The sequence below is a fragment of the Capra hircus genome (genome assembly GCF_001704415.2).
Source record: "Capra hircus breed San Clemente chromosome X unlocalized genomic scaffold, ASM170441v1, whole genome shotgun sequence".
Taxonomy (NCBI): domain Eukaryota; kingdom Metazoa; phylum Chordata; class Mammalia; order Artiodactyla; family Bovidae; genus Capra; species Capra hircus.
This window is the reverse complement of record NW_017189517.1, coordinates 2,054,948-2,199,126: the sequence shown is the minus strand read 5'-3', so window position 1 is coordinate 2,199,126 and position 144,179 is coordinate 2,054,948. Positions and strand designations below refer to the sequence as shown.

Here is a 144,179-nt window from a genome sequence, read left to right as displayed (position 1 = left end):
TTGCATCTTTTCTTTTCTCAGCTATTTGTAAGGCCTCCTCAGGTAACCATTTTGCTTTTTTGGGTGGCCCTACATGGCATGGCTCATAGTTTCATTGGGTTAGACAAGGCTGTGTTCCATGTGATCAGACTGGCTAGTTTCCTGTGATTGCCATTTTCATTTTGGCTTTTTTTTTTTTTCCACTCAGCAAAACTCTGGAGATTTATCCATGTTGTTGAATGTATTAACACTTTGATTCTCTCTATTGCTGATTAGTATTCCATGGTATGGCTACACCACAGTTTGTTTAACTATTCACCCACTGCAGAACATTTGTTTTTTTTGTAGTTTTTGGTTATTACAAATAAAGTTGCTATAAACATTCATGTATGGGTTTTTGTATCTCAGGGGTCAGTTCCCAAGAGTGCAATTGCTGGGTTGTGTGGTAGTTGCAGGTTTAGCTTTTTAAAGAAAAAAAAACACATGTTCCCACAGTGGCTATACCATGTTATATTCCTACCAGCAATGTATAAGTGATTCAGTTTCTCCACATCCTGGCTAGAATTTGGTGATGTCATTATTTTCAACTGTAGCTTATTCTGATATGTGATATCTTGTTGTGATTTTAATTTGCATTTCCTTAATAGTTACTGATATTGAGCATCTTTTCAAGTACTTGCCATCTGTATATACTTGTCAATGAAACATCCATGCATGGTTTTTGCACATTTTATAATTAGATTATTTCACTTTTTAATTTCTGAATTTGGGAGTTCATTATATATCCCTAGGTAGTAATCCTTTGTTGGATTTATGGTTTGCAAATGTTTTCTCCTAGTCTGTAGCTTGTGTTTTCATCCTATCAATAAGGTCTTTCACAGAATTAAACTGTATTTTAATGAGGTAGAATTTGTCAATTTATACTTTTATGGATTGCGCTTTTTGGTCTTATCTAAGTAAACTGGTGTTGCCTAGGTAAACTTTTTGCCTAGCCTCAGGTCCCAAAGATTTTCTCCTATTTTTTTCCCTAAAAGTTTTATAATTTTACATTTTAAAATTAAGTCCATCATTCATTTTGAGTCAATTTTTTTGTATAAGGACTGAGATTTAGATCTAGGTTTTTTTCCCTCCCACATAGATGTCTAATTGCTCTAGCACCCCAAGGATGTCTAATTGCTCCTGCACCCTCCTTTCACTGAATTCTTTGCACCTTTTAAAAATTAATTTGATACATTTGTGTGGGTCGATTTCTGTTTTCTATTTTGTTTCATTGGTCTATGTATCTATCTATCACTCCACCAATACCACACAGTCTTGGTAACTGTGGGAATATAGCAAGACAATATTGGGTAGATTGATTCCTCTGAATATATTCTCTTTTCAAGATTGAATTAGCTCTTGGTCTTCTGCCTTTCCATATAAATGTTAAAATAAACTTGTCTGTGTTTCTAAAAATCTCTTGATGGAATTTTTATAGAAATTGCATTGACCTTAAAGATCAATTTGGATAATACTGACACTTTTGCCTCCTGATACATGAACATAGTATGTTTATCCATTTATTTAAGTTTTATTTGATTTCATTAGTGCTTTGTAAATTTCAGCATATAGATCCTGTACATATTTTGGTTAATTTATACCTAAGTATTTCATTCTATTTGGAAAGTTTTAAATGGTTATACTTTTAATTTTAGTGTCTGAGAATTCATTGTTAATATACAGAAATACAGTTGAGTTTTGTACATTATTCTTGTATCCTGCAACTTTCCTGTACTCATATATTAGTGTCAGGAGGTTTTTTGTTGTTGTTATATTCTTTGGGATTTTCCATGTAGATGACCATATCATCTGCAATCGTTCTGATCTGCATGTCTTTTACTTCCTTTCCCTCCCTTATTTCAATGGCTAAAATTACTGACACTATGTTGAATAAAGGTGGTGAGAGTGGACATCCTTGCCTTTTTGCTAGTCTTATGGGGAAAGCAAATTAACTCTTTCATCAGAAAGCACAATGTTAGCTACTGGTTCTTACTGTATGTTCTTTATCAAATTGAGGAAATTACTCTTTATTCCTATTTTTTCTGAAAGTTTTTTATGATGAATGTTGTTTAATTTTTAAATTCTTTGTGTGCACTGATTGGTATGATTTTGTGATTTTTCATCTTTAGCTTTTTAATGTAATGATTACATTGCCTTCTTTTCAGATATTAAACCACCCTTGCAGCCCTTGGTCACTGTGTATAATTCCTTTTATATATTACTGAATTTGGTTTGCTAATATTTTTTTCTTTTTTATTATTATTATTTTTACTTTACAATATTGTATTGGTTTTGCCACACATCAACATGAATCCGCCACGGGTGTACACGTGTTCCCAATCCTGAACCTCCCTCCCACCTCCCCCCACCAACACCATCCCTCCGGGTCATCCCAGTACTCAGCCATTAAAAAGAATACATTTGAATCAGTTCTAATGTGGTGGATGAAACTGGAGCCTCTTATACAGAGTGAAGTAAGCCAGAAAGAAAAACACCAATACAGTATGCTGCTGCTGCTGCTAAGTCACTTCAGTCGTGTCCAACTCTGTGCAACCCCATAGACCGCAGCCCACCAGGCTCCCCTGTCCCTGGGATTCTCCTGGCAAGAACACTGGAGTAGGTTGCCATCTCCTTCTCCATGCATGAAAGTGAAAAGTGAAAGTGAAGTCGCTCAGTCGTGTCCGACTCTTCGTGATCCCATGGACTGCAGCCCACCAGGATCCTCCGTCCATGGGATTTTCCAGGCAAGAGTACTGTACTAATGCATATATATGGAATTTAGAAAGATGGTAATGATAACCCTGTATGCGAGACAGCAAAAGAGACACAGATGTATAGAACAGTCTTTTGGACTCTGTGGTTTACTAATATTTTGTTGAGGATTTTACAACTATATTCATGAGGGATATTGGGAATATAGTTTTCTGTTTTGTATTGTCATTGTCTTATGTTGATAGTAGGGGAATAATTGCTTCATAAAATCAATTGGATATTACTCTGTCCTATTCTATTTCTTGGAAGAGATTGTATAGAATTGGTGTGAATTTTTCTTTAGAAGTTTTTGATAGAATTGTCTGGGGAAACCATTTGGCAACAGAAATTTGATTCTGGGAGATTTTAAATTATGAATTAAATTTCCTTAATAGGTATATGAGTGTTCAAATTACCTATTTCACTTACAGTTTACGTTTTTTGGGGAAGTGGTCTATTTCATATATGTTGTCAACTGGTATATACTGGGTATATTACTGGGTATACCAAGATGGCAGTGTAGGAGACCCCAGCCTCTATCCCTCCACAAAGATCAACAATTATATAGCTATTCATGATGAAAAACAGTTCCAGGAGTGCTCTGGAGTCCACTTAGGAAACTTCAGCAACACACTGAAACAAACAAACAAAAAACTGAGAAAAACTTCACAAAAAGGGAAGGAAGAGTAGCTTCATTTTGCCTGCATCATCCCATCTCCCAGGCCAGCACTGCTTGGTACTAAGAGGAAATGCTCCAGCTAGAAAGAGTTCCAGACACTGGGAAAGGAAAAGTGAGATGAGCAACCAGCTTCCCCAGTCTTTTGGGTCACTACAAGAAGAACTCGCTTTGGCTTCACGCCATCCAGAGACTGGCAAAACTGAGATAGACAGAGATCACTAGGAATAAGGAGGAAAAGAAGGGACTGCCAATATTAGTCACAGGACAAGAAAGACTGGTTTCCAGTGACCTGCTCTGCAGATGACCCAACAGCTTCTGCCACTGAAGAAACCAATGACCAGCACAGCTGCCACGGATTCCTGGAGATTATACCACTTTTTATCCCATGGATATTCACATTTGCCTTTGCCAGCTGCCTGAGTATCTTTCTGTCTCCCTGGCCAGAGGCTGGGAACTGCACCAATTGCCAGCCTCAGCCTCTGTAGCTGCATGAGAGCAAGACTCTAGCTTAGACCCTCCACAGCTGAGTTAAGGCCCCTGCAACTGCTTACAGGTCAGGATTCAGCCCTAGATCCGGTTGCTGGCCTATAACAGCAGTCTCGTCTGCAATTAGCCCCCTTAACTATGTTCCTGCATGCCTTCCATCTGAACTGCATCACTACATCTATGGCTTTGTGCATGTCTGTCAGGAGACCGTACAGCCACAGCAGTGGACATTGAAGCTGCTTGTGAGCCCAGTTCTGGTCCTGTCTCTTGTCACTGGCCTGTGCCACTGGGCTTACCTGCAACTACGCACCTCCACAACTCCTGGCTTCCAACGCAGCTTTCACTGCTGTGTGCCTGTGGTGAGACCCAGCAGCATACTAGTAGTAGTACACACCAACAGCCAGGGCCCAGTTGTTCCCAGCCAGCTCCTTTTCCTGGCTCCCACCATTGTGTGTCTGTAACTGGTCCATACCTCAACAGAGTCATGAGTAGCTGCTTCCTACAGCTGAATGTGTGCACACCACTGACTCTGGCCATCACTGCCCCCTGCCATGGTCCCTAACTGATGGACCTGGGAAGCCACTGATGAGCTCAACAGTCCTTGTAGCTCCTATGGACTCATTCAGCACTTGCCAAAGCCAACATAGTGTTGTGGACTCCAGCAAACTAAGCTTATGAGTTACTGTGATTCACTGGACTTTGAGCTACCACATGCCCCCTGCACATAGACTTGGGGTAACAGTATACGCCAGCATGCTACCATATGCATGTAAAGGTCTTTCCTTATTGAAAGCAGTCCAGTAAATGTGTGGCATATTTTCATATTCACAGCAGCCAAAACATGGAAACAACATAAATGTGCATTTACAAATGAATGGATAAAGATGTGGTACATGTATACAATGTAATACTACTCAGCCATAAAAAGAATGAAATAATGTCATTTGCAGCAACACGGATGCAAGCAGAGATTATCATACTAAGTGAAGTAAGTCAGAAAGAGAAAGATAAATACCATATGATAAGAAAGCTGTGGTACATATACACAATGGAGTATTACTCAGCCATTAAAAAGAATACATTTGAATCGGTTCCAATGAGATGGATGAAACTGGAGCCGATTATACAGAGTGAAGTAAGCCAGAAAGAAAAACACCAATACAGTATACTAACCCATATATATGGAATTTAGAAAGATGGTAATGATAACCCTGTATGCAAGACAGCGAAAGAGACACAGATGTATAGAATGGACTTTTGGACTCTGAGGGAGAGGGAGAGGGTGGGATGATTTGGGAGAATGGCACTGAAACATGTATACTATCATGTAAGAAACAAATCGCTAGTCTATGTTTGATACAGGATACAGGATGCTTGGGGCTGGTGCACGGGGATGATCCAGAGAGATGATATGTATGGGGTGAGAGGTGGGAGGGGGGTTCAGGATGGGGAACTCATGTACACCCATGGTGGATTCATGTCAATATATGGCAAAACCAATACTTTTTGTAAAGTAAAATAAAAATATTATTTTAAAAATAATAATAAAATAAAATCACTCCAGTATGTCTACTAAAGCTTAGCAGAACTTTTATACACTGTTTTATCAATTTTTAACTTTCCTAAATTAGAAAGTAAACATTTGCAGTAAAATTCACAACCCATTCAGAGAATTCCCTGATTACATAAATCAGTGATCAAACAAACACATACCTGTTACAAGTACTGTTTTTTGTTTTTTGGCTTTTTAACTGATTAAATTAAAAATATGTTGCAATAAAAAAATAAAATAAAATACGACACAAATGAATCTATCTGCAAAACAGAAACAGAATCACAGAAATAGAGAATAAACTTGTGGTTGCTAAGGGAGGGGGAAGACTGGGAGTTTGGGGTTCAGTTCAGTTCAGTCGCTTAGTCCTGTCTTACTCTTTGTGACCCCATGAATTGCAGCACGCCAGGCCTTCCTGTCCATCACCATCTCCCGGAGTTCACTCAGATTCACATCCATCGAGTCAGTGATGCCATCTAGCCATCTCATCCTCTGTCGTCCCCTTCTCCTCCTGCCCTCAATCCCTCCCAGCATCAAAGTCTTTTCCAGTGAGTCAACTCTTTGCATGAGGTGGCCAAAGTACTGGAGTTTTAGCTTTAGCATCATTCCTTCCAAAGAAATCCCAGGGCTGATCTCCTTCAGAATGGACTGGTTGGATCTCCTTGCAGTCCAAGGGACTCTCAAGAGTCTTCTCCAATGCCACAGTTCAAAAGCATCAATTCTTTAGCGCTCAGCTTTTAAACTGCTATATATAGGATGGATAAACAAGGTCCTACTATATAGCACAAGGAACTATATTCAATATCTTGTGATAAACCATATGGAAAAGAATACTAAAAAAAGAAATGCTGAAATGAGTTCTTCAAGCTGAAATGAAAGTATGCTACCTAGTAACATGAAAACATATGAAAATATACCACATATTTATAAAGGTAAATATATAGTCAGATTCAAAATATTCTAATACTGTAGTATGGCAATGTGTAACCACTTAACTCAAATATGAAGGTTAAAGGACAAAAGTATTAAAATTTCTATGGTTAAAAGAACTACAATACTTTTTAATGGTTACATAATACAAAAACATGTAAATTGTGACAGAAACAAAATATTGGTAGGGGGAAGTAAAGGGAAGTAAAGGAAGTTTTACTGTGAGGGCAAGGTTAAGTTGTGGTGATTTTAAAATAGACTTATATCTGTAAGATGTTTGAAGTAATCCTCAGGGTAACCACAAAACAAAAACCTATAGTAGATACAAAGATGAGAGAAGAATCAAAATGTACTATTAGCAAAAATCATTGATTCACAAAGAAAGTAAGAGAGGAAGGAACAAAGAAACCCAAAACAGCCAGAAAAAAATTCAGTTCAGTCGCTTAGTTGTGTCCAACTCTTTGCAACTCCATAAACTGAAGCACACCAGGCTTCCTTGTCCATCACCAACTCCCGGAGTTTGCTCAAACTCATGTCCATCGAGTTGGTGAGGCCATCCAACCATCTCATCCTCTGTCCTTCCCTTCTCTTCCTGCTTTCAATCTTTCCCAGCATTAAAGTCTTTTCCAATGAGTCAGTTATTTCCATCAGGTGGCCAAAATATTGGAGTTTCAGCTTCAGCATCAGTCCTTCCAATGAATATTCAGGACTGATTTCCTTTAGGATTGAACCACAGCATTGTCTTACTCAATGAAACTATGAGCCATGCCGTGTAGGGACACCCAAGACGGACAGGTCATGGTGGAGAGTTCTGACAAAACGTGGTCTACTAGAGAAGGGAATGGCAAACCACTTCAGTATTCTTGCCTTGAGAACCCCATGAACAGTAGCAAAATAAAAAAAATTAACAAGATGCAATAGTAAGTCCTTACCTACCAACAATCACTTTAAATGTAAATGCAGTAAATTATCTAATAAAAAGGCATACTCTGGCTGAATGGATTAAAAACCAAGACCCAGCTATACACTTCCTACAAGAGATTTGCTTCAGCTTCTAGGAATCATATAGGTTCAGAGTGAAGGGATGAAAAAAGATATTCCACATAATTGAAACCTAAAGAGAACAGAGGTAGCTATAATTAATATCAGGTAAAATAGACTTTAAGCCAGAAACTGTGACAAGGGACAAAAAAGGTCATTATATAATGATAAAGGATTCAATTCATCAAGGTAATATAAAAATTATAAATATATATATGCACTCAACATTGAAGCACTGAAGTACATTAAGCAAATACTAATAGATTTGATGAGAGTAATAGACAGCCATACAATACTAGTAAGGGACTTCTCTACCACACTCTCAACAATGGATAGATCATCCAGACAGAAAATCAACAAGGAAACATTGGATTTGAACTATACTTTAGGCCAATTGCCCTTAACAGATGTATACAGAACATTGCATCCAACAGCACCCAAATACAATCCTTTTCAAATGCACATGAAACATTCTCCAGGAGAGAACGTATGTCAGGTCACAAAACAAGTATCCAGGCAAGAATACTAGAGTGGGTAGCCATTCCCTTCTCTAGGGGATCTTCTTGATCCAGGGATCAAATCTGGGTCTCCTGCATTGCAGGCAGATTCTTTACTATCTGAGCCACCAGGGAAGCCCCAAATTTTAGAAAGACTAAAAGCATACCAAGTATCTTTTCCAACCACAATGCTGTGAAAGTAGAAATCAATAACAAAAGAAAAACAAAAACGATTCACAAATATATCGAAACTAAACAACACATTTTCAAACAACCAATGGGTCAAAAGTGAAATCAAAGGGGAAATGCAAAAGTATCCTGAAATGAAGAAATATGGAAACTCAACATACCAAAACTTGTGAGATGGAGTGAAAGCAGTACGAAGAGGACAGTTTTATAGGGATGCATGTCTACATTAAGAAAACAGGCCTCAAATAAACATCCTAAGTTACACTTCAAGAACTAGAAAAACAAAAACAAACTAAGATCAAAGTCAGCAGAAAGTAAGTAGCTAGCAAGATCAGAGCAGAAATAAATATAGAATAGAAAAACAATAGAGAAGATCAATGAAACTAAGAGTAGGGTTTTTGAGAAGATAAACCAAATTGACAAACCTTCAGCTACAGTAAGTAAAAGAGGACTCAAATAAATAAAGATAATGAAAGAGGAAACATTACAAGTGATACCACAGAAATATAAAGGATCATAAGAGACTATTATGTACAGTTAAATGCCAGCAAATTGGACAACTTATAAGAAATGAATAAATTCCTAGAAATGTACAACCTACTAAGACTGAATCATGAAATAACAGAAAATCAGAACAGACCAGTAACAAATATGGGGATTGAATCAGTAATCAAAAACTCTCCTCAGTGAAAAGTCCAAGACTAGATGGCTTCACAGGTGAATTCTACCAAACATTTATGTAAGAATTAATGCTAATTATTCTCAAACTTTTCCAAAAAGTAGGATAAGAGGGCACACTCCCAGATTCATTTTAAAAGGTTAGCATTACCCTGATGTGTGTGCGTTAGTCGCTCAGTCATGTCTGACTCTTTGTGACCCCATGGACTGTAGCCTGCCAGGCTCCTTTGTAGCTTGATAAAGACACTACAAGAAAAGAAAACTACAGGCAAATATTCCTGGTGAATGTAGATGTAAAAATTCTCAACAAAATACTAGAATACTGAATTCAACAGGACATTAAAGGGATCATGCACCATGACCATGGGATATTTATCCCTAGGATGCAATGATGACATACTAATCAAAAAATGTGATACACCACATTAATAGAATGAAAGACAAAAACCACATGATCATCTCAACAGATACAGAAATCTCATTTAACAAAATCTAACATCTTTCATTATAGAAACTCTTAAAAATTGAGTATAAAAGGAACATACTTCAACATAATAGAAGTCATATATGACAAGCCCACAGCTAAGAACATACTCAACAGCGAAAGGATGAAAGCTTTCCCTCTAAGACCAGGAACAGGACAATGATGTCTACTCTCACCACTCCTATTCGATATACCACTAGAAGTCCTAGCCAGGGCAAATAGGAAAAAAAGGCATCCAAATCAGAAAGGAAGAAAGAAAACTGTTTCTACTTGTTTATGACACGAACTTATATATAGAAAATCCTAAAAATTCCACCAAAACACTGTTAGAACTAATATATGAATTCAGTAAAGTTGCAGGATACAAAATCAACAGACAAAAATCAGTTGTATTTCTATAAAATAATGATGAAATATCTGAAAAAAGAAATAAAGAAAACCATCCTATTTATAATAGTATCAAAAGTAAGAAAATACTTAGGAATAAACTGAACCAATGAAATGAAAGATCTAGCTACCAAAAAACCTGTAAGACTTTGGGAAAGAAATTGAAGAAAACACAAATGGAAAGCTACCCTCTGTTCATGGATCATAAGAGCTAATATTTTCTTTAATGTCCAGACTTCCTAAAGCCATCTATAGATTCAATGCAATCCCTATCAAAATTTCAGTAGCATTTTTTATAGAAATAGAAAAAACAACCATAAAATTCATATGGGGAAGCACCATAGAACTAGAAAAACCAAAGCAATCCTGAGAAAGAAGAACAAAGCTGGAGGCATTACATTTCCTGATTTTAAACTATATTACAAAGCTATAGTAATCAAAACAGCATGGTGTTGGCATAAAAGCAGACACATAGACTAATGGAACAGAATCTAGAGCTCAGAACTATATCCCTGCATCTATGGTCAACTAAGGTTTGACAAAGTAGCCAATAATATTCAATGAGGAAAAAATAGGCTCTTCAATAAGTGATGTTGGGAAAACTGGACATGCAAAAAATGAAACTGGATCCCTATCTTATATCTTTCACAAAATTAAATTAAAATGGATTAAAAATGGAAATCCATGACCTGAAACTATTAAAGTACTAGAAAAAACATAGGCAAAGCAAGGATGATTCAACACCAGAAAATCAATCAACATAACTTACTGCATCAATAGATTGAAGGAGAATAGCTATACAATTATTATAACAGAACCAGAAAAAGCACTGGTAAAATGCAATAACTACGTGTGATTGAAAATAAGAATTCTTAGAAAATAAAATATAAAATATAGGGAAATAACTCCTTAATGTTGGTCTTGGTCACAAATTTTTGGTTATGACACTAAAAGCATAAACAACAAAGGCAAAAATAAATGAGATTACATCAAACTAGAATTCTTCTGCACAGAAAAAAGAAACAATCAGCAAAATGAAACAGACAACCTATAGAATGCGAGAAACTACTTGGAAACCATCTGACAAACATGTTAATAATTTCTCATTGAAAGATTTTTATCACACCTGCTTTGAAATCTTTATCAGATAATTCTAACATCTCTGTTGTCTCAGTGTTTGCATTTATTGATAGTGGTTTTTCATTCAGTTTGAAATCTGCATGGTTCTTGGTATGAGTGACTTTTAATTAAAATCTATAAATTTTGCATATTATGTTATGAGACTTTGGATCTTATTTAAACTTTCTGTTTTAGTTGGCATTGTTTAACATCATTCTAGCAGGGGTAAGGAGGTATCGCCTCATTACGGCCAGGAAGTAGAAGACCAGGTTCCCCATTTAGCCTTCACTGACATCTGAGGGAGGTGGTCTCCTCATTATTGATGGGCAGGGGTCTTAGTTTCAGCTTCCCATGTAGTTTCCACTGACACCTGCTGGGGGTGACCTTGTTACTCCTGGGTGATGGTGACAGTCATGAATCTCCATCACCTCCTCTGATGCCACAACAGTGAGGAGGAGCATTCTTTTCACTTTCAATTGTCAGAAAGGAGTAGAAGTCCAAGCTCCCCAGATGGTCTACTGTAAAAATGTTGGGTGGGGGGAGTAGTTTACTGCTGGCCAGTGGTAATGAAAATTCCAGCTAGGTGCCTTGTCTTTGCTGACACTATCCTGGCAGGAGTCCCTGGCAAAGGCATTGGAGTGCCTCATTAGAGCCTTGTGGCAGATGGAAATCTAGGTTCCCCTCTTGGCTGGGAGTGGGTGGGAATAGGGCCACAGTGTTTTCTGTGCTGTTTGGCTAGAGTAGAGCACTTAGCTATATTATCTATAAGTTTTCCATCTTACTAGACTGCTCTTTCCTGGTCCTTTGGCTAGAGATAGCAGGTTTTTGTTTGGACTTTTCTGGGTCTATACCCATTGGTGTTTATGGGTTGCCAGCTTCTTCAGCCCCAAGTGTGAGATATATGAGGTAAAAAGAAAACCCATGGAACTCACCACAAGTCACTCTTCAGGTCTCAAGGTCCTTAGATAGTCTGCCTTCTCCTCTGTGCTTTTCAGTCTTATTATTAATTTTTAATATATAATATCTAGAGGTTTTAGTTGTACTTAGAGGGAGGAATAGGGAAACTGTGTCTAGTCCATCTTCCTGGAAGTAAAAGTCACCCTATTTGCCTTTAATTTTAAGATGCTCATACTTGAAGGGACAAAAATAGCTTAATATCTTTACTTTGTCCCAGGAAATGAAGACAGAGAAGATAAGTAACTTGCTAAGGTCAAATAATGATATGAAGGCAAAAGCTTAGATTAAATTCGAGGTCTTTTGGATTCTATTTCTGTATTTCCCCCCTCTACTACCCTGTTTTTCTTACCCTTACCATTTTCTTTCATACATTTTCACCTTCTGCTAGTCCTTCCCTTTTCCTTTTCCTGCACTAAACTTTCCACCTAAAAAAACACACTGAGATCAGACAGCCACCTCCAAGTCATTTTTATTCCCAATGCTACATTAAAAACTTATTGGACTCTGTGGGAGAGGGAGAGGGAGAGGGTGGGATGATTTGGGAGAATGGCATTGAAACATGTATAATATCATATAAGAAATGAATCCTCAGTCCAGGTTTGATGCAGGATACAGGATGCTAGGGGCTGGTGCACTGGGATGACCCAGAGGGATGGGATGGGGAGGGAGGTGGGAGGGGGGTTCAGGATGGGAAACATGTGTACACCCGTGGTGGATTCATGTTGATGTATGGCAAAACCAATACAGTATTGTAAGGTAATTAGCCTCCAATTAAAATAAATAAATTTAACTTAAAAAAATACTTGTTCTCCTAAGAAGTTTTAGTTCAGCTCTTTTGATAGTGGGAAAAAAGGAATGTTTGTGGCAGGGAATAAAGAGAAGGTACTATATAAAGTCTAATAAATAAATAATCATAGCTAACAGACTTACAGATTCAGGCTAAGAGCACAATTTTTTTTCCTAACTACCCATTCATCACATACTATAATCTTCTAGCAGAGTGCCCTAATTCAGTACCATCTGCTGCTATTATATTAAATGACTATTATGATTTTGAGTACCAAAGTCATAATATGCAAAGGTTAAAGCTTTTGGTATTGGTAACACCCTAGAAGTACATGTGTAGAGTACTTTGATAATTAGGAAAAAAGAATTCAATGAAAGAGGTCTAATGGATTTATAAAAGGTTGAAAACTCAGTCATTTGGAGAGACCTCATGTAAAGTAATGTTTCTAATTATTAATCCTCAGGCACAACATGAAAATTATGACTGCTTGACAGGAGATAAAATGAAGAGGGGTTGGAAGAAGAAGAAATGCTAGCAATGACAACTGCCATTTACCTTGTGTTATTTTGTACCAAAAGCACAGGGCCAAGTACTTTATTTTATGTGTGTTTATTTGAGACACTCAGGTGCATACAGTTGGATTAATCATGATACTTAGTACAGGATATACTTTCAGCACCGCTCCCTAAGTTATTTAGTTATTTTTAATAATGTAACAGGTACTTGCAAACCCACAGACCCCAAATAAAAACTAAGACCTTGACAGTAATCTCCATCTAACATGACTATAAGGATTCCATTATCCCCAGCTTACATGCTCCCTCACCCTACCTCTAAGCCAGTTCAGTTCAGTTCAGTTGCTCAGTAGCGTCCGACTCTTTGCGATCCCATGAACCGCAGCATGCCAGGCCTCCCTGTCCATCACCAACTCCCGGAGTTTACCCAAACTCCTGTCCATTGAGTCGGTGATGCCATCCAACCATCTCATCCTCTGTCGTCCCCTTCTCCTGCCCTCAATTTTTCCCAGCATCAGGGTCTTTTCAAATGAGTCAGTTCTTCACATCAGGTGGCCAAAGTATTGGAGTTTCAGCTTCAGATAGCCATTATTGTGAATCCTGCATTCATTATCTCTTTGCCTTCTAAAATTAGTTTTATTATATGTACATGTAATATAAAACTTAATTTTTTATATAATTTATAATATATAATATGGCCTATATAATATTTAGGGTTTACTTTTTTATCCATTATCATATTGCTAAGATTAGTTCATATTTTTTGTGTGTCCATAGTTCATTTGTTCTGAATATTGCATAATATTCTACTGTATGAATATACCATAGTTTACTAATCTATTATTAATAGTGGTGAAATTTAGGTTGTTTCTAGATTTTTGTACTGTGAACTATGTCATTATAAACATAGCTGTGTCTCCTGTTATACATAAGTAAGGTTCTCTTAGATATGTATCTAAGGAGTAGAATTTTGGGGTCATAGGGTATATGAATGTTCAACTTCAGGAGATAATGTCAACATGCAACCCAAAGTGCTTGCAGCAATTTATATATATATATATATACACATGTATATATGTGTGTATATATATATATTCCTACTTATAATATATAAAAAATGCAACTCTGCATCTTCTCTAATACTTGCCTTTCTCAGAGCTCCTCATCTGAATCACAGAATAAGAAAACAATCTCAGTTTTCTCAAGGACAGTACATAAATTGTATCCCTCTAGATACAAAGGAGAGGAGTTAATTCTTTACATGCAATGGATACTTTAGGGCATTAGTCCTGTATTCTCTTCAAGAACCATAGATGAGAAAGGTTCCTTGGTATTATCACCTTTTACTTTTTTGCCAACCAACTGGATATAAAACAGTATCTTTTTGTGAGTTGATTTCCTTTTCCTACTTAATATGATGTAGAATCTCCTCATAAGTTAATTGGCCTTCTGCACTGCAATTTTTTGTGAAAAAAAGAGCATGTCTTTGTCCATTTTTCTATGGGACTACTGGTGCTTTCTTCATGTTTATAGCTCCTTTATATATTGTTGATAGTATTTCTTTGTTAGTTGTGTTTTGTGAATATTTTCTCCCAGTTTGTAACTTGTCTTATTTCATGCTTTAAGGCATATTGTTTCTGAGCCTTTCTCTATCCCACAGTTTGGAAGATATTCACTGGCATTTTCTACTAGGAGTTTAAAATTTTGTTTTTGAAATTTATACTCAATTAATCCTGTAAATGGTATAAGATTTATTTTCATCTTTTTCCATATGAATAACTATTTTCCAGCCTCATTTATTAAACAGTCTCTACATTTCCCACTGAATTGTCATGCTTCTTCTTTTATATATCAGAACTCCATACATACATGGGCTTATTTCTGAGCTCTCTATTTTAAAAATTTTAGATTCCTTATTCCATGCAGTTACCACCATAAGCAATTTAATATCAATGATTTCATGTAATCCACAAAGTCATCCTATAAGGTAGGTAATGTTTTCTCTGCTTTACAGATTAAGGGAACTATGGCTTAGAGAACTTAGTTACTTGTTCAAAATCATAGACTAGTTTATGGCAGCTCTAAGCCCAAGAATCCAGAGCCCACGGTTTTAAGCAGTAATCGATACTGGCTCTTGCCCTCCGATCTCATAAGGATGTTATGAAAGTCAGTAAATATCACAGACAGTGAATTATATCTTTAGCTCTGTACTAGCTACTTAGTGGTTTGAGGTAGGGTTGGGGTAGTGTTGGAATGGAAAGACTAGATCTAGATGATCTATAAGGTGACCCCTCTTTCACCTCTCCCATTCATTCTTCCCAGTACCTTACTGCGTGCTCTGATTCTTTTCTTATTCCCAACTAAGCTTTCAGTATAATAGTGGATACCCCCTGCAGAAGTTGTTAGGCCCTTCTGGAGATGCCCAGGGTCACAAATTCTTGTCTTGGAAGAAAACTTACCCAGAGTGGTCAGAGAAATTTGAAAGACTTGAGCACCTGTTCCATAGGAAAGGAGATAGAATTACTGGGCTGCTGCTAACTTGCAAAAATAACTCCTGAACTCTCCTGGAAGCAAAGGCACCCTGATCCTTTCAAAGAACAGTTGTGAGAAATGGTGTGAGTATGAAGGTTGTGGGTAGGGCAGGGTGCAGAGAGATGAAATTCAAAATCACAGAGCTGTCCTCGAACTTCTGATGCTTTAGAACTTCCCCACTGGGTTGAAAGTTCAAGGTTTAGATGGAGGTGAGAGGATAGGTTAGAGAAGACAAAAAAGGATCAGTCTGATATCCATAGTCAGTTTTTAAGCAACCTTAAGAAACTTTTAAATTGCACACACAAATGAAAATGTACCCTCAGCATGAAGCTACATGCAGTCTAATTATCAGAGCAAATGTTTACTGAATTAATTTAAAAAGTACAATACCAAACACTATTTCATAATCGAGGGGAAGCAGTTTCTTCTCAAGCCATGTTCAGTGTACAACAGGAAGCCAATTATCACCCCTGAACACTTACCAGTGAAAAATGTGTCATTCCTTAGGACATTCAGGGCTTAAGAAGGCTTAAGGCCCCCATCTCATTGTTTTCGCTTATTGCTACCATCTAAAACCTATCAATTTAAACCAAGATTATTTTTACCATTTCATAGCCTAAAGGTGTCGATGACACTTGGAAAAAGCAAATTTTTGACAAGAGAGAAGGCATATTTTTTGCTTACTTGAATGCTCATACCAGCTTTCTCTGAAAAGAGAGTATAATAATGGGGCTCCTGAGAGGAAAACACAGGAAACAGTCACTGTTACTGAGTAAATGAGGGTGAATTCAATTTTATCGCTTTTAAGCAACCTCAGTAACTCTAACTAAAAACTAACCAACACAGTCCCTTTAGAATTCCTAGAGATGTGTTTTTCATCAATGCAAGAGAATACATTCTATTTACCAGACTGTAGGCATCTTGTGGGTGACAGCCTTATTCACCTTTCATCTTATTCATCTTTCTGTTTCTGTTGGAAATCCGCATTTTCATCTACCCTTCCACCCAATATCACCTGACACACAGTAGGCATCCATTAAATATTTGTTGAATAAATATACTAGCATATAATTTGCTTGTAATTGTTTATTGCTGAGGATGTGTTTAAACTGGCTATATAAATAGGCTAAATTCTATCCCAACATTTCAAAGACTTTGATTATCAAAACTTTCTATTTCTTAGATACAACAAATTTTTATAGACCTAATGAATATGGACAGGAGTTTAAGAGATCTTTTCATGCGCCAGAAGAAGTTCCATTTCCCTTTATAGACACCAGACAGAATTTTTCCAGACCTCCTTCTGTGTAACCAAACACTTTCAAGTAGCAACCAAACATTCCAAAGTGCCTAAGCTGTCTGAGTGCCACAGCAGAAGACAGCTGGGACATGAAGCTGAGAATGACCAGTGTTTACACCATATTCACATTCCCTTTAGCGCATACCAGATTCCACAGCTTAAAGACAGGTGTGTCCTGCTACCCTATTTTTTCCCTCAAAGAGCACCTGGATCTTGTCTGGAAAACAGATCAAGAATTGCATTGCCAACAACCATAGGTGGGATGACTGAGTTTTCTGCTTCTATAATTGAGAAAGCATGATTTGAAATATGCACTTATAGTTTTGAGGACAGTGGGATTAAAACATGTAACAGTGAGGCTGCTCTAAAAAATCCAAAGTGTGTGGTTTTTCCATACTTGCAGGAATGACAAGAGAATCCACAAGAGGGATATAACTAAAAAATAGATTTGATGTGAATGAACACAGCATAAACAGTGTTAAAATAGATAGGGAAACATTCAGAATATATTTAACAGAAAAAGATTAATTTCCATGACATAAAAAGAACACTTACATGTCCAAAAAGATAAAAAACCATAGAAAAATGAGCAGAGGATATCATGAGTGATATACACAAGAAACACAAAGGATTAGAAAACATTTAAAAAAGAATCTCAAACCCACTATTTGTTAGAGAAATGCAAGTTAAAGCAATAAAGAGCTACAATTCATTGCTTGTTTAGTGGGCAAAAAGTCAAATGTTTAAAGATGCCGTGTGTCAGCAAGAAGACAAAGAATGACCCTCTCAACACTGGATGCAGCACCGGATGTGTTACTTGGTGAGGCCTTTGTAGAAGCTATCAAAATGTACAAAGCCCATAACACTTCAATTCTGCAATCCGGTTTCTTAGACTCTAGAGTAATACTTGCTCATATGTAGAAACTAGAATGCTCATGGATGTCTTTGCAGCCTTTTTGTGGCAGCCAAAAGATAGGAATAATTTAAATATCTATGAACAAGAGGATCCCAGTAGTAAATTTCCCAATCTCTAACACGGTCCACCAGGCAGTTATTATAAAGAGAGAGCGCAAGTCAGGGCAGAAATCATCCTTGGTGGGGAAGTAAGTGATTTCGAAAGGGCACCAGGGCCTTTTGGGGTGTCAGAAATGGTCTGTGCTTTGTCTTAGGTACTGGTTACATAAGTGTGCTTTTGTGGAAGTTCATTGGTTTACACAAATGATTTTGTATTTTTATGCATGTCAATAAAATGTTTTTTTAAAAAATTAACAAACTAAAAAACAGATTTGAGAGACCTTGTGCTTTAGTGGGAAGAGTACTATACTAGGAAGAAGGAGTTCTGAGCTCCAGTTCCTTTCTGCCCAAACTAATTTAGGACTTTGGGCAAGTCACTTAGGCTAAATGGCAGAGCTTCCAAGGTGGCACAGTGGTAAAGAATCCACCTGCCAATGCAGGAGACGTGGGTTTAATCCCTGAGTTGGGAAGATCCCCTGGAGAAGGGAATGGCAATCCACTCCAGTATCCTTGCCTTTGGAATCCCAAGGACAGAGGAGCCTAGTGAGCTATAGGCCATAGGGTTGCAGAGTCAGACAAAGCTGAGCACTCACACAAGCATCTGTCAAGGTGGGGTTAATTATATTTTGCAGAAAGATAAAGAACCGGGCCTAATGATTTTCATCCCTTTTTCATTTCTAGATTTTATGGCTTTTTGAGCCATAACAGTTCAGGATAATTTACCTCCATTAAGTTTCTTTTATCTGTCCCCTCTTCTCTATTCCTATTCCCATAACACAGATTCAGGCCCATAGTTCACTTCCCTGGGATGATTCAAAAGTCTTCAAACTTGCCTTTCTGATTCTGCCCCCTTTAAAATCTATAATAAAAACACTTTGGTTAGAGTATCTTTTGAAAGAACAGCTCAAATCACGTCATTGCCTTCTTCAGAAATCTTAGAAACCAGTGGGGCATGGTGCAAAGTGCACAGGACTCATCGGAAAATCTGGGTTTCAATAGCTTGCTGGCTGTCTCATCTTGGGCAAGCCACTGAGCCTCTGAATCTCCATTACCTCATCTGTAAATGAGACTAGTTCTGGGACCTGCTTCTATTACTATATGTTCCATTTACAAAGAACAGACTTTTACTGAAGTGTCGAGTCCCAAGTCACGCTTAACATTGTCTGCTAGGGGCCCAGAGTAAAGGCAGAGAACCAAGTTTCTTAGCTACCTTTAAAGAACATGTCTCAGCAGTCAGAGCTTCAACAGAGAACTCTACAACTGACTGGCTGTTTGACAGGAGAACAAAAAATGAAAAGCGCCTCCCTCCCTGCAGGCTATGCCACAGAGAGAGTGGCACCACAAAGCAAAGGACAACAGCCTTAATTGATGGAAAGCCCAGCCTGGAAGATCTATAGACCTCTCTGTACACACCTAACATTGGTTTAAAAACTGTTTAACAGAGACCTGGCACAAAATCAAAAGAAGCTAAAATCTTGTGGTTACCCTGCTGAGATAATTTAGGATGCATTAGTCAATGTTTCTCAGGCTGTTCATCCTAGATCGGGGTAATTATGGAGAGGAATAAAAAAAAAAGGCCAGATTAGAAAACAGCTTGCCAGCAGAACCGCTATATTTGTATGGAATGATATTTAAATCAGCATCTGACAACAGTACGTAGTTATGACTCGTTGCCTGCTCAGACTTCATGCCAAGTTCTGAAGCAAATTCAGCACTTGGCATTCATTTCAGAGGGAAAGCCTTGTTCCTTGTTACACAAGCCTCTTAAAATCTCTATCTTGACAGATACAAAGACCACTCATGCTGGGGATGCCCCTCACATTAGATGATTTGCATGATCTCCAGAAACTCATTTTGGGGAAAGAAGACACATTCTTAACTTGATCTCTCTTCTTCCCAGGGAACTCAATCAAGCATCTTCCAAAATTTTGCCCCCATCCCTCCAAAGCTTCCTTGATTGGCCAGAGGAATGAAGTTAACCTTCATTAACCTTACCCTGCTCTGAAATAAAATTCCATGAAAATGCCTTTACTCTTCATCCAATTATGCACTTGCACTCAATTTCTTCCTGGCTTAGTGCCCAACATATAATAGCCACTTAGTAAATGTTTGCTCTTATTTACCGAGTATTCACTATAAGCAGTCACTCTTTGATAGCACTCAGCATAATTACAAGCAATTATTTGTGTAATTATTTGCTTAATGAGTGTCTTCCTTACTAGACGGTGAACATCACAAGGCCAGGGTTGGAATTTGTCTTATTTACAGCTGTACTCTTAATACCTACCATGATGGTTCACACTTAAGACTCAATAAATATTCATTGAACAAAAGAACACCATGTACTAAGCACTGTTTCATCACCTTGTCATTTAATCCCCAAACAACCTGTACACTTGGTATTAAGACTTCTATTTTATAGGTGAAGAAACTGAGGCCCAAAGAGCTTCAATAATTTGTCTAATATCAGAGCCAGGATTCTGAGCATGTACTCTTAACCATGATTGTATCCTGCCTCCCTCTTTTTATGTACTGTTCTACATATGCAGATGACACCACCCTTATGGCAGAAAGTGAAGAAGAACTAAAGAGCCTCTTGATGAAAGTGAAAGAGGAGAGTGAAAAAGTTGGCTTAAAGCTCAACATTCAGAAAACTAAGAACATGGTATCCAGTCCCATCACTTCATGGCAAATAGATGGGGAAACAGTGGAAACAGTGGCTGACTTTATTTTTTGGGGGGCTCCAAAATCACTGTAGATGGTAATTGCAGCCATGAAATTAAAAGACGCTTACTCCTTGGAAGGAAAGTTATCACCAACCTAGATAGCATATTCAAAAGCAGAGACATTACTTTGTCAACAAAGGTCCATCTAGTCAAGGCTATGGTTTTTCCTGTGGTCATGTATGGACGTGAGAGTTGGACTGTGAAGAAAGCTGAGAGCCAAAGAATTGATGCTTTTGAAGTGAGGTGTTGGAGAAGACTCTTGAGAGTCCCTTGGACTGCAAGGAGATCCAACCAGTCCATCCTAAAGGAGATCAGTCCTGGGTGTTCATTGGAAGGACTGATGCTGAAGCTGAAACTCCAATACTTTGGCCACCTCATGCGAAGAGTTGACTCATTGGAAAAGACCCTGATGCCGGGAAAGATTGAGGGCAGAAGGAGAAGGGGACAACAGAGGATAAGATGGTTGGATGGCATCATCGACTCAATGGACATGGGTTTGGGTAGACTCCAGGAGTTGGTGATGGACAGGGAGGCCTGGCGTGCTGCGGTTCGTGGGGTCGCAAAAAGTCGGACACAACTGAGTGACTGAACTGAACTGAACTACTATATACTAACTGTAGCCTGAAAAAGTTTCATAAGTTTTCTAAGCCTCAGTTTTCTTATCTATAAACAAAGGAGAAAAAGGTATGTATTTTACAGATTTGTTATGAAGTTTGCTTGAATTTATATATGTAAAACACTTGGTTATAGAGGTTGGCATACAATCAATATTTCATAAAACCTGCTGCTCCTGTATTGAATCAAATATGCAGAAGAAAGGGACTGGAGCTAGGGAATGCCACTTGCTGAAACCTGTCTCCCCTGCAAAATAGCACATTCCGTTTGAGCAGTCGGACACATCTAATGGCTTTCTGTGTTACTCTCATCAACCCTCACTTACCACATCCCATAAAACAGCTTGCACATGAAAGCTGCTTTTGCTTAAAATTCAAATGTAGGAGAAGCAAAATATTTTGAAGTTAATTCTATTACACAAGCAATTGCTCAATGGAAATACCACAGCCGGCATGGTTTAAGCTAAATAGCTCCTATTATCAAGGAAATTAAGATAGGAAAACAAAATCAAGACTGTCTCTCAATCCTTTTGAGGAAATTTCATCATCATGGACTTTTATTTCAATAGGTAGTAAAATGGATATTAGGAAATGGAGCAGAGAAAAAGAAAACTACAAATTAGGTGGTCACTTCTTTCTGTGTTGAAATACCTAGAGTGGTCAACATATACACAACTGCTTTGTCACCTTCTGGTATACTGCTTCACTGTTACTTCAGTTCTTGACATAAGATGTTAGACATACTTTATCATAGAATACAGTATCCATGGTTTTGCTTTCTGTGGTTTCAGTTACCCGGAGTCAACTTTGATTGAAAAATATTCAATGGAACATTCCAGAAATAAACAATCCATAAGTTTTAAGTGGCATACTGTTCTGAGTAGCATGATGAAATCCCCCACTGTCCTGCCACACGAACCATCCTTTTGTCCAGTGTATCCCTCTTGTAAGTCACTTAGTAGCCGCCTAGGTTATCGAGTCAATTGTTGTGGTATCAGTAGTATTTGTGTTCAAGTAACCCTTACTTTACTTAATAGTGGCTGCAAAGTACAAGAGTAGTTATCCTGGCAATTTGGATATTCTCCTACTGTGCCTAATTTATAAATTAAACTTTATCATAGGTATATGCATGTATAAGGAAAAAAATACAGTATATGTAGGGATCGCTACTATCCCCAGTTTCAGTCATCCACTGGGGGATCTTGGAACATATCTCCATGGAAAAGTGAGGACTACTGCAATACAAATGGCCACCATTCTGAACCATAGTGGCCTAAGTACACCTAGTTGCTCAGATGCAATATGGGTAGCTGAATTGGTCCTTAAGCCTGGCTGCATAATGAAATAATTTGCCATGCCTTTAAAAAAACATTGATGCCTGGCTCTTCCTTAATTTCCATTCTGACTCAATTGATTTTTGACAATAACTTTAGAGCTATCCTGTCTGGGTTTGGGCCATATCTCCTCTACTTCTTTACCATTTGCACAAATTACTTAACTTCTCTGCATTTGTTTCTTTATCAGTAAAATGGGGATAATCACAGAGTTCCCATGAAAGTAAAATAATTTAACACATTTGAGATACTTAGAACAGCGTCTGGCACACTGGTAGTAGTAGTAATAAAGTATTTTAAGTATTACACTCTGGTGTCATGGAAGAGAAAGGAAGGCATGTAGAATCTGCAATCACATGTGAAATGACAACACTAAAATGGCAGCAAAGGTGTCTGTGTTTGAAAATCATGAAAATGGAATCTCCTCCCTGTAAGGTACTACTCTGAGGCAAAATCAGATGATAGAAAGTTGAATTTTTCTTGACTTTATATACAGAGAAGTAAAAATCTAAACATAACACATGGTGCTAGAACAACCCTGTTTTTTTGTACCTTGCAAAGGTTTGTCATTGCTAGTTTCCCCTGGTTAAAAAAATTCTGAAAATAGAAAAATCCAAAGTCATATTTATCTGCAAATTGTGGAGGTTCTCATCACACTTGGCATCATTCCACAGGGAGGAGAGAACATCCTTTCTACTTGTGAGAGAGGACGGACAGTACTATAGAAACTTCTCTGGGCTTTCTCTCCACCCTTGCTTGCTCTTTGGCACAGGAGGAACATCCACTTATCTGATTAGTAAGATTAGAATAAAAATAAGTGCTCATCTCTGGCTTAACCTCTTCATTCTGGCTCTTGGGTCAAAATGTCCTCAAGTTGAACATGACCCTTTCTCTCTCCTAAAGTGAGCAGCACTTAGGGCACAGGTACTGTTTTCTAGTTGGCAGGCCCAGAGGCCCATCTTGCTCTTAATTTCTAGCTTCCACTGAATTGTGACCTAGGGTATCACTCTCAATGACAATGATAAGGTAAATGGTCTGTTCTGCTGACTCATTCTTCCCTATCTGCTGCTGCTGCTGCTAAGTCGCTTCAGTCGTGTCCAACTCTGTGCGACCCCATAGACGGCAGCCCACCAGGCTCCCCCATCCCTGGGATTCTCCAGGCAAGAATACTGGAGTGGGTTGCCATTTCCTTCTCCAATTCATGAAAGTGAAAAGTCAAAGTGAAGTCGCTCAGTCGTGTCTGACTCTTCGCAACCCCATAGACTGCCGCCTACCAGGCTCCTCTGTCCTTGGGATTTTCCAGGCAAGAGTACTGGAGTGGGGTGCCACTGCCTTCTCCAGATCTTCCCTATTGGTGAGTATCAATGTAGAGATTTGGAGCAGGAGACAATAGGAAGCTTCATTAGGCCTTAGGCCAAGTCATGTTCTTATAGTTTTACTTATAATAAAGTTGATACTATATTTTGTTCCTCAAGTGGCTTTTCGTGTTTGCTCTCAGTTTGACTCAGAATTGAAAGGAGCAGAGCACTCACACTCGCAAACTCGACAAGCAGCAGTAGTAGCAACTATACAAGTAGTATCTGATAGTTTTCAAAACACTTTTCCCATTTAACAGAAGTAGCAACTGGAAAAGGCTTCTGTGATTTTCCCTAGGTCTAAAGACTTGCAAGTGGCAAATTGAGTACTAAACTCACAGTCTTCAGTGTTCTTCATATAACATGTCTAAGTATGCTTATTTCTCTCTGAGGCCAGTGAGGCCACGGAAGCCCATATAAACCTCAAAGTCAAGAACAACACTTGCTTTGATGACTTTACTAAGCTAACAGGAGAGAAACAACCTTTCCAAATCCAAGAATCCTTTTACTATGAAATTGGATTTTACTGACCTAAAACTGATTTTTATCAGACAAGTCTTTACCCTCAAAATTGAGAAATTGAAAGAGATCCTCTAGACAAAATTATGCGACAAAGCTTAAATAACAGATAAAACACGATTATGAATTTTTTTCCTATTTGGATGTAGTGGCCGTAGGGTAGGCTGGGATGGGGGAAACAAACTGTTCCCTGCCAAGTAAGCAGGTGTCACAAAGAGCTGCTTCTGTGGTTTGCTGAGCTGCTGGACTTGTAGCTCTACAAAAGCAATTTCCTCATAGGTGTTTCCCAGATTCAAACTACTTTTCTAGTTTGAGATCAAAGGGCCCTTCCCTGTGTGGCAGACAGAACAGATATGGGACCTATATACCACTGCGTTAGCTTGCTACAAATCATGTAATATTGATACTACTAGCATGGAGGAAGGCAGCTCCTCTAGTTCACAGATAAACTTGCTTCAATACAAATGAATCAATCACATGCCATAGTCCTAGCCAACTTGAAATGATTATAAAGGTCTGGTAATAAGCAGTTCTGGTTCTGCTACTATTCATAATTAATCACATGACTTTAGAAAAGTCCCTTCTCTGGCTTTCAGTTTCTTTGTGAAAATGATGGAGTTAGACAAGATTGCCTTCAACTCTGAAATACTATGACTCAACACCTATATCATTAGCGTCTATATTACCAACACATGAGGCTGACTCATACTTCAGGTCTGTGAGAGAACTTAGGAGGTACAAAGAAGTCACAAAATCATTCCAAAGCTATTCAGATGGTTGGAGCAAGTTAAGAGAGGTGTGTTTGCATTTTTCTATCTTGCATCTTCTGTGCCACGCTCAATCTCCCCTCCTCCGGACAGTCCTTGAAGATGAAAAATTTCACACTGAGTTTCTATCAGAACTGAGGAAGAAGACAGCTTACTTTTTGATCCCTAGTTATCAAGATGCGGCTTTATTTTTTGAAACTATAACCAGATAAAAACATCCAAAGGACTAAAGAAATTGAGTAGGGCTATTAGTCTACTCTTTTTCTTATTTTAATTCCATCTCAAGGAACAATAGGCTCTTCTTGCCTTTGGCAATATAATAATTCAGCTGACATGCTAGAAATACCACACACCAAGATATAAAATGGTGGCATTTTCTCTCTTTAAAAACAATCAATGCTTTCATTTGTGGACTTCAAAGTACATATGAAATAAAAGTCTTAGCCTTGTGAGGCTGAGGTAAATCAAAGGGCTGAAAGTGTCATTAAAAAGTTTCCTGGTTCATTGCCCCTCTTCTAGGTAAGAAAGGAACAAAAGTACTCTCAGGCAGATGAGTGTTGATCCCATTTTTATATTTCTTTTCCAAGCAGGCTTAAACAACTTCCTCTGATAACTCATTCCAACATAGTTCTTCTTTATGTCTGACTGAACCTCTCCTTGTTAATTTAGTCTTGGCAGTGCTGGAACTGTTCACTGTCTTTTATATTGTCAAGTCTCATTCCAACTTCTAGGAATTCTAAAGGAAACCGTGAGAACTGAGTTAGGAGTCTAAGATCAAGTTTAGAAACTGTCTGGAGGTCCTTAGAATATCCTAACATTCCTGGTGATACCGCTCCATCTCAGTCAAAGTCATGTCTCCTCTCTGGTTATTAGCACCTCATCTGGAAAGTGAAATGAATATGAAAATATATTAAGAGAAAGAATCACAATATCGATGCAAATTATCATTAAACTGAAGGGTCTTCCTGGAAAACTTGTACTCTTAGGGTTCAGTCATTGCAAATGGAAAATGGTTGAAGGCCCTTCTTTTCATACTGAGCTATTCATCATTCACATGAACTTTGGCAAAATTGCTTATTTTTGCCAGTATTAGGCATCACACAATTAAACGCAAACCTATCTTTCAATACAGAACTATGAGGGAAGGCAGTAGAGGCAGGACTATGTCCACATCTGGATGATCATTCTGGTATCATAATTATCCCCAAGTTAGTTGCCCACTCTTTCAATGAGCTGGCATCTTATTAGAATGCCAGTGTACTGTGATGTTGGTGCTTAAAACAGTGCATTTTATTTTAGTCATCATCTGGTTGGCCTTGCTGACTCATAGATTCTTCCACTTCAGTGGAAGTATTTGCGAAAAGGGTTGGTATTTCTGCTTCTACAAATCCAGGTGGATCTCAAACCAGGAGACAGCTGGTATCTCCTGGATAGGAACTTGGCACTACAATTTGTCAAGGGTTTAAAATGTTTCTAACTCTTTGGCCATAGAGAACCATGTGAATAAGCGGACTCACCACAATCTTAGAAAATCTGTGCAGCTGCAGCATCACCAGGAAACATTTCCATGGGGAAAAGGTGAAATTTGAGAGCAAACACACTGAAGAATTCTGAAGTCACCTTAAGAGTGCAAAGCGGCCAGATCCACATAGAAAGAGTTTATGGCCAAATACACACTAATATATAATTCAGGTTATGGATCTACTTCACAGAGGAGTTGGGACAGGACACCCAAATTCCAGCTGTCAGTTTCCCTTGGGCACACGTGAAATTTCATCCAGTTAAGAGGAAAAGATTCCATTAGGGTCAGTATCTGTTTCACAAGCACACAGATTCAATGTGTAGTTGCTCTAGGGATATAATCTCATGAATGTCTGGAGTCTGATCTTTAGGGACGAGTGAGGCAGTCACTTAATCAACATTAGATACTGAGTGCCTAGCTTGTGCACAGGTCTGCCCTGGGAGTGACAAGAGAATAACAGAGAATACTAAGGCAAAGGGAAAGTAATTCTTCTGCCAGATATTTGATCAGTCAACAAACATTTCTTTAACATCTATTGTATGCAAGACTGTATCTCTGCCAAAAAACATATGGCACAGGGGCCCTTCCAATCAGGGGCTGATGACTGAGTTGAAAAGTTAAGATACATTAGTATGAACAAATAGCCAATAGTTCAAGGTGGTCTATAATCAGTGGCAGGTGATTCATGTGAATATAATGACCAAGGAGTTTCAGAGGTATGAGTGAATAATTCTAACTAGGATGCTCCAGAAGGCTTCCTGGAGAAGGTATGACTTGTAACAGGTGCTGTCCCTTGGAAATGATTTTGACATGTGAAAGAAGAGGACAAGCATGCCAGGCAAAGTAAATGGCATGAGCAAGGTCCCGAAGTAGGCAGGCCCATTGCCTATTTGGAGCAAGGTACCAGACAATCTTGGTGGAAACAGAAAACTTGTTGGGGGAGTAGCTGAAAAGAAGGGACAATGGGATCTCCACCTTTGAAGGGATCCTAGAGATGATCAAATCCAAGTGCTGCTCACCTTACTCTCAACAAACACAGATTACCCCAGTGTGCCACCAATGCTTACTATGCATTTTAGTAACAGACCCAGACTCCTAACATCTACAGACACAATACTTCTGGGAAAGTAGTTAGGGAAAAGCTTTGGAGTTGCAGGTCTAGTCAAACCACTTGCTAAATGCTCATTCTTAGGAAAGTTTATTCATCCTTTATTTCTTTACCTATAAATGTGGATAATAGTGCGAGCATACTTAGTTGCTCAGTCGTGTCTGACTCTTTGCAACCCCATGGACTGTAGCCCGCCAGGCTCCTCTATTCATGGGATTCTCCAAGCAAGAATACTGGAGTGGTATCTTCTCCACCCCGGGATCAAACCTGGGTCTCCTGCATTGCAGGCGGATTCTTTACCATCTGAGCTACAAGGGAAGCCCGTGGATAATAGTATACTCACTTAAAGCAGAGGCAGGAAGAAAAGGAGAAAGAATGCCTGAAAGAGTTGGAAAAGGAAGAGGGATGTGCAAAGTGTATTGCTAAGGAAAGCAGAAGTGGAAAGAATTCAAGCAAGGTGAGGTTGTTAACAGCAAACAGGTCAAGGTAGCTGAGACCTGTCAAAGGGCCACTGACTGTGACAATTTGGAGGTTGCTGGCGACCTTTAAGAGATCAATTCTAGTATAAAAAGGGAGAGGCAGTTTGTAGAAAAGGGTGAGGTATGAGGGGTGGGAAAGGAAGAACAGAATGCACAGTGAGGAACCAGAGCTGCAAGCATGGGACTCTCCATCATGTGTGGTGATAGAGAGGGAGAGAGAGAGTTTTGATTCAAAGAGGTCACAGGGTTGAGCAATGTAATGGCTGCATAAGTATCTCAGCTTAGAACTGAAATGGCTGGTAGCCCCTGGCTTTCCTTCTTGCTAGGATGCAGGCAATGGTGATAAAAGAAGCAGAAGTTCCTACTCACAAAATATATTCCCTCTTCCTTTTGTCTAGAACTGCATAGAAGAAAATACCCTTATAAAACAATCTGCTCATTTATAATACCATAAGATTGCCAGCTGAACAATTATGAGACTCTTTGTATAGTAAAATATCATTAATTTGGACTACACTAATTTAGAATTTGTGGTAATTTAACCTGGGCTGGAGTTACCACTGTACTATTATACTTACAAAGAAAGGGTTCACTAAGGAAATAGTGTGAAAAAGATTACAAGGGAGATAATAGAGCCTGCCAGGGGCCTAGTTCACCTATTTTTAAGAACATACTGTTTTTAAGAGCTTACCCATATTCATTATTTGAATGCAAATTGATTCTGCTAATTATAGGTTAACATAATCTACTGCTAAAATCCTATATCTGCAACAGTTACTTTGCTCTCACTGAGTATGCTCATTAGGAATAAAACTGCGATTCTTTAAAAGTCGGTTCACAATACAGATTAATACATGCCCCTTTTCTCCACCCTCATGAGCTAACCAGTGTTCCGGAGGTATTATTCTAAACCAGCACATCACTCACCATGAACACAGTGGAAAAACTAGGTGATCAAAAAAGGCGTCAGAGCAGCCAAAATAGATGTTTTAGAGTTGATGCCCTAAATCTTGTATCTCTCTCCATAGCAGGTTCTCTCACAGGTGGTTTAACTCTTACTTAACATATTCATTTAACACACTGACCTGGAGATCTTGCTTGTTTGTTTTTTTTTTTTTTAAGTTTGTAACTGATAAGAAGGAGAAAAGAGGCTGTTACAGAAGGGACAGTCAGAGAACTAGAGATGAGTGCAGGCTGCAGAAAGGAGACAGGACGTGGATAAAATGGGGCTGATGTGGCTGTAATAACTAAAAAGCCACTACAGTCTAGGACAGCTTAAAGTTAAAAGGTTTATATTCCTTAGTAAACCCAAAAAAGTATAATAGAGTATTGCAGAACAGTTCAGTTCAGTTCAGTCGCTCAGTCATGTCTGACCCTTTGCAACCCCATGGACTGTAGCACGCCAGGCTTCCCTGTCCATCACCAACTCCCAGAGCTTACTCAAACTCATGTCCATCACCGTACAATGACTAATGACTGGAATTTTGCATTTAAATGGTCAAGCAAAGTTTAGATTATGCTGAATATATGACTTAAAAAGACAGATGTTACACAGACACAATTTGTATTCACAATGTTAACCTAAAAATGTGAAATGTATTGATGTTTAAAACAATGAAGTTTGTAATATTATCATATAATAACAAAATAGCAACATTTATGAAGGGATTTATTAAGGGAGGAAGTGTGTGCAGATACCAAGCTAAATAATTTATCTAATTTCACTCAACTCTATTAATAATCTTAAGAGGTTTTAGTGCCATTTTTAACATTACAGTTGAAGAAACTGAAAGTCAGAGAGGTTAAGAAATCCACCAGCAGCCACAGACAGAGAGAGCTAGGATTACAACTCAAGCCATTTCCTTAGCTGTATACCATGCCTTTCCAAAAAAAAAAACAAAAAACATCACACTTTTCTTGAGGGTTCTAGATAGCTAATGATTTACTGTATTTTTGTCTTCCAAACTTGTATTGAACAAATATCTTGATTTATAAGCAGAAAGACCTATGATCTAAGAGTCAGGTATGATGCTGTATGTTTGTAAACATGCTCCATTTTATAAGGTGAATGTGAAAGTAACAGTAAAAAACAGAATGAAACAAAACTCCAAACCCCATGTGCATGTCTATTAGGTCTATGTTAAAATCTCAAATCAGTCTCTATGGATTACAGATACTATTTTCAAATGAATAGCCAAGTAACAAAGAGATGAAATTTTAAAAATATTTTCCCTTACTTTAATATTTATATTAATATTTTAATATTTAATCACTTAATATTTGAAGTGATCAGTGAAGATCTGGTTCTCCCATTTCCACCCCCCTACTTGTTTTAGAGAAATATAACATGCGACTAGGCCAACAGAGCATGAACGATGGGGGTAATTGCAGGGGAGGCTAAAAATTCAGTTAGCTGTTAACAGGATTTCGAACAATCTGTTCATCAGCTGTTCTAAGAGAGCTATGAGGGCATGGAACACATGCGGGCATGGTGTGTGCTGGGGGGAACAGGGGTGGGGTGGGGAGATGCAAATATAGGCAGTTATCCACATGAGAAGTACAAGTGACGGTTCCTACTACTTGTACATACAAAGAAAAATGTACAGTGACATCATTCACTCATGTAATTCTTTCTGCATAAATCGAATGTTTTTTATTCACCTCTTCTTGTCTTAAGCCTATCCATTCAAGGGCCCGCTACAGACGCCACGTCTGCTTTGAAGTGTTCCATGACGCCCAAAGCTGATTGAAACTCGTCCCCTGTTTGTGCTCCCGCAGGTTTGCTTCCCTTTTACACATTTACCACGGCAGTACTCTCGTTTATGATTGGAGTTATTTAAGTATGTGCTTTTTCCTCCCTCTATTCCACCATGAATTCCTTGAGGGCAGGGGCCTCTTTCTCATTTCTATAGCTCCTACAAAACCTAGACCAGTGCCCACCACCATACAAGGCCCTGGGACAGTGTTGACTCAGTGGCACTGGCCTAAGAGCACGGATTATTGCCTAGCTTACCTGAAGGAGCATTTGTTCTCTTTCTTTTCTTGCTTGACTCCCCTCCATTCTCAATGAGGCCTTCTGTGACCAGAGGGCCACTGGCACTACCAAACTGCAGGGGCTCGTTGTTGTTGGCAGGGTCAAAGGGCAGCTGGTTCAACCCTAAAGAAGAAAAAGAAAGCCAAAATCCAGACTCCATTAAGGACTGGGATGTCTCTAGGTTTTATTGTATGAGCCACTAGAGGGAAACTGTCTATCTTAAAAGCTTGGCAGTAACAGGTGAATTCCTTAAAGCCAATTAGTTGCCCTCTGCCATTTTTACAGATCTTGTTGATAAGCACAGAATTAAAATATAGGGTTATAAGACTCTGTCTTTTGTAAGAGCTGCAGCTCTGTCATTTGTAAGATCCTTCCTATTTCTTGGAAATTAACGTTTATGACCATAAATAACATTATAGCTATCACCTCCCTGAAAGAGAGTGCTGTGTGCTAAGTTGCTTCAGTCATGTCCAACTCTTTGTGACCCTATGGACTGTAGCCCCTCCAGGCTCCTCTATCCATGGGATTCTCCAGGCAAGAATACCGGAGTGGATTGCCATTTCCTTCTCCAGGGGATCTTCCTGACCTAGAGATTGAACCCACGTCTCTTACATCTCCTGCACTAGGAAGCAGGTTCTTTACCACTAGCACCACCTGGGAAGCCTAAAGAGCTAGGACCCTCTTTAAATATGGCTATGGATGGACCTACTCTTTCTTTGAAAAGTTTGGTCACATATTTTTTAGATTATCTCTTGACATTTTTTTCCTTTCTTTCATTGTAAGAATTGTTGAATTGATGCAGATATAACACTAGACTGTGTGTGTGTGTGCTTAGTCACTCAGTTGTGTCTGACTCTATGCGACCCCCTGGATTGTAGCCCACCTTTCCTGGTGTTAAAGTCACTGCCAACAATAATATAAGGATTTCCAAAAAAGAAGACTATAAGCAAACCAGAAAAGGAAACTAAGATATAAAACTTGCAAGGGAGTTATTTAGTAGTTGGAATGATGGGAAATTACAAGCCAGGTTTGGGTAGTATTAATCCCATTCTCTTCAAATGATCTCAGAGCATGGTCACTTTACTACTTGCTACTGCACAATATAAAATGGCAAAAGGCATTTTTTATTCCCAAGTCTTATATGTTTCAGTCAGGGGTGAACAGAGATAGTTTCTTACTCCTCTGGCAGCAGCACCTGGAATTTAAAGTGTTTCCATTAAAGCTTCATGAAATGTGGAATCAAGAGCTTTGTTAAAAATCCAAAGTTAGGTGATCTTTCCTAAGTCTTTTATCTACTGGTCCTCTAATCCTATCAAAAGAGGAATCAAGTTGGCTTGCCATGGCTCACTCTTTACCTCTCAATTTTTCTATAGCCCACAGCCGTACAATTTTTAAGGAAATGTTGTAAAATGTCAATGAAAATTTGGAATCCAGTCAGCTAAAGGTCAACCAAATTTCAGTAAAATGAATGTTGAGGTGCTAACAAAATGGCTTCACATTCTTGTTTTTAATGAAAAGTATCTCTACGCTGTTTTCAGCCCATGGAACAAATACCATTTGTTCTGCAATCAGATTCCACTTGGAACACCTCCATTAAAATGTCTTCTGGGACTTGTCAAACATTTTCCTCTACATCATCTGAGTAACTAAGCAAAAAAAATAAAAACTTGCTTCTGTATCTTAACTCAACCATTCACTGCATCCTATCCATGTCCTATTAAATCCCTACCATGACCAGAACTAAAGAAACAAACACCAATTGCTATCTGGCTCAGACTGTAAAGAATCCAGCTACAGTGCAGGAGACCCAGATTCAATTCCTGGTTTGGGAAGATCACCAGGACAAAGAAGTGGCAACACACTCCAGTAGTGTTGCCTGGAGAACGCCATGGACAGAGGAGCCTGGTGGGTTACAGTCCACGGGGTCACAAAGAGTTGGGCACAACTGAGCACCTAACACTAACACTAGAAAACATTCAGATCATGACCAAGACTATTTTCAAAGAAGATTAGTTTTTATATAATTTACAAATGAATGTATTTCTTGCACTTGAATAGTCATAGAGTCCAATATGATTAGTGTACTATTCTGAGACTTTTCTTGGTATTTCTTTCTGCGATATCAGGCTGATCAAAACAAGTTCCATGGAAGATAGAATATTATAGTGGAAACAATATATGCTTCAAAGCCTGAGAGATTGGGGTTCAAATCCTGGCTCTATCATTTACTATCTTGGTGTGCTGTGCTTAGTCGCTCAGTCGTGTCCGACTCTTGGCAACCACATGGACTGTAGCCCATCAGACTCGTCTGTCCATGGGGATTCTCCAGAATACTGGACTGGGCTGCTATGTTCTCCTCCAGGGGACCTTCCCAATTCAGGGATTGAACCCAGGTCTCCCGCATTGCAGGCAGATTCTTTACCGTCTGAGCCTCCAAGGAAGCCCATAAATACTAGAGTGGGTAGGCTATCCCTTCTCCGGGGGAATCTTCCTGACCCAGGAATCGAACCGGGGTCTCCTGCATTGCAGGCAGATTCTTTACCAGCTGAGCTACCAGGGAAGTCCTATCTGGGTAGCTTCTGGCAATTTATATGATTGCCCTTAGTCTTACCTTCATAATGTGTAAAAGCGGAATGATAACACTTCACAGGGCTGTTGCAAAGATAAGCAAACATATATATATTCTAGGGCTTTCCTGGTGGCTCAGAGGTTAAATTAAAACAAACTTTTCCCCGGCAAGTTTGAAGTTTGTAAGTAGCTCTTCTAAGGAGGATCTGTCTCTCTTTCTCTCCTATAGCCATATCTCTAGCATCTCGGTGCTTAGCACCATGCCTGGCACATAGTGAGTGTTGAAGGAATGAATTCTCAATAGGGTGGGGTAGCTGACTCATTCTATGAACTCATATAGTTAGAATAAAGAATTAATGACACAGTTTAAAAGTTCTGATGTTGATTATGTCAATATTACTTAAAATAATTAAATTTCAAATGCATCTCCATCATTTGAATACTATATTACAGGATGGTAAAATCTTGATGCTTTTAAACTGTGGTGTTGGAGAAGACTCTTGAGAGTCCCTTGGACTGCAAGGAGATCCAACCAGTCCATTCTGAAGGAGATCAACCCTGGGATTTCTTTGGAAGGAATGATGCTAAAGCTGAAACTCCAGTACTTTGGCCACCTCATGTGAAGAGTTGACTCATTGGAAAAGACTCTGATGCTGGGAGGGATTGGGGGCAGGAGGAGAAGGGGACGACCGAGGATGAGATGGCTGGATGGCATCACTGACTCGATGGATGCGAGTCTGAGTGAACTCCGGGAGTTGGTGATGGACAGGGAGGCCTGGCGTGCTGCGATTCATGGGGTCGCAAAGAGTCGGACACGACTGAGCAACTGAACTGAACCGAACTGAAAATCTTGATTGAAAGGAATGCATGGGATTAGGAGGTTCTTATTAATAATGGTTAATCAGAAGAATTTGTTTTTGCATTTGATAATTTCATAGAATAATATATTAGTCCATTTTTCTGCCTTATTAAGTAGATGACTGAGGATCTTACAGAGCTTCAGAACTATGAGCTGTAAAAGGAGGCTAATAACACTAACTCATGGGACTGTTAAAAATAAGATTATGTGACATCATGTATGTGGAACATTCTGCATCACCTCTGGCATATAGCAGATGCTCAATAAATATTAACTGCTAATTTCCATTTATAACGTCTTGAATTTTTGACATAGAATGTTAGGAGATTGGTCTGAATTTGCCCTCCAAGGATATACCTTACTTTCATCATTGAACCTTTTATTGCTGTTTGTACTGTTTTCTAAAAACTGAAGGAGTCCAAGAACAAAATCTGATGAATTAAATGTATTTAGTCGTAGACATTTGACTTAATCGTTCTTCCCTTTTATTTACTCCCAGATGATAACTTGAAGGACTTAAGTATTTTGTTCCCTGTACTAATGTACAGACTTTTGTTTGGCACTGAATAAGACTGAGATTTCTAGTACTTTCTGTGTATCTACCTCATAAATGATTCAAATATATGAAAATTCTGATAATGTAGCACACCATCTCAGCCTTGTTACTTATAGAAAAAGATCTCATATCAAGGAGAGACATCCCACCCAGAAGGCTCATCCACTGAATACAAATCCACATTTTACCTTATCCAAAATCCAATACAGTCTCCAAAGATTTGTAGTTCAAGAACAAGAGCTATAGACATAGCAAATTCCTATGACACTAGCGCTTCTTAGCTACTCTTATTGTACTGTTTCATTCCTCCTTTAAGTGGCATTAAATCAACCTATAAATCAGTAAATCAATAGGTACTTTTAGGGTCTTTTCTGTGTCATGTATATGTGATCTACTTTGAGTGTGTGTGTTAGTCACTCAGTTGTGTCCGACCCTTTGCAACACCATGGACTGTAGCCTGCCAGGCTCCTCCATCCAGGGGGATTCTTCAGACAAGAATACTGGAGTGGGTAGCCAGCCATTCTCTTTTCCAGGGGATCTTCCCGACCCAGAGTCTCCTGCATTGCAGGTGGAGTCTTTACCATCTGAGCCACCAGGAAAGCCCAATCCACTTTGAGAGTGCTATTTTAAATAAAATAGCCCCGTTAAAACTATCTAAATTCTAGAAGGAAAATCACCACCACTTAATTTTTAAGAATTCTTATTGTAGAAATTTCAGTTATGGCTTCAACATAAAGTATTAGCAATTATGTTATTTTAATTCTCACCCAAACTACAGAATTTATCTTTAAATCTCTTATGGAAACTATTTCTACCATTTTTCTTCTAGACATGATGGAACTATTAGATAAGGAAGATATTAGGAAAATATTAGATAAGGAAGAAACTTTCTTTTTCTGCACCATGCAGTCCACAGCAGTGAAAGCAGAGTTCTAACCACTGAACCAGCAGATTTCCTAGGAAGAAACTTTCAGGGCTATCTAGTTCATTCTTCTATGCAAAGCAGGAATCTTATCTATAGATATCCTGACAGGCCTAAATCCAGGGAGTACTTCTTAGCCTGGGGGCCATTCCTTGCTATGCTCTGAGGAATTCAGCTTGCTTTCCTTACCTTTTTAAAAGCTATCACTTATTGTGTTTGGAGAGTTCTTTTCATCTCTCCCAAACTGTGTGTGAAGTAGGATACGAGTGTGTGTGTGTGCTGAGTCACTTCAGCTGTGTCCGACTCTTTGCTACCCTATGGACCATAGTCTGCCAGGCTCCTCTGTACATGGGGATTCTCCAGGCAAGAATACTGGAGTGGGTTGCCATGCCCTCCTCCAGGGGATCTTCCCAATCCAGGAATTGAACCCGCATCTCTTATGTCTCCTGAATTGCAGGCAGGTTCTTTACCACTAGTGATACATTTTGTTCAATTGTTAACTTGCTTAATGCCCCTAAAATGAGCGTATGACATGTCTAACTTTTTATGGACTCTACTGATAATCACTGAAAGAAAAACAAATGAGGGAGTCACCAACAATTAACAGAACAAAACATGTTCTAAAGTCTTATAAATTTCTCATAGCATTTGACCTTTCATTCCTGAGGATAATGTTAGTAAAACTTTGATCCTTGCTCATTCATTTCTCCTCCCATCTTGTCTCCTCATCGCCTAAGTCTACAAAATATACAGCTTGTCTAAAAGGAAGCATGGATTGATAAAGGAAAATAGATAATAAACACCAGTGTTATAGATTTCTGCTATTTTATCTTAAGTTCACAATTAAACAAGTCCATGTGGTGATGTAATCTCATCTAAAACCAGGTTGACAGGTTTAGATAGTTGACCAGCTGTTACTTCATGTCATGTCAAAATATAGATTCTCTGACTTCATAACACATATGAGGCCACTTTAGAAAGTACACATATTGTGGAAGGGTAGGGAGGGGGTCCTTGTAGAATGACATTTATTATCCAATGGAACCAGGGGATGAAACATCTTGGAATGAAGTGTGGTTCCCAGTGAATTGTCCAGTCTGCAGGTCAAGGAGTTCACATGCAATGATGTCTGCAATACAGATGCAAATGATTTCTGGGCTTTGTGGAAAGCACTGAAGAATTTCCATGATTCTCCTCAAAGAAGATCAATGATCTCTTTGTGCCCAGCTGCTGTAATAGTCACTGCCACAATTTACTTTACAGAGCTTTCTACTATCAGGTCAAATTAGGACTAACCTTCTTGAGGCAATCTAACACTTTTAATGATTGCCCCAGGTTACAGCACCAAAATGTGACCCTGTGGGCCCCTGCCACTTCCCATTCGCAGCTGCAGCCCACAGACTTAAGGTGGTTCAGCCTTAGCAAGAAGAAATACAATTCTACTCTGGACTAGTTCTCTTTAAAAGAAAATGGTCAGGTCTTGAGAAATCTAGTAAATTCAATTCAAGGAGGCAATCTCCAGACAGACATCAATGTTGAAAAAACAGAATATCAGTTTTTGGCAAAAGAAGCATTATAGCTAATTTGTGCATAAAACAAATCTATGTAACCTGAGTCCTGTTTTCCAGTTGACTTCAGTTTTAAATCAGATATGGGACTCCATGGTAAAAGGGGAAAGAGGGTCTCCAAATTACTTTTTAATTTAAAATTATTGAAGTAAGGGGGTAGAATAATAGCCAGGCCTTTGAGATGCTGGCAGGTGCTTTTGTAGGATTTATCCATCCCTAGGAGCCTCTCCTCCTTCCTTAGTTGTGGCCTAAAAACCTCAGACTCCACATTTTAAACTCTTGCTACCCAGCAATTCCACCTGCTACTTCTGAGGGAATATTTACAATTTCTAAAAAGATTTGGACTGCAATATCACACTCCAGCCACAGGGGTTAGCAGCCAAAACAAATGAACATTTCTCAGCTCCAGGTCTTAGCTGATGTCAAACAAATGAAACCTACTTTGTCAAGTTTGAGAGTTCAATATTCTGTATAACTGGTTTAGCTGAAGCAAGGGTAGCTGTAAAAGATGAATGGGAAAGTGAAGGGAATGGAGTAGCAAGGAGAAAGAAAATGGCCAAAGTCCTCTTCTGCTAAGGAGCCTGCGTGCATGGTGGTGAGCATAAGCACTTTCAGAGCCAAAATGATGCTTAAGTCGCCTTTTTCAAGGTGTGATGCAGATGACAGGTGGATTTTTAAGGACGGTGACCCTCCAAGCATGTTTTAATGACTCCCCAAACTCCTTGGTCAAGTCCTCCTAATAAATAAGGCCCTGCCACTCTGAGCCTTGTCTCCTATGATGCCCCAGCTTGTTCTCTATTCAACACTTCCTGAACTCTAATGGTCACACATGTTCCCCAGGGATCTTGTTAGAATGCAGATTTTGATTCAATAAGTCTGGGTTGTGTTCTGCTTTTCTAACAAGTTCCCAGGTGATGTTGATCCTGCTAGTGTGGGGTATCACAGTTTAGGTAGAAAAGGCTGACACTCTAGCAAAATGGGACTACGTAGCATTCACTGACGGAGAAGGCAATGGCACCCCACTCCAGTACTCTTGCCTGGAAAATCCCATGGACGAGGAGCCTGGTGGGCTGCAGTCCATGGGGTCGCTAAGAGTCGGACATGACTGAGCAACTTCACTTTCACTTTTCACTTTCATGCATTGGAGAAGGAAATGGCAACCCACTCCAGTGTTCTTGCCTGGAGAATCCCAGGGACGGGGGAGCCTGGTAGGCTACCATCTATGGGGTCGCACAGAGTCGGACACGACTGAAGCAACTTAGCAGCAGCAGCAGCATTCACTGAATCATTCCAGTTCTTTCCTACTTCCACAGTTTTGGCTCACAGTTCTTCTCCACCTACCTCCTGATTCCTAACCTTCAAAAGACTATCCTTCCTTTCAGGTTTGTCTCAGATGCTATTTCCTTCATGATGCCTTCTCCCATCCACTTCCACCCAACCCAATACATACACAGCAATGGGGCAGAGCCACCAGGGAAACCACCATTCATTGACTGTGAAGAATGTGCAACAGCTAGGACATGGAAGCAACCTTGATGTCCATCAGCAGACAAATGGATAAGGAAGTTGTGGAACATATATGCAATGGAATATTACTCAGCTATTTAAAAAAGAACACATTTGAAGCAGTTCTAATGAGGTCGATGAAACTTGAGCCTATTATACAGAGTGAAGTAAGTCAGAAAGAGAAACACCAATACTGTATATTAATGCATATATATGAAATTTAGAAAGATAGTAATGACAACCCTATATGCAAGACAGCAAAAGAGACAAAGATATAAAGAACAGACTTTTGGACTCTGTGGGAGAAGGCGAGGGTGGGATGATTTGAGAGAATAGCATTGAAACATGTATATTACCATATGTGAAACAGATGATCAGTGCAAGTTCGATGCATGAAGCAGGGCACTCAAAGCCAGTGCTCTGGGACAACCCAGAGGGGTGGGGTGGGAGGAAGGTGGGAGGGGGGTTCGGGATGGGGGGACACATGTACACCTGTGGCTGATTCATGTCAATGTGTGGCAAAAACCACCACGATATTATAAAGTAATTAGCCTCCAATTCAAATAAATTGAAATTAAAAAAAGAATGTGTTCTGCCTTATATTCTTTATCCCACTCTTCTATTTTCTAGTTATTATTCCCATTTACAACAAAGAAAGGTAAACTTACAGAACTTTAATTTCCCAAGGTGACACAGCTAATAAGCAGTATTACTAATAAACACCATTCTGACCTTCCTCAGGTCTTAATCTGCACTCTTTCTATGCATGACTTGTGTTATAGTTCTCTGAGTATTTGTCTTAGTCTCCTTTCCCTCCTGCCTTAGCACATCACCACTAAGTTGTAAACTCTGTGAGGACAGGCTTTATGCCCCAGTCATATTTAAAAATCTCTCCTTATTCAAAATGCCTGGCATGGTACCTTGTACAATATTATACAGACTCCAGAAATATATACAGAACTGAACTCAGCTACAGTTTTGGGTACAATAGTTGTGTTGCCTACCCTAGATGCCAAGCAACTGGCTGCTAGGGCTGCTATGAAAGGAGAAAGAAATATGGTTTGGGGAGTTAATTCAGCATTCCTCATATCCTCTCTACCCAGTCCAGTACTCTTGCCTGGAAAATTCCACGGACAAGGAGCCTGGTGGGCTGCAGTCCATGGGGTCGCGAAGAGTTGGACACGACTGAGCGACTTCACATTCACTTTTCACTTTCATGCATAGAAGAAGGAAATGGCAACCCACTCCAGTATTCTTGCCTGGAGAATCCCAGGGACAGGGGAGCCTGGTGGGCTGCCGTCTCTGCGGTTGCACAGAGTTGGACACGACTGAAGCGACTTAGCAGCAGCAGCAGCAGCATATCCCCTCTATCCTAGGATCCCTGATGACTCTTTGGGGAGTGGTGATAGACTATCTATCATACACTGTACTCCTGAATACAACTCTGCATAACTTCACTTTCCCTTTCCAAGAAGCAAAACAGTCCTTCTACCGACTAAGACCTCTTTATAAGAAACCACTATAATAGAAAGCCCATATACGGATCTTCTCTTAATATTTCTATGGACAACAGGTTACAGATTCCTGCTTTACAAACTGCAGTCAAGGCAATCCCTAGAGATGTACCATCTAACACAAGAACCATTAAACAGATATAACCGTTGAAATAGAAGTTTAAGTGAATTAAAATAAAAAAGCTCAGTTCCTCAGTTGCACTAGCCACATTTAAAGTGCTCAATAACCACATGTGGCTAGTGGCTTCTGTATTGTACAGTACAGTATAAAGTATCTCCATCATCACTGAAAATCTTACATGCTGCTCTAGAGTCAGACCTGGATTCAAATCCATATTTTCTACATACTAGGTGTGCCACTTAAAGGGGTAAAAAACAAGTCACTTGATTTCTCTGAGATCATTTCTATACTAGAGAATGGGGATGATAATGACTCCTCTTAGAGGGAAGTGAGGAAAATTAAAGGAAAGGATGTATGTCTAAGATCTATCACATATCAGACACTAAATAAGTGTGAGCTCCCTTCTTCTAACTCAACTGGGGATTTACAGACATTTGCCCCAAAATTTGAATAGTGTGGCTGCTTAGGCTATCACACTATATCCTATTTATGGCTTAGAAGATATTAGCTTTGCATTCATGTTATAAACCTCTTTTTCAAATAATATACAGCCATCAAGGTAAAAACATTAATACATAATGCTGGGAGTAGTAGCTCAGCTGGTAAAGAATCTGCCTGCAATGCAGGAGACCCAGGTTTGATTCCTGGATAGGGAAGATCCCCTGGAAAAGGGGTAGGCTACCCATTCCAGTATTCTTCGGCTTCCCTGGTGGCTCAGTTGGTAAAGAATCTGCCTGCAATGTGGTAGACCTGGGTTGGGTCCCTGGGTTGGGAAGATCCTCTGGAGGAGGGCATGACAACCCACTCCAGTATTGCCTGGAGAGTCCCCATGGACAGAGGAGCCTGGCAGGCTGCTAAGGTTGAAAAGAGTCAGACATGACTGAGTGACCAAGTACAACACAGTACAGTCAGTGATTGCTCTGTGCTTATCCTATTTTTAGGAAAGGAGACCATATTTGCCACCACCTTGAACTTTCCATCATGAAAGAACCATATTTTCCCCCTTACAGCTGAAATGCCTCCTCCCAAAGCTTTAATCAGTGCTCACTTTCAAGTGGTGGGTGTATTATTAGAACACTGCTAACAGTGACACCAGAGCTGGAATAGAGAAGGTCCATTTCTCTCTAAATCCATATTTTCCAATGCTTTGTGCTTTTCCTGTGAGGCTGACATCTCCCAGGCCTGGTAAAGGTGAATTATTTGTGAAAAGTCTGAACTAAATCTGTTAAGATGTTTGAATTCTGTGAGCAGGAAAGCAAAATACATATTTCTAACTTCAAGGAGAAGAAAGCTTCAGGACTCTTTTTCCCCTGTTCAATTTAAGGCTTGGGAAACACAGCAAAATCACATTCCTCAATGAAAACAAAGTTCAAAAAATGTTGATTTGATAGAACAGTTCAAAGTGACAGATGGTAGACAGGCGATCTATCATTTTCCTTAGGATAAAGTCTGGCAGTCTTCAGAGAAACTGAGAAGAGAAAAGTCTTATTTTTCTCTAGTTTAGCCCTGGGAACTTGCAACTACCCTTCTCTCTCCATCTTTGGGAGTGGAGGATTAGAAAGGTGGTGATTCATCAGTGTCTGCTTTGAGCTGGCTCTAGGCCATGCTGCAATTCCTGTTGACCAATTTTCTTCTTGAGTGACGGAAAAAGGGCAGGTTGCTAACATACTGACCATTAGGTTATCTGTTTAATACTTGCCTGAGAGCGTGCCCAGAGGTGCTATATTATGGGTGTCTCTTTCTAAATAAAATAAATAATTGTGGATTTCAGGCCTGAGGGCAGAGAGTTGTTCTGGTATTGAAATTGGAGTCTATCTTGTCAGATCTGTAATGAGGTCTTCCCTTCAGGCTGATTGATTTTATAAAGCTGAGGTAATTATCAAAAGCAAGCACAGTTCTCTTTGCAGAAACCACTCCGCTGGTTTTGAAAACTAGCTAGTCAGCTGGATCTGGTCAGGAGCCTAGGCTGAGCCAGCTTGTTCTGTAGGAACGGTTAGCACATGCGCCAATTTACTCTAATAGATTCTTAAGACGCCAGTAAATAAGTTGTAAACAAAGTTCCACAAAACAATTTCACATGCTGTAAATGAGTGAAAATTGAAGTAGCAGTCAGATAAATCTGCATTTCTGTGTAGGATACTTTGAAGGGGAGAATGAGAGCGAAAACTCCTTTAGTCTTTGGAGAATTAATTTTATCAATTAATACTAGAAGGATATTGGTTATCTGTTAAGACTGATGCACTGTATGAATAACATTTGTATCTTTGCTTTTCCCCAAATGTACACACTAATTTCACCAGATTTCCTTTATTCATTCATCTAGCCTTCATTAACTATTTATCCAATCACTGTGCTACAATTTTAATTACCTTCTAATTGACCAATGATGAGTTTGTGATTTAGCTTCCCTAAATATAGAACTACATAAATACAGTAAACCTTCATTTACACATTCAAAAAATATTAACACCTCTCCTTTTCCCTACACCATTAATTTTGCTATACTGTATCATTAATGTTCTGGAGTTGTGCTTTCTGTATTCCTAATATTTGATCCTCATTTGAACCAGTTTTTCAAGAATGTATGAGAAACAACCCTGTTGTTGGCTGTGAAATTAAACATATGGGAGGAAACAGAGCTTCCTGTAATATGTTAACACATCTTTATAGATCCATACCTCCTCTATAACAACTTCACCTCAGGAGCATCAGTATAGGGTGTTGACAAGTGATTAACTGCTTTAGAGAGATCCCTGGGCTGAAATCAGACCTACTACTGAGGAGAAAAGGGTTTCCCAGATGGCTCAGTGGTAAAGAATCAGCCTGCAATGCAGGAGATGCAGGTTCAATCCCTGGGTCGGGAAGATCCCCTGGAGAAGGAAATGGCAATTCACTCCAGTATTCTTGGAGAATTCCATGGACAGAGGAGCCTGGCGGGCTATAGTGCACAGGGCTGCAAAAGAGTCAGACATGACTTAGTGACTAAACAACAACAGCTGAGGAGAAAGGTAGAATCTCCCTGAGAAAACAACGTGACTGTAAAGGAAAAGCTTGCGAAAAAGAACTAATCTGTGTTTGAAACAAGTCTTCTTGTTGTTGTATAAAAGAATAAGTAAGATCTTAATTTTGCTCCCTTCTAGAGTCCAACTGATGTATTCAATACATGTTGGAATGAAAGAATCAATCTAACAATGTTGACAGACAGCCTCTCTCCTTATTCATCCAATGCATTCAAAGAATTTTGTGTGCTTGGCAGTATCCTAGGCCCTAGGGTTTCAGGACTTGAAAAGACACAGTTTTGTTCCAAAAAAAAAAAAAAAATTGCAACCAGAAAGGAGGGCAAATAAATACACAGAAAATTTGGGCCAAATTACTGCATCAGCTTCATCTCTTGCCACTTACCCCCAAGTATGCTTTAATTCATTCATACAAAACTTCTCAGATTCCTCAAACATGCTATTCCTTTTTCTGCCTCTGTACTGCTTTAAAAAAAAAACAAACAACACTTTATTTTATTGTGGTAGTAACACTTAACACGAGCTCTACCTTCTTAACAAAATTTTAAGTGTACAATATGGTATTGTTAATTATAGGCATGATCTCTAGAATTTATTCATCTTGCATAGTTCAAACTTTTTGGCTGTTGATTAGCAATTTTCCATTTCTGCTGCCACTCAGCTATGGCAGCTACCATTATACTCTCTGGTTCTATGAGTTTGACTATTTTAGATAACTCATACAGGTGGAATCATGCAATATGTGACCTTCTGTGGCTAGTTTATTTCATTTAGCATAACATCTTCAAGCTTTATCCATATTCTTGCATATTGCAGGATTTTTTTTAAGTTGAATAATAATATTCTATTATATGTATATACCATGCTTTCTTTTTCATTCATTTGTTGGATGTTTAGGTTGTTTCCATATCTTGGCTATTGCAAATAATGCTACACAATGTTGGAGTGCTAATATCTTTTCAGCATACCGATTTCAATTTGTTCAGATAAATACTCACAAGTGGGATTGCTGGATCATATGGTAGTTCTAATTTTTTGAGGAACCACCATACATTTTCCATAGCAGCTGCAACAGAGTACAAGGGTTCTGATCATTCCACATCCTTGCTAACACTTCTCTTTGTTTTTTATAATATCCATCCTCATAGGTATAAAATAATATCTCATAGTTTTTATTTGCATTACCCTAATGATTAGTGATGCTGAGCACGTTTTCATATACTTGTTGGCCATTTTATACCTTCTTTGGAGAAATGTCTATTTAAGTCTTTGGTGGTGGTGGTGGTCAAAACCCTGCTCAAGTGTGACTTCTTCAGTGAAATGTTTCCTAATCTCCAAAAGCTCTCTCCACAGAAGTAGACAGAGGCTTTTTCAGAAAAAAAATTAGATTATTTATTTTAATATCTCAGGTTCCATTCTTGATGTTTATAGGTCTGTAGGTGTTCTGGGTGAGAGGTTGTCAATATCTGATACTTGCCTTTAGAAAGTTCATGCTTATGGCAGAATGAAGGACACACTGGAGGTGAGAAGGCACTCAAGACAGAGAGACCAATTAGAATACTAAAGTGATACAGTGGAGAGAAGACAGTAGTATAACCTCAGATAGTAGTAGTGAATAGAAAGAAATGGATATCAGAGATATTCATGAAATGAAATTATCTGGATTTGGTGTTTGATTGAGTCTGGAAGTTGAAGGGAAGAGAGGAGTCCAAGGATGATCCATTTTAAAATTAAGTTTCAGTCCTAAAAATCCTGCAAGGTTTGGGATTTCAGCACGAGAAAAAGCACAATCCATTGGAAGCATATCCACAAAGCTACAGTGAAAAAGAAAACTGCTTCCAATCTCTATTTGCCATGGCATAAAGGCTTCCAGGAAACACCATCAAAAGGCTTACACTTGACCTTTACTATGTATTCTTAGCAAAGCCTGTCAAAAGGTATCAATTCATCCTGGAAAAAAAAAAAGCATAATAGTCTAAGAGGCAGGATAATATAGTATTGGGCTATGGAGGGAGAATAACATTTTATTAATAGGTCTCAGACTTAGTTTATTTTGTCTGCAGCATTTACTGATGAAAGTGTCTTTGAAGGTCAGAAATACTTAACAGATTCCTTCCCTTTCCCCTGTATACTTCTCCTTATTCTCCTCTCCCCAACAACTCTTCGAAATGGTCTTATTAGAAAACCTTGCATTTTAATAGCAGTTGTCTTTTGGTTATTATCATATGTTGGATTAAGCTGACAATTCTCCTTTTAACAATACTCAAAGAAAGCTTGAAAAAATTAATGCTACATTGTTTTTCTCCCTGCCAAAGAATATAGTATTGTAATTGTCTCCTGGAGAAGAAGCACTCTAATCGTCTTTAACTTTAAAGTAAATTCATTTCAGAAAGATGCTTTGAGACAAACAACTGACAGAGCAAATCAGGGCTTCTAGGAGATTGTGAAGTGATGGATTGAAGAGAATGCCATAGCCAAATTCAGTTCTGTGAACATTTTCAACTTAAGAATTTCTCTGCAACAAAATAGCACTGTTAAGTCACATTCTGTTGTGGAAGATAGGCCTTAAACATTGAGCAGATTCTTAATACCTAATGGTTCTAGGCACCACAGAGGCAACACACATAAGCGCAATTGTTCAGATTAAACAATAGAAGAAGCTGTTATACCAGGTGAAGTCCGAGTGGGAAAGCAAAATTGTGTTTAAAAAGAATCCAGGATTGGAAAAGACTTAAGAAGCTTCTTATTCCAACCAATGTCATTGGAATCTCGGACTGGTCTCAAAAGTCAAAGGTCATTCCAACTTTCACTCCCTCCCTAATCGAATCCATCTCCATCTTCCATTGTTGTTGTTTTGTTATTTTTGGAGCCCCTCCTGTTCAAGGCTTGGGGGAAATACATCATCTGGAGACAGATTTGGATTGGTACATTTACAGCCTTGGTAAATTAACAAGGTGAATTTCCTGGAAATTTGGCACGTTTCTAAGTTGACGGTGGAAAGAAAAAATGGACTAGCAATGAACTAAGGCCCCAGATACTTGACCAAGGAGCCTAGCTTTCTGGGCAGATGCAAAGCGTGAGCATAAAGCCATAGTGCAGTAAACCAGTTCTATTTAAGGATCCTCCCTTTGGGCTTCTAAAAGGCAACTGTCTTTTTGGATACACATGTGACCCACACCCGGTTTTCTATAAAGTGAATGGTGCCAAAAGCAGTTCCTGTATTCTCTTGTTTTTCACCAGCTACTTCCTGTCTCAGCTCAGTCACAAACCTTACAGACTTGTTAGGAGTATCTCCAGAAGAGAGTGAGACTTTAAGACAGTGTCTCATTGCTGGACACATATTAAAATTACCTGGGGAACTTTTTTTTTTAATTTTTATTTTTACTTTATTTTACTTTACAATACTGTATTGGTTACCAATGCCCGTGCCCGACCCCCAGAGTTCTCATTTAATTGTTTAGGGTAGGGCCACCAGGTGATTCTAACAGGTGCAGCCAGGACTGAAAAGAACTGCTCTAAAGGAAGCAAATGAGTATACACTACCCAAAGTGTTGTGTGTGTGTGTTTTTTTTTTTAAGTTAAAACCAAATAACAGAGAATAAGTTCATTTATTCATTACCTACAATATGAAGGACACTGTATTGGTTGTGTACTATAAATAGGTTAGACATAAACTTGTCTGGTTTATGATGCTTCTATGGAAAAGATGGAAAAATAAGATTAGAAAGGTTTCTAGCAACCAAAAGAAACTCATACCAAAACCTGAAGTCTTGGAAAAAATTCAGGTAAAATACTACCACAGGATTATGTTCTTTTCCTTGGTATAGGAGATAGCAGCTAAAATGCTTCAGAAATATTGTGTCTGTTTTCTTATCTCTGGAAAAAGATTCCACACTGCTTTAGAGGTTGGTTCCCAATCTCACAACCCTTCAGACCCCAGGCCAGTCATCCATGCCCTCAAGTAGATCATTCATTTACTCCGCTACATGTACAATGTCATGAAGGATGTTGGGAAGCACTGTGTCTAAACTACAACTACACTTAATAAAATCAGGCTGCAGTGTCATTTGCTCATATTACCTGTCACCTCAGTGATTCCTCAGTGAATGTTAGGAAGGGTCTGGTAAACTGTAAAAAATGCAAAGGAAGCAGTTAAGTATAGTGGAAGAACAGGGAACAAAGACACAAGCTCTGGTCTCTGCTCTTCCATTAACTTAGCTGGAGAACCTTGGGCAAGTAATTCGTGGTCAAAGTTTCCTCATGTGAAAGATGAGTGCTGTGCCATATGGTCTCTGAGCTCTGCATTTAAGATACAACAATAAGAGATGTATATATGGAAAACATAAATAGACACCTGATACAAAACTCAGAAATGGGATAGAAAACAAGGGAGGATGGAGACCTCGATGAATGCCTTCCTGGTACCACCTACTCACAACTTATTTTGCATGTAAGTAAATGATTTAATAGTAGTACAGTTAAGGCACCCTGAAAAAAAAAAAAAACAAGCATTTCCATCACTGCTCCCCCCCCCAAAAAAAATCTCCTTAAGAATTTTGCTAATTATAGACAAGAATTTGTAAGTATAGACAAGTTTTTTTTAATAAGATGTTTAAACACCAATATATTTCTCAAGTAACTGGCTATCAAATAATGTCATTTAGAGCACAAGTATTGTGAAACTCAGAATAAAAGTTAAATGCTGAAATACTAAAAGCATGTCTAACATGTTAGGAATAAATTACTCTAATTGGCCAAAGCTTTGTTCACATATGAGACATTTGAAAATATAATGCTGTGCTGACAAAACTACTTGTATCCCTCTGCCAAAGTTATAGGACTGCTATTAAATCCAAAGTATGGTATTTGTATATACATAAGAGCAGGCAACAATTACAATCTAGAGATATTTAAAATTTAATCTTTTTATTTATTAGTATTGTTATACAGCAATGAGCATTGAGAACAAAATGAATCCGTGTGCATTATGCAACAATCAGGCAAAATACTCTAATCCTCTGTCATTCTCTTTCCTTGGCCCCTGGGTACTCATTAAAGGTTAATTTATTTAAATCTGTCAAACATTCATTTCAATCTACTTTAATAAACTAATGAATCTTTGGAACTTTGCCTAATCAGCTTATGTTTCCTATTTTAATACATCTATAAAATGTCTTTTTTTAGAGCTCATTCTTAATAGTTATCTTCCCTCTTGGATATAGAATTATACCTCAGTAACAACCTGATTTGAGCATTTGGTAACACATAACCTCATCCAACACACAGAGAATGCCTGTGGCTTGCCTATTGCTCTTAAACACAGTTACATTTTAGAGGATAGTGAATTGATTTATTTTTAGTAGGGATAATAATCCTCCAAATTGAAATGGTCATTTTGCAGTGTAGTGGGAGTGACAATTATATTGAAGAAAAGCTTCTAACAACTTTGGTACTTGTCAAATGTCATGAGGGCCTGTCAGTGAAACAACACTATTTTGGTCATTGCAAATCAGAGCAATGCATAGTACGTGCCATGTGGACTGGCAAACATAAGAGAAGTCTTCAAGAGAGTAGTATCATCTAAATGGAGTCAAAATTTGTACCTTATAATCTGTTCAACTGCCACGTTAAATACATTTTACTTAATGGTAACTTTAGGGAGTCTTTCATGTAATGACCATTAAGTTGAATGTTCTCAAGGTGGTGGCTGACATTTGGGAACTGCACTCCACCTTGTATACCACAACGCCAGAAACCAAAATCTTGGAGCACTTAGGACATTATTTCTAACACTTTTCTCTAACAACTGACATTATAGACTTTTACAGCTTTTCAAGTGCTTACAAAACATCCTTATGATGGAAGAGGAGAAAACTGTAGCTCAGGGGAGTTTCAGTGATTTACCCAAAGTTATAACATGACTGTATGGAGGAGTGGGAACCCAGACCCTCTGGCTACAGATCCTTCCCCTGTACCATGTTGCCTTACCTGTAGGATCTCTGTTGGGGTTAATGTTTTTACTGTTGCATGGTTCACCACTGATGAAAGAAAAATTGTAAAATTTACCTCCAAGATGTTTTGGCAGTAAATAAATCAAACTGACTAAAAATAATTGTGATAAATTATACAACATAACTGATCTTCATAATATAGTAATTCACTGAAGTGTAACTTCATATGTAAGAGCTGGAATTCTTAATTTTAAGTTTTGCTTTTATTTTACATACAGATTAGTAAAAATAATGAATATATTCCCCACCCTTGGTCTAGATTTCGAATGTTTAAGTTTCTGGTGAAAGTAGATGCTTGGCTCTAAGTTAAATTGCTAAAGGTTTTCAAGTTGTCACCTTTGCTTTTTCAAACAGTAACTCCAAGGAATTACCTTTCAAAGTCCATTGTTCATTCATTTCTTGTCTGTCCACCCATTCATTTATCCAATCATCCAGATGACATTTACGGAATGCCTACTTGGAGCCAAGCAACAGGACTGACATGGACCCTACTTGAAGCTCCAAATGCTGCCTTACTTCCTCAGACTAAGAACTCCTTGAAGACAGGAATTCTGTCATTCTGCACAGAATATAGCCAGTTCTATTTGCAGAAAATCACTTAAACACTCTTTTGACAGTGAGATTTCTGACTCCCTGGCGACCTACATGCCCCTCCAGACATATGGGAGTTAGGGGAAGAAATAGCGGAGTCTGCTTATCAAGTCTGACCTTTGGATAATGACTTCAGTTCTCCCATCCGAGCTTGCTGCCACTCTGCCTTGTGGTCAACGAAGTGATTCAGCTCAAAACAGCAATATATCTGTTGCTGCTTCCCAGATATCTTCTAGCAAGCTATACTTTTTTTAAATGGTTACTTCTGCCCTTCAGCACAGTGGTGAACTGCATCAGCAAATGTACTGTCTCATCTGACTTCTCAAATGTACTTCTCATCTGAGAAGTAGATGCTTATACACAAGAATGTAGATACATTTGAAAAAGCTGCCAAATCAGGAACATGACTGCTGTCACTAAATAGATACTTGATTTTCTTATATTAACATAATAACTCACATTCAGAGACTGCTATTAACTTTTCAACTCTCCATCATATCCACCTCAAAGTTACCTTGTGAGGTGACCAGAGAAGGTATGACTGATTATACAGTGAACGTTTGAAAATCTAAAGCTAAGAGAGGCTAGGTGATTTATTTCAAGTTTCACAGCAAGCCAGTGGCAGAGTTGGGTCTCCCAACTACCACTCCAGGGATCAGGCTGTTTGTGTCCCTTGTGATCAGGAGAGTTGTAATTTTAAGAATTTCTAGGAGTTGTGAAAAACCAACCAATTATCTCAGTTTGTACCACTGCCTACTTAGTTATTTAGAAATGATTTCCTAGGAATAAGAAGTGAAGGAAACCAGCATGGTAAACAGGCAATTCTGAACAGGAAACTTCCTTCAAGCAGACTGAGCCTTAATTGCAATGCTTCCAAACTGAACATTAATTAAGCCCAAAAAGGTAGGGTTTAAATAAACAAAAACATTGGTACACATATTTTCTCTGTATTAGAAATCTTTTTAGTTCTGCAAGGATGGAGTAAGCCATGCCATGATACATCTTTTACTCACAAAAATGAAGATTGTGAGGAGCTGATACCACTCACAAGGCATATTTGTGTTTTCTAGGCTTCCTCTAAAATATAAGAATATTGGCTTCACATATATTTGACATAAAACATTTTTTGTTGGACCATATATAATATTTTAAGGTCAAGAGTTTATATTTTAAAAAAACGAAGGTCTTCCTACTTCTATTATCATTTGTTATTTAATTCTTCAAAATAGATTTGCCCAACACATTGGTTTTAAAATATTTTATTAAGCAATATATATACATACACACACACATACACACATATAAAACAATATATATTTTCTCCAAAGAATAGCAAGGAGAGAAAAGAAAGCCTTCCTCAGTGATCAATGCAAAGAAATAGAGGAAAACAATAGAATGGGAATGGAAAAGAAAAGAGATCTCTTCAAGAAAATCAGAGATACCAAGGGAACATTTCATGCAAAGATGGGCTCAATAAAGGACAGAAATGGTATGGACCTAACAGAAGCAGAAGACATTAAGAAGAGGTGGCAAGAATACACAGAACTATACAAAAAAAGACCTTCATGACCCAGATAACCATGATGGTGTGATCACTCAGCTAGAGCCAGACATCCTGAAATGAGGAGTCAAGTGGGCCTTAGGAAGCATCACTACAAACAAAGCTAGAGGAGGTGATGGAATCCCAGTTGAGCTATTTTAAATCCTAAAAGATAATGCTGTGAAAGTGCTTCACTCAATACGCCAACCAATTTGGAAAAGTCAGCAGTGGCCACAGGACTGGAAAAGGTCAGTTTTCATTCCAATCCCAAAGAAAGGCAATGCCACAATTAAAATAAATAAATTTATATTTAAAAATAAAATAAATTAATTTTAAAAAAGAAAGACAATGCCAAAGAATGTTCAAACTACCACACAGTAGCAGTCATCTCACATGCTGGCAAAGTAATGTTAAAATTCTCCAAGTGAGGCTTCAATAGTACATGAACTGTGAACTTGCAGATGTTCAAGCTGGATTTAGAAAAGGTAGAGGAACCAGAGATCAAATTGCCAACATCTGCTGGCATCGAGAAAGCAAGAGAGTTCCAGAAAAATATCTATTTCTGCTTTATTGACTACACCAAAGCCTTTGACTGTGTGTATCACAACGAACTGGAAAATTCTTCAAGAGATGGGAATACCAGACCACCTGACCTGCCCCCTGAGAAATCTGTATGCAGGTCAAGAAGCAATATTTGGAACTGGACATGGAACAACAGACGGGTTCCAAATCAGGAAACGAGTACGTCAAGGCTGTATATTGTCACCTTGCTTGTTTAACTTATATGCAGAGTACATCATGTGAAATGCCAGGCAGGATGAAGCACGAGCTGGAATCAAGATTGCTGGGAAAAATATCAATAACCTCAGAAATGCAGATGACACAACCCTTATGTCAGAAAGCAAAGAAGATCTAGTGAGCCTCTTGATAAAAGTAAAAGAGGAGAGTGAAAAAGCTGGCTTTAGCTCAACATTCAGAAAATGAAGATCATGGCATCTGGTCCCATCACTTCACGGCAAATAGATGGGAAAACATTGAAACAGTGAGAGACGTTATTTTCTTGGGCTCCAAAATCACTGCAGATGGTGACTGTAGCCATGAAATTAAAAGACACTTGCTCCTTGAAAAGCTATGACCACCCTAGACAGCATATTAAAAAGCAGAGACGTTACTTTGCCGACAATGGTCCATCTAGTCAAAGCTACGTTTTTTTCTAGTAGTCAGGTATAGATGTGAGAGTTGGACTATAAAGAAAGTTGAGCACCAAAGAATCGATGCTTTTGAACTGTGGTGTTGGAGAAGACTCTTGAGAGTCTTCAAGGAGATCAAACCAGTCAATCCTAAAGGAAATCAGTCCTGAATATTCATTGGAAGGACTGATGCTGAAGCGGAAACTCCAATACTTTGGCCACCTGATGTGAAGAACTGACTCATTGGAAAAGACCCTGATGCTGAGAAAGATTAAAGTCAGGAGGAGAAGTGGATGACAGAGGATGAGATGGTTGGATGGCATCACCGATTTGATGAACATGAGTTTGAGGACAGGGAAGCCTCGTGTGCTGCAGTCCTTGGGGTCGCAAAGTGTTGGACACATCTGAGCGACTGAACTGAATTGATCAAGCAAAATTACATTTTTTTCATCTTTCTGATCCTTTTCTTTTCGAAGATTACATAAGACTTCATAACTGTTTTTTCTAAGTCTCTGACTTCTTTCTCCCTCACCGTAAGTAAACCACAAGCTATATTACACACATACATTTTTAAAATAAATGTCACTTTAAAGGCTTTCTGGACCACCACAAAGGATAGCCAATTTACCCATGATGAAAACCCTTTGCATTTCAAAAATATGTATTACAATAACATGATTATATCTCTAATTCATAAATAAGCCAGAAAATGACACATGTGGCTTTATTACCAACCCCAAATAATTAGTCTGGGGGCAAGGAAATGAATTAAATGGAACACAGACCAGACATCCTAGGAAAGGGGATTACAGATAGGAGCTGGGAGGTCAAACAGCTATGTTAGTGTTAATGAATACCAAACTTGCTAGAGGTGATTTGGAACAATGAAAAATGCTGACTACTACCACCACCAAAAAAACCATGACATATTATTGTAAATGTCACATTAAATTATTTAATCTACCCCTTCCCAGGGACTAACAGACATTTTGCTTGGTATAGTATATTTTTCCAGCCTAATACAGCAATAAAGGGGGTCTGAAAAACAGAACTTTCATAACTTTAAGGGTTGATTTCTTCACTTATTTTGCCCTCCCCTCCACCAAAGCTATACAATTAGTTCACCTTTTTGCAAGGGCAAGAGGTTGTGAAGAAAAATGAAATTCATATAGACATCAAACGTCTCATTTTGGCCCATGGTTTCTGTCTCCTTCCCCATCAGAATCTTTACCAGAGCATTAACAGCTAGCAAAATTGTCTGCTGAAAGTACAGTTTTTCCATTTCTTCCCTGCCCACCCTCTGGCAAAAACCAGAACTAAAGAGCAAAATGGAAAATAAAGATGAGCAAGGGTATGGATAACCCATAAACCAGATAATGGGCTCCTGAGTAATCAAGATTTGACTCAAACCTCCATCATTTCTTACTTAAACTTATCAGACTATACTTTTCTTTAGCGCCTTAACCACAGAATTGCAGCATGTCTCTTAAGTCCTTGTTTGGAGGAATAGGAGTGGGGCATGATGGTCAAAATTTGGTAACAGCCTCTCTTGACACTCCCTCCATTATTTTCCTTGTCTCTGGCAGCCAAAGGTGATGCGAACTTTGATAGGAGTGTTGAACACTGTGAAAGATGGTTGGCAACTGGAGTAGTACTTCTCATGCCCGTAAGCAAGGATGAGTTGATTCATTAAAAATCAACATTCCAGGAACCTCTGTATGTTGATATATAGGCTAATTGCCTTTTAGGAATTAAGAATGAGATTTCCCTTTCAATGTGTACACCAAACTTCAGCTGTGGGGGATATGTTTCTTTGCATTTACCTACAGTGCTTCTCTTTGATTCTGCTTTATAGCTTTTTCTTCCCCTTCTTTAACTTCATATTCCTTAATGTGGTGGGGCCTCTGCATAAAAATACTATTCATGCCCTGCCACTAAGTAGTTGATTTCACCTTGGAATTCATATCAATCTATGACAGGCTTCCTGTTAGAGCTACTCTACACAGATCCAGATTCATTTTTCAGCTCCATGTTCTCAAACCTGCTATCTTCCCTGCTACATAAACCATTACTATCTCAATTCCCAGAGATCTCACACTTTCTAGTAAAACTGCCTGTTCCACTCCAATGATGGTTTCAAGGCACCTTTGGACTTCAAAACTGCTTTTCCATATTCTCAAAAACATGATTTCTACAAATAATATAATCAATAAAGGGAAAACAGTAACCATGTCTTGAAGACATTTAAGCTGAATGTGGTGGAAGGGCAAGAGAAAATAGTCCAGAATTTCTTAAGTTATAAAAAGATAGCTTCCTAGGGAAGATGGCTGAGATGGCATCAGTAACTAAATATTCCTTCTGACCATACCAACACTATTAGCACCTTTTTCCTACCATGGATGTCTATTTCATGCTCTACTTGCAGTCCTTTTTGTTTTATAATGGTTTCCAGGTCATGTTGTATAAGCACAGTTTCTTTCTCCTTAGTAGATGGCATCTTATCTGCTCACCATGCCCCTATCCCCTGCACTGGTGTGCATATACACGCTCACACACTGTAGTATATTATGCCACACTGTGTACTCCATAAACACTCAATACATGCCTGGTGACGTATTTTATAACAGTTCTCTGGATATCTGTCCCTAATAACAACTCATTCTCTTTCTACCACTCCTTGTTCTTACTTCCTTAGAGAAATGGAACTGAGGTAGACATAGTGAATGGAGTTACTTCACTTAGGGAGCAATGCCGATGTCAAAACCCAAAGCAGAGTTCTATTTTGTGATGACAGTTATTGCTCCTGCTTGTAGTTGAAGGGGGAGAGAGGAAACAAAATTGGAAATATTTATTCTCAAAGCTTTACTGTAAATAAATATGCAATTTTATCAGAAACAAGCGATCCATAATTGCCATGCCTAAACTGCAATGATATACTTAACCGGTAGAGTTCACACAGACATACTGGCATCTGTGCAATTCCTTTTATTAGAATGAGCAAGGTGCAGTTTTGGGGTGTATCATCATTTAAATGAAGGGCGCTATGGGGTATAGCAGATAAAATCAGCAATATTCTTGCTCTAGTATACAAGGTTTGGCTCACATTTAACCTCTGCTCAGGGAAGAGGAAAAATCTACAACCTGTCATGCCAGCAGCCTATTGTCACGCTTTCTTTCTTCATTCTAACCTTCTTACTGTTATGGACCACCACCACTATTAACACTACCATTGTGTGAATGAGTAGGGAATTGCCAACTCTGATTTACCAAAAATATATCTTCCACTTAACAGATTCAAATAAATTTAACATCATGTACAAACTAAACAAAAGTAATTAACAACACATGAATAAGGAATATATAATTGCATAAATATTTCTATAAATTCCTGTGGCAATGAAGAGCAATGAGTGGTCTACAGAATGTTAAAACATTAACAATGCATCATAAGAATTTTTTAAGGAGTTTTCCCAAATCAGCAAGGAGTACCACAATGTACCTTTATCATTAGTAGAGCTTAAGTTCTGCTTCTAGAATTACCAGTGACTCACTAAGAGACTGAAAAACTCATTGAACTAGAACTTCTGTTCACGATTTTTATTCTGAAATATCCCAATGGGTTTCAAGGACTGAAAGAACTTCATTAATTAAAATCCTACACACGGAGTCCAAGAAAAAAATTACCAACAGTAAGTAGTGCTTTACAGTTTACAAAGGTGAAAAAAGTGAAAAGTTAAAGTGAAGTCGCTCAGTCGTGTCCGACTCTTTGCAACCCCATGGACTGTAGCCTACCAGGCTTCTCCATCAATGGGCTTTTCCAGGCAAGAGTACTGGAGTGGGTTGCCATTTCCTTATTTCACATCATTCCATACTGAACTTTTATAACTCTAGCGGTTGGAGTAGGTATGTTGTTGTTTAGTCACCTAGTCATGTCTCACACTTAGCAACTCCATGGACTATAGCCCACCAGTCTCCTCTGTCCATGGGATTTCCTAGGCAAGGATCCTGGAGTGGGTTGCCATTTACTTCTCCAGGAGAACTTTCTGACCAGGGATTGAACCCCGTCTCCTGCATTGGCAGGTAGATTCTTCACCACTGAACCTCTAGAGAAGCCCTGGAGTAGGTATAGCAGGTAGTATTATTACTTTAAAAAATGAGAAAACTGGGGTATAAGGAGATTAATTTGCCCAATGAAGCTTATAAGGGGTTAAACTGGTCTGAAGCCTGCAAATTTAGTATTCTAACACCTAACACAGTGCCTGACATATGAGTACTCAATTAATATTTGTTAATTGACTGACTGAATGAATATATCACATTACCTTCCCTAACTACATTTACTCATTTGCAAATAGTCCAATAGTAACATTCCAGAGTAGTTGATGAGGCCTTTTATTTTCAAGTAGGAAGCAAAAAGCCACTGCGACAGTAACGAAGACCAGTGTAGCCAATAAATAAATAAATATGTTTTTAAGCCACTGTGAAGATTAATGCAACCATGTATTTTCATAGCATAAGGTTTGTGAGCTGAAAGAATAAGATAATCTGTGTCCAGCTACTGTGCAGTTTGGAATAGAGCTGGTGAAAACTTTGTGGAATCTTTAAAAAATGATGAATGGATTATCATTATTGTTTTGTGAGGTAGGGACTGAGTGGGAAAAGTAAACTTTGGAAAGGCACTGGAGGTCCCAATATGAAAGTAAACAATACCTCTTACTTGTTAGGCCTTCCATTCTCTCACAGTCAGAGAAAAGAAGTTTTAAACTTGGCAGGGACTTTGGCAGTCACCTGATCTAACTCCATTCCCGACTTCCATTTTGCTGAGAACTCGAGGGTAGCTGGAAGCATACTTCATGGCTCTTTAAGGGGAAATCCAGGACTAGACTCCAGTTTCCTTACTGACATAACTCCTCATAGGAGCATTTGGGATTCATATTCTCTCTATAGGTGACATCTAAAGAAATTTTCTATCATCTAAAGCCCTTCCCTAACTAAAGTGATCATTGTATTATCTCTACTTGGGAATATATGGTTCCCTTAGAGTACAGCCTAGGTGTCAACAGATTGTATTATAGATGAATGCTTCCCTGACCATCCCAGAAGATCAGAGTGGTGTGGTAGAAGAACAAAGGCTCTTGAGTCAAACTATCTAGCATAACAAACCTGCCTCACCACTTATTGACAATGTAAGTTTGGGTAAGATAATTAAAGCGTCAGATAATTAAAACGGAGCCGATTATACAGAGTGAAGTAAGCCAGAAAGAAAAACACCAATACAGTATACTAACACATATATATGGAATGTAGAAAGATGGTAATGATAACCCTGTATGCGAGACAGCACAAGAGAGACAGATGTATAGAATGGACTTTTGGACTCTGTGGGAGAGGGAGAGGGTGGGATGATTTGGGAGAATGGCATTGAAACATGTATAATATCATGTAAGAAACGAATTGCCAGTCTAGGTTCGATACAGGATACAGGATGCTTGGGGCTGGTGCACTGGGATGACTCAGAGAGATGATATGGGGAGGGTGGTGGGAGGGGGGTTCAGGATTGGGAACTCGTGTATACCCGTGGCGGATTCATGTCAATGTATGGCAGAACCAATACAGTATTGTAAAGTAAAAAATTAAAATTAAATTAAATTAAAAAAAAGAAAACCAGAGGAAAACAAAACAAACAAACAAACAAAAAACCACGACTGCCTGAACGTCAGTTTCTTTATCTGTAAATGAAGGTATTGTCTACTTCAGAGAACTTTTGAGATAATCAAGTAAAGCATAGTCAACAGAAGATCTGATATACATCAAAACACTCAAGAAAAATGAGTACCTTTTACTCACTCTTTCTTACTTGCAGTTATCCAAAGGATCTGAGTTTATACTGGCCTCAGTGAGACTTGGATAACTTTCCTTTCATTCAATTAACAGACATTTATTGAGCAATTATTACACACTAGGCTCTGAAAATACAAGGAAGAAAACATAAAAATCCAGCCCTCATGAAGCTCACATTCTAGTAGTGGATACAGAAAATAAAATCAATAAGTAAAACATATTGTATATAAAACAGTGATAAATGCCTCATTCAAATACAGGAAGTAAATTACATTAGGTCTATTAGCAAAAGCTTCGACCTACTCATTTTCTAGAAAACACTTGGCGTTTTGTCTTCTCCACTCTTTTGAAGAACTAGGACACACACAAAAACTAAGATTTCTTTACATAGCCCCTTCTAATCTTGCGATGTGAAGATAAATGAGATAGAAGATGGGTGAGTGAGTTGTATATGTGAACAGGTTAGAAAATATTTCTGGTTTAGTGAATTAGTAGGAGAGCAGGTTCCAATATTTAGTCATAAAGATGGAATAAATAAGCAAACAAAAATACACACAAAGCACCACCATTTGATTTTTAAAAGGGCATATGCAGTTTAGGAAAGAAACTTCAAAAGTTATCACACCTGCAAAGCTCTCAGATCTGTTACTCATTGTAACAAGAAAGCAGACCCCAAACTTTGGCAAAAATTATTTTGGTTGGATAGAAAATAGCCTAACAAGACTTGAAAAAGCCTTCTGGGAATAACCCTATAACATAAGGACCTCTCCTTAATTTGTATTATCCAAGTGCAGTTTCTATTGCTTTACTGAGCTATGGAATGTAGAACTGGAGACTAAACCAGCAATTTCCTATCTCTCTTGGTATACCAGAGAATGCACATTTATGACGGGCTCCTAATTACCTTAGTGTGTGATACAAAGATCAATAGGTTTTTAGTTGTTTTTAATTATCTAAGGCTGATCAATATTTTCTTCAAAATCCTCTGACTTGGAAGTGAGTTCCTGTTAAGTTCCAACTGACCAACAAGAAATGGTGATAAAGGTGACAAAAGGAGCAAGCGATAATATTCATGAGTTTTCTTAAGTGTATTAATAAAGACGTATTGCTTTAGCTACCCAAAGATATCAGAAAATTACAATTTGTTTCATCTCTGTTGAAGCTGCACTATCTATTCCATTACAGAGGAGGAGCTGATTTATGTGCAGCTGTTGAAAACACAATGAACCAGTCACCACAATTTGAACAAGTGTTGGTGCTGGAATACCCACTTCAGACAGCATCTATAATGCTGTCATGAAGAAAGTTTACAGTACACTACCTAAAGTAATGATGCTAGCTCCACATTTGCCAAGATTGGTGTCACTTCTATAGTACAAGGTTCCACTGGGGTGGCAATGAAAATTTGCTCTTTCATGGTCTTTTAAACAAGGCCAAGACGTATGTCCTAGAATGCTGTTTTTTGTTCTCTTCTTATAATCTAAGCTCTATAGCAATTAGACTGGGCTGATATGAAGTTTGTTTTGGTTGTCCACAAATAAGTCACTCTTTGCATGTAGCTTCCTCTTCTCATTCTTTATATATTATAATTGTGGGTAGAACAATTTACAAGGAAGATAACAGTTACCATTAGGAAAGGGGTATATCTTTATGACAAATGAATATAAAGTTTCCACCCACAAGGTTAGAGGATGTGTGTAGTGTTGTGTGTCTTTGTTTGGGGAACCTGCAGAACAGTTGTAAACAAGTAGCCATAAAGCAATGTGCTGAGTATAAACAAAGTGCTCAAAAACACAGCGACTGATTCTTCAGTGACCTGTTTGATAAGTCAAATTTGAGCTGATTCTTAAAGAATACATAAAGCAGATGTGGGGGAGGAAAAATAGAGCAGCGTATTTTAGGCAAAAGGGATTTCTGGAGCAAGGACACAGAGACTGTGAGAGTAAATTCAAGGAGAAGTTAGTGGTCTGTGAGGCTTGAATCTAATGTAAAAGGGTGCTGAGGAGCAGAGCAGCCATGCCCGTCCTTTTATTTTGCTATGAGACTTGAATGGCATCTGATCTCCTGCATAGTTTTATTTGCATCACCTAGAAGGCCTATAGAAGAATATCACCCACACTAAGATTTTCAAATGAAACTGGGCTACTGGAAGATAGATGAAGGGGCAGGGAAAATGCAAACTGAGAGATAATCAGGAAATATAAATTGAACAATGAAAAGTAGAGAAATGATTTAAGGATGCTCACCTCAAACACACTGGAGACAGTACTGGGGTGTGGCAGTACATCTTAGGGATATAATAGTTATTTCTGAGCCACAATTTGGGCCTACAATATTAAAAGCAAAATCACAGTTTTAAGAAGTCATCTAGTGGTGGCTTTGACTGCAAATCAGTGGGTAGTTTTCACATGGAACTGGAGTGCCAAAGGCAGTCATTTGCCAACAGAGATCAGTAGCTGTGATAAGGGTCATGTTTAAATACCAAGGGCAGTGTTTGTAAGTCAGATTCTGCTGATGGATTCATTTGACCAAGATCCATGTTCGACCAGTTCACCTCTACACGTAGACCCTCTGTTCTTTATTAAAGCAAAAACATTTTTTCTGACTTTCAGAACACAGGACACTGATGGCTCTGGTGTTACAGAGCAGTATTGAGGGTTTCCCTCCAAATGCACCTCACTATCTTCACTCCTTCTTCCCTTCTGATCTAATACAATTTATCTTCTTTCTTAATTCTTGTCTCTTCTCTTAGCTTAGGTCTTCCAAGAACATCTACAAGAGGTGTTTTAGCACATTTGATGACCTCCTTCTCCCCACAAAGGTTCAAAAGGGAGTACAGAGATATACTAGAAGACCTCCAAGAAATACAAGTGGAGTTCTTGAAAATCTGCATCATTTGAAATTGGGAAAATTCTTAATAAACATTCAAAATCATTAGAACACATGCAAACCATTCCTTATTTCCACGTGCCATAGAATTTTAGAGCTGGAATGGGCTGGAGAGACCACATAATTCAATTTCCTCACTTTATATATGAAAAAAATTAGAGAGGTGAAATGACTTGTCCAAGGAATACAGTTATTGATAAATGAAGGAACTAACACTTAGATTTCCTGGGAAATTACTGTTTTCTAAGGCTGAAAAGACAAGTGCTGAATTATTTATTTACTTTTTAATTATGGCCAAAAAAATCCTATGTAACATGAGATCCATACATGACCACTGGAAAAACCATAGCCTTGACTAGACAGACCTTTGTTGGCAAAGTAATGTCTCTGTTTTTCAATATGCTATCTAGGTTGGTCATAACTTTCCTTCCAAGGAGTAAGCGTCTTTTAATTTCATGGCTGCAATCACCATCTGCAGTGATTTTGGAGCCCCCAAAAATAAAGTCTGACACTGTTTCCACTGTTTCCCCATCTATTTCCCATGAAGTGATGGGACCAGATGCCATGATCTTCGTTTTCTGAATGTTAAGCTTTAAGCCAACTTTTTCACTCTCCTCTTTCACTTTCATCAAGAGGCTTTTTAGCTCCTCTTCACTTTCTGCCATAAGGGTGGTGTCATCTGCATATCTGAGGTTATTAATATTTCTCCTGGCAATCTTGATTCCAGCTTGTGCTTCTTCACTTTTCCAGTGGTCATGTATGGATGTGAGAGTTGGACTGTGAAGAAAGCTGAGTGCTGAAGAATTGATGCTTTTGAACTGTGGTGTTGGAGAAGATGATTGAGAGTCCTTTGGACTGCAAGGAGATCCAACCAGTCCATTCTGAAGGAGATCAGCCCTGGGATTTCTTTGGAAAGAATGATGCTAAAGCTGAAGCTCCAGTACTTTGGACACCTCATGCGAAGAGTTGACTCATTGGAAAAGACTCTGATGCTGGGAGGGATTGGGGGCAGGAAGAGAAGGGGACAACAGAGGATGAGATGGCTGGATGGCATCACGGACTTGATGGACGTGAGTCTGAGTGAACTCCAGGAGTTGGTGATGGACAGGGAAGCCTGGCGTGCTGCGATTCATGGGGTCACAAAGAGTCGGACATGACTGAGCGACTGAACTGAACTGAACTGAACATGAGATTGACCCTCAACAAATTTTCAAGTGTACACTGCAGTATTGTTATTTACTGTACAATATGCAAATCCTTATACAGCAGATCTCTAGAATTTTTTCATCTTGCATAAATTTGGTTTCTTTAATGGTCTGTTGAAGTTACATTTTTATTGATGGCAATGCCAGAGCTTCCTAGGTAACCTCTTAGGCTTATTTTATATGAAGTCATATCAATATAATCCGGTGTCTTACTTCAAATTGGTTCATTTTAATTTAATAAGAAGGACTCCAGGTTGCATGGGAATGATACTCTGTTACACACAGTTTTATAAAGAATAGGACCTTGATACATTTTATTTAATTAAAATTTTAAAGTTCTGTTCAATGAGGCAGCATAAGCAAAGTTCCAAGACAAGCCTCAGACTGAGAGGTGATATTTACAAAGCACAAAGGATTCATATGCAGAATAGATAATCTTCTTCAAATTAGTAAGAAAAAGACTAACAACCAAATAGAATAATGGGCAGATGATATGAATAGGCAGTTCATAGAAGAGGGAACCCACGTGGCCAATAAACACACGGAAGGATATTAAACCTCAACTAGTAACAGAATGCTCAATAAAACAGTGAGACATCATTTCATATGCACAAAATTGGCAAAAATGCTTTAAATCGGACAATACTGAATGCTGGAAAATGTGAAGGAATAGGAACCCTCTTATACTACTTGGGGGAGTATAAAATACTTGTTATAGGTTGAACATTTGTGTTTTTCCAAAATTGTGTATTGAAGTCCTTACCCCCAATGTGTTGGTATTAGGAGGTGGAGCCTTTGGGAGATAATAAAGTCATGAAGGTGGAACCCTCATGAATGGGATTAGTGTCCTTATAAAGAGATCCCAAAGAGTTCTCTAGCTCTCTTTTCTGCCATGTGAGGATACAAAAGTTGACAGTTTGTAACCTGGAAGAGGGCCCTTACCAGAAAGTGACCATGCTGGCAGCCTGACAGCAGACTTCCAGTCTCTGCAACTGTGAGAAATAAATTCCTACTGTTTATAAGCCACCCAGTCTGTGATTCTTTGCTATAGCAGCCCGAGCTGTAAGATAGTGGTATGACAACTTGGAGAACAACTTGGCAATGTCTAGTAGATATGAAGATACACATGCTGTGGAACCCAGAAATGCCACTTCAAGGTAAAAAAAACACAGACACAATAGACACATAAAATGATGTGCTTTGGAGTACTTTTTGTAATAGTGAAAAATGAGAAAAAAGAAAAGGTAAAAAGTCCATTGAAAAGGAAATGGATAAATATGTTGAGAAATAGTTGTTCATAAAATGAAACAGTCTATAGCTGCTAAACTGAATATGTATGTATATCAATATAGATAAGTCAGAAATATTGAGTGAAAAAAAGTTGCTTAATGATATATGAAGTATGATATAAATATTATAAATATTGTTAACACAAAGCCTATGCCAACTGTGTTTCTAGATGCATACACGTTCACCTACTTCAGGAAAATAGTTCCTCTGAGGAGGAAAGAAGAAAATGTGAACACAGAGAGGTACAAAGTAAACTTCAACTGTATTCTTAAAGAATTGTTAACAAATATGGAAGAAATTTGGTAAGTCTGTATGGTGGGTATAACTATATACCAAGTTTTTCTCTATATTTGAAGCTTTTCATAATATAATACTTTCTGAAAGAATGGAGAAGTACATTTCCTTTACAACTATTGATACTCACTTGTGAAAACTAAAGTTAGCCATATGGTATACATTAGGTCAATTCTGAACCCTGTTTTGTCACCTATCAGCTAATGCAGTTCAAATGCAGTTCAAATCGAGAGAGAGCTGGGCTTAGGGTCCCTTTTTATTTCAAATATAGTCTCACAAAGAGATAAGCATATGCAATTACACATCATAAACTTTCACCATATATATTGTCAAGTGCACACCTGGATCACATTTTAAATCATTCATTTAACAATCATCCATATAACTTTAACCTTTAGCTGTCACCTTCCTTCCTAGACTTAAGCTCATGAGCCAAGAATCAGTCCTATTTTGATGAGTATAGTTCCCCCAGCAAAGCACAGTACCTGACACACAGTAGGAACTTGACAAATATCTGCTGAATATATTAATGAATGAATGGATGCATGCATAGCCACATATGTTAATGAGTTGATCAAATTCAACACAGTACAAAGTAACCATTTTTAAAAAGTATGTTAGATAACGGGCTTCCCAGGTGGTGCTAGTGGTAAAGAACCCGCCTGACAGTGCAGGAGACATAAGAGATACAGATTTGATCCCTGGGTGGGAAGATCCCCTGGAGAAGGGCATGGCAACCCACTCCAGTATTCTTGCCTGGAGAATCTCAAGGACAGAGGAGCCTGGTGGGCTACCGTCCATAGGGCTGCAAAGAGTCAGACATGACTGAAGCGACTGAGCATGCACACACACATATTAGATAATAACGTAACAGTTTGTGTGTATGTTTCTTTAAATGTGATGGTGATGGAGTGTATCATGTATATGTTTATGAAGAGGGAAGGACTTTCTAAAAACGCAAATACCTAAATATCTAAATAAAACACAATATGTAGATCTAAAAGATCATAATTTTTAGATTTATGTATTTATGCTCAAACTGTTTCCATCCAGGATTCATTCATTTGTACAACCTCTAAGGACAGATTATTTTTATTATTATTTTTATTTTTATTATTATTATTTTCCCGAAGGGGAAATGGATTGAGAAGTGAAGTGAACTTGCCCAACTGCAAATGGTATCCCAATATCCGAGTTGATGCTGCAGCCACTAGAGCAGTGTATACTGGCAAGATTACAGTTATTATCACAGTCATCTTAGAGTGGGAGAAACAGATACAAGCAAGCATCTGAGATAGATAGAAAGCTCATAATTCATGCTCACTAATCTGCTTTGCAGGTAATTTCTGAATTCAAGTTATGTACTTAACCAGCACATACATACAAAGAGATATTAGGGCTGAGAAAGAAGTTCACTTTGAGTTTTAAGTTGATAAAATTTTGCATTAACATTAGTCATTCCATTTAGTAGAAGAAATCAACAGACTGATTAGATGAAACACATTTAACGAGAATGACCAAGATTTCAGAAAGAATTAAATCTCAAATTATTATGAAATACAATTGATAAGAAAAAAAGTTGAGTCTGATTAATCTTTTTAATTAATACCATGTGGAAAATCACATTGAGGTTAAAATATATTAATTGCACTCCTTTTCAAGGTTTATATGATCTAGTTAAATTACCATTACACAAAAGCACTGAAATGAGCTACTATTCTCCATGTTGCTTTCCCTTAAGAAAATCAGTAGGAATCAGTTGGGCGTTTTGAAACCCAGGAAGTAACGTAGGTATTGCTCCCAAAGCAGTTCTGAGGGTCATCTATGAATAACATTTTATTACATTTTCAGCCTCACCTGATGCCTTTCCATCAAAGGGCTCAAGAACTTCATAGGAATGGCCGCTTCCATGGAGTTTGATCAATGGTGATCCATGGAAGGCACCTTTGTCCAGAAGTGAAAGGCAAAGGTGACCTCCTTAGACTGAGAGCAGAGGAGATCAGGCATACTCTGGTCCTGGGCTCTATTAACCCATTTTCAGTGGCAGATAATATTCAAACTCCAAAGGAAAATTTCAATGTTAAACGTATTCTATGTACTTACAACATTTATTGTAACAAATACCAATGTACACTTCTTTATTCTAACCCTTCTACTTTCACCCCATCTCTAATGTACTTGCTTTTCCTTTTAAGTCTTCCTCTCTTAAAAGGCTACTTCTTTTTCTGTGCTCTAGGAAATAATAAGGACAAAAGTTACTTAAACCTCAAGAGCTAATGTAAGAAGGTAAATATTAGGGCAGGGTGCCATAATTGTAATACTTCTTTTTATTAAATGCCCACTACATGCCACAGTGCCACCCTGTAGCAAAATGATGTACTTTAAATATGGTGACAGGTGGTATGCATGCCTGCAAACAGAAGAAATCCCAAGCTCTCATATCTTTTATGGCCAAAGGGATGATGTACAACTTGTTGGGATAATAATAATGGCTAACATTTATTAGGAGCACGGTATAGGCACTGTTCTAGGAGCTTCAAATGCATTGACTCATCTGATCCTTACAATAACCCTACTAAGTAAGATATGTAGTATTTTAATGCCCCTTACAAGATGAAGAAACTGGAACTGAAAGGTGAAATCATTCACTCAAGATCACACAACTGGGAAGTGGTGAGGCTAGAGTTCAAATCCAAGCAGTGGTTCTAGAATCTACATGTTTAACCACACTACATTAATGACAAATTGGTTGAGATTAGGAACTGTCCCAAGAGTGAAAAAAAAAATCACACAATTTTAGGGCTGGAATGAACCCTGAAGATTATTCAGTCCAACCTTCTTATCTTACTGATGAGAAAAGGGAGGCAGGGAAAGGTTACCCTACTGGACTACGGTCACACAGTTTGTAAGCAGCTTGAACTTGGATTACAGTGCAGGTCTTCTAAACCCTAGTCAAGTTTTCATTCAATTACATTATGCTCTCCCAAATACACTCAGATGGCAAAATACAAGCAGAATTCACTCATACTGTCTTTTCTGGGCCTGCCCCTGAGCTATTGAACAAGGCTAGAGAACATCCCCATAGCTGAGCTGACAGGCTTCACTTTCATTTAAAGGAACCATGATCACAAGCCTCAACTGAGTGCTCTTCATTCTGCAGCAATGCTACTTCTGCGTTAAGCTTGCTTTCCCACCCTTCAAAGTGACTATGATACATCTTTACCTCTCTCCTCAAACCTCCCCCATCTTCCCCACTCCTCTCTGCCCTTAGCTGATGATCTTGCCTCATATTAATGGAGAAAACAAAACTCATCAGGAAAAGCTGTCTTATGTTCCCACCACCAAATCTACAAACTGACCTACATTTTTATTTATAATCTGTCTCTGCTGTCCTTTTAAAGTAGTGTCCCTGAAGCCCATACTCTCTTGCCAGCTTATGGACTTTGCTCCTGCAGATATTCCTCTTCTTCTGCATTATCAGTTTTCCATTTTTACTGGAGGTCAGCTTTGATTTCTACTCTTTCAATGTCCTATATTTCTCAGCCATCGGTAAATCCTGCCTTTTGATTCTAACTTCAAAATACTTCTTGAATGTCTCCATTTCTCCTCATCTTTCTTAACATCATGTTTATCCAAGTTACCATTTCCTCTTACCCAGATTCCTGCAATTTAAAAAAAAGGCCTTCTAATAGGCTGTCCTGCTTCCATTCTTGCCCATCTTTAACTCATTCTCCACTGAACAGCCAAATTAGTCTTTATAAAATGTATTTAAAAATTCATGCTACTCCCACATACAGCCTTTCTATGGATTCCTACTGCTTTTAGCATAAAATTCAAAATTCTTGAGGTCTATAAACCCTGATGTGGCCCCTGTTTACCTCTCCCAACTTCGTCTCTTGGCATGTTCCCTTTCACTCAACCACGCCAGCCCTCCCTCTGTTCCTACAACACACCCAGTTCTTTCTTGCCTCAAAGACCTGTGCTTACTGTCCTTGAGGTTCTTATGTGACAGTTACCTTCTCATTTACCAGATCTCAGCCTGATATGCGTCTTTTCAGAGAAAATTCCCTTCCATGGTATCTATGTTGTTGTTTTTGGTTGTTTAGTCACTCCGTCATGTCCTACTCTTTTGCAACCTCACAGACTGTATATCCCACCAGGAGTGGGTTGCCATTCCCTTCTCGAGGGGATCTTCCCAACCCAGGAATTGAACCCAAGTCTCCTGCATTGCAGGCAGATTCTTTAGCATCTGAGCCACCAGGGAAGCCCTGATATCTATGTAAGTCCTGCCAATTTTTTCATTAGTAGCTGTGCTAGCACTTATCACCACCGGTAAGAATTTTACACATGTGATTCTTTGTTCACTTGTCTGGTTCAAAGCTCAATGAGGGCAGGGACCTCAGTCTATTTTTTTTTTTTCATGTTGTATTTCTAATACCTAACAGAGTATCTGGCACCAAGCAAGTGCTCAATAAATTTCTGCTGAATTATGAAATGACTGAATGAATTACTGGATCCCATTGAAAAATATCTGGGACAATGGTTGAATAGGGAGAGATACAGTACTTAGAATAAACCAAACAAAAAGAGGAAGAAGTCAATTCATGCTATCCAAAATATGGATGCTCTTCTTCAGGTCTTCTATAATCACTTATCAACACATTGCTGTCAAAGGTACTCTAACCAGAGGGAAATAACTCTGGTGTCTTTAGGGAAAGAATCTGGCTGGTTACATGATCCTAAACCTTTTGCCAAACTGTAAACAGCAGACAACCCATTCTGATCTCCTTTTGTGGTGATCTTTTACTGAACAGGAAAAAAAAGAGAGTATCTGCAAGGTTAACTCATATACACGACAGGACCTTGAGGATGATAATCATCTGTCAAATATGCTCCTTCTCACTACACACACTTGAACAGAAAGTGAGAGTTACATTTTACTTGGTTATTTTTACCTCGAGTCATTTATTCCTCTGCTAAGTAGTTTATCGATTCTTCAACATCAATTTGGAGCTGGAGTTTACAGCACTCCTGTCAGAAATCTTATAGTGCTCAAAATAAATGTCTTGCCCAAACAATACCATGTCAGTTGTCAAAGATGTAACTCAGGAAAACAAATGCACCTAAAGCTAAAAACTAAATATAGATATCCCCTCATCCACACACACTTGGGATGTGACCTTTCTAAGAACAGAAAATAAAAAACTATAACATATGAAGAATTTGGTACTATAAGGAGTCTAATAAGGAAAGTGTTGGAATTCAGTATAGCCTACTACCTCCCACTGATGTTCCACAACAGTTATTTTAGACAGGAAGCACAAGGTTGCCAAATGTTCTTGTTCTCCATTTCCTGTACTAGTTTCACATCCTACACATCTAGCCCTAGTATTAAAAATATTGTCCATGATAATTTACTTCCTGGCTTCTAGAGCGGGAGCCTCCAAGGCCTGCCTATAAACCTTTTGGCATTCAAATTCTGACTTTCACCCTGTAGAAAGCACATCTATCTGCCTACACACACCACCCTCTTCTAGCAAAAGATTGGTTATGCTCAAATGCTTTGGGATTAGGAGTGAGGAAGTCTTGAGTTACATATCTAAGTATAACCCACTAACTAATGGGCCAGAGAAACAGAAGAAAGATAGAAATGTTTTAACAGTGTCACCCAAGGTGTACATATTCATGTATAACGATACACACATACAGGACTAAATTTTCTTTTGACATTAGAAGGAAAGCAGGTGCTAAACATTCTTGAGTCTTAGCACTGCACATTTGAAACAACTGCTTTACATGTTGATTTGGAGTTGCAGTTCATCTAAGACACTTAGGGGATTCCCCAAAGTGCACCAGAATTTGGGCATATACGAAATTGTAATTACTTCCATTCCTTTTCTCCAATTTCCTCATAATTGCTTTTCCTGATATGGCCTTGTGTTCTTTAGGGGATTGTGGAAGGGGTTCCAACACACCAGTTGGTCTTATAAAGCTGCATGACCAGGCAGGGCCATTCTTTTAACAAATATCTATGGAGTACCTGCTAGGTGCCAGGCACTGTTCTAGAAGCTGGCATAACAAGCCCACAGAGGGGATGCACAGGTTCAAATGAGCTTAAGAGAGTAACAAGGAGAGCAGGATATCTAATTTCTATGGCTATTTCTTTTTTGTTTTTAATCAGGCAATGGAGCAGCAACTGCCATAGGCTGTCAGGAGCAGGTGAGATGTCAAACAAGGGGCCTCTTCCTCAGGGCCCCCTGACTTTGTCTTCCCTCCTTTCTAATTCCAGTATAGCACACCTCAGGATCCAGGGAAAAGAGATCTGAAGGATGAAGGCAATTTTGTGCTGAGTAACTGAGACAATCAGAATGCTCTCTAAAGCTAGCTCCCCAAACCATCCCTGCCCTGAGCCCAGTTCTCCACTGCCACTTGCTTTATATCTTGGTTTTAAGTTCCCGTTTTACCCCCCCGCCTCATTCTACTGCAGCACATAGAGGCAGTTTCAAGTACACCATTATCTTTACTCTGGTGAGAGAAAATCTTAAATTTCTATGCCGATTGTTCATGCATTCAACAAATATTTAATGAGTACCTACTATGTGTCAGGGACTTGGGGCTGGGACCATATCAGTGAACAGACAGATATTAAGCCCTACTCTCATGGAACTTACAATTTAAATGGGTGTTGTTGAGGTAAATTACACAGAAAACTAATCAAACTGATCATATGGACTGCAGCCGTGTCTAACTCAATGAAACTATGTATGAGCCATGCTGTGTAAGGTCACCCAAGACGGACGGGTCATGGCGGAGAGGTCTGACAAAACATGGTCCACTGGAGAAGGGAATGGCTAACCACTTCAGTATTCTTGCCTTGAGAACCCCATGAACAGTATGAAAAGGCAAAAAGATAGGACACTGAAAGATCCTATCTTTCAGGTTGGTAGGTGCCCAATATGCTACTGGAGATCAGTTGAGAAATAACTCCAGAAAGAATGAAGAGATGGAGCCAAAGCAAAAACAACACTCAGATGGTGGATGTGACTGGTGACGGAAGTAAAGTCTGATGCTGTAAAGAGCAATATTGCATAGGAACCTGGAATGTTAGGTCCATGAATCAAGGTAAATTGGAAGTGGTCAAACAGGTGATGGCAAGAGGGAATAACAACATTTTAGGAATCAGCAAACTAAAATGGACTAGAATAGGTGAATTTAACTCAGATGACTTTTATATCTTCTACTATAGGCAAGAATCCCTTTATAAGAAATGGAGTAGCCCTCATAGCCAAAAGAGTCTGAAATGCAGTACTTAGATGCAACCTCAAAAATGGCAAAATGATCTCTGTTTCCAAGGCAAACCATTCAATATCACAGTAATCCAAGTCTATGCCACAACCAGTAATGCTGAAAAAGCTGAAGGTGAATGGTTCTATGAAGACCTACAAGACCTTCTAGAACTAACACCCCAAAAGATGTACTTTTCATTATAGGGGACTGGAATGCAAATATAGGAAGTCAAGAGATACCTAGAGTAACAGGCAAATTTGGCCTGGAGTACAAAACAAAGCACGGCAAAGACAAACAGTTTTGCCAAGAGAACGCACTGGTCATAGCAAACACCCTCTTCCAACAACACAAGAGAAGACTCTACACATGGCCATCATTAAATGGTTGATACTGAAATCAGACTGATTATATTCTTTGCAGCCAAAGATGGAGAAGCACTATACAGTCAGCAAAAACAAGACTGGGAGCTGACTGTGGCTCAGATCATGAACTCCTTATTGCCAAATTCAGACTTAAATTGAAGAAAGTAGGGAAAACCACTAGACCATTCATGTATGACCTAAATCAAATCGCTTATGATTATATGCTGGAAGTGACAAACAGATTCAAGGGATTAGATCTGATAGAGTTCCTGAAGAACTCTGGACAGAGGTTTGTGATATTGTACAGGAGGCAGTATTCAACACCATCTCCAAGAAAAAGAAATGCAAAAAGGCAAAATGGTTGTCTGAGGAGGCCTTACAAATAGCTGAGAAAAAGGCAAAGGAGAAAACTAAAGATATACCCATTTGAATGCAGAGTTCCAAAGAACAGCAAGGAGAGAGAAGAGAGCCTTCCTTTGTGATTAATGCAGAGAAATAGAGGAAAACAATAGAATGGGAAATACTAGAGATCTCTTCAAGAAAATTAGGGAAACCAAGGGAACATTTCAATGCAAAGGTGGGCACAATAAGGGACAAAAATGGTATGCACCTAACAGAAGCAGAAGATATTAAGAAGAGGTGGCAAGAATACACAGAAGAAATACACAAAAGAGATCTTCATGACCCAGACAACTATGATGGTATGATCATTCACCTAGAGCCAGACATCCTTAAATGTGAAGTCAAGTGGGCCTTAGGAAGCATCACTACGAACAAAGCTAGTGGAGGTGATGGAATTCCAGTTGAGCTATTTCAAATCCTGAAAGATGATGCTGTGAAAGTGCTGCACTCAAAATGCCAGCAAATTTGGAAAACTCAGCAGTGGCCACAGGACTGGAAAATGTCAGTTTTCATTCCAACCCCAAAGAAAGGCAATGCCAAAGAATGCTCAAACTACCACACAATTGCACTCATGTCATATGCTAGTAAAGTAATGTCAAAATTCTCCAAGCCAGGCTTCAACAGTAAGTAAACCGTGAACTTCCAGATGTTTAAGCTGGATTTAGAAAAGGCAGAGGAACCAGAGATCAAATTGCCAACATTTGTTGGATCATCGAGAAAGCAAGAGAGTTCCAGAAAAACATCTACTTCTGCTTTATTGACTATGCCAAAGCCTTTGACTGTGTGGATCACAATGAACTGGAAAATTCTTCAAGAGATGGGAATACTAGACCATCTTACCTGCCTCCTAAGATATCTGTATGCAGGTCAAGAAGCAACAGTAAGAACTGGACAAGGAACAACAGACTGGTTCCAAATACGAAAAGGAGTATGTCAAGGCTGTATATTGTCACCCTGCTTATTAACTTATATGCAGATACATCATGCAAAATGCCAGGCTGGATGAAGCACAAGCTGGAATCAAGATTGCCAGGAGAAATATCAGTAACCTCAGAAACACAGATATCACCACCCTTACAGCAGAAAGTGAAGAAGAACTAAAAAGCCTCTTGATGAAAGTGAAAGAGGAGAGTGAAAAAGTTGGCTTAAAACTCAATGTTCAGAAAATGAAGATCATGGTGTCTGGTCCCATTACTTCATGGCAAATAGATGGGGAAACAATGGAAACAGTGAGAGACTTTATTTTGGGGGCTCCAAAATCACTGCAGATGTTGACTGCAGCCATGAAATTGAAAGATGTGTGTTCCTTGGAAGAAAGGCTATGACCAATCTAGACAGCATATTAAAAAGCAGAGACATTACTTTGCCAACAAAGGGCCATCTAGTCAAAGAGATGGTATGGATGTATGGATGTGAGAGTTGGACCAAAAAGAATGCTGAATTCTGAAGAATTGATGCTTTTGAACTGTGGTGTTGGAGAAGACTCTTGAGGGTCCCTTGGACTGAAAGGAGATCCAACCAGTCCATCCTAAAGGGGATCAGTCCTGAATATTCATTGGAAAGACTGATGCTAAAGCTGAAACTCCAATTCTTTGTCCACCTGATGGGAAGAACTGACTCATTGGAAAAGACCCTGATGCTGAGAAAGACTGAAGGTGGGAGGATGACATAGGATGAGGTGGTTGGATGGCATCTCTGACTCTATAGACATGAGTTTGAGTACACTCCGGGACTGGGTGATGGACAGGGAAGCCTGGAGTGCTGCAGTCCATGGGGTCACAAAGAGTTGGACACAACTGAGCAACTGAACTGAACTGAGGCATTCATCAGTTGATGGACACTGTTAGGTTGTTTCTGTATCTTGGCTATTGCAAACAGGGCTTGTGGGGTGAACACTGGGGTTTACGTATCTTATTGGATTAGTACTTTCATTTTTTTTCCGATATATACCCAGTAGTGGAATTACTGCCTCATATGGTTGCTCTTTTTTTAGTTTCTTTATTACATTTTGGGGGGGGATGGACTGCTCAGCATGCAGGATCCCAGTTCCCCAACCAGGGATTGAACTCGTGCCCTCTGCAGTGGAAGTACAAAGTCTTAACCAGTGGACTGCCAAGGTAGTCTCTATTTTTAGTTTTTTGAGGAACCTCCATATTGTTTTCCACAATGACTGCATCAGTTTACATTCCCACCAACAGTGTGCAAGGGTTCCCTTTGCTCCACATCCTTGCCAACATTTGTTATTTGTGGTTTTTGTAATAAAATGGCAATAAGTATATTCCCATCAATAATTACTTCAGGTTCTTGGTGCTTTTGACGTTTCTGTACTCTACTTCCGCTCCTAGATCTAGCCTTGATGCTCTAGGCTGCCTCTACTACTCTTTCAGGTCAGTGGGCACATCCCCTTTATTGTGATTATCCCTAAGGAATAGAGCTCTCCTTACAATGATACCCCATCTTTCTTAAGTCCTGGTGAAAGCAATTTGACCAAAAGTACCTGGGCACTGGGCTCTGGCTTCTGGTCTTGGAAATCTCTGACCAGCCTCTTAGCTGAGCGCTCAACTCCATTTACTAATCCTCACTTTCCTTAACTCTTCTCTAATCTTTTCTTTTTGTTTACTTTGTACTTCTAATTTTTTTTCCTGACAGCCACTTCTCAACCAAGTTGAGAAAAGAAGATAGCTGGGAATATGAAAGAGCTGGATTCAATTTAAATAAATCTATGTTAAAAAAATCTGGATTGTCAAGGATGATTTGAAAAAGAAAGCTTTGGAGGCCAGGTACCAAGTCTTCAAAAGACTCTGGTCTCATATATATATATATATATATATATATATATATATATATATATATATATATATATATATATAAAATATAGTTGCTTCCTGTAAAATTTCTGCAAGCTGCTCTTTAAAATAATTGTGCTGTGTGTTTCTGGGTTCTTATGGGGTTTTAATATCTTGAAACCACAGGGGCAAACAGGAAAATATTAAAATGTGATTACTCAGTAGCCAAATAAAATGTTATAAGAAATTGCCCACTTTTCCCACTCGTCAATTTTTTATACCCAATCTGAAATAGAAAACAAGTTGAAAATATTTCAGTCCAAAGGGTAATTTTATGAAAAAGATAAGCACCTAGGAACACAGGCTTATAATGAAAGTGTCTCCTCTACCATAGAACAACACTAATGTAATTCAATAAAGTTTATAAAACTATCCCTGCCAATCAAAATCTAGAAAAGACAATTTCCTGTTTGTGGAAATAGATGTGATACTGAACAGAACCAAATCAGGCTGCAATTAACTTAGGAAAAACATGACACACTAGATTCAGGTGAGCTAGAAGAATGTTGCTACATTTTAATACATTTGCATACTATAATTTTAATAAAATTAAGATTTCCAAGAGAATTCTTATCTTAGAGCATGGGAGGGTGAGTGGAATGAGTTATATAGAAAAAAAAATCTACATAGGAAAAATACCTACCATTCACTGAGAGTTTATCAAGTGCAAGGTACTTTTAAAAGTACTTTATATATATTTTCTCATTTAATTGTCACCATAATTTTAACAGGTAGATGTTATTATGATCTCAGTTTTACAGATGAGGCAACTGAAGCTCAGATCAAGTTAGATGTGTACATTCATGCAAGTAATAAGGGGTAAAATTAAAACTGAGGTCTGCTCTTAACTGCTAGGCTGTATTACCATTTATAGGATATATAAAAGTATATCTATATAATATATACTTACATATATTAATTCTCTATTAGCTAGTCATGAAGCAGCATGGCAGAGTAGAAAGAGCACTTGATTAGGAGTCCTGAGACCTGGGTTCTACTCTAAGCTCTGATGCCAATTAATTGTCCTGGTTTCTGATGAGTCATTTAACACCTCTGAACCTCAGTTTCCCCATTTATAAAACAAGAATATCAAACTAAAGGTTCTGTAACATCCCAGTTACCTCTGCTATTCTAATACTCTACTGAAATAAGTTATGTCACATGTATTACCATGAATGTTTTGCCTTTGGGGATAACATACACTAGAAGTAACTGGAGGAATAAATTCTGCTAAAAAGCGTACCTTTGACACAAGTAGATCAGCTAGAAAGAGGGAGATGATTTCGAAAGGAGAAACTTTTTGTGATAGCAATGGAGCTGCCAGCATAGTCTTTGAACTCTCCTTCACCATTAGCCAAGGAGAGGCTTCAGTTAATCTTCACTAAAAATGACAGTCTGCAAGTATTTTGGACCTCTGGGTCGAGGCTAAGTTGGCAAGAACTAAACGAAGAGAAAACCATTTTACAGGGTCACTGCAAAGCCCAGAATCATGGGATCTCTGAAGAAAGTGTTTTTGGGTGACTAAATCAAAGGCCTTGGTTAGGTCAATAAAAATAGTTCTAATAATATATGGCTCATACATTGTTTCTGAAATATGATTGGTGCTTTTAAGTTGAATTGAGAGAAAGGCTAGCTGTGAAACATAACTAGACCACATTTAGAGAAATCCCCTTCTCTAGGGGATTTTGCACCTAGGAATTTTATAAAAACTTCATGTAATGGTGACAAGACACATGGATCAGTGTACACAGACTCTGATTTTTGATCATTTGTACAATGCACAATGCCAAATTGATCAGTGTCTCCAGAAAGAATGAACACATTCAAAAGACTCAACTGACCTTCAGTGGTGATTCCAGTCAATTTGAGAAGCAACTGATTGAAAAATCTTACACTTTTATGTTTGTATTTCTCCAGAGAAGTTCTTGACTAGCTTTTCTCCGCCCCATCGTCTTCCCAGGTCATCTTCTGCTGTCATCTTTGCCATAAGAAATAGTGATAAGTCATGCTCCTAGGTGCCTTTCCTATTCTCTCAAGACAAAGGAGGTCAATGATAGTGTCACCTCACTTCTACCTCTGACAGTGATGGAATTCTAAAGAGGCTATTTTCCCTTGAAATACTTTATTTTAGAAAGGTAGCCAAAGAAAGGTAAAGAAAGGCTGAGGGAGAAGAAGAAATGGTTAGCTATTTAGCTATATCTGTGGGTTATTTTCCTCATGGTATGGTGCATTTGTATTTTTCAATTAAATAAAACCCTTTGTGTTCTGGGTGAGAATGCTATATGAAACACAGATGGCTTTTGTAATTGGCCAATATTAGAAATACAAAGGTGTCTGAATGAATAGATAAGTGACATTATCACAAGATTGGAAAGGGAAGAACCATATGGCAGATTATTGCAAAAAATTATTAAGATGAAAGAGCAGGAATTTGAAAATGGGTACTAATTTCATTTGGATTATAAACTGTTGCAATTAGAAAAGAGAACTCTGGAGGCTAATCAATTTTCATTAATGGATTTCTTTTGACCTTGTCCAATGATTTATAAATTCGTTCTTGCAACAGATCCTTGGAATGGCTTCTCTCCATTTGATGGACCAGGGCATCAACTTATATTGATACTTTTCCAGAGCCAATAGCTCATCTACATAGTAACACAAGTGAAGTTGTCTACCTATGAGCTCTGAGTACCCAACTAAGTCCAGAAAAGGCCTAGAAAGGACATGGCTGCTCACTAACCAGTAGATGTGTCAACTTGAGTGATATATATTTAGAGCTGAAATGGGCCTTTGAGTTTACCTTACTCTTAACCTTGCTTTCAGTGAAGAAACCTCATGCACAGCATGCCTGAAGGTAGCACCTTCTGTTGTTCAGTCGCTCAGTCATGTCCGACTCTTTGTGACCCCATGGACTGTAGCCCACCAGGCTCCTCTGTCCGTGGAATTCTCCAGGCAAGAATACTGGAGTGGGTTGCCATTCCCTTTTCCATGGGATCTTCCCAACTCAGGGATCAAACCCGGGTCTCCTACATTGCAGGCAGATTCCTTACCATCTGAGCCACCAGGGAAGCCCACCCAGACTCTGCTTAAATACCTTCAAGGCTGGGAAATTTCCTGCTTCACCAGAACACCCATCCCTCTGCCAGACAGTTTGAGTAGAAAGGTCTCCCTCTTATGCTAGGCTAAAATCTGCCTTCCTAGGACAATCTGAGTTCATACTCAGGTTCCCTCGCTTATGTGATGCTGTACATTACTTAATCTGTACCTCAGTTCCCTTATGTGTAAAATGGAAGTAATAACAGTACCTTCATTTTAGTATTATTGTAGGGATTAAATATGTTAATATAAATCAAGTGCTTAGCACAGTTCCTGGCACAACATAAGTGTTCAGTAAATGTCAGCTATTGTTTTTATTGCTAATACTACTGCTACTTTTATAACAACTATTACTATCATGACAATATCAATCCTAATCTTCTTTCTATCAGCTCTTCAAATATTTGAAAACTCTCATCTAAAGCATGAGCATTAGCTCTGTTCATCCTATCTCTACTTCTTACTAACTCTGTAATAGGTAAGTTATCTAATACCTTCAAACCACATATCTCCAAGAAAGAGAATACCTTCTGCGTAGGGTGGTATGAGGATGAAAGGAAATAACATATGCAAAGTGTCTGGCACACAGTAGTTACTTAAATATACGTCAGTTCCTTTCCCCTTCTCCATGTCTAAGTTTCACCTTCCCAAGCACTAAAAGCACCAATTTCTAACCTTTCTTTATGACTGGGCTTTCCAGTCCCTGACCATCTCTGTTGTATTCTAGCTTGTCAAGTGTCTGCCTCAAGATATAGTGCCTGGAACAGAAAGCATTCTTCCAGATCTGTGATCCAAGTATGCCATGTAGAATAGAGTGAAACTTCAGTCTTAAGATTCTTTAATCTTGGGAACATACAGTTCAGCTAAAGGCATATGTGGGCAAGGTAGGGGATAGGTTTACTCTCCTTTCACCATGATTCCTTTTGCTCATTGATTTCCTTTTTCCTGGCCCACAGGCTAATGAGTGATCGATTCCATCAAAACTTCAAGTTACTTATTGAATCAGAGCAGTTGTACTGGCCAGTTCCAGGAGCTTTTTCCTAGGAGTCTGCTTTCTTAGCAGGTTGCAATGCATACATAATCCAGCAAATCTAATTCCTCCACATATATTGAAGGGGCATTACTGCTAAATTCTCTCTTCCAATCCATTTTATGTGGTTGCTTTCCAAAGAAACTTATTGAATTAAAAAGAAAACAATTTTAATCATGTTGGTTAGTACTGATTAAGCACCTCCAGGCATGTAGAGAGATAAAGTGCATGCTTTGAAAGTGTAAGGCCAAAAAAAAATTTTTTTTAAAAAAAGAACGTATAAGGCCAGAGTTCAGTTTCCACCTCTCAAATTTTCTAGAGGCAATATAGAATACCGAGAAGATCACTAAGAATCATGGAACTTGGAACCCTATCTATGCCACTAACTTGTATGATCTTGGACAAGTCATTTACCCTATTAATATTTGGAGCATAGCGCCATCATCTTAACAATGAGGGGTTGGATCAAATACATTTTAATATGTCTTTCAGATCCAATAATGTATTGTTCTATTCTGTGGGCCTAATGACTAATTCAAGAATTATGCTTTTCCACACCATCTTTATTTTTTCAATCAGTTATTGCTGAGGAATAGTCCAAACTAAATGGGATTTTTAAACAATTTTTGTAATTTTAATAGAGAACTGAAACAGTTGAACATTTCTTCTCCCAGTCTCTTGTTTACATAATTTTAAATCAGTTAATTAAATTGTGTTTTACAAGATTATCATTATATATTGAAGCTGAAAGGGAGAGTTCAACTTCTACAACTGAGATACAACAGAGAGAGAGCTACATAGAACAAGACCATTTATAATGTATTAACCATAGGAAATGCCTTGGAACTTGACTTTGAGTAAACATTATATTCCTCACAGCTCAGCTCAGTAATATGCTCTGAGAACATCTGAGAACATATATCATCCATAACCTTGAGTTAGCAATTACACAGTAAGCATATGTTTTAAGTTTTGGGTATAAATTTAAATCTTAAGGTAGTAGTTATAACTACTGTAAAGCAATGCCTTTTTGCCCTTAGTGCTTATAAAAGTATTAGTTTATAAGAGATTTCCAATATACAGGCTTATCTTTTGGATAGGCTATACTCTTTTTTATAGTCCTGTAATAAGCCAGTTATTAAAACTCTTACTCATACGAAATCTATAGTCTTAAGAATCAACATTGCTGGTGATATTTAATATTAATTTTTAAAATGTACCATGCACAACACACTGACAAAACTTGTGTCTTTGTGGCTTTTCACTCAAAAAATACCAAACTGAGTCATGGGTTATGAATTCTGGTATTCGGACCCTGACAGTAGCATCACAGGACTGTTATAGAGAAAAACATAGTCTTCTCCCTCTGTGAGCATGCTCCTGAACATTAAGAATGTTTAGTAAATAAAACACACACACACACACACACACACTCGTTCTACTATAGGAGTTCCTATAGTATTTTGTGGCATATATTCTATTTGTTATCATCTATTTCTTTATCAGGCTAAAAAGGCAGTGCATCTGAAAACAAGAAAACTATGAAGAACCTCTCTCTTCTACATTTTGGCACTCTTCAGTTAGATTCATGCAGTGGCTGAAAGATGAACCCAAAATAGTGGGGGAGGGGAAGCCTTGGCTCACCACAGCATCATTTATGCTGATATTTCAAAAGGTCAGAAGAATTTAGGTCGGGGCTAACTTCCCATCGTTAATTCACTCCAAAATGACAATAGCTTCTATGATGACAAGGTTTCCCAATAATCTTCTCTGTGGCCAGAGGGGAAGAAAGAGCAGAATTTCCAAAGGCCCATGTCATTACTCTGCTTTCCCCAGGTGGGATCCTTGCTGTTGTCCCTGAACTGTGACTGAAAGGCCACTACACAGCAGATGGTAAGAAAAGAAGACCAAAGTTTAAATTAACAACCATCACCACCAACATTAAGCCTCCCTTTGAAACAACAGGAACTGTGAAATCTGAGTCTACGTTTCTGTTTAAGGTCAACAAAGCAGGGCCTTCTTAGAGGAGAGAGGGTTTACTGCCTTTCTTAGCATAAATATACCAAGCAAGAATACATCAAGCAGAAGATAATAATGCATCCCTAATTCAGTAATTGTCATAGGACTCTTTCCTTCTCCTCAATTAAACAGTTAACAGGGAGCTGGGATTCACACAAAGAAATTCGCTCCTCCTCCCCTCTTTCCCAGTTTGATTTATGCATAGCCCCTGGAGACGCAAATTAATGTCTTCATAGACCAAAAGCCCCAGCTGTTTTGGAAAACCTATGACAAAGCTTAACTAAGGTTCACACATGCAAACATAAAGCCTTCATAATTACTAAGCTGGGTATTACAAAGCTGGCTCTTCAATCAAGGGTCTAAAGCCAGCCTTATTGCCTCTCATTCCCAGCCTGTCTGGCCTGAATGCACCTATAGTGCTAATTTAGTACTGCCTGAGGCATTGTGGATTCTGGGTAGATAGACACCTTAAGCAAAGCTGAGGAAGAGATATAGAACTGTAGGGATTTAAAACCACAATTCATCATTTATTAATATCAGAAAGAAGCATTGGAAACCGGTGAAACTCTACTCTTACCAGATCTGAATTCCTTGGTTTATTTGTTCTTTTTTTTAATGATAAGAAATCAGAAAATGACACAAAAATTCCAAGAGATACTCAATACCCTCAATTTGGTTATAAATGAACAAAAGACAAGCCTCCCCCTAACCCCAGGTCTGCCCCTTTGGAAACATGTGGCCTGCACTTGCTGTTCCCACTTGCTCTTCTCTCATGCACTCCTTAATCACTGCATTCTGGATTCTGTCCACAGCATTTTACTGAAGCAGCCCTTGCAAAGGTCACTGACACTCATTGTTGCTAAAGCCAGTGATCACTTTTCAGTCCTTATCTTACTCTCTCCCTGCAGCACTTAACTCTGCTGACCACTTCGGCTTCATGAAACTCTTTCCTTGCCTTCTATGACACCCATTAACTCTCTGGTTTCTTTTTCCCAGTTTCCTCCATGAACTTCTCTTTCACTACTCATTTCTTAAATGCCAGTGAAGTGAAGTTGCTCAGTCGTGTCCAACTCTTTGCGACCTCATGGACAGTACCTGCCAGGCTCCTCTGTCCATGGAATTTTCCAGGCAAAAATACTGGAGTGGGTTGCCATTTCCTTCTCCAGGGGATCTTCCTGACCCAGGGATTGAACCAGGGTCTCCTGCACTTCAGTCAGACTCTACCATATGAGCCACTAGGGAAGACCGAAATGCCAGTGTTTCATCTTTACACCTCTTTTCTTCCTATTCCACCACGAGAGGTTCTTCATCCAGACATCATAACAGTTTGCAGATATGCATCAAGATGTCTATGAACCTCTTAAAATTGCAGGCAGAATTGTATATGGGGAAAGGGCCCATAACTGTCAGATACATAAAGAAATCTAAGACCAAATAAGGTCTAAGGGCAACTGATCCTCAGACTGGCTCTGGGTCATCCCATGACTTCAAATCATATTTCTATTTATGCTGATAGCTCTGATATTTATATCTTAACCCAGATTTTTCTCAGTATGGGCATCCGATGGATAACTCAAACTTAACACATTATCTTTACTCAACAATCTTGCCCTTTCCACCTTGTCCTCCATGTCAAGAAATGGCACACAACCCACCTAGCTATTCAGTCCAGAAGCCTGGGAGTTATTCATATTCATCACTCTCCCTTGTTTTCTACATCTGGTAACCAAGTCCGATGGACTCTATGTCCTAGCTAAAATATGAACCTTTCTCTTCATCCCAACCATTACTACCTCAGTCCAAGTGGATTACTGCAATAGCCTCCTCACATGCCTTTCTATCTCCAGTTAACTCTCCAGTTGTCAATAGAGAGATCCTTCTAACAGGCAAATACAATCACATCACTGACTTTAAAACTTTTTAGTGACTTCTACATTGTTCTTAAACTGCAGAACTTCAAATTCTCTGACATGGCAAATGAGGCCCTTCATGACCTGGCTCCTTCTTATCTCCACAGTCTCATTCATACTGTACCCCCTTAACAATCCCTCCCCAACCCTTAACTTCACTGTATTCTCTAATCATACTGAACTATTCCCAGCTCTTGCCTCAGGGACTACATATGCTTTAACATCACCCTGGAACACTCTGTCTCACCTTGGCCTGGGAAATCTCTGCCAGGAAGCTATCCCTTGTCACCTAAAGCAGGATTAGAGGGCACCTCTCACATGCTCTGTTAGCATCCTCCGGGTGCTATGGAAACATTCTGTACTGTGATTGCCTATATCTTCAGTTTTCTATTTCTCACTAGAGTTTGGTGAATAAACTTATAAGCTCCTTGAGGTCAGGGACCATATGGGGTCCTTAACACCTGGCACAATGTCTGGCACATCATAGTTGGTCAATAAATATATGTTGATTAACTGAATGAATTAATGGACAGATGCCAAATCCAGGACTTTGATGTTTACCCTTAATCTCCACAATTTTTGCCTTCAGCGTGGTATAGGAAACAAAACAGTGGACTTCAGAGAAGTCAACTGATTTAGTCATTAACTCCCTGGGTCTTACTCTCCTCATGTACATAACTAAGGAAACATTCTCTATGGTCCCTTACGACCTGGAAACTGTCTATTTCATTGCTTCCTTAACACGCTTGATTTTTAAGCCACAAACCCCACTTTAGGCTCTCCATCTCCTTCCTTACATGCCCCACCTCCATCCAAATAGCACTGGGATGATTTGGTTTGACATAAGTCCAATGTGCTTGTGTGTGTGCACATGCATGTGTGTGTGAGAGGGAAAAGAGGAAGAGAGAAACTGAGGGAGTGAGGGGGACGAGGAGAGGGAAAGGACAGATATTGAGTCAATTCCTGGACATCCTTCCCTTCCCATTTCTATCCTTTGTAAGGAATGTTAGTTGGTCTTGGAGGTATAATTTTAAGATGTTCACAATGTTAAATTTCTATATGGTAATTAACTTTCTAAAATTGTTTAAGAATACTCAGAACAGAGGGGGGAAAGGTAAGGAAAAAGTTAGGGCCAAGAAGATATACGTTATCTTAAAAAGGCTAAATCTCAGTACCTTAACCCAGCTTGGTGGAATAAGGCTTAACAAAGTTGAAAAGGGGGACATCTACTTTGAAGTGAGATACAACCTGAACTTCTTTGGTCAAGAGAATAGAGGAACTATAGTTACAAAAGCATTTGAAGTTACTGCAAAGCTATGGAAATATGTAACAAAAATAATCAGCACTGAGAATACAATAATGCCAGGACCAGTCTTCTACTGGTCCCTGGGGCAGGAACCAGATGGCCTAAAAGACCAATTCCCATCTCTTAATTCCTCTGATGGATAAGGAAGGATATGTTTCCATTTAGTTCTCACAAACAATGACCCCTTTTCTCTTCGGTGGACAAAGTTGATGTACTACCACTTTTGCTTCCAGATATTAAGCTCGTATTTAATGATATGTGTGCTTGGTAATGTATGCATCCAAAAACTTTCACTGACAAAAACGGTCCTGCATTCATCTATTTGTCTTTCAGCTGCTGCACACAAATGCAGCAGAGAAGTGGGGGATTTAAATGCATGGCAGGCGGCTGATGTATTTTTCCATAAACTAGTCTACATATCACGGCAAGGGGAGAAGCAAAGAAAACCTCAGATGCATTCTTCCCCATAAAGAGGTGAATGAAGCCAAGGGGCAGAGTAGTAAGGAGGAAAATAAAAGGGTAAAATGAGATTACTAGTGCATATCCTTTTAAAAGCAAATCAAGAGAACCATTCTCCTTGCCAATATCGGAGATGGGTTAAAGTCTTTCAGTGCAAAGAACAAAGAAGAGTGTCCACTTTCTCTTCTGAACAAAAGCAACCACAAATTCAATGCTGTTAAATAGATGCCATTTCACTTCAGAAGTGGTTACACCACAGTAGTGGATACAGTTAGTATGGCATGTAAATGATTAAGAGAGAAAATGAAAATATTTAGAATAAATAGCAGCATACAGAAAAAAAAGAGAAAACCCTAGCAATGCACAATGTGCCTGCTGATTTTGGATGCCATGGAACGTGGATAAATGCATAAATACACATGTTTATACAGTTCCTATGTATATTCTCACTGTATAACATATATAAACAAATATATAATTATATTTTTATATATTAATATATGATAGCCAAGTAGAGATCAGGGGGCAGGAAGGTACACCTGAGCCACTGGGCTAATGAAGAAGGAAGAAACCACAGGAAATCAGGTTGAGAAATCAGGGTCTAGCAAAGGGGTCATTCCTTGAAAAATTCTTTGTGGGGATCCAGAGTACAGGTGTGACCTATTTGAAGAAAATCTATATCCAATCTATAAATCGGAGAAATTAAGAATGTTTACTTGCATTACAGAAGCATTCCATATAGCACTATTTTATTATCTCTTTTTATTGGAGTATAATTGCTTTACAATGTTGTGTTGGTTTCTGTTGTACAACAACATGAATCAGCTACATATATACATATATCCCCTCCCTCTTGAGCCTCCCTCGCACTCCCCTGTCTCACCCCCTCTAGGTGATCACAGCACCAAGCTGAGTTCCCTGTGATATAGCAATATTTTAAAATGCCAAGCTAACACTGAACATTTTTTTTTACAAATATAGAATTTATATATTCAGTTTCTTATAAACACATTTAAAAAAAAATAAAGTGATGTATTTCTGTACCAAGCTTCAGGTGGACTTGCTTTTGATTTTTCTTTTGTAAGTTGACTACTGTCATACTGATCCTCCTTAGAGCTTAGAGTGCCTGTACATGAGGGACGAGCAGAGGAAGGAAATCCAGATTTCAAAACCAGGGCCCTGAGACTCTGTCCAGCTAGTCACTGTCCCCATTGAGGAAGCAGAGTTTCACGAAAAAGTGAATGAGAAGACATTCCCGAAACATTTTAAAGGCCTGAGGCCAAATTTAGGAGAATGTAATAAATGGGAGGAAAGGTGGGCCCTAAAAATCTCCTAAAAAGGGTGAATTGATTGTGTTTTCACCTAAGTTAAAGATGAATCTGTGTGGAGCGCTCAGAGTGAGGTAAGCACTGAGGTCTAGTTTAATGGAAGATTAAGTGTTTTTTACACTATATCTAATTATTGGTCTGACATACTTAAGATCTATGAATAAATACATATAAATAGGATTCTTTTGAGGAACCCCCAAGTCTTTTATTCATCGTCTATGGATATTAAAATACAAGCATAATTTCTGGTTGTGTGTGCAGCTGGTGGCTTCTTCCAGAATACAGTGTTTTTAGAACTGTCTCAACTTTATAAAGATATATTCTTCTATTGCATAGAGTGCTAGATGTTCATTCCATTTATGATAAATGTCTGAGTCCAATTATATAAACACAAGTTGACACATTAGCAGAGTGGTATCTATTAGGCGACCTCTAAGACAAAAAGGCCAGAAGACAGCATCTATGGAAAAAATGTCTAAAACCCAGACAGCTGCCTATTCTTTTGTTTAACCCAGACACACATCTTAAAGAAAACTTAATTTACATAGTATAAACACATGAATTAGTAGTAGAATCTTAACTCCCAAAGATGAAGGGTCATAGATAATAAATGTTTGCTGACTAACTATAATAAATGCAAACTATTGTCTTACATTATATAATGTTCAGGATTTTATTGTATTGAAGATAAAAGTCACTCTAAGTAAACTTTAGGCGCGCCATGATTCTAGGGTAGAAAATCAGTTTTCAGTCTGATAAACTACCCAAGTCTCTAACTAAGTCATAGACTCATGCATTCAAATCATTTAACAACCTCGGTTACAAATATTTTCTAAAAATATCTTGGCTATTCTCTACCTGGAAATGATGAAACTGATCTAGATTTCGACGAACCTCTAGGCTATAAAATTGATAACTTCACAGTAATGATAATTAAGTATAGATAGAAGATCTTATGAGAGAAGGTAATGAAACCCCACTCCAGTACTTGTGCCTGGAAAATCCCATGGACAGAGGAGCCTGGTAGGCTGCACTCCATGGGGTCGCTACGAGTCTGACACCACTGAGCAACTTCACTTTCACTTTTCACTTTCATGCATTGGAGAAGGCAATGGCAACCCACTCCAGTGTTCTTACCTGGAGAATCCCAGGGACTGCGGAGCCTGGTGGGCTGCCAACTAGGGGGCTGCACAGAATCGGACATGACTGAAGTGACTTAGCAGAATATCTTATGAATATAAAAGTCATAATTCTATTTATCAATGTCATCAACTAAAAATGAAAACCTGAAAATATTGAATTACAAACTCTTAATACATAAGATAAAAATCTATACCACAAGAGATGCACTGCTCTATGAAAATCCATCCACTTAAAAATGATCGGCAAGGATAGGATATAGTTGTCACTCACTACAACAAAGTCATTCATAAGGCAAAAAAAAGTGGGAGGCAAAAGAAAACTGTGAGAATAGCCTTAAATTAAATATTTCAAACCTAGCATGAACTTTTAAAGTCAGGGACCTATTTATTTTTTTTACCCAATGGAGACCGAAGTTCTAACCTTGAATTCTAAATTCTTGTTATAATGCTTTTTTCTATTACTAGGGTGCTAATAAGAAAGAGGAAACAACATCCAAAAGCAAGAATAAACTGGGAAAACAAACAACACCCAATTCTGTCTAGCCACAAAGCCAATCAATCCGCTCCGTCCCACTGCACTGGCAACAGCAATAGCAGCAGAGGCTGGGGGCAGGAGACCCTCCGTAAAGCTCTCTTAAAATCGGTCAGACAGGAAGCATTCTGATCACACTGAACCTAAAGGATCTGTCAGCAAGATGTGAAACACGTCAATCCCAAGTCATCTCCCCTTGAGGAGAGCTTAAAATCCTTGTCAGTAGTATTTCTGATTTGGACTGGAGAAGACATCCAGCTGAAAAACAGAGCAAGCAGGCAACAGGGGAAGCAAAGGTGGGGGAACCAATGAAACCCACAAAACTAGGGAAGCTAGCACAGCAAGCGCTAATACAAAACGCGCAGGTGTAGAGATCCAGTAAGAAGTCAAATGATGCTGCAACAGTACTTATACTTTGAAACAAACAAAAGCCCTAACTAAACTCTCAAAAGCATTTTTAGTACAAGTCGTGTTTTATGGTCTTTTTCTTTTTTCGAGGATTAGATGGTTAGATAGCATCACTGATTCAAAGGACATGAATTTGAGCAAACTCCAGGAGATAGTGAAGGACGGGGGAGCCTGGCGTGCTGCAGTGCATGGGGTCACAGAGTCGGACACGACTTAGCGACTAAAGTGAAAGTGAAGTCACTCAGTCGTGTCCAACTCTTTGCAACCCTGTGGACTGTAGCCCACCAGGCTCCTCCGTCCATGGGATTCTCCAGCCAAGAATACTGGAATGGGTTTCCATTTCCTTCTCCAAAAACAATAATTTTGTTTTCTTAATCTTGACAACAGACAACTCTTACGTGTTTCATAATTAAACATGTAAGCATTTAAGAGGGAGCTATGGTTAGAACTTCCTCTGTATGTCCCAATTCCCATATCCAGTTCATCCCAAGGACTGCAGACAGAGAATAAGAGCAACAAAGCTCTTTGAAGGGATGGGAGAGGGAAGACTATGAGAACAGATTAAAAGGATTAGAGTGCATTAATCTGGAAAGATGAAACAATCAATCATGAATAATTACCACCAGTACAACCACCACCAGTAAGCACTTACTGTATGACAGTCACCGTGCTAAGGGCACAAATATGTCCAAGGAGAGATGAAGGGCTATCAAAGCAGATGTGAACATTCCTTCTTTCAGTTATGACTTCTATGTGTCAAGCACTGTGTTGGTCAAGCAACAGTTGTGAACTAGTTAAAAACAGAATGTCACAGAGAGAATCTCAGATTTGAAATCCAAATATTCAGGTTTAAGCTCTAAGAGTATTAATAACTGTGTGTATGACATTGAGAAAATTACCTAAGCTTCTTGTGTGTATGTGTGTGTGTGTGCACATACTTGGTTGTTCAGTCGTGTCTGACTCTTTGTGACTGGATGAACTGTAGCCCACCAGGCTCTTCTGTCTATGGAATTCTCCGGGCAAGAATACTGGAGCAAGCTGCCATTTCCTTCTCCAGGTGTTTTTCACAACCCAGGGATCGAACTCACGTCTCCTGCACTGCAGGCGAACTCCTTACCATCTGAGCCATCAGGGAAGCCCACCTAACCTTCTTAAGTCAGTTCAGTTCAGTCATTCAGTCGTGTCCAACTCTTTGTGACCACGTGAATCGCAGCAGGCCAGGCCTCCTTGTCCATCACCAACTCCCAGAGTTTACCCAAACTCATGTCCATTGAGTCAGGGATGCCATCCAACCATCTCATCCTTTGTCGTCCCCTTGTCCTCCTGCCTTCAATCTTTCCAACATCGGGGTCTTTTCAAATGAGTCAGTCTTTGCATCAGGTAGCCAAAACATTGGAGTTTCACCTTCAACATCAGTCCTTCCAATGAACACCCAGGAATGATCTCGTTTAGGATGGACTGGTTGGATCTTGCAGGCCAAGGGATGCTCAAGAGTCTTCTCAAACAACACAGTTCAAAGGCATCAATTCTTCTGAGCTCACATTTCTTTATACTCCAACTCTAACATCCGTACATGACTACTGGAAAAACCAAACCTTGACTAGATGGACCTTTGTTGACAAAGTAATGTCTCTGCCTTTCAATACACCGTCTAGGTTGGTCATAACTTTTTTCCAAGGAGTAAGCGTCTTTTAATTTCATAGCTACAAGCACCATCTGCAGTGATTTTGGAGTCCAAAAAAATAAAGTCTGGCACTATTTGCAGTGCCCTCATCTATTTCCCATGAAGTGATGGGACCGGATGCCAAGATCTTAGTTTTCTGAGTGTTGAGCTTTAAGCCAAGTTTTTCACTCTCCTCTTCAACTTTCATCAAGAGGCTCTTTAGTTTGTCTTCTCTTCCTGCCGTAAGGGTGGAGTCATCTGCATATCTGTGGTTTTGATATTTCTCTCAGCAATCTTGATTCCAGCTTGTGCTTCATCCAGCCCAGCATTTCTCTTGATGTACTCTGCATATAAGTTAAATAAGCAGGGTGACAATATACAGCATTAACGTACTCTGTTTCCTATTTGGAACCAATCTGTTGTTGCATGTTCAGTTCTAACTGTTGCTTCCTGACCTACACAGAGGTTTCTCAAGAGGGAGTTCAGATGGTTTGGTATTCCCATCTCTTTTAGAATTTTCTGCAGTTTATTGTGATCCACACAGTCAAAGGCTTTGGCATAGACAATAAAGCAGAAATAGATATATTTCTGGAACTCTCTTGCTTTTTTGATGATCCAGTAGATGTTGGCAATTTGATCTCTGGTTCCTCTGGCTTTTCTAAAACCAGCTTGACCATCTGGATGTTCACGGTTCATGTATTGCTGAAGCCTGGCTTGGAGAATTTTGAGCATTACTTCACTAGCGTGTGAAATGAGTGCAATTGTGCGGTAGATTGAGCATTCTTTAGCATTGCCTTTCGGAGGGACTGGAATGAAAACTGACCTTTTCCAGTCCTATAGCCACTGCTGAGTTTTCCAAATTTGCTGTCATATTGAGTGTAGCACTTTCACAGCATCATCTTTGAGGATTTGAAATAGCTCAACTGGAATTCCATCACCTCCGCTAGCTTTGTTCACAGTGATGATTTCTAAGGCCCACTTGACTTCACATTCCAGGATGTCTGGCTCTAGGTGAGTGATCAAACTATTGTGATTCTCTGGGTCATGAAGATCTTTTTTGTATAGTTGTTCTGTGTATTCTTGCCACCTCTTCTTTTTTTTTTTATTTGATGTATTTTTTTAAAATTTTATTTATTTATTTATTTTTTAAATTTTAAAATCTTTAATTCTTACATGCGTTCCCAAACATGAACCCCCCTCCCACCTCCCTCCCCATAACATCTCTCTGGGTCATCCACATGCACCAGCCCCAAGCATGCTGTATCCTGCATCAGACATAGACTGGCGATTCAATTCTTACATGATAGTATACATGTTAGAATGTCATTCTCCCAAATCATCCTACCCTCTCCCTCCCTCTGAGTCCAAAAGTCCATTATACACATCTGTGTCTCTTTCCCTGTCTTGCATACAGGGTCGTCATTGCCATCTTCCTAAATTCCATATATATGTGTTAGTATACTGTATTGGTGTTTTTCTTTCTGGCTTACTTCACTCTGTGTAATTGGCTCCAGTTTCATCTTAATATCCTCTGCTGCTGTTACGTCCATACCGTTTCTCTCCTTTATTGAGCCCATCTTTGCATGAAATGTTCCCTTGGTATCTCTACTTTTCTTGAAGAGATCTCTAGTCTTTCCCGTTCTGTTATTTTCCTCTATTTCTTTGCACTGATCACTGAGGAAGGCTTTCTTATCTCTCCTTGCTATTCTTTGGAACTCTGCATTCAAATGGGTGTATCTTTCCTTTTCTCCTTTGCTTTTGGCTTCTCTTCTTTACACAGCTATTTGTAAGGCCTCCTCAGACAACCAGTTTGCTTTTTTGCATTTCTTTTTCTTGGCAATGGTCTTGATCCCTGTCTCCTGTACAATGTCATGAACCTCCGTCCATTGTTCTTCAGGCACTCTGTCTATCATATCTAGTCCCATACATCTATTTCTCACTTCCACTGTATAATCATAAGGGATTTGATTTAGGTCATACCTGAATGGTCTACTGGCTTTCTCCACTTTCTTCAATTTGAGTCAGAATCTGGCAATAAGGAGTTCATGATTTGAGTCACAGTCAGCTCCCGCTCTTGTTTTTCTGACTATATAGAGCTTCTCCATCTTTGGCTGCAAAGAATATAAGCAATCTGATTTCGGTGTTGACCATCTTGTGATGTCCATGGGTAATCTTCTCTTGTATTGTTGGAAGAGGGTGTTTGCTATGACCAGTGTGTTCTCTTGGCAAAACTTTATTCGCCTTTGCCCTGCTTCATTCTGTACTCCAAGGCCAAATGTGCCTGTTACTCCAGGTATTTCTTGACTTCCTACTTTTGCATTCCAGTCCCCTATAATGAAAAGGACATCTTTTGGGTGTTATTTCTAAAAGGTCTCATAGTACTTCATGAACCGTTCAACTTCAGCTTCTTCAGTGTTACTTTTCGGGGCATAGACTTGGATTACCGTGATATTGAATGGTTTGCCTAGGAAACGAACAGAGATCATTCTGTCATTTTTGAGATTGTATCCAAGTACTGCATTTTGGACTCTTTTATTGACTATGATGTCTACTCCATTTCTTCTAAGGGGTTCCTGCCCACAGTAGTATATATAATGATCATCTGAGTTAAATTCACTCATTCCAGTCCAGGCCTATCTAAACGAACTGTAAGAGGTGTTGGACCAATTAGTTAGTAGTTTTGAGGGTTTTTTTAAGCAGCCAAATCTTTGTTCATATAAAACCTTACAGAAATGTCTTCCACGTAAAAGGGTTGAAAGTGCAAATCTTATGCTTGATGTACACTGAAGGTCATAACAGTACCACCATCCCTCCGCTGGGCCGTCCCCATTCCCTGGCTGCTGCTGCTGCTGCTGCTAAGTCGCTTCAGTCGTGTCCGACTGTGTGCGACCCCATAAACGGCAGCCCATCAGGCTCCCCCGTCCCTGGGATTCTCCAGGCAAGAACACTGGAGTGGGTTGCCATTTCCTTCTCCAATGCATGAAAGTGAAAAGTGAAAGGGAATTCGCTCAGTCGTGTCTGACTCAGCAATCCCGTGGACTGCAGCCTACCAGGCTTCTCCGTCCATGAGATTTTCGAGGCAAGAGTATTGGAGTGGGTTGCCATTGCCTTCTCCGTCATTCCCTGGAAGCAACCCTAAAGGTATCTATATAACTACCGTCTGGAGATCTATGGAATAGATTATCTTTAAGGACCCTTCTAAATCTAACATCCAATGACTAGCTCTGAAATGTTCCTCACCTACATCTTTAAAAACTTTTGTTAAATCTAGTCCATCAAGTATTTGTCGAATGTCTAGCATCATAGAAAACACAAGATAGAATTTCTGCCTTGGAGGAGCTCAACAACTTTTTGAAAACAAAATAAATAAAGTGGGAATGCACTTCAGAGGAAAGAGGGTTTCAAGGAGTAGGCCATCATCAAAGGCCCACGGAGTAGAAGATTCACTTCTCTGTCTTTTTCGTGGCTGTATCATCAATGCCTGGTTGAGTAGGTGTTGAATAAATACTGAACAAATGAACTGAACAGATGGGTGGATGGATGCATAAGGCGATTATCTTACTCATGTTGACTGAAATTCAGCCAAAAAGTCTGCACAGTTAAAAGTATTTTCAAAGGTGAGAGTTTTTTTTTCTCATAAGCACAGTTTTACAAGGAAAGCAAATTTCTTCATTATTCATTCCACTATCCACTTCCTACAATTAAAGGGTGATATTTTATTAGAATAAAAACAAAGTGAAAAAGTACACCCCATTATGTTAGCTCCCCAATTTGAGTCAGCAGACAAAATAAAGGCAAAATTCAGTGCAACCATGTGAAATGTAATTTTGTGGGAGTAAATCATTAGACCAAATTTTGAATTGCCAGGAGATCTTTCTTTCAGTGAACTTATTTTTATGGAGGTCATTCACATGCTGCAAGTAAGCAAGTCACCGAAGCAGGTATATCAAGATAGAAACGAGGGCCGTTTTGGCTCTCATCTCCTCATCACCACTAGTGGTAAGAAAATGGCAGGGAGGTTAAAAAGAAGGCAGCTGCTTTTCTTTTTCCTCCCAAACTTGAATTCTGACCCATAAGATACACTTTGTCTTTCTGGACTCCAAGTCAGCCAGCAAGCACTTAAGTAAAATTAAGGCAACTGCACCAATGGCAAAGAATTTGATGGAAAGCTTGTTGGAGACAGCTCATTTGAGTAAAAGCTTTGCCTGTTCAAGGAACAATATAATTTCTGGAGGAAATACTTCTGGGAAGGGCGGGGTGGCTCTGCAGTTTTATAGCTCAGGTGATATCAATTATCCAGGACAAGTGTTGTATATGACTAACGTTCTCAAACCTGAATTGTGTTTCCCTAGAAGGCTACTATATTTGAAAGGACATTAACGTGTTAATTTTCCACTATTTTTGTTTTAGCATAGCCCTAATATTTTATTATGGTATAATATATACTATTATTCTGAATTTAGATTAGGAATGGACATATTTTTAGAAATATTCTGGGAGGGTGTAATACAGGTTTTTTTTTCCATCTATGGCACCTGACACCTGAGCTGCTTAGAGAGACATCAAACTAAGAGATGAAATAAAAAATATCCCATTGCTTTGTAATCTTCCTCCAAGGTGCAGTGATATCTTAGAGAAAATGTTGTATCCCTTCCTTTGCTGTGACAAGCAAAGAGATCCCAGTCCATGTGGGACTCCATAGGTAGCTGCAACAAAAGTCACAGAGTGAGCAGAAGTATGATGAGGTCCTGACTGCTCAGGATAGATGACCTCACTGCTTTCTTCTATTCATTTTAACTACTCACCTATAAAAACTGGATTCAACTCAAGGTCTTGAGCTTCATCAAAAGACCTGCATTTGGAATGAATACAGTTATTCCACGGACCAAATGAGTTCTAATGCACTGGCCGCAGCTGGCCAAACTGTCACTTGCTTCTGTCTTCTAAGCAAAATGTGGAAATTTCTGGTCAGGAGTCTTCAACCTTGCCATCAGAGGGCCATAACTGCCATATTTAAAAAGGCTTTGCTCCTATGCTAAAGTATTTTGATAGAACAAGAAACGTCGTTTAGATGAGAGACAAAAAGAATCAAAAAGAGAAAAAGTAAGTTTCTGCCCCTCACACATTTTTATCTAAGTTTGGTCCATGTTAATCTGGAGGCTACTGTCCTATATAAATTAGAATTCTTTCAATCAGGTGCCCTAAACTTTCCATTCTCTTCTTCCTCTTTCACCCAAATCCCTTGTGACATATTTATTCATTCTATCAGTTAAAATATTTACCTAGAGACTGCTATCTGCCAGGACTTTTCTGAGCATTGGGAATACAACAGTGAATAAAATACAGGCCTTGTCCTAGTCTTTATATTAGAGGGATGGGGACAATGAACAAACACATAATTATAAAATGGCAAATAGTGATAAGTGATATGAAGAAAAGAAACAGAGTAACTGTACAGAGAATGGTCATGAAAAGCCACTCTGAACAGGTGACATTTAAGCATGGTTTTGAATGAAGTGAGGATTTAGTTTAATATTTCTTTTCATTGAAGAAAAAATCTGGGCAGTTGCTAAAATGACTAAGTTCAGAGTTGGAAGTAAGAACAGGTATCAGAGTTGAGAAATTTGGGAAATACCATGAGGATATTTAAAGAAGTCATCATGGACTTGAAGATTATCTACTGAAAGTCAACTAAATGATCCAAGGGATGACAGAAGGCTGAGAGGTAACGTGGTTAAAATATATAAATTCAGTGATGGTTATGAATATGAGCGGGGTGGGTCTGTAGGTTGATACATCCAATTCTAGAAAAACACCTTATAAATGGTAAATTAGAATAATAAAAAGTATATCTGAGCTTTTGGTTCTAGCACAAGATAAAGAGATGCACTTCTCCCTAGTTTTCCCAATAAGTACAGCTAAAAACCTATTTTATATAAAACTAACATAAGCACTCTGAAAGGTGGAGGGAGAAAGGCAGACTGGCTAAGGACTTTGGGATCCAAGGAATAACAAAGTGATGAATTTCCTGGGTATTCTTCATTTATCTTGGACTAGGTATTGAGAAAGCCAGCAACCCAGAGAAACCAAAGAGCACAGACAAAACTAGTTTCAAGAAAGCCTGTTCTCTCTAGTCAAAAGACCAAGAAAGGGGCAAACAGCAATTCAGAAAAATTTTAGATAATAAACACTTTATTCCAGCCAAACAATATAGGAAAATCATGGGCCTTACCCTCATTCCAATGAGCAAAGACTAAGTAGGGAACCTAGTGGGTAGGAGAAGGCCAAATGGATCTTTCTCTAATCCCCAGCCAATGTTAGTGGAGGCCACATGGTGAGCAAAAATCAGGTGCCCCTCCCTCTCTATCACCCAGGGTGGTATCAGCAAAGCCCTAGAAGGGAGCTTCAACTTCTAGGGCTTTACCCTCATTCCCATGAGCAAAGACTAAGTAGGGAACCTAGTGGGTAGAAGAAGGCCATATGGATCATTCATCCGCAATCAATATTAGTGGAGGCCACACGGTGAGCAGAAATCAGGTGCCCCTCTCTCTATCAGTATCAGTAAAGCCCTAGAAGGGAGCTTCAATATCTAAGTCAACAAGCAGTAACAGGGTGCCCCTCTACTTCCCCAGAGTATCAATGCAGGCTTAGTGGAGAACCTGCACTTCTATTTCCACACAGTAGTAATGAAGTGGTGACCACTTCCCCCACCAGCATGATGCCAGAGTAGACCTACCAAAAGAAAAGATGTAAAAAAGATCCAGAATCTCATAATATAATATTTACAATGTCAAGAATTTAATTTTAAAAAGTCGCCGATATCAAGCAACCAGAAAATCTCAAACTAAAGAACAGATACCAGTACCAAGATGATACACATGTTGGAATTATCTGGAAGTTCACGGTTCACGTATTGCTGAAGCCTGGCTTGGAGACTTTTGAGCATTGCTTTGAACGTGGAGTAGCTCTTCTCGGCCCACAGGCTTTTACGAAGTCTTTATTTCTTGCAAATCCTGAAGGCTGATCTGGTTGATATCAAGTCCCCGAGAGCTTCCTTCTTTTGTTGTAATATGTGGATGATTTGCTTCTTTGCTCCCCTTCTTAAGCCTCCTTACAGGAAACCAGCATCCACTTCAGAAAGCTCTTCACCTGCTACTAGACACTTGTGTGCCTAGGTCTCTATGCCAAGATTAACCATCAGGGGTAGTCGCGGCCGAGCGGTTAAGGCGGTGGACTAGAAATCCATTGGGGTCGCCCCGCCCAGGTTTGAACCCTGCCGAATACAGCAAGTCAACGTTTCGACACACGTGCTTAGTTCCCTTTTGCAGGCATCTCCGCAAACCATTTAAAGAATTTATGAACGCTGGGATACGACTGGGACCCCAAGGGGGCTAGACAACGAAGACATGACACAGCTAGGGAGTTGGGCGATTGCGGTTACAACCTGAGTCCAGGAAGAGCAGGAGACGCACAAAACCCTTCAGACAATCGCCAACAGGAAGGCCAGTAGCGCAGAAACGGACAACGCCGACTGTACAGGTCATCTAATCCAAACTCTTCCTATATCATTTCTTCTTCTTCTTTATAAATTTATTTACTTTGGGCTGTGTCAGCTCTGAGTTGTGACACGCAGGATCTTTCACTGCAGCACGCAGAATTCTCTCCAGTTGTAGCACAGGAGCTCCAGAGTGCATGGGCTCTCTTACTTTCCCCGTGGGATGTGAGATCTTACTTTCCCGACCAGGGATCAAACCCTCATCCCCTGCATTGGGAGGCAGATCCTTAACCACTGGACCACCGGGGAAGACCCTATTATTTTTCTTTTTGAGCGCAAAGATATCTGTCATTCTAAAGAAGAAATAGCTACTTCATTAATGTATTCCTTTTGAAATACACATACACAAACACACATTATGCACATTTCTCCTTTCTCAGTTTCAAATAGGTATCTGATTTTTTTAGGATTAATAAAGTACTTTTCTCTCTTACCTTACTCCTTTCTCTGTCTCTATAGACAAAAATAGGTTTATATCTTTTATTTGGAGTTCATGGGATACGGTTTATGAATCTACATGAATACCTATATGGCCTAGGTTTAGATAGAACAACACACCTCATGAAATTAATTCTGTTAAAAATTGAATTTAAAGATCCACTGCAAGGCAGCATAGTCTGCTTCCTGCTAAATTACCATTTTATCATTAAAATTAATATTTTTATAATTTTCATTATTAAACTAAAAAAAGAGCAATAGAACTAAAGAAAAGGTAAGAGGGAGATAATTCTGACATATGAACTATGAGGAAAACTACAATATCTGTTTCAGAATTCAATTTCTCACTGATTTAGTCTACTTTTTCTGCCTTCAAAGATGCACTCAAAGCAATATATGGGGGCTACATTTAACTGTTTGTATCATATTTCATATTAATTTACATTAACTGAATAATAGCATTGAAATTAAAATGGAGTTACTATTAATGTCACACGTTTTGTGCTATATTTCTGGGTGTTTTTGTAATTGAAGAAATCATTTAAGATAAATTTTATCTCGTCATGTTATTTTTTTTTTCACTTGGCTTTTCAGTTTCTGCTCATACTCTTTCAGTAAATGCAACATGTTTTTTTAAAAAGTCAGATATATATGTGTTTGTGTGTAAAAAATTATATATGTTTGAATATATCTGTTTAAGCTTTTAGACATTAAAAAATTCTTTATATTTTATACAGAAAGATAAATTTCCATACTTCCAGATACAGGATGCATTCCTAGTTTTATCACTAAAAAGTTGACTTTAGCTCTGTATCTTCTCTCTTTCTACAACTTCAGTTGTATTATTTAAAGGGAAACATTTGTCAACAAATCCATGATAGGAAGCTTCTGAGAAGGTCTCCAATGATCCCTGCCTCCCTCAGTACAATTCTAGGCATTTAGGCAACAATTGTTGAATGAAAAATACAATACAAAGACTCTTGTTTTCACTGAACTCAAATTATATATGAAATCTTCTATTTTCTGTAGAATTTGATGTGGCCGATTTCCAGCCTCTTGAAAATCTGTCCCCTCTTGGTTTCTGTAGTCTGGTATTATTCTGTTCTCCTCTTGGTCTTCAATTGTTTCTTCATTCTCCTTCACTGGCTCCGCCTCTCATTAAGTCTTGGTTCCTGGGCTCCTGATTTATAGAATTTATTCCTCAGCAAACCCATTCATTTCCTCAAACACAATACTTATCTCTTTAAATGTAGCCTCTCAATTTTATATTTCTCATCCCATTTCCTATTTAGTGACTCCCTATTCATATATATTTCTAATTGGATAATCCCACACCTTCAAGTAATGACCTAATTATCATCAACTACTTAAAATGGGTCTCCTTATGTTCTTATATTCCATCAATGACAGCACTATTCTCTCAGTCATCCAGTCTCACCATTAATCTTCTCTTTCTAATCAATCAAGTCCTGCTCATATTGCCTTTACAGCATCTCTTGCATCCATTCTTGACTTTCCATTACCATGACTAGGTCCTCACCACTTGATGAATGGATTGACTAAATACTATCCTAAATAATTTCTAGTCTTTCTATTCCAATCTTTCCTTTACACTACTTCTAGGCTAATTTTTATGAAATATTGCCTTCATCATGTCATCATCCTGAATCAGGAAACTTGAATAGCTTTCCATTGTCCATAAAACCTAAACTCCTCATCTTGACATTTAAAGCTCTCCAAATTTGCTCTAGCCTTTGCTTATTTATTCAGACTAATTTCCTGCTGTTAACCAATGCAAACAAGTCAGGATGGTCTCCTTCAAGTTCCTAGAGCATATTAAGCTTATCTGGGCCTCTAGGATTTTGCTCATGATAGTCACTAAGCTTAGAAAGAATATTCCCCACTCTTCTGGTGTACAAAATCCTACCTATGCTTAAGTCTCTCTTGGTAACAAGTCCCTTACCACTTACACCCCTACTCTTCATTTCTTAGTTAGTGCCTACTGTATATGTTACTTGCTCTGCCGCTGAATCATATTTTTTCATAGTATATTTTTTCATTGTGTCAGTTTCCCTTGTAGGAGTCTAGTCTACTTAACAGTAAGACAAGGGTCATCATTTGTTCCCTCCACCACTTTTTTTTAGCAATCCACAACAGCAGATCCAATTCTAAGTTTTAAAAAATACTTAGAATCTCAAAGAGTCTTTGATTTCTGTAGGCTATATTTAATACCAACTATACAAAAATTGGGTGTCCCAGGTGGTGCTAATGGTAAACAACCCACCTGCCCATCAGGAGACATCAGAGACACAGGTTCAATCCCTGGGTCAGGAAGATCCCCTGGAGAAGGATATCACAACCCACTCCAGTATTCTTGCTGGAGAATCCCATGGACAGGCGGAGCCTGGTAGGCTACAGTATACAAGGTTGCAAACAGCCAGATATGACAGAAGCAACGTAGCACATGCTAGGAGTTATAACTGTGACATTTTAAAAGTTTTGATTTATTTACGCTTTTACATATAACAACAAGAAGTCAAATGTATGTTTACATTAAGTAACATGTTTATGAAAAATATATTTTCCAAAACAAAATAAAAAGTAACAAGAATAGGTTTGACTAATTTGCCCATCTGTTTAATATAAGAGAGTTCATTAGAAGACAGTTGAATTCCTGTGTCTCCTTCTGCATTCACTATGCTGTGATATGTTTTTTGTGATAGGTTCTTTTAAAGTATATGAAGAAATCTGGCCTAATGTAAATATGTAACTGAAAAGTGGAAGAGTAGTTGAATAATTGTTTCAGATCAGTGTGGATATTCTTCTTTAATACTATACCAAAATTTGGCACTGGTACTTTCTTTAAGACAAATGCAGTGGGGAATCTGAATCCATATTAATGAGTGTTTTACACACTGTTATATTAAAATCCACTGGTCCGCCTTGTACCTTATTATTTTGTAAAAATTACCTTGGCCACCCTGGATCTCTGTTGCAGCCTGTGGACTCTTCGCTGTGGCAGGTGACTCTCTAGTTGTGGCTCACTGGGTCAGTTGCCCCAGGGCATGTGGGATCTTAGTTCCCTGACCAGGGATCAAACCTGTGTCTCCTGCATTGGAGAGTGTATTCTTAACCCCTGGACCACCAGGGAAGTTCCCCAGCCTTATGCTTTAAATGAATCTTTACCTAAGCATGATTTTATATCATGCATTGATCATTTGAAAAATAGTGTTTCACTGAGCTATGTAGATCTTCCAAATGGTGACTTATTTCATTACATAATATTTTAAAAACCACATGAGTTAACATCACTGCTGATCTTGAGAGTAACAGGCAGGAAGGCTAGGACCCCCAAGTGAGGGGATAGACTGCAAGTGTCAGAGGTTTTTTTTCCTCTCTCTTAAGAGGCAAGAGAAAACCAACTACAAGTGTCAGATGGTTTCTTGCCCTTCTCTATACAAAATTGAAATTGTATACTATCATGTAAGAAACTAATTGCCAGTCTATGTCCGATGCAGGATACAGGATGCTTGGGGCTGGTGCACAGGGACTACCCAGAGAGATGTTATGGGGAAGGAGGTGGGAGGGGGGTTCATGTTCGGGAACACATGTACACCCGTGGTGGATTCATGTCAATGTATGGCAAAACCAATACAGTATTGTAAAGTAAAATAAAGTAAAAATAAAAATTTTTTAAAAAGGTTAATAAAGATTCGATTCAAAAGACAAAAAAAAAAAAAATTGAAAGGAGGTTGCTTTTCAAATTCCATGTTGCCAGGATGACACCTGCTTCCACCTGAACTTAACTTTTTCAAAACTTGAGCTAACCAATGCGTTTTTCTTGTGGAAATGGTTTTCTTAAGCTATGTTAATAAACTACAGATTTCCTTAGAATCTGCCTTCCTTCAAATCAGTTCTGCCTAAGACTCAGAACCCATAATGGCTCAACAAACCAGTATGTATTACCCATTTCTCTTAAGCTGTGTTAGTAAAACTATGTATTTGCTTGGAAATCGCCTTTCTTCAAGATTCATGTCAATTGTTTTATGGCCCGGGATGACTCACCTTGTGCCAATGCTATCTCAAAATGCATGTTGTGGGTGAGGAGCCTGGTGCAACTCCCTGAGTTTTGAGACATTTCCTTTCTCTAATTAGCAGCTTGCTAATAAGTATGTGACTTGTTGCTATAAACTAGCAAGGGGGTACTCTTTCTGCCCTCTTCTAATGTCTGTGTCTGAAGGTTTCTCTATCTCTATTAGACTTTAATAAAACTTTATTACACAAAAGCTCTGAGTGATCAAGCCTCTTCACTGGCCTTGGATCAAATTCCTCTCCTCTGGAGGCCAAGAATCCTGGTGTCATTCAAGGCTCATAGTGGCAAACTTTCAATCTCATCAGAAAAGATGGTTAGTATTGGGAAGTTCTCAAGTTTCTGCTAGTAGATTCAAGTGTTCCAAAATTCTAATTTTCACTTAATTTTCAAATTTTTTTGTTGACAACAAATACTGTCAGTTATTTTCCTTAAAGCGACAAGCTTACTTTATTTCTGAGAAAATGGCTGCCAAATACCCAGATCTGAATAATCATTGCTTGTTAGTTGTTAGTTAGTTCTTGTTAGTTGTTCTTTCAAGTAAAATTAAAATTCTGTGCAAAAATCTTGCAGTTCAGTTTACAACTCAATCATGTAAAGCACTTGCTTTACCTCCAGACACTGTCATGCTTCAGAATGTATGAGAAGTGTTTTATCCATGTTTCCCATTTCGATACATAGATTATTAAAAAGATATGTAATCAAATTGCAAACATTAAATATGTGCAATTCTTTGTATGTCAATTATACCTCAAGAAAGCTGTTTCAAAGGATATGTGCATAAATATCAATATTTAATTAAATTAATATTTACTGGTTTTTCAAGGACATTATTAAGTGAAAATGAAATTCTTTAACTGTGAGTATGTGGTGGTAAAGAATATAATTACTAACAAGTACCATTTGGTATCATTCTCTTGATTTGCGCTAAGGCACCAGCAGTTTATTCACCATTGCTCTGCATCAATAGTGAAAATGTCAACACAAGGAAAAAGACAAATAACATTAGAATTGTGAAAACAGTTTTCACCTCTCAGTTTCATGATCCATACATTGAGAACCAGCCAAAGTGTTTGTACACCATGAGTCTACACTTGAATCTACACTGTAAGTCTACTCTTTGAGGTCTACCCTATGCTGGGAACTCTTCCCTTCTTTAGCATTACTTCTGGTCACTTCATTGGTTTCTTGTTGAGCTCAGTCTTCTATTAACATTCTAAATATACTCTAGTATACCTAATTTACTTATATGGTTTCAGCTATGACCTATAAACTAATGATTTCTCCAATCTATATCTCTAATGCATACTTATCTTCAGACCCTCAGATCTATGTTTCTGATTAATATCCTGTAGATGCTTCCAACTGGATATAACCAAAGCAATACTTTCTCTTTTCTCTCAAATTCATTCATATTCCTGAATTCCTGATCTAGGCTATTAGTACTTTTGTTCATCCAGTCACTCAATCTAGAAATCTAGAGACCATCCTTAACTGCTTCTCTCCTTCATCCATAAATGGCCAGCAGGCAACATCAATTTATGATATTGTGATAACATCAATATTGTCATACAATAGGGAGTGGTGAAGCTCAAGTCAGACTAGAGAATGCATGTTCCATCTATAGGCATTCAAATTCAAACACTGCATGGGTCAAACAGAACAGATTTGTTATTGCCATTCTGTGATACTTAGTAACTCTGAAATATATCTTGAATTTGCACCTGTCTTTCCATTTCCACTGCCAATCTTCTACTTTAGATTCTCCATCATCTCTTACTTAGACTATTGTAATACTCTTACTTAGACTACTGCAATAATCTTATAACTGATCCTCTGGCTCCACAATTTCCATAAATACTCTGCCTTTCCTGGCCCACTGAGGTTTATCTCTCAGAAGGCAAACAGATACCTAACGTGCAAATTTGGTTACTTATTTGAAACCTCAGCTTAAAATCCCATAATTGTTCCCAATCCTGTAAAATGAAAATATACAAATGTCTTAACACAGTGAGGGCACGGCAACCCACTCCAGTATTATTGTCTGGAGAATCCCACAGACAGAGGATCCTGGTGAGCGACAGTCCACAGGGTAGCAAAGAGTTGGGCACAACTGAAGCGAGTTGGCACAATCTATAACCTGTCCCTCTGAACTTAGTACTTTAGTTTCGCTTTTCTCCAATGTCCTACCCAAATGCCAAACTTCAGCTATTAATGTCATGATAAGAGCTAAGACTTTTAAATTACTTATTACATGCCAGGAACTCCTCCATATGACACATATTAACTCTTTAGTCCTCACAACTATATAAAATAGGTTATCATTATTAAGCCCATTTTACAGATGAGCAAGCTGAAGCACAAAGCCAAAATGAATCCGAAGGAATTCGTTCAAAGTTGCTTATATTGTTTTAGGATTCTGTGTCTTTGTCTTTGTATATGCTATTCTCTCTGACCAAAATGCTTTTTGTTTTCTTTTCTACCAAGTTTACCACCTTTCAAGATTCAGATCAAATATTATCGCTTTCAGCTATCTTCTGTAGCTATCTCCTTCCCCAGGTAAAGCTGATATTCCTTCCCATCTTGGGAACATAAACTACATATTACAACTCACCAAAAATTAACACCTGCCTAGCACTTAACACGGCAGAACAGCAGCATACCAGTAGCAGGGAGTCACTGTGGTAAGCAGTATACTATGTCAAGAACTATAGTTTCTACGTTTTATGGAAGAGTGAGAAGAACAAAGTGAGGATGGTTCTGTTCCTATGCCCCGTTCCTAACTTTACTCCCTCACAATCACTAGCACTTCCTCACGGCAGATAGTCCTTTAGAGATGATCGAAGCACAAGCCTTCAGCAGGCTGGATAACCCCTATCTGGAGCCTTATAATCCAGGAGGCTTAAACCCACTCCATAATCCCTCAATAAGGTGATGTCTGCTTAGATAATTGGAACTGTCAAAATCAATAAGAAAAGTTTAAAAACAGTCATGACAAGCCACTCCGAAATGAAGAAGGAACTATAAGTCACTTGATTACTATGATTTTTTACAGAGAAAGCTATATAGTCTTTCCTAAATTGAGCATTAAGGTATAAAAGCTCCTTATTCTCTAGCACATTTAGAGTTTGAACACATGTAATCTAGCATCTTCTACTAGGCAGGGATTTAATGAACATTTTGTGAGAACATCTGTTTGTTATTTATCTTTGTCTCATTTTACACATCAGCAAATCCCTTTTTTTACCACCAGGACAGAATAAAAATCACCATTTCATTACACAGCGTTCATAATTTTAAACTTCAACTGGGGGAAAGAGAAGCAACCGTCAGCACTGCATTCTACCTGATGTTACAGGGAAGAAGTACAAGGGTGAGGAAGTGCAGTGGGGAAATGATTAAATATATAAATCCCTTTAACACACACTCTGCCAATGGCTACTGTATTTTACTGTTCTGGCAACTGCTAAGGAGAATTAAAAGCTGCTCTATCTTTCTAGAAGGGTATTCTTTGCCCTCTTGAGTCTATGCCAAAGCAAAGGGATGGTTTTGCTAAACAAACTTATCCCCTCTATGTTCTCCAGAAAGAACTTTAACACAGAAAGAACTATTAATATTATCAGGTCTAGATGTTTTCCCCAAATTATTGAGATATAATTGAAATAAAACATTTTGTAAGTTTAAGGTATATAATGTGATGATATATATATATGATATATATACATACATATATATACACATACATACATATATATACACATACATACATACATACACATATTGTATGTGTACATACATACACAAATATATATACATACATATATATACATATATATATACGTACATACACATATTGTGAAATGATTACCACAATAAGGTTAGTTAACACGTTAATAATCTGGAAAATTATAGAGAGAGCTACTGTACTTTCTTTTCTTCAATGCTCCTATCCTATTTCACGAAGCTACCTAATGGCATTTCTGAGTGCTCCCACTATTCATTATGAGAAAGAGTCAGTATCAAGGCCTTAGTCATCAGGAATGGCCAGTGCCATGAGCTAAGGCTAGCACAAAGCAGGGAAAGAATGCTGCCAGCTTAGGCAGAGTAACTGAAGCAATTTCTGGAAGCATATCTATCATAGCATCCACTTGCAAATGCATGTGTTATGGTAGATGACAATTTAACATAAAACAGAAGTTACAGTTGATTTTTCCCTAAATCCAAACATACTATCCTATTTGCCATGGAAAATAATAAAGGAAGGAATAAGAAAGGCACAATTCTTGCCTTTAAGAGCTTACAGTCACTTCCTTCCAACAGTCATTTACAATACACTTACATCACTAGTCTTGTATAAAAAGAACACGTTTGCCACATATAAACTCACTAAAGAATAGGAGGAGACATATATACCTAATTGAACACTGGATTGGGTGGTATAGATAGTAAATACTGTTGCAATTCGGTGAAGGAGGAAAATCAGTGTAAGCTGGCAGGAGAGGGGGAGGCTTTCCATGATGTGTAGAATCTGAGTTTGTTAAGTTGGAGAAGATTTAGAGAGGTGAAGAGGAGGACAAACTAAGAATCAAGTTAATCTAATCATGTCCCTTCATCCTGTTCCAACACTTGAGTTCTTCATCACAGAAGTGTTTTCAAAGTCTCTCCCCATAATACCATCAAACAGGTAAAGGAGGCGATAAAGAGATGCACATACCTCCCTTACACTTTCCTTTCTAAGCCACTGGGGAATAGAAACCTCAGACAGGAATTGATCAGAGTATCTGATTAAAGTAATTGATGGTAAAATATGATTGAGGTTTAATCTTTCCATGAGACATTTGTATCTTAAAAGAGGAGATAATCAACCAATACACTTTCGCTAATTAGTACAATTATGTGGAAAAAGCATTTTGAAGCTGGGAGAGCCCCCCTCGCCCCCACAATCCAGAGCATTTTTCTTCTTTTTGTCCATTTCAAACAGTGATGTTTCCTTGCTCCACATAATCTGCTAGAACTTAAGATATACAGGGTCACTACAGTATTATATGCCTTTTCCCTTATTTATAAGAACTTCTTTACCTCTTGCCCCTGGATATAGCATACTGCAAATATTGGAAACCATCTGTGAAGTGGGTTGTTGTAAGTTTCTAGTTTCTTCAGCAATATTTTTTCTGTTTTATTGTGTAAGGCAAAAACATTGATAAAGATACAGAAAGTCATTTGGGGTTGATAAAAATAAAACATTTATGAATGATACAGCAGTCATTTTTATTTATCTCGGTGATTCTTTACCAGGGTGGTATAATACTTACTGAAGATCATATCAGTACCTCCAAGAAATCTTTTTTAAGCTATGTCTCCCCAACCTCTAATATTCTGCTATTCCCCCAAGGAAGTATATTCCCTCTCTACTTGATTTCACCATCAGCCTAGACTTACTACTTACCAACTACCTTCATTCTCAATCTACCTCTGCATGTCAGATCACCATGCTAATGAGAACAATGAAGAAAGGAAAGAAAGCAAAAGAAAGAAGGGCAGAAGAGAGTAAGGTGTTTTTTTCTTAAAGCTAGAGAAAATACACAACACAAGCTTTCTAGCTGTAAGCTTTAAAATCCTGATTGCATCCTCTTCATTCTTAAGAACTGGGTTCTATTCTCCATACTCTGAGAAGTACTGCCATGCCCTAGAATGGCAAACACTCTGTTACTGGGAAACATTTTTGGTACTACCTGAGATATGAGGTGTGAGGGAAGCAGAAAGGCTATGCAAAAAAAAAAAAAAAACAAGACAAAAAAAAACGAAAGGCTCTGTATAACAACTGGCCTCTTGATAGTAAAAGGTGGGAATAAAGGACAAAGGTCAATAAACCAGCATTGCAAGACTGGCAGCCCAGGTGATCAGAGCAATGCAGGGAGGTTGGTCAAACTATGAAAATCATATGGAGCTGTAGCTTAACAACCAAGAAGCAAATGGAGAAACTAGTTTCAAGCTACAGAATAAAGCAGAGGAAGGAAAGCAGAGAAATAAAAGACAGATTATAAACACTCTTTTCAGGTGGGACCACCAAACTCAAGTGTAACTCTGAAATCTCAATAAGCTCAGCTAAAAGGATGAAATGCCAAAAGCTAATTTAAAATACTCTATTCCATCATCAAAAGGTATTGTTGCTAGGGATCAAAAATAAAAACAAAACAGAAAAAAACACAAATACATACACATATGTACATATTTGTGCACAAAGATTAAAACAGAAACATGCATAGAGTTCACATACACAGCCACTCACCACCACATCGCCACTGACACACGTACACATAAGTACACACACACACACACACACACACACACACACACACATATACACGCCTGCACTCCAGAATGGGGCTGAATGAAATGAAATCATCTCTGAGTTAGGTAATTTTCTCCTTCAACTCTATTTCTTGGTTTCTTCACTTAGATAGGACTTGAGGTTGTTGTTGTTCAGTTGTTAAGTCAAGGCTGACTCTTTGTGACCTCACGGAGTGCAGCACACCAGGCTCCCATTTGTCACTATCTCTCGGAGTTAGCTCAAGCTCATGTCCACTGAATCAGTGATGCTATCCAACCATCTCATCCTCTGTCACCCACTTCTCCTGCCCTCAATCTTTCCCAGCATCAGGATCTTTTCAAATGAGTTGGTTCTTCATAGCAGGTGGCCCAAGTATTGGATCTTCAGCTTTAGCATCAATCTTTCCAATGAATACTCAGGGTTAATTTCCTTTACGATTGACTGTTTCAATATCCTTGTAGTCCAAGGGACTCTCAAGAGTCTTCTCCAGCACGAAAAATCGAAAGCATCAATTCTTCAGTGCTCAGCCTTAGATGGGACTAACCTCAGTCAAAAGTAAGAGATATGTTTATCACTAAACAGGGCATAGATAGATGTAAGGGCCTAGATCTGATAGATAGAGTGCCTGATGAACTAGGGACTGAGGTTTGTGACACTGTACAGGAGACAGGGATCAAGACCATCCCAGTGGAAAAGAAATGCAAAAAAGTGAAATGGCTGTCTGAGGCCTTACAAATAGCTGTGAAAAGAAAAGAAGTGAAAAGCAAAGGAGAAAAGGAAAGATATAAGCATCTGAATATAGAGTTCCAGAGTATAGCAAGAAGAGGTAAGAAAGCCTTCCTCAGCGATCAGTGCAAACAAATAGAGGAAAACAACAGAATGGGAAAGACTAGAGATCTCTTCAAGAAAATTAGAGATACCAAGGGAACATTGCATGCAAAGATGGGCTCAATAAAGGACAGAAATGGTCTGTACCTAACAGAAGCAAAAGATATTAAGAAGAGGTGGCAAGAATACACAGAAGAACTGTACAAAAAAAATCTTCACAACCCAGAAATCATGATGGTGTGATCACTCACCCAGAGCCAAACATCCTGGAATGTGAAGTCATGTGGACCTTAGAAAGCATCACTACAAACAAAGCTAGTGGAGGTGAAGGAATTCCAGTTGAGCTATTTCAAATCTTGAAAGATGATGCTGTGAAAGTGCTGCACTCAATATGCCAAAAAATTTGGAAAACTCAGCAGCGGCCACAGGAGTGGAAAAGGTCAGTTTTCATTCCAATCCCAAAGAAAGGCAATGCCAAAGAATGCTCAAACTACCTCACAATTGCACTCATCTCACATGCTACTAAGTTCAGTTCAGTTCAGTTCAGTCGTGTCCGACTCTTTGCGACCCCATGAATCGCAGCACGCTAGGCCTCCCTGTCCATGACCAACTCCCAGAGTTCACTCAGACTCACGTCCATCGAGTCAGTGATGCCATCCAGCCATCTCATCCTCTGTCGTCCCCTTCTCCTCCTGCCTCCAATCCCTCCCAGCATCAGAGTCTTTTCCAATGAGTCAACTCTTCGCATGAGGTGGCCAAAGTACTGGAGTTTCAGCTTCAGCATCATTCCCTCCAAAGAAATCCCAGGGATGATCTCCTTCAGAATGGACTGGTTGGATCTCCCTGCAGTCCAAGGGACTCTCAAGAGTCTTCTCCAACACCAACACTACAACACCAACACTACAAGTCCAACTACAACATGCTAGTAAAGTAATGCTCAAAATTCTCCAAGCCAGGCTTCAGCAATATGCGAACCGTGAACTTCCAGATGTTCAAGCTGGTTTTAGAAAAGACAGAGGAACCAGAAATCAAATTGCCAACATCTGCTGGATCATCAAAAAAGCAAGAGAGTTCCAGAAAAACATCTATTTTTGCTTTATTGACTATGCCAAAGCCTTTGACTGTGTGGATCACAATAAACTGTAGAAAATTCTGAAAGAGATGGGAATACAAGACCACCTGACCTGCCTCTTGAGAAACCTATATGCAGGTCAGGAAGCAACAGTTAGAACTGGACATGGAACAACAGACTGGTTCCAAATAGGAAAAGGAGTACATCAAGGCTGTATATTGTCACCCTGCTTATTTAACTTATATGCAGAGTACATCATGAGAAACGCTGGGCTGGAAGAAACACAAGCTGGAATCAAGATTGCCAGGAGAAATATCGGTAACCTCAGATATGCAGATGACACCACCCTTATGGCAGAAAGTGAAGAGGAACTAAAAAGCCTCTTGATGAAAGTGAAAGAGGAGAGTGGAAAAGTTGGCTTAAAGCTCAACATTCAGAAAATGAAGATCATGGCACCTGGTCCCATGACTTCATGGGAAATAGATGGGGAAACAGTGGAAACAGTGTCAGACTTCATTTTTTTTGGCTCCAAAATCACTGCAGATGGTGACTGTAGCCATGAAATTAAAAGACGCTTACTCCTTGGAAGAAAAGTTATGACCAACCTAGATAGCATATTCAAAAGCAGAGACATTACTTTGCCAACATAGGTCTGTCTAGTCAAGGCTATGGTTTTTCCAGTGGTCATGTATGGATGTGAGAGTTGGACTGTGAAGAAAATTGAGTGCCAAAGAATTGATGGTTTTGAACTGTGGTGTTGGAGAAGACTCTTGAGAGTCCCTTGGACTGCAAGGAGATCCAACCAGTCCATTCTGAAGGAGATCAGCCCTGGGATTTCTTTGGAGGGAATGATGCTGAAACTCCAGTACTTTGGCCACCTCATGCAAAGAGTTGACTCAATGGAAAAGACTCTGATGCTGGGAGGGATTGGAGGCAGGAGGAGAAGGGGACGACAGAGGATGAGATGGCTGGATGGCATCACTGACTTGATGGACGTGAGTCTGAGTGAACTCTGTGAGTTGGTGATGGACAGGGAGGCCTGGCGTGCTGCGATTCATGGGGTCACAAAGAGTCGGACACGACTGAGCAACTGAACTGAACTGAGACAGGGCATTTCATTTGGTTGTCTTGTATTACATATTTACACCATGTGGATTCTGGCTACCTGAGAAACCAAAAGTTGGTTGTGTCAGTAAAAGGTATAAGCTTTATTCCTGTAGCGCTCTCACTTTATGTATAAAGCCACTCCTTATGGGGTCTCATTTTAAGTGAGGTCTGTGCCTTTAGAAAATCATTCACACTATGGATTCGATGCAATCCTTTTCAAAGCCCAGTTGGCTTTTTTTTTTTTTTAAGAAAACTGACACACAAATTCTAAAATTCATATAAAAATGTAAGAGATGCAAAATAACCAAAACAATCTTAAAAAAAAAAGAACAAAGTTTGAAGACTGTCATTTCCCAATTTCAAAAACTACTACAAAGCTACAGTAATCAGGACAGTCTGGCCTATGGACAGGCATGTAGAACAATGGAACAGAACTGAGTGTCCAAAATTAAATCCTTATGCTTACCACTAATTGATTTTTCACAAATGTGCTAAGATCATGCAATGGAAAAAGAATAGTCTTTTCAACAAAGGGCACTGGGGCAACTGGATATCCACATGCAAAAGAATAAGGTGATCCCTGACCTCACATCACACACAACAATTAACTAAAAATGGATCACAGACCTATATGTAAGGGCTGAAAAAGTAAAACTCTTAGAAGGAAACATGAGTAATCTTTTTGACCTTCAGTTAGGCAATGTTTTCTTATATGTGACAGCAAAACAGAAGTTACAAAAGAAAAAGAATAGATAAATTTGTTTCATTGGAATTGGAAATGCTATCATCATGAAAGTGAAAAGACAGTCTACAGAGTGGTAGAAAATATTTGCAAAGCCACAAGATACCACTTCTCACCTATTAGAATGGCTGCTTATTATTAGCAGACAATAAAAAACACTGACAAGATTGTGGAGAAACTGAAATCCTTATTCATTGTTGGTGGGATTTAAAAAATAGTGTGGCTACTTTGGAAAGTGATTTTGAGGGCTCTTCAAAAAGTCAGATGTAGAATTACCATATGACTTCTGGGTACATACTGAGAGAAATGAATACATATGTCCACACACACAAAAATACATGAATGCTTATAACAGCATTATTCACAAAAGCTGAAGAGTTGAAGTGATGTAAATGTCCATCAACTCATGAAAAAACAAAATGCGTTATAGCAATACAATGGAATAGTATGTGTTATAAAAGGGAAGTCATGATACATGCTATAAAATGGATGAACTTTGAAAATATTATGCTAAGCGAAAGAAACCAAATGTAAAAGGACACGTTTCATGATTCCATTCATATGTAATATCCAGAATAGGCAAATCCATGGAGACATAGTAGATTAGTGGTTGTCTCGCACTGAGGGGAACGACAGGAAAGGGAGATAGTGGTTAACCCTTAGACTTTATTTATTTGGGGGATAATAAAAATGTTATAAAATTAAATTTTATAAAATTGGATTTTAATGATGGTTGTATAACTTTGAATATACTAAAGATCATTAAATAAAAACAGGTGAATTACATGGTATGTAAATTATACCCCAATAAAGCTGTTAATAAAAATTAGTCACTTGGGAAGCACATGATTATTTTCCAACTTTTGAATGGTTACCATATGGAAGCAGGGTAAGGTGGTTTGGCACACGCTCCAAAGGGTAAGAAGAATCAGGGCCACCATGGAATACAACTCCAGAGGGCTCAATTCATGTTGTAGTTTGTACACTAGGCCTAACAATAGGAGCAATGGGTGGAGGCTGCAGGGAGAGAGATTTGGGCTTATTTATGCAGATATTCAATAACTGAAGCTATTCAAAGATCAGCATGCTGCCTCATAGTGGAAAGTGCCAAATTTTAGGAAATATCCAAGCATAAGCTGGATGATCACTTGAGAATGGAGTAGATGGTTCACACAACAGACTGCATATGTATGTACTGGAGAGGGGAGATATGACTGGATAGCCTTTAAGGTTTCTTATAAGCCCAAGGTTCTATTAAAATGCATATATTTCTAATATTCATCTGTAAACCTTTCTTCTCATTGTTGATCATTTCTACATTAGCCAGGAATAAATAAGTACTAAATATTCCCACTAGACTTATAAATCCCAATAGTGATTTCCTATGGAATTATAAAACTTGATATTGTGGGTTAGGCTATTTCTTATAGTTAGAATCATTTAGCAATCATTTAGCAATAGGCCTGTTTATTAGATTATTCTTTTTGTAGTCTACAGCTTTAAGGGTAGCGCTCTATAAATATCAGTAAGAACTGGATCCTCCATTTTACTTAATACTAATAATAATTAATACAAATTATCTGGGACTTTGTCTTTTCTCTTTTCCCAGCCTCCTCTGTTTTTTTCACCAGGTATGGAATGTGCAGTCTGCTGATTTTTAGCAGTTGCTTGCAAGGCTTCAGAATGAACCCTTTGGCTGAAGTTTTCAAATATTTTGGCCTAAGTCCACAAATGCCATAAGACACTGGCACTCCATTCTGCAATGCTTTTCTCTCTGTTCAATAACTTTAACTTGGGATCATAAAGTGGAATCATTTGTCAGGTGGTCCATTATGATCTAGATTTAAAACCACATTTTAGAGCTACTGGGAATGATTTGATACTAAAAAAGAGAAGTTCAGATACAAACAGAAAATCTGATTATGCATCATCTGTTTCACAACAGCAAGGGGCAGTTTAATATCCTGGAAGGCGTAGCTTACCAATAGCAACGTAGGATCAAAAATGGCTGAACAAGTTCAAGTTAAGTACTTCTTGCACTGAATTTGTCAAGTATAGGTAACACATAGAGTAGGTGCTAGCTACGCAGTGAATTATCCTGGCTCACTGACATCCTAGGCATACACAAAAACTCTATATCAAAAATCTCAAATGGAAAACATCTGTAATGAATTTGTATTTAGTGCCCAGCTAGTACACCAGAGCCTTATGATAAATCCCAACCTCAAGGTTCATGTCTTGGAATTGTGTTCTAATGTTCTAACATGGCCCTTCTGTTACTTCCAGTCAGAAATCCCCATGGAGAAGTTCCAAAAAGGGTATTGCCCTGGATCATATTCCATGTTAAAGTGAGGTTTTCTTTACAGCTTGTGCTTCATCTGAGCTTGACGTGAGGCCAGCAAAGGAAATGTTCTGGAAAGTTTCTTGTAAAGTGGGGGTTCTTTTCATTTTAAATAGCTGTAAATATTTGACAAAATAATCATGGTCTTGTCACTTTAATTCCTCCAGAACACTTCTTCCCAGATCGTTTCTTTCCTTTCTCCTTAAAAGCCTCATGAGGCCCATGGGTAGGGCACTCGGGAACACTATTTGGGAGGGGGAAAGATATTACTAGAATCCCAGGTTCATTTCTCCAATGGTCATATTTCTGCCTGGGCTTATCCCTTTTCTGCCAGACTGAGCTCTTTATTGCTCACACCACTCAAAATAGCCATGAGCACCAATCTTCACCAACTACTCAAGCTGTCTTTATTGTATTTACTTTATATCACACCCACATAAACCACTCTCCCTAGATCCCTTAAGCATTTCAATTGCTCTTTTCCATTTCAAGCATCTCAATTCCAGAGAATGGAAACTTGGGCACAGTCTTATTACCAATTAAAAAGGGATTCTCACTACTTTGCTCTAAGAAGTTATTTGCCCATATCTATGTCAGTTACTCAAAACCATATTGGCTTTTTAAATGCCATATCAATTGCACACTCTTAATTTAGTTTACTATCTCCTATCACCTGTAGACTTTAAAGAGCATGAATCAAACTTACTTTTAATGACGATCTATGTGTGTGTTATTTATAACCAGGACAAAAATGTAATATGCTGCCGAAAAATTTTCCCAGAAGAGTCAGAATTTTTATTAAATATAGATTTTTATAATTATTTTATAATCTTTACACTCTTCAAAAACTTTAGGTAAACACAGATTGTACAACTTCCACTGAAGAAGCTGGGCAAGTTTCCCTGACTCAGGAAAGCATACTAGAGCTGTAGTTACTTGTAGTTCCTGCCCCACCTCCAAACCAAAAAGCAGTGTTTAGGAAAATGCCAACCATATTTAGTCTAGCATAGGGGATGGGAATGGAAATGAGTAAAGTCTATAAAGAATCTAAAAATGGTTTTCTTTACAACCTCTTCATCAGAAGCTTTAACTGGGTACATCCCAATCCCTGTTTGGTAGACAGTTAACACAGGGAGCGTTTTCTTTACCTTCTCCTACTAAAACCTTCTATACTTAAAACCTTCTCTGTGTGTATGTGTGTCTCTGTATGTATGTCTCTCTGTCTCTCTTGCTCTGTCCTTCTCTCTCTTTCTCTCTTCTCTCACACATAAACATACACAAAGAGAGATGGAAAAGACAACGATATTCCTAAGTATATATCTAAGCAAGAAGCAACAGACTTCAGAGTCTGGACACACAGCTGTAGAAAAGTTAGTGGTGTATATAGCCTTCGCGGGGTGCGGTGGGGGGGCTTCCTTGGTGGCTCAGTGGTAAGGAATCCACCTGCTGATGCAGGAGACATGAGTTTGATCCCAGGATCTGGAAGATCCCCCAGAGAAGGAAATGGAAACCCACTCCAGGATTCTTGCCTGGGAAATCCCATGGACAGAGAAGGTTGCTGAGCTACAGTCCATGGGGTCGCAAAAGAATCAGACACAACTGAGCAACTAAACAACAACAATAGCCTTGGGTAAGGAGGACAACGAACATTTACTGAGAGGGCTAATGAAGATTAAATGAAATAACATTAAAAGATAAAAAGATACTAGCAGAGTCCTATAACATACCTTTAAGATGTATTTTTCTTCTTCTCTACTCTGGTTTAAATTATGAAACATCCTGATTAGAGTGAACTTTGTCATTGAAAACTGAAATGTCTAGCTTCCTAGACCAGCGTAAAAATGTCACTGAAAATTGGAGATGTAGTTTTGGGGAAGTGAGAGGCAAGGGGTTAAAATGTTCCTTTAGTTCCAAATGGGGTTTGTCTTTATGCATTTCTCTCCAAACGGTAGCTGTGGCACTATCTCTTTAGTCCTCAAAACAAAAGAACCTATTTGCAGAGTGCTCCAGGGTGGCCCTGAGTGGCACTTTACTGCTCTAGGCAGTTCAGCCAGGCTGGATACAACAATAGATGCTGAGAATGAGTTTGAATGGTACAAAAAAAGGGGGGGGGGTGGTCTCCTGTCCATTGAAAACAGAAAGCACAGCTAAAGAAAGTGAAAAATGTGAAAGGAGAGAAGGGAATTTCAGGATGTGCTAAAATTTTAGCAACTGAAAAGAGTACAAAGAACTGGGATCTAGGCAACAAAGGTAGGTCAAGCAGGCCTAATTATTTATCATATAGTTTCCACAGACAGCGATAGTCAAGTGCATTATTTTACCTATATTTTTTTTTCCTCAGTACTATAGATTTTGACACAGGGTTCTTTTTAGAAAGCCACCAAGTATAACTAATACACATGATGAACTTCACCCAATAACAAAACAGAGTGCCTAGATTTATGTCTGTTTATGTAGAGGCTGCAATCCATTTCTGATTCACTTCTCCCAAAGTATTAGTGCTATTTAACTAATGAAATCATCCTGAAAGGGGTACATTACTGGTTCAAACAAGATTTGTCAGAGAAAGAAATGGAAGCTGAAAAGTAATGGGTAATGGGTGGCTAAGGGGCTGATGAACCCAGAAGAGGATATTTAAAGGGTCTAGGAGAGCTAAAATGTATAAAGAGTGTCTCTGACCTAAACACTGGAGTCAGGAGCTCTTTCTTCTGATTAACTCTACTTTCTTATCCCTAGACATCAAGGCTTAACAGTTAACTTTCAATAGTAAGCCAATGTGAATAGAAAAATAGCACTGATAGAAGTGTAGAATGTAGATCTCATTTAAGTTTAATTGAGATCATAATTTGTTAAATCACTTCTGAGGATAATCCACTTTAGGACATAAAAATATTTAAGCAATTCATAAAAAAAGAAATGCAATGTCCCATGTGTCAAAGGAAACAATGTTGCTGTTTGATTTCTGAGCCATACAGTGATCACTGTAGCCTTTGAGACCCATAAGAGGATTATTCCATCTAGATAGCCAATCCTTCTGGAGCTGCACTTCCAACACTGCATCCAATAGCTACATGTAAGTATTTAAAATTTCAGTTTACTTACAGTTATGTAAAATTTAAAAATTCAACTCCTTAGTTTCAGTAGCCACACTTCAGTGCTCAATAGACACATGTGTTGGATGGTAAAGATAGAGGTTATTTCATCATCACAGAAAGCTCTATTGGACAGCACTGGGCTAGACACAACAAGGTCAAGACTTTGAGTTTAGACCAAATAATTCAAACCATTTTCAATGACAGTTTTCCCACAACTAATTAATGCTTGTATCTACAGAGAATATAGATTAGGACTGAACATTTTACTTTTGACTTTGGACAATGGTCTTCAAAATTCAGTTGTACAGAAGCATCATCTGTGGAGTTTGCTAAATGCAGATAATTCATTGAGTGATTCAATAGATCCGGAATGAGCATCTAGGAATTTGCATATTAGACACGTGTCCTAGGTAATGCTGACATGGGTAGTCCTCAAACCACATTTTGAGAAACATTGTGATTATGCATCAAAAATTCCAATGATCGGTTTATACACTCTGCTTCATTTACTTGGATGGGAAAGTATTAATATGCTTACACAGGCAAGCTCTTGTCTCTCTACAAAAGTGCAAACTGTTCCACAAAGGCAAAGGAGATTTCAAGGTGTAGTAGATCCAAGCAAGGATAAATACAGAGAGAAAAATCAAGAAGACACACACTAGAAACAAATTTTTTGAACAGAATATTCCAGAATATCTATGCATGACAGAAACTATATAGCCATTCAGTTTTCTGGAACTCTCAGGCCCTGGGGAAAGCTTGGTGGTGTAATTTATGAAGATCTAAATACTGCATGTAAATGCTTAGCTATGTACAAGGTACTAGACTATATGCTAAGAGATTAGTAAAATAAGATTTTTAACTTAAAGGAATTCAATTTAGGGGAGGAAGAGAGACCAAAAATAAATATAGTAGCAGGTGTCATTTCAGCTGAATCTTAAATGTTGAGTAGCTCTGGAGTTACAGGCAAGGTAGAACAATGGCAGTTAAAATGTAGAGAACAACATGAAAAAAAGCACAGGAGCTTGAAAATCTGGAGCATACCTGGTGACCTACAAGTGATGTAGAGTGCCTACTGAGTAGGATTTAGAGAAGCTTGTGTCATGGGATGGAGAAGGCAATGGCACCCCACTCCAGTACTCTTGCCTGGAAAATCCTATGGACGGAGGAGCCTGGTAGGCTGCAGTCCAAGGGGTCATGAAGAGTTGGGCACAACTGAGCGACTTCACTTTCACTTTTCACTTTCATGCATTAGAGAAGGAAATGGCAACCCACTCCAGTGTTCTTGCCTGGAGAATCCCAGGGACGGGGGAGCCTGGTGGGCTGCTGTCTATGGGGTCACACAGAGTCAGACACGACTGAAGTGACTTAGCAGCAGCAGCAGCAGTGTAGTGGGAGATAGAGGTATAGATGCATTCTGGGTAATGGGGACAAGACCATGGATGGCACTGAATGCCTGTCTGGGAAAAAAAAATCCTTCAGAATGTATTTGAGGAGAGTAGTGATATGATAAGATCTGCATTTAGGAAGAACACTAACAGTTGGGCATAAAATGGAGTGGGGAGAGAGTGGATGCTGGGAAGATGTGCTATGATTTGGTCATTTGGCTCCATAAAGAAAAACTGTACTTTGATTGACAATATTTCTTCTTGAAAAATGCTGGGAATCAAGAGAGAAGCAACAGAATATGAAAGAGACTTCTTAAAGCTGAAATTCTAAAGAAAGAGCATGAGTAGGGGCAGTGTTTAGACACTGTTGGGAATACAACGATCCATCATAACTTTGGCAGTAGAAAGTACCAGCAATTAGGGTCAGAAAGAAAGTATAATTCTTGCAGTCTGGTGAGCAGACAGTTCTACACCGTCTATGACTTATGAAGGTATGGACAATGGGGTACCTTCTATGAATGGCACACAAGTGAGGTTCTTCAATGAAGCACCCTTTAAGATATACAACATATTGCATAGTAATTAAGCGTATAAGCTCTGGAGTCAGACTTCCTGTAATTGAATCTTGATTCTGCTACTTAGTAATTGTGCAATCTGTAGGCAAGCTACTTAAATTCTGTGTCCCATTTTTTCTACCCTTAAAATGGAAATAATATCACCTACCTCATAGGAATGCTGTGAAGGTTGATGAGTTCATACATATAAGGTATTTATAACATGGCCTGGCACATAGTAAGCACTCAATAAATGTTAGCTAGTATTATCCTGTGTATGTATAAGTGAAAGACACACACTTACTTGTGCTGTATTCAATGTCCAATAACCCTTGAAGGCATCAGTGTTATATCTAAGGGGTGGTAATCAGAATAGTTTAGCAGCCCAGGGGATATCTACAGTACACTACCCTGCTGAGGCAGCAGACCTTAATATTGCTTAAAATGAGTATCTTAAGTCCTTTCTGGAAAAAGACAGATATGAGTACGTTTTTCAACTTGTAAATATTCTTAGTGCTTCCCCTTAAGTAAGCTAGTGCAAGTCAATGCCAGCATAATACTGGCTGGTGTAAACTAACCTTATACGCCCATTCATAAGACCTGCCTTACACGTCCCTAAAGCACACTCAAAGGTATACTGAAGGGAAAATTCCACCAGATAACCAGCCTAAACAGCCAGAACCTAGAAATCTATTCCCTCTCTAATTTTTCTTGGCCTCAAACAGCAGGGGGGAAAATGATTATTTTGCAGATGAAAGACTTTCTTTCACCAATGGGGAAAAAAATCAATTTCTTTAAAAATCCTAATAAGGTCTTTTTCATTTATGTTTAAAGTGTACATTTCCAGAAAGTGGGATGGATTGAGGGGTGTTAGCCAGAGCTTCTGACTGCACAGGAAATTCACCACCTGAAACCAAGTTTAACATGGTGCTTCCAGTCACATGTCTAGTTTTCCCTCTAACCTTTACCCATTACCTCAAGTTCCCTAATGTATTTTCTTTAAGAGCCAGATTTCACTGAAGTTAAGTAATGATAAAGGAGCTTTATATTATCCTCCTTTTCTTTTTGCTACAAGGAAATCATATAGCTTTAAGATATGTTAAAGTAGAAAGATATCTTAGATAAGGATAAATTCTAATTACATGGTAGCTGAGACAATATTTCTATTACCATCTTTCTGAAAGTCTCATAAACAGGTCATAACAATCCATGCCCTATCTCTGACTCATTTTCTTTTCTTTTTTTTTCTGACTCATTTTCTTGACAACATTCTCAAATATTCATTGTCAAATGCTGAGGAAGAGTTATCTATGATGTGAGCATCCAGCCATTTCTCCAGTACATGGCACATTCTCTAATAAATTCAGGTCAAAGAATGAGTGCTTCAAGAATGTTTCCTGAAGAGGTTTTAAAGAATGTTTTACCAGAGAACTAGTATGACTACCCAAGTATCTGAGGTTTTCTGCTGAAGTGATAACACAGTTTTAAACAGTATTCCATTCAGTGGGATAGAACCTGTGTTTTTTTCCCCTTTAAATGAATGAATTTAAAATTGAGAAACCATTTGGGAATTTTAAAAGATGAGAAAATTCATCCATTTTACATACATACATAGATGGATGGATAGATAGATAAAAATAGAAAGAAAAGTGTGAAACTGAGCCAGCTGTATATCTTTTCTATTGACCTGGATAAAATACTCATATTTTAAAAACATAAGCCCTTCATACTTGGCCAGTATATTTTAAAGTATACACATACTTTTACCAAAACAATTGTATATGTTTGTTGAGCAGAAATATTAAAAACAAATGAGCTTGTTTTAGAAGGAAAATATTCCACACTAACCTTTTCAATTGGATAACATTCTACTTCTCAATAACTTTACAAGGCTTCTACCTTCATTTATATTGATGTATAAATTAATCAAAACACTAATGTTTTTCCACATAATCTATAAAATTAATCTGGAAAGCACTCACATATTAAAATAAATGTTGGGCTACAAATAGCTCGGAAAAAAAACTCTAGAGTTCTATCAGATAACATTTTTTTAAGTAAATGACTGAACTTAGTCTTCTTGACTAGTAGCTTAAGTCAAATTTACCCTGGATCCATCAACTGAGAGGCAGCCTAGTATAAGGGTGAGAAAAAGCACAGGTTCTTGAATCACATCAATTAACCACTGAGTCTGGGCTCTGCCACTTGTTAGATGTGACACGTCAGGCCGGTTCCTTATCCTCTAAGTCTCAGTTTTCTTACCTCTAAAATGGAGATCATTATGCCACTTGACTTCACACAGGGTGGTTATGAGAACAGATTGATCAAGTATATGTAAAATAATTGTGTAAATGTTTTACATTATATCCACCATGAATCAATAACCAACAACTGTATAGTAATTATAAGTTGTTTTTTTAATATAGTAAAAAAGCATGATGAAATGAAGCAAGTATTCACTATTTTAGTATACAATTACAATTCTGTCATAAAAGCCACCTAGTTAGCTTTGATATTATTCATTAGGTCACCCTGGAATTCAGAGATGGCAAAGAGATAATGTCACTATTTTTTTAACATAAACATTTTTATAAGCATAGAGAAGTTCTTTCCAGATATAGAAATTCCAGTAACATAACATTTTCCAGCATTTTTCACTGCCTGGAATTTAAACCAGTAACACAGGTCCATGAGAAATCTCTACTTATTGAATAAAGCAGTGTTTTCCATGAAAATATATCTATTTAGTTTTGCAGTGGAGAAAACAAGATAGTCTCTGGTTTTCATCCAAAGAGAAAAACCTCAACAACTTCACACATTAAAAAGGTACAGAGACGGCTCTTCTGGAGTCAAGCATGCATTAGAGTATGGAGAAAACATCCAACAAGCACAACTCTCCAACACTTAGTGAAACAAACCAACCGCTACCCAAAGAAGAAACTGAAGCTGTAAATTCAAATAAACGGGCTGCAGGGAGACTACACAAACCTGCTGTTGCTTTAATTGCAGACAATTCAATTCAGCAGCTGTTGGTCCAGGCACTAAGGTTCACTGTATGCTCTTCAGCGTAACCTTGAAATATTGTCACTCACTCACTTCTCCACATCATCTGCATGCTGTCCAATTAATGAGGAGCGAAATCAACTGTCAAACCACGTATCAAAACAGAACATGATCTTTTAGCTCTTAAGCACAGGAGCACAATATTTTAAGGACAATAAAGCAAGAATGGAGGTGTAAGCCCTTGACAATAAATGATATTCGAACTTATCAAAGCATGTGGTTGTAGAAACTAAGCTTCTGTTCTGCTCGGCAAGAAAGTGAAACTTTCTCAAGGTTTTTTTTATTTGCGAGGATCCTTTCTGATTAAGTGCTATATAAGAAGCCTTTCAAACAACATTCACCAATACCTCATCCGTCTCCACGTTCTTCGTTATTATGGACCAATATGTTTCTGAAAGCTTAAGAGAATACTTAAAGAACACTTCTGGTCCAATGATATTTTACAATACAGATGGTTTGGAGCTGGCATGTTTAGCCTTGCTCTTTTCAGCACTTTTTTTCTACCAGGAGAACAAACAACAATAATATATAATGTTTATCAATCTGAGTTAATGAAATAAAAATAAATTTACCAAACAAATGTGTTCTGGAATGCTTCCTATTTGAAATGTACTTACTCTTAACTATATCTCAAATTTAGACAACCAATTAACAAATAGAGGAGTTAATAAACTCAAGAGAAACACAACATACTAAGTGTTTTCAAAATTGCTTTTTGCTTCCAAAGCACTGTCTTCTGTGCAAACACTCTAGGCTAGATCACAGACTACCAGTTGCAGACATAAGACTTGAGAAATTCAATACAAGAATACAGCAGAGAAGCATGCACAATTAAGGGATCGGGACTACCAATTTAACAGAGAACCCAGATCTTACATAGCAATCTGCTACAAACATTATAGCTAGGGGCAGGCATATTTTATGCAGCAATTTTGTTTAGCTCATTAGAACCTTATTTGTCCTTCAGTGCAGTTGAACTGGAGGCAAAATAAGAAAGGAATGCACTTTGAAACAAAAGAAAATTTTCAGATGAAATAAAACATACTATACCTGAATATTGGACTAGGAACATCGTGACACTCTTCAGGGAACTGTTTCACGTTGTATATGCTACCGTGAGTTATTCTCCCCTTAACCTCTTCTCTTCACAAAAAGAAAAGCCAAAGCACCCCAAACCCCCACTACACACTACCCCTAATGCACCTCCCCATTGAGGAAAAAAAAAAAAAAACCAGCTACAATTCAGCTCAGATCCGCTGCTTCTGTTTAGCTCAGCTCCAGCCGAGCAACTGAGCTCTAGCAACGGAGCATAGGGAGGTGGATTCCGATGCCAGTAGCACTTCCATCCACTTCACTTACACAAAAGCAGGCAGTGGAAAATCCAGGAGCCTTGAAGACAAGGGCTGGAACTGGCTTTTATGAATTGCTATCACTGCATGTGTCACCATCCATCTCCAATGACGGACACTTATAGGCTGAATTGGGAGTGGGGGGGTGGGGTGGCGGAGGCTGGAGAGCAGGTGGAGAAGCAATTAGCAGCATGTTCATCGGAGAATTCGTTCGGGATTTCATACATCAGTGCCTAAAGAAACAGCATGCACTTGACAAATCAGAACTTTACGATTTGCATGCCTTAGAAGGAATCTTAGCTCACAGCCCAAAGAAAATAATGCCTGTCCACTCTTATAGAGCATGTTTTGAAAGTCACCCCTCTGCTTTCTTTTTCCTCCAGCCACCCTTGCGCCTGAGAAATCAACACTCAGAATGAATATTTGCTAATTTTCCCTAAAGAATTGTATTTAAAAGTCTGGAAGCAAAGGAAGTATAAAGAAATTAAATTATACTGAACATGACATCTCTTAACAAAGAGGCAAGAAGCTAATTATTTTAAACCAACCATCCTTAGTCCCATTCCCCCAGGTGCAGCTTTCATACCTATAATCAATGGATTACACAACTTTTGTGCATATATTTAACACTGAAAAACAATAAGGATACCTAAAAATATTTCAGTTATATTCCAGGTGAGAAGCTAAGAGCTAGGTGCAGGAATCTCTCCACAGGTGATCTTGAAGAAGGCACCTTATAAGTGCTTTAGCTTACTCATCTGCTAAACTGAAGCACCTTTTTTTAGACTTATTTCAAAAAGAATCATGAGTAGGAAGAACAAGGAGACAGTCTCAGGAAGAAAACACGACACAACTGGAGGAATACTGGGGTTGAGTATCAGGAAACCTGTGTTCAGGTTCCAGTTCTACAACTTTCTAGCTGTGTTACCCTGGACAAGTCACTTAACTTCTTGGAGCATAAGTTCCCTTATTTTATAAATTGTACATAGTTGTACCCATTCTGCACATAGGATTGCTATGAAGAGCTAATGAAATAATAGTTATGAGAGTGCTTTTGTAAACTGTAAAGGACTATAAAATTCTATGGGATTATTATTATTATACCCTGAGACAAACATTGCCTAAATGACTGAAATGAGACACCTCTATCATATAAGGAAAATAAAAAGAAAGGACCAATATACTTTCATGAAACATTATCCAATTCTTCCAATTTTAAAGGAGAAGGAAGTAGTGTTTGCTCTTAAAATTCCACAGGAGAAAAATTTTTGAAAAGAAAAACTTTATTTTTTTTTTTATTTTTTTTTTTTAATTTTTTATTTATTTATTTATTTATTTTTAAATTTTAAAATCTTAAATTCTATAATACATCAAAAGTTTATTAAAGAGATAGAAGCCTTCTAATCCCTTCTTTCCTTTCTAAAAAGTCAGTCAAGTTTTGGGTAAGGTCTAGTATTATGTCCCATCTGGAATGAAAGTTACTAGACAATGAACATCTCCTTTTGTTAAATCTTCCTATTAACCTGGTACATCCTTACTGCCCAGTGTGTGGAAAAGTGTTCAGGTTGATTATCTAAATCCACAAGGTAAAACTCCAAAGTCATGCTTTATGAGGCTCCAAGCTGCTTTGATACTATATATACAGGGACCAGCTGGCTTCAGCTGGGACACAGTTTTAGTACATGAAGTTCTGGGGTGGCCAACGATCCAGGCAACGTCTAGGGGCCTATGGTTCAGCCAAATCCCACATGGCCTGATTTTTATCTGTATGGTGGTTTCCCAAGTGTGTGTCTGTCCACATGGGCCAAATCTGAAGCAGCCCAAAGAAAGGTGGGAATATAGCAGAAATATCAGATGGCAGCTCCCCTGGGCCCCCTCCAATGCCATCAGTGAACTCAAACAAGTACCTAGCCTACTTCCTGTGAGAAGAAAGAAAACTTTGTTTTTTCTAATTGTCCCCTTGAATGTCATTGCCAATACTGAAAATTTCAGTAAAATATGTGTCCAAATTCTATATTAAATCAATGGGGGAAATGGATAAGTAGAGGAGAAGAGAGGGGAGGGAAGGAGAGTGAAAGAATCTGAAGTGAGAGCTTTTTTTCCCCCTATGCAGAAAAACACTTGCTAGAATCATCCAAAACCTCACCTCCTAGAAAGTGCTTGCCTTCTGAGGTACTAGAAATGGCCCGTTTACTACCATAGCTGTAATCTTAGCCTTCCAACTGCTTAGGTAAACAGTCAAGAGCTTGAAAAAGCACTGGTAGACCTGGCACCAGAACTTTCCTTTGGCATTTGGAAAGCCAGGCGGGCAGAACACAGTTCTCTAGGGGGCCTCATCATTGCAACCCTCCACCAGTGATTCTTGCCTGGACAATTCCAAGGGCAGAGGAGCCTGGTGGGCTATGGTCCATGGGGTCGCAAAGGCTTGGACACAACTCAGTGACTAACACATCTGTGGCATGGCTGGTCACTAATAAAGTTGTCAGCCCAACTTCAGTTACAGCAAAGGAAGCTGGCCTGAGACTTTAAAATACACACTGGTAAGAAAGGAACAAAGGCAGTATTTCAGAACCAAGCTGATCTGCCATTGGGCACTGCAACTGAATTGTTGCACACAATGTAAGCTTGAAATTCATACTTCCCAAGTTCCTCAGAAAGGCCATTCAAAGTAAAGGGGAAAGGCCAGGAAAGATGATCTTTTGTCAAAAGGTTATACTATCAGTCATGTTATAGATAGTATGACCCCAAAGGCAATAAACTAGGGTGGAAGGCAGCAGTTTCAACCCATATTAGCAAGAATGGAAATTAAAGCATCAGAGAATCCTGATAAAAACAAACAGACAAACATATACATCAAAAACCATTGCAATGTTTCCATCATCCTAATTTCAATCTCCAGAACATAAACACTAGTGGTTCCCTAATCCACTTGAGCTCCTTCTCAGCAACCATCACCATGCCCGACTGATCTCTTGAAATGAATTCCTGTTGCTAACCACCTTGGATACTGAGTACTTTTGTCAAAAACAAAAATTCCAGTGCAAGATTTCAAATAACAATGAAACTTGAACCAAACCATGAACCTAAACAAGAAGAAACAACACTTGTTTTCTAAATCCCAACAAATGGAACTGTTAATAGCTTGAAAGCAGTAACAACTAGTGAATCGATTTGAACTAGACCAATGCTTCATGTTTCCTGAATCAATCAAACTTGTACCAAACCCTGAGAGTCCAATCAGTTCAAGCTCCTGCAAAGAGCACACATCAAGACTTGCTTTCATCTGCCTGAGAGCCCACAATGAACCATAGTACAGCACTAAGTAGGAGTTGGGAAAGCTGCATTCTCCGATCTTTTTTTCACTGTTTGACCTTGGTCAAGTCACTTATCCTCTTTTTCACTTATCCTGCTTTCTTTGAAATGATTGGGGTAGGATTACCAATATCCCAGGTAATACTAATACTCCCAGGTAAAACTAATACTCTATGCGAATTGTGAAATTTAGTCTAGCAACAAAATAGATGATGTCACAATTTGGCCCTAATCTTCAGGAAGCAGAGAGATGGACCACCCCAACTCTCCTAAGAATTCATGTTTCTAGCTTTTTCTGAAACATGCTTCACATTAGAGCCGGGCAACTGTCTTTACTCACTGGGGAAATGTGCCTTGGAAACAGTCAGCCCAATATTCCTTTACAGAACGTTTCTCTTCAAAAAATGTTTCAGGAGCAGTTTGTTTTCCTCAAATGAAAGCTACAGGTAAGTGGTCTGGTCCCTAAAAGGAAGAAGGAAGGAAGTGATCTAAATTATACAAAGTACCTGCTGCATGCCAAACATGGCATGATACTTTATTGTTTAAATCAGTCCTCACGACACAACTTTATGGTAGGTATTATCATCCTAAGTTTATAGGCAAGGAAACTGAGGCTTACTGATGTTAAGTAACTTGCTTGCAGTCACCCAACTGCCAAGCAATAGATCTGGGATTTGAACTCAAGCAATTCTAATGATTAAAGTCTGAATGACTGAATTCCTTCTTAATTCAGTGATTCAATTGGACTTTCTGAGTCAATACAGTAAATGTAAATCTCCTTACATTTATACTGGATAGACAATTTTTAAAAAAAAATGTCATCCAACAATGTGGTTAACACTACCGGGCTCTGCAGTCTGACAAACCTGAGTTTCTTGAATTCTGGCTTATGGACAAGAATCTGAGTCTCAAATTTTCTTATCTGACAAATGGGGAAAGAAGTAGTACTTACTCACTGGGTTATTGGAAAGTGTTAATGGTGTGATAGCAACTAGCACAGTGCTTGGCACAACGTAATTATTCAATAAATGCATATTAGAGCTTTTACTTGTATTCATAAGCAACAGAGCAGGAAAGGAAAGGTTATAAAGAGAAAGGAAACTAGGGTTCATTGAACTCAAGTACTCTTTGGCCTGTAGCACTGATTTAGTTTGAAAGAGGTTTTCAGTGGCCCATCCATACTCTCTAAAACTAAGCTGCGTCTTGCTGTAGATTAGCATATTCATGAAGTGACATGATTATACTAATTGGTAGTGCCTAAGTAGTAGCAAGGAAACTTGTCATGTACTCTGCTGAGCAGCAATTGTCCCTAGTTTCCTGGAATCTCTCCTTCTAAAGAGAGGGTTGGAAAGCAGCAGATAAAAGTACTGCTGGAAGTACCAGGTGGTCTAAGGCCCCCATCTTCCCCCAATTCAAGCTCCAGCTTCTATTTCATTCACTCATTGCCCTCTGTGCATATACACCTCTCCTCCCTCAGTTAATTCTAGTTTCATTGTGACTCTTCCCCTAGCTCTAGCTCTGTCTCTGCTCATCAGTGTCAAGTGGTGTTTATGGAATGTGTGTCTGGCACTGGACTAGGTGAAGCGGAGGGACATCATCCAAAAGTGAGTCAGAGACCTGTGTCCCACGGCCAAACAGATCTAAGATCCACAGGTAGACCAGAATTTTTGCAACACAGTAAACACAGGTATAATTGGAAGAACAGCTTGACTTCAGAGCACAAAACAGTTTGTTCATCTAGTTAATGATACACGTACTAAAGAACTTAGAATTATATAGCTGTCAGCAACCCAATTTGAAATGCATAAAAAGATGGACAGATGGATGAAAAGGTGATAAAGCAAATAAAGTGCTAATTCTAGAATCTGAATGGTGGCTATATGGGTGTTTATTGCATAATTCTTTCAACTTTTCTATATATTTAATTTTTTCATCATAAAAGGTTGAGGGGAAAAAAGAGAAGGGTAGGTAAAGGGTACAGCTTTTTCAATTTCAAATGTTTCAGAACAAAATAACCATATTTATATGTCAAAGCATAAATCAAATAGGGTAAAATGTTAAAAATTGGTGAATCTGAGTGAATGATATGTGACAATCCTTATATGACTTAAAAAATTTTTTTCTTCTTCTCTTTTTCTTTTGCTATGTATCAATAATGACTTAGTCTTTAAGACAGTAACCAGGGTGTCCCTTTTCTGGGAAGCCTCCTTCAGTGCCCTCACCTGTTATCTAAATTATACGATTCTTTTATAAATATTTTTTCTATATTTAAAATTATTTCAAAATAAAAATTTTAGTTTATTGAAAACTGACCCCTTACATTTAGTGTCTCAGTTGCCATTTTTAGTAGAGAGGATATTAAGTCCACAGTAGTAAGGTCCATCTAGTCAAAGCTGTGGTTTTTCCAGTGGTCATGTATGGATGTGACAGTTGGACCATAAAGAAGGCTGAGTGCTGAAGAACTGATGCTTTTGAACTGTGCTGTTGGAGAAGACTCTTGAGAGACCCTTGGACAGCAAAGAGATCAAACCAGTCCATCATAAAGGAAATCAGTCCTGAATATTCATTGGAAGGACTGGTTCTGAAGCCGAAGCTCCAATACTTTGGCCACCTGATGTGAAGGGCCAACTCATTAGAAAAGACCCTGATGCTAGGAAAGACTGAAGGCAAGAAGAGAAGGGGACGACAGAGGACGAGATGGCTGGATGGCATCACTGACTCAACGTACATGAGTTTGAGCAAACTCCGGGAGATGGTGAAGGACAGGGAAGCCTGGTGTGCTGCAGTCGCAGGACAGCATCACAAAGAGTCGGACACGACTGAGTGACTGAACAACAAGTAGAGAAATTGAAAAGAATGGCGGCGGTGAGGAACAATACTCAACCCACAGATATATTTGTGTGTGTGTGTGTGTGTGTGTGTGTGTGTGTGTGTGTGTTAAGTTGCTCAGTCATGTCCTACTCTTTGTGACCCTATGGATTGTAGCCCACCAGGCTCCTCTGTCCATGGGATTCTCCAGGCAAGAGTACTAGTAGGTCGCCATGCCCTCCTCCAGGGGATCTTCCTGACCTGGGAGCAAACCTGCATCTCCTGCATTGGCAGGCAGGTTTTTACCACTAGCGCCACCTGGTTGGGTGCCTACTATATGCAATACACTATGCTAGGCACTGTGGCAGACTCAAAGTTAGAAACCTAGTCGCCACCCTGAGAGGGCTCACAGTATAGATGAGGGAAAGCCAAAGCAGTGTCTGAGAGGGTAACTGGCTGGCCAGATAAGTTCTGTTAAGACAGAAGTATGAAGATGGGAAAGGCAGGTTGGAGCCAAACCGCAGAAAGTATTGAATGCCAGGCTAAAGAGTTTGGACCTCATCCTATGGATGATGGGAAGCCATTTATAGTATCTGAGTCAGAGAAATAATATGCTCCAAAACTGGTTGGCTAGATAGGACCCTTTGGGCACAGTTCTCTTCGTCGTGCATTTATTTTATACTCATGTACTTCTGGCCTTATATCTTCTACTTCCCTTATTTCAATGTGGCCTTTAGGGATTTCCAAGGGTGCTGCCCATTTTTTGTCTGTGTGTAACTAGAAGTTCTCAAATTATTTATTTTTCAACTCAAGTAAAGACAACTAGGCCACTGCAGTCATTTCTTCATCTGTGTTACTTGCTGCCCGTTTTTTAAACAGCCACCTCTTCACCCTCTGTCCTTTTCTCTCCCCCAGACCCACTGACTCAGTAAGCAATAAATAAGCCTCAGACGGTTTTTTAAACAGGCAGCTATGCTTTGAAACTCTGATTTCCTTCATGAGTATCAAGCCCCAATTACTACTGGGAGCACTGGTTTGAGTTGGAAAGAATGACTATTCAGCTAAACAACACGTGAGGGTGTGCAGGAAGTTCTGTCCTGCGTGTAGAAGGAAATGATTTTTCACAGTGATCCTTGTATAGTGAACAACCTAGTGGAGATGGCATTCCTCAACAGGGGCAAGTGATTAGAGCAGGTCTCTCAGACTGCCTTCCCTAATCACTTCCCAAGTCGAAAGGGTGGACTTTCTGTCTCCAGTTTTTTCCCCATAAAGCCCATCCCCCAATCGAATCACGTTATGCCTCCATTTAAAACCCTGTGCTGGCTCATCCCCGCTTATAGGATAAAGGTCAAGCTCCTTAAAAACAGACTTCCTTCACCAACTGGCCACAAGAAACCTTCCCAGATCCTTATCCTGTGCCCTCTTCTACACTCTCAGGGACTCATACACAATATCTCACCTTTTTCTGAACAATTCATTTTTACACAAGTGACTGTTTTGCATGTGGTGTGTTCCTTCTTTCTGGAATTTTTTCCCACCACCCCTTTGTCCACCAAGATTCTAGGCAATGCCCACTCATCTTGTGATTCAGCACAGTTAGACTCTGGTCTGTAAGGAGCCCACCCCTAGCAGTAATTTCCTCCATCATGTTCCCAAGACACCTTATAACATAGCTCTTTCTCTGAGCACCTTTGTTATTGTAATAAAATGATTGGTTTGCGTGTCTGTCTTCCCAATTTGACTGTGAGCTCCTTAAGGGCAGGCAGGGACAACTTCTAATTCATCATTGAATTCCTAGCACTTGGCAAAAGGTCTGGTCCTACATATGTGCTTAAATGTCTATTGAATAAATAAGCTTCAATATCAAGTGCTCCTTGAATTCGAACTAAGCATCTCTTGAAAGGTGAAAATTAGAATATTATGTGACCAAAGTAATCCTAGTGAAGTGTGTTCGAGGACTTGCCTGAAGAAGAAATGGTAGAAGAGCATATGATGGGGCCTTACTGTGGGACAGTTTTGACCCCAGGAAGCTCTTATTGGCAGTTGTTGCTGGCTAAGAAGAGCAGCTGGAGTGGATGAGAAGGGCCCTGACTAGGGATTTCCCCAAAGTTGTCTTCACAGTTCACCACATGTTGTTTATGTAATATTCTCTACACAGTGTTTCAACTGTTCTGAATTACAGCCAGACTTGTATTTATGCTCTCTCTGCCTGATATATTTGGACCAGCCTTATTAATGGAGTCATGGAAAGTTCTCCAGTTCCTAGTCTCACCTATCACTATCGTGCTTAAGGGACCATTGAAAAACTGAGAACCAAAAAAGGGGACAGGGAGGAGCTAACAAAAGTCATCTTTTATTTTTCTCCTAGATTGCCAATATCTGTCCCCAGACCTCCCATCCTACAGCCCTTCTACTATGTATCAGTAAAGGCAAAAAAAGTACAATGAGGATTATAGCAAAACTTGAGACTTTGCAGGCAAGAGAAAGAGGACGCAACACTGGGTCCTGGCATATAAATCTTTAGACATATGATCAGTTGCCACTTCTAGAAAGTAAACATTTCAGCTGTTTCAAACAAACAGCAAAAGCAATTAGCCCTTTCTGTAGACTAAACTGAGGTGTGTGCTGAACTTTTTTAAAAAACAGAGTCTGTTTTGATCTTCAAAAATGTCAAACTGGTAAACACTTCGCTTTTTTTTTTTTTGGTACATATAAATCTAAAAGCCAAGTCTATCTTGAGCAAGATTTAAGAGACATAAAATTTGTCTGAGGTGTCTGCCAAATCTCCGCAGTAGAGACAGAAACCCTGGAAAAGCTGACACAGTCATAACTCTCACAACATCCCCAGCAGGTTTGTGCAGGGCTGGACATACAGAAAGTCCCTGTTTATTCCCTCAAACAGTTTGTAAATAGAGAAGTAGATCATTTGCTTATCAGCTATCTGGGAGCTCATTTTTTGCCTATATATCCCACAGAGGAAAAAGACAGAGGGAAAAAAAAAAAAGAATAAATCCCCACTGGCAGGTATCCCAATTTTCAGTGTAGTAAATTTTCATTTATATGATGGGTCTGCTTGTTGAAAGCTTCTCTTTCTTTCCTTTGCTCTTTCACACTAGACATAGATCTGTCTGTCTGTCTGGAAGGCTTGAAAAGGGGATATTTATAAGTATCTAGGGCAGTGCCTAGCAGAGTGCTTTGGACATAGTAAGCTCACAATAAATCATCAAATGAAAGTCCACTTGCAATTTCAACTTATTTGATCATGGAGCAGAACTATGCATTCTTTTTACTGGAGTATACAATGGTGAGAATTCCTTACAAGGCAGTATCATTTTATTCTGACAATTCATGCTTAGGACCTCTATCCTTTAAAGAGCATCCATTTTTGCACAATGGGTATTATTTGTAAGAAAAATGAAGGAAAGACCACATGGCAGGATCCTGAGTGACAATATGAACACTGATATATTTTTGTAGAGAAAATCAGATATCTCATATTCACCTGATTGTGCGTCATTATGGTAATCCACTACATACGTCAAAGATCACTTAACAATGCAAGAATATAGTGCATGCATGAGCTGCATTCTGTAAATAGGATTAACAGTTGAATTCAAGCAAGGTCTTCCCTGGGGACAGATTGCTGGAAAATACATCTACATGACATTTAAAAAAAATAAATTAACCAATGACACTGGCTCCCATGAGACACGTTGTTTCTTGTACATTCAATTCTATCACAGTTTTCTGTAGCTCTTTGCTGACATCCCCATCCCAAAAGACATAGAATTTCAAAACAGGAAGAAAAAACAGAGCAATTGGAGCTCTTCTGTCTCTCCTGCATGAAGTGTTGTATACACAAAGGAAGGATTTCCGTACATTAACACAATGTGAATAGTGATGTAGTGAGGTCATGTCAGTCTGGACTGTTCTTGTTATACTGTGGTCACATATAACTTGCCCAGGGGAATGAACCAAGTCTGGATGCATACTGACAAAAACTGGCAGGGGCCACAAAAAAATGAAAGCTGTATTATGACAGAGGAGTTTGATTTTTTCTGAAAAAAATCTTTTTTATTATGATTACTTTCTTACCACTTTTATTTAATTAGTTTGACTCATCTGTAAAAAGGGATAACTATTGTGTGTATTTAACGTTTTTACTCTGAGGATGAAATCAAACACTGCCAACTTGCCTGGCACAATAGTTAACCCATACAATGGACACCAATATTTGGTTAGCATTAGCTAAACACCTATTAGGCATCAGGCACTGGCCTAAGTCTCCAATAAAAGTTAGCTGTGGCAGGAAAAAGAGACGCTGGAAACAAAGGCAGGGAACTGATTTTCAAAGGCTTTATAAACAGTCTAAGAAATTTAGATTTTTATCTAGAGGACAATGGGCAGCCTTTGAACTATTTTATACAGAGCTGGATAGCTGTAGACTTGTGATTTAGAAACATCATTCATTCTGTCAGCATTGGTGGAGAAACGATTAGAAGGGAGGTAGGCTGGAGGCAGTAGTAACTCTGGGTAGAAGTCATATGTGTGTTGCAGGGTAGGAGGGGGCAGTATGCCCAAAAACTAAGGCAATGGCAATAGCGGTAGACATGGGGAAAGCATTTTTTAATAACTTTTAAAAAATGTACAAATCTATTATTATAGAGGATTAGCAAAAATATGGAAAAGGCTAAAAATAGAACTCATGTAACTTTTCTATCTACAGGAAAACTCCATTAATAATTTTTTATGTATTTAACATTCTGAGACTTTTCCTATGTATATGAACACTGATTTGGGGGGTGAGCATACATGTGTGACGTGTGTGTGTGTGTATGTGTGTGTGCAAACAGATCTATCAGCTTTATAATTTAAATTTTATCTTAATATATCATAAACAACTTTCTACATCATTAAATATTCTTTGGGAACATCAATTTATATGGTTATTTAGTAATCCGTAGATGTACCATCATAGATTTAATTCAAACCTCTAGTATTAGACATCTAAAATGTAATTTTTTTCTCTTTCTTCCTTCTTTCTTTTTTCTTTTTCTATTATAAACAATTCTGGGCTAGATATCCTGGGAGCTAAATTTTTAGAAACTTCACATTGATTTCCTTAGCATAGAGCCCTAGAAGTTGAAAGCTATGTTCCATTTGAAGATTTTTGATTGATATTGACATATTCTTTCCAGAAAGGCAGGATCAAATTACAGCCCCACTAGTAGTCTCTATGAGTAGGAGGAGACCCCTTTCAGAGTGATTTCAAGGATGAAATCAACTGGATTGGGTGGGTAGAGAGGAGGGGTAGATCCTTGGCAGAGTATTGGGGCAGGAGCAATGTGAACTCTGTTAAGAGGAGCGAAGCAATGGCCCAGCCTAAGGAACAGCAGGCTGGATGGATAAATGTGAGAAAGGAAAAAAAAAAGATAAGGGAAACCACAGGAGAGTGGGAGAAAATGAAAAGAAAAAGAAACCTCTAGTGAAGTTAGTAAGGAGAAAAGGAAAGATATTCCCATTTGAATGCAGAGTTCCAAAGAATAGCAAGGAGAGATAAAAAAGCCTTCCTCAGTGATCAATGCAAAGACATAGAGGAAAACAAAAGAATGGGAAAGACTAGAGATCTCTTCAAGAAAAGTAGAGATACCAAAGGAACATTTCATGCAAAGATGGGCTCGATAAAGGACAGAAACGGTACAGACTTAACAGAAGCAGAAGATATTAACAAGAGATGGCAAGAATACACAGGAGAACTGTACAAAAAAGATCTTCATGACCCAGATAATCACGATGGTGTGATCACTCACCTAGAGCCAGACATCCTGGAATGTGAAGTCAAGTGGGCCTTAGAAAGCATCACTACATCTGTAAGACTAAGTATAGAAAAAGTAATGTACATGATAGTGAGTTGGGATAGTAAATTTTGAAGGATAGATCTATGTTTTGCTTGTATAAATGGTAGTTAAGGTAACAAGCATGGTGTTCATTTGTTCAACCAGTATTTATTGAATTCCTACAAAACAAAACCTTAATTTTTAAACTAGATAAAGATTGAGGAAAGAGTTGATTTATTTACATATTCCTCCCTGCTAAATGTGGGAGCTTAAAGGAAAAATACGGTAGACACAGGCCCTGCCCTTCTAAGTGTATAGTATAATGAACGGTCAAGACCAAGATAATCACGATGGTGTGAACACTCACCTAGAGCCAGACATCCTGGAATGAGAAGTCAAATGGGCCTTAGAAAGCATCACTACGAACAAAGCTAGTGGAGGTGATGGAATTCCACTTGAGCTATTTCAAATCCTGAAAGATGATGCTGTGAAAGTGTTGCACTCAATATGCCAGCAAATTTGGAAAACTCAGCAGTGGCCACAGGACTGGAAAAGGTCAGTTTTCATTCCAATCCCAAAGAAAGGCAATGCCAAAGAATACTCAAACTACTGCACAACTGCCCTCATCTCACACGCTAGTAAAGTAATGCTCAAAATTCTCCAAGCCAGGCTTCAGCAATACGTGAACCGTCAACTTCCAGATGTTCAAGCTGGTTTTAGGAAAGGCAGAGGAACCAGAGATCAAATTGCCAACATCCGTTGGATCATCAAAAAAGCAAGAGTTCCAGAAAAACATCTATTTCTGCTTCATTGACTATGCCAAAGCCTTTGACTGTGTGGATCACAAGAAACTGGAAAATTCTGAAAGAGATGGGAATACCAGACCACCTGACCTGCCTCTTGAGAAACCTATATGCAGGTCAGGAAGCAACAGTTAGAACTGGACAAGGAACAACAGACTGGTTCCAAATAGGAAAAGGAGTATGTCAAGGCTGTATATTGTCACCCTGCTTATTTAACTTCTATGCAGAGTACATCATGAGAAACACTGGGCTGGAAGTAGCACAAGCTGGAATCAAGATTCCCAGGAGAAATATCAGTAATCTCAGATACGCAGATGACACCACCCTTATGGCAGAAAGTGAAGAGGAATTAAAAAGCCTCTTGATGAAAGTGAAAGAAGAGAGTGAAAAAGTTGGTTTAAAGCTCAACATTCAAAAAACGAAGATCATGGCATCTGGTCCCATGACTTCATGGGAAATAGATGGGGAAACAGTGGAAACAGTGGCAGACTTTATTTTTTGGCACTTCAAAATCAGTGCAGATGGTGACTGCAGCCACAAAATTAAAAGACGCTTACTCCTTGGAAGTTATGACCAATCTAGATAGCATATTAAAAAGCAGAGGTATTACTTTGCCAACAATGGTCCGTCTAGTCAAGGCTATGGTTTTTCCAGTGGTCATGTATGGATGTGAGAGTTGGACTGTGAAGAAGGCTGAGCACTGAAGAATTGATGCTTTTGAAGTGTGGTGTTGGAGAAGACTCTTGAGAGTCCCTTGGACTGCAAGGAGATCCAACCAGTCCATTCTAAAGGAGACCAGTCCTGGGTGTTCACTGGAAGGACTGATGCTGAGGCTGAAACTCCAATACTTTGGACACCTCATGCAAGGAGTTGACTCATTGGAAAAGACCCTGATGCTGGGAGGGATTGGGGGCAGAAGGAGAAGGGGACGACAGAGGATGAGATGGCTGGATGGCATCACCGACTCGATGCACATGAATTTCAGTGAACTCCGGGAGATGGTGATGGACAGGGAGGCCTGGTGTGCTGCGATTCATGGGGTCGCAAAGAGTCGGACACGACTGAGCGACTGAACTGAGCTGAGTGAAGTTGTATACCCAAGACACTTTAACTTACTACTTCATTCTGCAAAAGCAGCAAAGGCAGCAAACAGCTAATCTTTTTATGGCATTTGGCACTCTGTGGGACCAAGGTCCAGAGTTATATTCATGTAAATATGTTGATCCATTCTTCTCACCCAATCACCATTTATAAGGTATCTCCCATGCACCAAGTGGACTTCCCTGGTGGCTCAAATGGTAAAGCATCTGCCTGCAATGCGGGAGACCCGGGTTTGATCCCTGGGTCAGGAAGATCCCCTGGAGAAGGCAATGGCAATCCACTCCAGCTCTCTTGCCTGGAAAATCCCATGGATGGAGGAGCCTGATAGGCTACAGTCTATGGGGTCACAAAGAGTCAGACACGACTGAGCGACTTCACTTCATGTACCAAGTAGTATTCTGGATGCTTTGGGTGTGGAGATACATAAGAGCTGGTCCCTGCCCTCAAGGAGCTCACAGGCTAGGGAAGAGAGAGACACATCCACAGACCAGCACACTATGGTATGGTACAGGACAGAGGAGAGAGGTAAGTGCAGGGTGCTGTGAAGCCAGGCGCCTACTATTGCTTCATGTGTGCATGCGTGTGTGTGTGTGTGTGTGTGTGTGTGTGTGGTGGAGGGAGGGTGAATTACAGGAAAGGCTTCACAGGGGTGCTGATATTTGAGCTGAGTCTTGAAGGAGTTTCTCATATGGCTAAGGATCACAGATCACACTCATACTCCTTGTATAACTCTTTGTATCTCTCAAGGATACTCGGTAAGACAGTGAAGATGCTTGTATATAATCTAAACCCCCTCATGACAACAGCCTCCACTGTTACCTTCATGGATATGTATGTACATAGCCTGATCTAGGCAATATATGCTCATGTTAGCATAAAAAGGATAACAGGCACATGGCCTACAAGCTTTTAAAATAGTTCAGATGACACTGATAAATGCGTGTGTGTGTGCTTAGTCGCTTGAGTCATGTCCAACTCTTTGTGACCCTGTAGACTGTAGCCCACCAGGCTCCTCTGTCCATGGGATTCTTCGGGCAACATTACTGAGGGGGTTGCCATTTCCTCCTCCAGGGGATCTCCCTGACCCAGGGATTGAACCCACGTCTCTTACATTTCCTGCATTGCCAGGTGGGTTCTTGAGCAGTAGCACCACCTTGGAAACTGATAAAATAATAATATTCAAATCTACAAAGTCCTACAGATTCCACCTCTTAAGTGTCTCTCAACTCTGCTCCCTCCTCCTGTCTGTTGCTCCCTGGGTCCTTACCGGCTATCTTTGGAACAGACTGCCAGCCTCCTAACTGATCACATCCCCTTCCAGCACATCCTAAAGCGAAAACCTGACCATGACATTCCTCATCTAAAATATTTCCATGTTTTTCTTTTTATTGCCAACAAGCACTATTTTCCAAGTTTCAGTCATTGGAATATTACCTGCTCATTTTCCCATATTCACACACCATGTGTACGATTATTTACTTATTTCTTTTTAAATCAACTTAAAACTGGTTACTTTCTATGTTCACTAAGCTGTATCTTAAGTCACCCTAGATTTGATGATGTAATTTGGTGTTATTTTTTTATAAGCCACATCAGAATATATAAAATTTGTAAATGTTTGTGGGAGTACAACATAACTACCAGTGGTAGATGCCCTACATTTTGAGAAACATAGGCCTATGTGAGCCTGTTACCCTGTTAGCCTCCCATCCAAACTTCTCATCATTGAGTTCAGAGTTCTTCACAAATCAGCCCTGACCTATCTTTCCAGACTCTTCTACCATTATACCTTCCTTCCCCCAAACAATCTGCACCCCATATTGGACACACCTTTGCTCTTGTAAAAATCCCATATCTTTCACAGACTGCTCCCTCTATCTGCAAGGCCTCTCCTCCACTCTTCCTTGCCTAGTAAATTCCTTACCCTTCAAGACCTATCTGACAAGTCACCTCCTCACAGAAGCGTTCTTCCTGACTCTCCCTGACAGTCACACCTTCCTTCATCCTCCGGTAGCACTTTGCACCTGTCTCTGTTATACTACATACTATATTATCTCAGAATGATGGGTCTCTATTTCCCCAACTAAACCTAGAGAGCTCACATGTCATACTCTGTTGCATCTCCAATGCTTCATGTGGGGCAAAGGTCAGGGAGGAGACCCAGTGCCCCAGAAGGTCACTTAAAGCCTAAAATATAATAAAAGGCAAAATTCTGTCCAGGCCCAAATAGCTTAGAGGGATGACAAGTTTTATAAAGAGAAGCATCTAAATCAGAGATAGTAATACTGACTACAGTTTTGGCAGACACAATTAGCCACACTGCAGTAGCAGTTAAGCTAACTTGGTTTTGGCAGCTACTTTATGGTAGATACATACTGACAGAGAAGCTTGTGTTTTTGCCAAGATGATCGAATGTATCTCACAATAACCTCTCCTTACCACAAATGGAAAGTCAAGAACAAAAGTGAACATTGGGACCAGCAAACCATGATGGACAGACCACGGGCTCTGGAGTCAGAAATCTGACTTCCAAACCCCAGCTCAACTCCTTACAAACGATGTGACTTTAGGCAGTTGCTTAAGTTCTTGACATATTAGTTTCTTCTAGAAAAATTATACCTATACCATAAGACTCTTAATATTATGCAACAAAGTGCTTATGATAGTGCCTGGAACATTCATGGGCTCAATAAATAGCAATCACTGTTGTCTGCCCAGTGAATTGACTACAATTCAGGTAATATGATGCACAAGGACAGCAAATGCATTTCTTAAGAAAATAAATTTACATCACCAGGCTTTAAAATGACAACTATAGATTGTAGCTAAGAATAGCCACAAACAAAACAGGCTATAAGACAAAGTTCTTCTTGGTTTTAAATTAAACTCACACCTGGAACATACCACCACACTTCTTTGTGTTCTCCAAGAATTGATCTCAAATCAGGTTCCCCTAGGATGAAAAAACAAAAATCACCCAATCTTAATTTTTTGCTTTCAGTTTTATTTGATATAGAATAATATCCAAACTACGAGGATTTTTTAAAGTAGCCTATGATCCCGAGATTTTCAACACTATTTCTTTCCCAACTATCCCTGCTGACACATTTTACTCGAGTTCAGGGAATCTCACCTGTTATATCTGGAGAAGGCGATGGCACCCCACTCCAGTACTCTTGCCTGGCAAATCCCAAGGATGGAGGAGCCTGGTAGGCTGCAGTCCATGGGGTCGCTATGAGTCGGACACGACTGAGCGACTTCACTTTGACTTTTCACTTTCGTGCATTGGAGAAGGCAATGGCAACCCACTCCAGTGTTCCTGCCTGGAGAATCCCAGGGACAGGGGAGCCTGGTGGGCCGCGTCTCTGGGGTCGCAGAGTCGGACACGACTGAAGCGACTCAGCAGCAGCACCTGTTATATCTACCTCTTCTATCCTTCTCCAATTCCAACCCCAGTATCAGGAAGCAGTTTCTCTCTCCTCTTAGCCCATTTCAAGTCTTCTTTACTCTTTTGGAGCCCAAATTAAAATTCATCTCCTTTCCAAAGCCGACAAGGATTGGTCTGGAAGCAGATGAATTTCAAGCCTTCAGCTCTTCCACCCTTAGGCTAGACTTCCCATGGGATCAACCTTCCCACCTCATCAGTATCCCCTTCCACTACCTCCTCAGCTTTTTGCACGCGTTTTTAATAATAAAATAATACAGTGTCGTTTTGCACAGTCTACTTTATTCCGCAGTTGGTGCGCCCCCTAAATATCTGTCAACATCAACGCTTGCTGGAAAGCCCTTAAGTGCTCGTTTAAAAAAAAAAAATCTAACTTGCCTTTTATTCTCATCAGAACACTGCACTGAACCTTAAACACCTATTTCTCAAAAGCGAGATTCCTTCCCTCATCTGCTGCCCATCCCTTCTGAAAATTGAGGGGAAACCCTTTCCGCTACAAAGACCCGATCAGGCAAGGGGCAAGCGGTTGTAGGGCCAATAAAGAGATGGCGACGATCACGATCTCACCATCAGAGGTAGAAACTGAAAAGTTGACAAAAAGTCACTCCCAGGGCGTGTCAAGGAACTCCCACCCCCCAAGGGAAAGGGGTGTGCGTGTGTGGGAGAGGTGTGTGCCCAAACCCTAAGTGCGAATTGAAAGAGAGGAAAAAGAGATCGCCCAACTCCTGCAAGCAGTAAGGAGAGGCCAGACGCCGCCTAGGGAAGACCCTGGTGGAGAACCCTAACTACAGACGTCTGAGGAGGCACAAGGCCGGGTTGGGGGACACGGGGTGGCGTTGTAGAGGAAAAAGATACAGGGCAGAGTTGAGGAAAAAGAGAAAAGAGGGTACGCTCCAGAGGCTCCAGAGGAGCGCGCGCGGAGACCTCAGAAGCCCACCGCACCTCCCTGCCCGAAGCCCCCTCCCGCTCGGAGGCGGAACTGGGTGGAGTCAGGGCTGAAGCCCGCGGACCCGGAAGCACCATCCTCCCTAGGCCCCCTCAGTCCCACAGTCCCCAGCCTCAGCGGCTCAGGCTTTCTGCCTCTCTGACCTCCAGCTCCCCGGCTACCGAAGCGCGACTCCTTATAGAGCCGCGGAAAATCGGGAGGTGCCGCAGCTTCCGAGCAGGCAGTGCCCTTGCGGCGCACGGCGCCGGGCGACAGTCTTCTGAACTCCCCGCCTGGCGCTGCCGGCTTAGGCCCGGCTCCCAGGCCCAGGTTGGACTCTCACCCACTCTGCAGCCGCTGAGGTGTCTCCTATTGGCTACTGGTCACCGGGGGAGCCTCAGGCCCGAGCCCTTGTCCTCCTGGGAAATGTAGTTTGAGGTCGTTGGAGGCTGTTCTTCCTGGTAGAGGGGGTGGAATCCAATACTGACATTGGCGGAGAGACTCTAGTGAAGACAGGATTGTGGGAGATGAAGTCGAGACCTTTCATTTTTTGTACCCAGAGTTCCTCCCCTCTGCCAGCCCCCTCCCCCGGTTCCTATTGTCCCCAGAGTTTCGGGTTGAGGACAGTGTTCTGGATGTTGTAGTTTGAAATGTGCTGTCTTACAGAATCGCCCTTCTTGGGGTATGGGGTTGTGCTTGTGGGTCAGCTGAAGGTTCTAGATTGATTTTACTGTTGGTTGAGCTACTGGCATGTGGGGGGAGGGGGGCAAACACTTCATCGCAATTTGAAATTCTCATTAAGTTTTGATTCAGGGGGTTTTTGCAAAATGTTATTTATACTCTGATAAGCTAAGAATTTTGACTCGTCCTTTTAAATTGTCAAAATGTGTTCTGTGTGAACCATCATTAGTATCACTTTAAAGTTTCTGGAAATGTATATTTGTTTCTAATTGGGAGCTATATTTTTTCCCTTGGAAATGGTGTCACAGCAGGCATAGAAATGTGACTGTGTTAACGAGTCCAAGCTTTCTCTACTACCTGGGGGACGGGCTGATGAATCAGAGATGAGGTGTTGAAGCAAGGTTTGGACAGTTGGCTGACCAAGGATATGGCAGAGTAATGTCTCAAATAACCATATTATCTGGGTCTGGATATCAGGTTCTGTTATAGAACAGAGCTGGGGGAAGTGAGGAGACAAAGTAAAAAGGCTTTTAATTTTGAAAAATATCTCCTACAATGGCAAGGAAATTTGTTAATTTCTTCCTGCCTGCCATCTACAGGTGGACAGGGGTCTGAACAAAGACGCTTTAGTAACAGTCAGGCAGAGGGGCAGGATTCTCTGAGATAGG

General features: G+C 39.0%; 1 long non-coding RNA gene and 1 other non-coding gene across 3 annotated transcripts; one reads left to right on the top strand and one right to left on the bottom strand.

Annotated features, from left to right (window-relative positions):
• Positions 1-31,359: 31,359 nt before the first annotated feature.
• LOC108634473 lies at positions 31,360-143,181 on the bottom strand. Of its 2 annotated transcripts, none has more exons than XR_001917633.1 (3): positions 142,995-143,181; positions 141,354-141,413; positions 31,360-31,497 (listed from the first exon to the last, which is right to left on the bottom strand). It is a non-coding gene; the product is annotated as an uncharacterized LOC108634473 (long non-coding RNA). The 2 variants fall into 2 exon arrangements; XR_001917634.1 differs by lacking the exons at positions 141,354-141,413; positions 142,995-143,181 and adding exons at positions 44,391-44,470; positions 59,185-59,203.
• Positions 97,850-97,931, top strand: TRNAS-AGA. The gene has a single exon. It is a non-coding gene; the product is annotated as a tRNA-Ser (tRNA).
• Positions 143,182-144,179: the final 998 nt, after the last annotated feature.